Source organism: Gossypium hirsutum, chromosome D05 (genome assembly GCF_007990345.1).
Source record: "Gossypium hirsutum isolate 1008001.06 chromosome D05, Gossypium_hirsutum_v2.1, whole genome shotgun sequence".
NCBI lineage: Eukaryota > Viridiplantae > Streptophyta > Magnoliopsida > Malvales > Malvaceae > Gossypium > Gossypium hirsutum.
Genome location: NC_053441.1, coordinates 60105635 through 60249813, shown reverse-complemented (window position 1 = coordinate 60249813; position 144179 = coordinate 60105635). Strand labels below are relative to the sequence as shown.

General features: G+C 33.0%; 15 protein-coding genes, 2 long non-coding RNA genes and 1 other non-coding gene across 23 annotated transcripts; 9 read left to right on the top strand and 9 right to left on the bottom strand.

Moving 5' to 3' along the window:
* The first annotated feature begins 585 nt into the window (after positions 1-585).
* Positions 586-3546, top strand: LOC107897514 (receptor-like protein EIX2). The gene is made up of 3 exons (XM_041092794.1): positions 586-597; positions 713-3438; positions 3537-3546. The coding sequence occupies exons 1-3, from the start codon at positions 586-588 to the stop codon at positions 3544-3546; spliced, it is 2748 nt and encodes a 915-aa protein (XP_040948728.1).
* A 12487-nt stretch (positions 3547-16033) lies between these two features.
* Positions 16034-18440, bottom strand: LOC107896714 (uncharacterized). The gene is made up of 4 exons (XM_016822294.1): positions 18244-18440; positions 17985-18177; positions 17071-17468; positions 16034-16784 (listed from the first exon to the last, which is right to left on the bottom strand). The coding sequence occupies exons 1-4, from the start codon at positions 18438-18440 to the stop codon at positions 16034-16036; spliced, it is 1539 nt and encodes a 512-aa protein (XP_016677783.1).
* Positions 18046-18152, top strand: LOC121218023 (small nucleolar RNA R71). The gene has a single exon (XR_005914295.1). It is a non-coding gene; the product is annotated as a small nucleolar RNA R71 (small nucleolar RNA).
* A 7794-nt stretch (positions 18441-26234) lies between the features above and the next one.
* Positions 26235-29542, top strand: LOC107904024 (receptor-like protein EIX2). The gene is made up of 2 exons (XM_041092361.1): positions 26235-29055; positions 29154-29542. Exons 1-2 carry the CDS (start codon positions 26279-26281, stop codon positions 29161-29163), a joined length of 2787 nt encoding a protein of 928 aa, XP_040948295.1. The 5' UTR covers positions 26235-26278; the 3' UTR covers positions 29164-29542.
* An 11392-nt stretch (positions 29543-40934) lies between these two features.
* Positions 40935-41805, top strand: LOC121216883 (uncharacterized). Of its 2 annotated transcripts, XR_005913093.1 has the most exons (3): positions 40935-41119; positions 41243-41308; positions 41454-41805. It is a non-coding gene; the product is annotated as an uncharacterized lncRNA (long non-coding RNA). The 2 variants fall into 2 exon arrangements; XR_005913092.1 differs by having other exon boundaries at positions 40935-41308.
* Positions 41806-45108: 3303 nt separating this feature from the next.
* On the top strand, positions 45109-48677 carry LOC107899232 (receptor-like protein EIX1). Its single transcript, XM_016825231.1, has 3 exons — positions 45109-45246; positions 45950-48570; positions 48668-48677. The coding sequence occupies exons 1-3, from the start codon at positions 45109-45111 to the stop codon at positions 48675-48677; spliced, it is 2769 nt and encodes a 922-aa protein (XP_016680720.1).
* A 4686-nt stretch (positions 48678-53363) lies between these two features.
* Positions 53364-58812, bottom strand: LOC107904079 (3-deoxy-manno-octulosonate cytidylyltransferase, mitochondrial). Its single transcript, XM_016830376.2, has 8 exons — positions 58407-58812; positions 57593-57638; positions 57032-57118; positions 56820-56944; positions 56552-56691; positions 56395-56446; positions 56203-56313; positions 53364-53623 (listed from the first exon to the last, which is right to left on the bottom strand). Exons 1-8 carry the CDS (start codon positions 58641-58643, stop codon positions 53531-53533), a joined length of 891 nt encoding a protein of 296 aa, XP_016685865.1. The 5' UTR covers positions 58644-58812; the 3' UTR covers positions 53364-53530.
* A 2970-nt stretch (positions 58813-61782) lies between these two features.
* On the bottom strand, positions 61783-62772 carry LOC107952535 (acidic endochitinase). Its single transcript, XM_016887774.1, has one exon. The coding sequence runs from the start codon at positions 62761-62763 to the stop codon at positions 61867-61869; it is 897 nt and encodes a 298-aa protein (XP_016743263.1). The 5' UTR covers positions 62764-62772; the 3' UTR covers positions 61783-61866.
* A 4871-nt stretch (positions 62773-67643) lies between these two features.
* Positions 67644-73155, top strand: LOC107904168 (uncharacterized). 4 transcript variants are annotated; one of them, XM_041092358.1, is made up of 10 exons: positions 67644-67848; positions 68984-69020; positions 70417-70512; positions 70920-71248; positions 71394-71534; positions 71622-71866; positions 71948-72148; positions 72229-72321; positions 72396-72497; positions 72652-73155. In XM_041092358.1, the coding sequence occupies exons 4-10, from the start codon at positions 70936-70938 to the stop codon at positions 73033-73035; spliced, it is 1479 nt and encodes a 492-aa protein (XP_040948292.1). In that variant the 5' UTR covers positions 67644-67848; positions 68984-69020; positions 70417-70512; positions 70920-70935; the 3' UTR covers positions 73036-73155. The 4 variants fall into 4 exon arrangements, with proteins under 4 accessions (XP_040948292.1, XP_040948293.1, XP_016685968.1 ...); XM_041092359.1 differs by lacking the exon at positions 68984-69020; XM_016830479.2 differs by lacking the exon at positions 67644-67848 and having other exon boundaries at positions 68642-69020.
* Positions 73156-80329: 7174 nt separating this feature from the next.
* LOC107915871 (uncharacterized) lies at positions 80330-81393 on the top strand. Its single transcript, XR_005913090.1, has 2 exons — positions 80330-80383; positions 81161-81393. It is a non-coding gene; the product is annotated as an uncharacterized lncRNA (long non-coding RNA).
* A 6702-nt stretch (positions 81394-88095) lies between these two features.
* On the bottom strand, positions 88096-89820 carry LOC107900062 (pentatricopeptide repeat-containing protein At1g62930, chloroplastic). The gene is made up of 2 exons (XM_016826000.1): positions 89122-89820; positions 88096-88959 (listed from the first exon to the last, which is right to left on the bottom strand). The coding sequence occupies exons 1-2, from the start codon at positions 89818-89820 to the stop codon at positions 88096-88098; spliced, it is 1563 nt and encodes a 520-aa protein (XP_016681489.1).
* A 1905-nt stretch (positions 89821-91725) lies between these two features.
* LOC107952567 (acidic endochitinase) lies at positions 91726-92706 on the top strand. Its single transcript, XM_016887788.2, has one exon. The coding sequence runs from the start codon at positions 91726-91728 to the stop codon at positions 92620-92622; it is 897 nt and encodes a 298-aa protein (XP_016743277.2). The 3' UTR covers positions 92623-92706.
* A 2278-nt stretch (positions 92707-94984) lies between these two features.
* On the bottom strand, positions 94985-97114 carry LOC107900912 (uncharacterized). The gene has a single exon (XM_016827055.1). The coding sequence runs from the start codon at positions 97112-97114 to the stop codon at positions 94985-94987; it is 2130 nt and encodes a 709-aa protein (XP_016682544.1).
* A 2950-nt stretch (positions 97115-100064) lies between these two features.
* On the bottom strand, positions 100065-102588 carry LOC107904243 (uncharacterized). 2 transcript variants are annotated; one of them, XM_016830663.2, is made up of 2 exons: positions 101935-102587; positions 100066-101749 (listed from the first exon to the last, which is right to left on the bottom strand). In XM_016830663.2, the coding sequence occupies exons 1-2, from the start codon at positions 101950-101952 to the stop codon at positions 100349-100351; spliced, it is 1419 nt and encodes a 472-aa protein (XP_016686152.1). In that variant the 5' UTR covers positions 101953-102587; the 3' UTR covers positions 100066-100348. The 2 variants fall into 2 exon arrangements, with proteins under 2 accessions (XP_016686072.1, XP_016686152.1); XM_016830583.2 differs by having other exon boundaries at positions 100065-102588.
* A 7382-nt stretch (positions 102589-109970) lies between these two features.
* Positions 109971-111659, top strand: LOC107904378 (receptor-like protein 9DC3). Its single transcript, XM_041092793.1, has 4 exons — positions 109971-110817; positions 110910-111079; positions 111185-111206; positions 111340-111659. Exons 1-4 carry the CDS (start codon positions 109971-109973, stop codon positions 111657-111659), a joined length of 1359 nt encoding a protein of 452 aa, XP_040948727.1.
* Positions 111660-117975: 6316 nt separating this feature from the next.
* Positions 117976-120792, bottom strand: LOC107902458 (uncharacterized). The gene has a single exon (XM_041092792.1). The coding sequence runs from the start codon at positions 120790-120792 to the stop codon at positions 117976-117978; it is 2817 nt and encodes a 938-aa protein (XP_040948726.1).
* A 3926-nt stretch (positions 120793-124718) lies between these two features.
* Positions 124719-127349, bottom strand: LOC121217269 (uncharacterized). The gene has a single exon (XM_041092791.1). The coding sequence runs from the start codon at positions 127347-127349 to the stop codon at positions 124719-124721; it is 2631 nt and encodes an 876-aa protein (XP_040948725.1).
* Positions 127350-137249: 9900 nt separating this feature from the next.
* On the bottom strand, positions 137250-140082 carry LOC121217267 (uncharacterized). The gene is made up of 6 exons (XM_041092790.1): positions 140076-140082; positions 139864-139992; positions 139191-139744; positions 138458-139152; positions 137776-138356; positions 137250-137665 (listed from the first exon to the last, which is right to left on the bottom strand). Exons 1-6 carry the CDS (start codon positions 140080-140082, stop codon positions 137250-137252), a joined length of 2382 nt encoding a protein of 793 aa, XP_040948724.1.
* Positions 140083-144179: the final 4097 nt, after the last annotated feature.

The window sequence follows — 144179 nt, the reverse complement described above, 5'->3', positions numbered from 1 at the left end:
GATTCTCTTTCTCGATTAACGCGAAATATGCATTTTTTTTCGAAAATTTTCAACGTTTCAATACAAGGATCGTATTTTTAAAATTCTTCAAAGTTTTCAATTTTCGATACTAAGATATTAATTAATCAATAGGTGTCAATTTTGGGCGTTACGAGGGTGCTAATCGTTCCTCGTACGTAACCGACTCTCGAACCCATTTTTCTAAATTTCGTGGATCAAAATCGTCGTTTTAATAAAATCAAATCATTTATTAAAAACAACCACTTTTCGAGGTGACCCGATCACACCTCATCAAAAAGATTGGTGGCGACTCCCGTTTTTGTTTTCATTTTCAAAATCCAAGTCGACCCCGTTTTATCAAAAGAAATGGTGTCAACATGTGTAATTTGAAACTGCTATGAATGATTGAATGGTTATTAATTAATGAATACGTCATATTATAGATTAAGGTGTTACAATGACTTCCATTCAAACACTATATTTTTCTTACCAATTAGCAACTACTCGTTTCAAGAAAAAGGAAAACCACAAAACTCTAAATCAATGTTGAAGTCATCCATTAAAGGTTTAATACATCCATATAGTATGAATGCTCATGTGCCATTCAAACACTATTTCATTTCTTGTTGCTTCATATTTGATGATTACGATGTCAAGTAAGAGTTCTCATTAACTTGTTTTATTTTTTGCTATATCTTGTCTTTTTCTTCAGGAGAAATGCGCCGAAGCAAGCGTATTGTGCAAAGAGAGTGAGAAAAAAGCGCTACTTGAATTTAAGCACAGCCTTCAAGTCATGGATTCGTTAGGCGACGATACCCTTTTTTTATGGGATACTGAGGAGTGCTGTTTTTGGCATGGCGTCGAATGCAACAGCCTTACGGGATACGTCGAAATTCTCGATTTTAGCTTGAAATCTTGGGTTGTAGCAGGTACGATTAGCCCTTCACTGCTTAAACTACATCATTTGACTTCTTTAAATTTCAACAGTAATGATTTTAATGGAAGTCTCATCCCAGAGTTTTTTGGTTCCTTGAAAAAATTGAAATTACTGGATCTCTCTAATGCTAATTTTAGAGGTCCAATTCCTTCTCTACTTGGAAACCTTTCAATGTTGGAAACTCTTAGATTGGGTGGTAACGGTGGAGACGTGACGTTTCGCCATAATTTCAAAAAAATGTTCAGTGTCGGAAAACTTGAGTGGCTTTCCCATCTTTCTCGTTTGAAAGAGGTTGATCTCAGTTTGACTAACCTGAGCAATGCCAATGATTGGTCTCAAGTCATTAGCCACCTTCCTTTGCTCCAAAAACTAAGTCTAAGACATTGCGATCTTCCAAGCATATCTTCTTCATCACTTTCCCTTGCCAACTCTTCTACATCTCTCACCTATCTCGATCTCTCTGATAATAATCTCCCTTCTTCTGCCATATATCCATGGTTGTTTAATGTTAGCAGCAACCTTGTTTCACTTGACCTCTCAAGTAACCACTTGAAAGGTCCAATTCCAGAAGCTTTCGGGAACATGAAGGCTATTCAAGAACTTTATCTGAGTGATAATCTTTTGGTACTAGCTGAGAATCAAGTTAGGGGAGATTCTGGGCTGAATGAAATCGGAAAACTACCAGATTTTAGCGTTCTAGATCTTGGGTACAACCTTTTAAATGGATCCATAAGCACAAGCATTGGACAACTTTCCAACCTGCTTGTCTTGCGGCTTGCAGGGAATTCTTTTGATGGTGATGTGATTTCCGAAGCTCATTTCTCAAATTTCACCTACTTACAGGAGCTGGATTTATCCTACACTTCTTTGACTTTGAAATTCAACTCCGGATGGATTCCTCCTTTTCAATTAAGTCAAATAAAGCTTTGCTCTTGCAAGTTAGGGCCTGGTTTCCCAGATTGGCTTCGGACTCAAATGGACTTCCTACTGGTTTTGGAATACCTTGATATTTCTGCTTCAGGAATTTCGGATTCTCTTCCCTACTGGTTTTGGGACAAATTTCAGGGATTACCGTACATAAACATGTCTTTCAATCAGATCAGTGGTACTTTTCCAAATAACTCTATCCACATAATCCAACTAGATCTAAGCTCTAATAATTTCTCAGGACCATTACCACGTTTTTCTTTAGAATTTGTTGTTATCGGGACCATTAACCTTTCCAAAAACAAGTTTAATGGTTCAGTCTCTCCAATTTGCAATGTTAATGATGAAGGCTCTTTGGCATTGCTTGATCTCTCAAATAATCAATTTTCTGGAGTGGTTCCAGACTGTTTTGGAAGTTTCAGTCCTTTAACAGCTTTGAATTTGGGTGATAATAGTTTCTCAGGCTCACTTCCAAGCTCCTTAGGATATCTGATTTCTCTTGAAATGCTAAGTTTACGTGGTAATAAATTCTCTGGAGTGTTACCTTCATCTTTACAGAATTGTGCCAAGTTAAAATTTCTCGACTTGAGTGATAATGAATTATCAGGAGAAATACCTATGTGGATCGGTCAGAAGCTTTCATCGTTGGTTTTTCTTAGCCTTCAAGGGAACCAGTTCAGGGGAAGGATTCCCCATCAACTTTGTGGATTGAAAAATCTACAAATCTTGGACCTCTCGGTAAATAAAATCTCTGGTACCATACCACCATGCCTCAATAATTTCACTTCCATGGCAAAAAAAGTGAGTTTAGATCGAAGGATTGAGCATCACATCTTAGATACTGGACCTAGATTTTTATCTCTGGAGGGTGTGTATGGTGAGCCTATATGGATCATTGAGGTTAGATATGTTGATGAGGCATTGCTTACATGGAAGGGAACAAAGCAAAGCTATCCACAACTTGGATTGCTACTGGCCATTGATCTCTCTTGTAACAAATTAACAGGAGAGATTCCTGAAGAATTAATTAGTCTTCAAGAACTGGTTGTATTGAACTTGTCAAGAAACCATTTTAACGGAAAAATTCTTCAAAAGATTGGGCATATAAGACAACTAGAGGTGCTTGACCTGTCAAGAAACAAGTTTTCAGGAGACATCCCGACAAGCTTGTCTGCATTAACATTTCTAAGCAACTTGAACTTGTCTTATAATGACTTGTCTGGAAAAATTCCAACCAGCACTCAACTACAAAGCTTTGATCCCTCGTCATTTTCCCATAATAGAGGACTTTGTGGTCCTCCTATTTCACCAAATTGCTCAATGGTGGAACCACCTCGTGGCAAACCTGCAGTAGGAAGTGAAGAAGATTCTGATGAGTTCATGAAATGGTTTTACACTGGCATTGGACTTGGATTTGCTGTGGGTTTCTGGGGGTTTTGCAGTGTTGTTTTCTTCAAGCGTTCATGGAGGCATTCGTATTATCGTTACATGGATAATGCAAAGGATTGGGTTTATGTTACATTTGTTCTGCTGAAAGCAAGGTTAGTGAGGAGAATCAAAGGTCCTTCAACAAGGTAATAAATTGACTTTCTTCACTCCTTAACAAAGTTCTTTCAATGTTGAGAAATATATCCTTAACTAAATAACGAAGTTCTATATTATTATTTTTCAGGTGTGATTAGAACTGCGACTGAAGGTGGTTTTTCATGCATGTGAGAAAATCTTAATAAAAAACTTATAAATTAATACATGTTTGTCTTTTGAATAAATTCGTTTTGATGATTTCTAATTTCTATATATTAAGAACAGATTTGTGTTGGCTTTCTTTGTAATACGTTTATGTTATATTTGGTTTGTATATTTATTTTTTTTCAAAAGTAATTTTGTAACACCCAATTCCGGTCTAGAAGTTACATAAAAATTCAGTTTACTAAAAAACATATCTTCATTAACAGATTCGAAGAAACTATTGATCAATTATACTTTGAAAATGTCTACGGTTGCACTGCGGGAAAAATCTCAGTCAAGTCCAATTTTGGAAAACACGATTAAACACATTTAGTTGTAGCGAAATTTTTAGTTAAATTCGATTTGGAAAACATAAGCCGTGTTTTGATGTTCGTGAAGTTTCCCTTTAAAATCAATAAACAGTTAAAAACGAAATTTAAAAGTCCAAAATCGAACGGTCCCCCAAAATGTCTAAAACAATTCAAAAATAACAAAACACAACCATCCTAATATTTAATTAGCCATAAGAAAAGTAAAATATTTTATCCGAACTCTTATCGCCCCAACCCATCTTAAGTCTGAGGGTTACCTAAAAGTAGCAAATAAACAAAGAATGAGTTTTGAAACTCAGTGTGTAACATATCATATCGTCAATAGAAATTAATCAGACATATATCAAAAATAAAAACCGTATTAGAACACAATAGATGTAGATTTACAATCATACCCCCATCCGCTACACACCATCTCCAACCATCCAACACACCATATAGGGTATTGAATACTCATCCGGCCCTACACATCGTTTAGTGTCGGTATGACACTTTTCAGAATATTTGCAGCTTAGCTGCCAGTTCATTAAGCGATTTATCGCCTTTTACAAAGATATGTGTGATTGTGCCACTAGATACGACAAAGATATATTTGCTTACACTTCCCCGATATACACAAGTCCCACCCCAATGCACAAACAAAATTTATCAAATATCAAATATCAAAATTTATTTGATAGTATATATACATTATTTTGTTGTGCTTTGATAAGTGCTAAAAGTAACATGTTTTAACCTCATTCTTAATGCATTTTTGGGTGATTATTCGATTTTAATGATGAATTTTATGCTCTTAATCTTTTAAATTCATGTTTTTATACTTAAGAGAGTATTTGGGACCAAAAGGAGTGAAGAATGAGCAAAAATAAAAAAATCATAACAAGTTACAAGAGCCACACAGGCTGACCCCTTCCACATGGCCTAGCTACACAGCCATGTGACCCAAATGGCCTACCACAAAGAAATGTGGTAGGCTGTGTCAATTTCGCAGATTTGTACCTTCAATTGTGAGAAAACATTTTTTTTTTATTTTTCGAGCATTCTAAGACGTATATATGACAAACATAAGAAGATAAAAGGGAAAGTCATAGAATATTCAGGAATAAAACTTTAGAAAATTGAGAGAGTTGGATTTGAGTAAAAATAATAAAAAAAATCTAATATTTATAGAGAAAAATTATCGTTGGGGTCCTTAAAACATTTTATCGTTACCAACGTTCAAAAAAATAATCGTTGAAATATGTGTCTAACTAGATACGTTTTCATACTACCTCCCTAAAAATCTATTTTCTCAAATTAAATAAAAACAAGGCCAAATAAAAGAAAGCGCATATATAATTAATTTAACCGTTTTATTTGTTTTGTTCCTTGGGTTTGAGAATGTTGGTGTGAGGTGGTTTTTTTGTACTTTTTCAATAAATGCTTCAGTTGGATATCACTCATATATATATATATATATGAGATAAAAAAAAGTATGATTTTTAAACATATGGAAAAAATACACACTTTTTTTTATATTTATAAAATAAGATATGGCAAAAAGGAAAGACTTTGGTCTTTATTTTAGGGAAGGCTTTCTAAAATATAAGAAAAACTAATACGATAAAATTCTAGCAAAAGCTAAAATTTTTGTTTGATTCATGAGTTTAATCATCGATGTAAAGATAGTTTTATAGTTCTTTAATAGATTAGTTATAATTATTTATGTTTCGCTTAGCAATCAATTTCTTCTTACTTTGTTGATAATAAAGACGAAACTCATTGAAATTATTTCCCTTATCAATAAACCACCAGCATTAAGCGAAGTTCATTTAGAATAGATCATATATTCATGTAACATGAATTGCATACGTAACTTATATTCAATGCAAACATTATAATTAATTGAAATTATTTCCCTTATCAATAAACCACCAGTTCGTGTCTAAGATTTAGTTTATTGGTAGCATTAAGCGAGGCTCATTTGGAATAGATCATATGTTCATGTAACATGAATTGCATACGTAACTTATATCCAATAATGCTATTCAATGCAAGCATTATAATTAATTAAACAATTATAGATTTAATTATTCTAATTGACAAACCAAAATATTTTAAGCAATTGAATGTGATATCAATATTCAACTAACTTAAATATTTGTAATTAAAACAAAAAACATCAACGAAAAAGAATAGTTGCAATGGTTATTGTCTTGTATTCATATTTGGTGCTTTGCCCTAAATAAGGGTCATTCTTATTTTGGTCACATTTTTCTTTTATTTATTTGGTCACCCAAAAAGGAAATTGATAAAATTGGTCATTCTGCCATTTAAATGGTAATAGAAGACTAAGGGCTAATTTAGCATTGCTTTTAAAAAGTGTCAAAAATGCTTTTAAGAGAAAAATTAAAAATTTTAGCTTTTCCATTTGGGGAAAAGTGTCTTTGAAAAGCAAAGAATTCTTTCAAAAAATGCTTATTCAGCATTCCTTTTATTCGAAAGTGATTTTTATGTCAAAAGTGTTTCTAAAAGCATTACTACACACAGCCTAACTGCGCATTTACATGTATTTTTTTGGAGTGTCAAAAATAGGAATGACTCCTATTTAAAGTAATTCAACTCAACAATTACATAGTATGAACAATATTAAATAACTCAAAGCCAATAGTTTCCTAATGCTGAATTAAGAAACTTGTGAATCCATGTGTTGGCCAAACGGTTAGGGTATTCATCACTCCAGATGATCTCGGTTTGAGTCACGCTAATCATGTTGTTGTTAAGCTTTACCCTTCTCTTGTAATTCACCAAAAAAAAAAACTTGTGTTCAAAATAAATAAAATAAAAGCAAGTGTCCATTAAAAGTTCAATGGTGTGCAAAATGATAAATGCATGTATAACTATATTAATGCAATTTATTTTTCCTATATTTCTTTCATTGATATTCATTTCAATTAAATTAATTTAATATATTATTTAAAATTAATTACAAAAATATAATTAAAATTTTTTATTAATATAGATTTTAAATTATGAAAAATATTATTTTATATATTTAGCTTTAATTTTTAAATAATTCATCTTATTCTAAAAAAATAAAAATTTAAACATACTATAATGTTAAAATAAATAAAATAAAATTAATTGAAACATTAAATGGTAATTAGTTCTTTAATACCATTTTTCACTTTTTTATAGAAAAATTCTATCGATTATTGTTATTTTGAATTATCAGAGGTATATAAAAATTTAAATCATTGAAAAATTTTAATTTTTAATTAATTTAATTTTTTAGTGGTGTATCAAACAATTCAAAATACAAATTTTTTGGCGTTATAAATCAAAATTAATTTTGATCCATGTAAATAATTAATTATATAAAAATTTTGATACAATCATATATATTTCCTAAAATTTGGAGTCTAATATAACCTTTTTAAACTAAATAGCACATTTGAAACTTACTATTAATTGTATAAGAGATAAATTTCCGTATTAAGGCCAAGCAAAATTTCCCATAAATTCCCAATAACTCATACAATACTCACATGAACTGGGTCACCCTTGCTACACTCTATGCTTCAATGGGGTCCCTTCATTAATTATATATACATACAAAACTTTGACCTGCACAGTTTCAATCATCCTCTTTTTACCATTCCCTCCCTCTTATATATCTATAATTTATGCAAATGTCTCCATCACAAGTTTCCCTACATTGTTTGATGCCAATAATACAACTCTTTCCAAATATAAAAGTGTAAATATTTATAAATTATTATGGGATAGCATACTAGGGTTTACCTGTGATTTTTTAGATTGAAGATGATGGTTGAATATAAGTATAACTACTATTCTTAATTTAATATTATATGCTTGAAATAGGTGAAAGTATAATGGTGAGTTTTGTACTAAAAATTAAATTGTATTTTGTCTTTTCTACTAAAAAAATAGTTCCTATACATTAGATTAAAGAGTCTCTCTTAAAATTTTCATCCATTTGTACTGTTAAAAATTGGCGTGACTGACAGAATAACTAGACAATAATATGTGATGTACCGCGTGTACCTCATGCTGATGTAAAGGAACCAATTTTTAGCAATAGAAATGGGTGAAATTTTTAATAGAAGAATCATTTTTCTATTTGATCTAATATATAGGGACTAATTTAACTCTAACAATTCAAAACACAAATTTTTGGGACATTACATTATAACAATGAGTAGGGTCGAATCCACATAAACAGATGATAATTCTATTTCTTTAATAAAAGAAAATAAAAACAAAGAAGGATTAAAATTAAAAACTAAAACTAAACTTAAAACTACGTAACAAAATTCGTAAAATAAAATATAAAAAAAACCCAATTCGATGAAAATCTAGAAAAAGATAAAATCTTCTTCTGATTCATGAGTTTGATCATTGATGTATAAATTAATAAATTAACTATATTTGTTAAGGTTACGCTTAGCAATCAATCTCTCTCACCTTATAAATAACTAAGAGGAAATTTGTTGAAATTATTAACACAAAAAGTAAGTCTAAGTAGTGTTTAAAAAGTTTATTAGTAAGAAAAAGTGAAGAATACATTTTAAAGGTGAAGTGGAAATAAAAACAAAAGCAAAACAGGCCCAGTATTTGCTCCTTAATTAGTGATTATTGTCAAAAAGTAAAAGACATTTTCTGATTCATATTATTGAAGAATTCAGGACCCATATCTCTTTTTGCTTCATATGAAATTAAGAAGAGAATTGTGGGTAAATTACATTAATTGAAACAAAAAGCAAGTCTAAGTCATCAATTAAAGGTTTTGTGGGCCTAACAAATTTCACCCTATAGTGGTGTGATTTAACTAAAGAAGAAAACAGTGGAGGTTAAAAGAGAAAATTGAAAGCATAAACATCCATAACCATTAATTACTGCTAACAATCACAATATATTTTATGGTCATCTTAATTTTATATTAAAGAATTCAAGCACTAATGAAAAAGGCTGACAGTTAAATCCCAATACTGTCAATTAACATATAAAAAGTATTATTTTAAATATATTTGTCTATTTATATAACATAAGGATATGATATAGGATCATGTAACGACTTTGGTCTTTAAATTAATAATTTTATAAATAATATAATCTATTATTGTAACACCCCCAACGCGACCTAAAAGTTTAGACCGAATTCAGGATGCTACATTGATCACCGAAGTGATCATGAAAATTTTTTACAAACAAGTTATCATATCTAACCGAATATTCCATTGCATAAAATATTTTAATATAAATTACAGATAAGTTTAATACGTAGTCGAAATCAAATAAAAGAGTGAAAGTCTAAAACAAAAATTGTACCACAATATTATAACTCTTTTACAATTCCAAAACAGTGTAATCAAGATATAAATCAGAAAATAAAACCAAAATAATCTTTTGCAACCGTGATTGTCCGAGGCCTCCGCGTACTAGGTCCAGCAACAGAATTTTGAAAGGTACCTGAAAGGGGAAATAGAAGAGGGGGTGATCTACACGAGCTCAATGTGAGATTAGAAACCATCAACTACTATTTTAGAGCAGAAAACCAGAGAGTAGTTCCAAAGCAGAACATACTTACAGAAACAGATAGTAAGCTTGAGATAGAAATCTCAATCGAGTAATACGAATCACAATCAGTCACTAGTTCTATTCAACCAGTCAGTTACAATAAGAGTTCAATAATTACACAAAGCCATAAGTGCCTTGTAGTTATATGAGACAATCAGTCACACAATAAAAAATTCTCATTCAGACATAAGTATCTACTCAGTCAATCAGATACAGTCAGAGTTTACAGAATTTACATAGGCACAAATGCTTTTCAGTCGCGTAGTACCATCACATTCAATCACAGCTCAATCAGATGCATATGAGTGACTGCAAATGAGTTATAAAATAACCCACCCATCCAACCAACACACCATCTCAGTCCAACCCAACACTTACTGTAAGGATTAAATCAACCCACCCATCCCTACACTCTGAGTAAAACCTCAAAAAGCCCATCTGTAGCACCCCAAAAATCTCTTATATATTTATTTCTGTGTTTTTGTGACACAAATATTTGTCTGTGTGAATGGTTATGTGTCCTGGGAATGTTTGAGAAGTTTTGGGTTCAAGTCTTGTCTTGAGCTACATCTTTGTTTTAATTAAATAAATCATTGCTTTTGTTCAATAGGCTTATAGTTAAAAGTTGGTAAAAATATGTCAGAATGGGCTTGCTGGTCTGGTGGTTAAATGGAGGGCAAATGAGCAGGAGGTCTAGAGTTCAAGTACTTGCCAAAAATGGGATTTATTTTTACTGCTTGTGCCGTGTGGGTGTTGTAGTTTGACTGAAATTTTGTAGAGTTGGAGTGGATTTTGAATTCGGTTGTTGAGGAGATTAGGGTGGACGATTTGAGGGGAATTTGAGGGTTCGTGGGAGTGTGATGGACAGTTTTTAGGAGGGAAGTTACGGATATGGGAGAAAGTTAAGGGATTAGAGGGAGTTTATCAAAAATTTGATTGTTACCTCTGTTCTTCCTTTTCCACAATTTCAACACCCTCCCCGTAATTCCTCAAGTTTTCTAACATAATGGGTGTGAAAGTCAATCTACACATGCCATAAATATACTGTGATAGTGTGATGACTCCTGACAATTTATATTATGTTTTTATATAGTAAATGGATCCCGACTGAGCTATAGATGATGATGTAGAGAGTAATGCGCTAGATCCTATGCAAGGGACCGCACTAGTGGATAGTAGACCTAGAACACATAGTCAGAGAGATGGGGCTTGAGAAGCCTTCTTCCATATGATGAATAATTGGTATACAGAATTTGTTCAAGCGAATTCGAATTCTCAACTTCCTTCACCCCCTCCTATTCCCCAACTGGTCCCCGTAGCTCCCCAAGGTTTTGATTTGGTAAGATTGAATAATCCTCTAGTTGATAAAATTTAAAAGCAAGGGACTAAAGAATTCAGGGCTAATATAGATGATGATCTCAAGAAAGTAGAGTTTTGGCTTGAGAATTCTATTCAGGTATTTGATGAGCTATCTTATACTCTTAAAGAATGCCTGAAATATGCTATATCTTTACTAAGGGATTCAACATATCATTGGTGAAAGAAACTAGCATTTGTGGTTCTGAAAGAAAGGGTTATATGGGATTTTTTCTAGGAGCAATTCAGAAAGAAGTACATAAGGCAATGATTCATTGATTAGAAACGTAAAGAATTTCCCGAGTTAAAGCAGGACCGAATATCTGTGGCAGAATATGAAAGAGAGTTTGTTAGACTCAGTAAATATGCTTAGGAGTGTGTGTCCATAGAGGCTATCATGTGTAAGAGATTTGAGGATGGGTTAAATGAAGACATCAAACTGTTAGTTAGGATTTTAGAACTGAAAGAATTTGTGGTACTGGTTGATCGGGCTTGCAAGGCCTAAGAACTGAACAAAGAAAAGAGAAAAGCTGTGATTGAGGCTCGAGATGCAAGAAAAAGGCCAATGAGTAAGTCATTCCAATCTAAGTCAAAGAAGTCCAAAGAGATGAATCCTCGATTAACTATTTCAGCTGGGTATTCACACCGAGACTGTGGGAGATCATATTTGGGTTCTAAAGCTCAAGCTACTTCAATGGCAAGTGTGGTTAATGTGAGGTCTAATAAACCCGAGTGTCAGCATTGTGGTAGCTGGGTACTATCGACGTTTTGTCTAAGGATTTTTGATGATTGCTACTTCTATGACTAAGTTGTTGCAAAAGAATGTAAATTTTGAGTGGACAGATAAATGTCAACAAAGTTTCGAGAAGCTGAAAGCATGATTGACTGAAGCATCGATTTTGGTACAATGTGAGTCGGGGAAAGATTTTGTGATATATAGTGATACGTCATTGAATGGTCTTAGGTGTGTGCTGATGCAAGATGGCAAAGTGGTAGCTTGTGGCTCGAGATAGCTAAAATCGCATGAGAAAAACTATCCGACGCTTGATTTGGAATTGGTTGCCATCGTCTTTGCTTTGAAGATTTGGCGTCATTATTTTTATGGTGAGAAATGCTGAATCTTTACCATCCTAAAAGTTTGAAGCATCTGATGAATCAAAAGGATTTAAATTTGTGACAAGGGAGGTGGCTCGAATTATTAAAAGATTATGAGCTAGTGATTGATTATCATCCAGGGAAAGCGAATGTAGTCGCAGATGCCTTGACCAGAAAATCATTGTATGCTTTGAGAGCTATGAGTACGAGTTTGACATTTTCTGATGATGGTTCGATTTTGGCTGAGTTGAAGGCTAGACCATTATTCCTTCAGTAGATTTGTGAAGTTCAGAAGAATGACATGGAATTGCAAGCTAAAAGATCTCATTGTGAATCAGGTAATGATTCAGATTTTCAGATCGGTTCAGATGATTGTTTGATGTTCTGAGGCAGGATATGTGTACCGAAGAATGATGAGTTGATTCAGAAAATTTTACATGAGGCATATATTGGTTGTTTGTCAATTCATCCGGGTAGTACTAAAATGTACAATGATTTAAAGAAATTTATTGGTGGCAAGGTATAAAAAAAGATATATTTCTGAATTTGTATCAGAGTGTTTCATTTTTCAACAAGTTGAGGCTGAGCATCAGATACTTTCGAGTTTACTTCAGCCAGTGATGGTTCCCCAGTAGAAATAGGACAGAATCACAATGGATTTTGTGACAAGTTTGCCTCTGACTCCTAAAAAGAAAGATGTTGTTTGAGTTGTTGTTGATAGATTGACAAAATTGACTCACTTTATACTGGTACGTACCAACTACTCACTTGATAAGTTGGTTGAGTTGTATATTGCTAAAATTGTGAGATTACACTGAGTGCCTATGTCTATTATTTAGGATAGAGATTCGAAGTTCACTTTGAGGTTTTAGAAAAAGTTGCAAGAAGCATTGGGTACAAGATTGAATTTTAGTACCGCATTTCATCCGCAAAATAACAATCAATCCGAAAGAGTAATTTAGATTCTTGAAGACATGCTCCAATATTGTGTTTTAGAATTCGAGTGTAGTTGGGAAAAATACCTACCTTTGGTTGAATTTGTTTACAACAACAGTTATCAGTCAAGTATACAGACGACACCGTACGAAGCATTGTATGGTCACAAGTGTAGAACTCCTTTGTATTGGACTGAGCTCAATGAGAAACAGATTCACAAGGTTGATTTGGTTAGAGAAACCGAAGAGAAAGTGAAAGTAATCCGTGATTGTCTGAAAGCTACTTCAGATCGACAAAAATCATACCCGGATGATGTGGTCATCGAAAGCACCAAAAATATCCCATCCCTAATAAATAATGAAAAAGAATAGTAAAAGGGAAGTAGGGTCAAATCCTCAGGGACTAGACTTGCAAAATATCTTGTTCCGTGAAATCCCAGGCAGAGTCTTGCCGAAGACAACCTACGTTCCTGAAAAAAATAAAAACAATAACAGAATTAAATTGTTGGATTTAGAAATGAAAAAATAAAATAAAAACAGAATTAAGAATATTGAAATAAAAATTCGAGAAATTAAAAATAGAGTTAAGAGAAAGAAAATTCTTATGGGAGATTCCAGCCTCTAGTTGTCTCGCTCCACCTTGGGTTCAATCCTCGGCTTTTAGATGATCCTTCCCAAACTGAATAAGCCAGTTATAGTGGAAGAGGATGCCTACGACCACCAGCTTCAAGGATTTAGACTTACAATTTAGTGGAACCTGACTCTAGCCAACAATCGCTTTTATGGGATCATCTTATGCTAGATCAACGCTTCTCAATGGCGAATCCCACGCCATTTTGTCTCTTGGGCTCGCCAACCTCTGACGCAGTAAGCTAACGAACCGACTGTGCAACCTTCCCAAAACATACAAAGCGGCCGCCTTTGCATATGTTGAAAAACTTACTTCTTAAGGGACTTGGACGGAAGCGTCAGCCCCGTAGTGCGGAGAAACGATGAATACTCAGCGATGAGGCTAAGTACGGATTCTAAGCCTCATGAACCTTTTGGGGATTTTTGACAACCTTTGGCTAGATGGATTTAGTGGCTCATGGTTGTGGTAGAAAAGAAAATAAATAAAATAAAGATTTTATTGAAAGGAAATATGAAAAGAACAAAAGCCTAGACTTTTGGGGAGAGAGTATTTACAGAAAAAGAAAAGATGGGATCCCCCTTTGAGTCACTTTACCCCCTATTTATAGTGTAAGGGGAGATATTCTAATCCTAGTTAAATTCCTAAAAGATAAATACATTTAATTGAAGATAAATAAAGATAAAATACAATCCTAAAAATAATCTTTAATAATTATCTCAATATTAATTATCCTAATATAATTAAAATAGAGTTTAATAGAATAAAATCTCTTCTTTTTGCATTTCAACCCTTGTGTCCTCCATGCTTGCACTTTTGGCACCAACTTCTCCTTGTGTCGCACATTGGCCCATTTTATCTCTAAATTCACGCTTTTGTTCCTTAATTTCACTTTTGCCTCAAATTTAGTCCCTATGAGATAAAAGATCATAAATAGCTCAAATTAGTAGGATCATACTCAGAATAAATACATAATTAATACATAAAAATACGTTATTCTAGAGTGTTATCAAATCCCCCCTACTTAGCCCATGCTTGCCCTCAAGTATGGTTCGTATCTACTATGAATGTTAGATTCTGCCATAAAAGAAATACCACTTCCAAAGTTTTATAGAAATCAGTCAAAAAATGCATATGAAAAATAAAGAAAACCCTAAGCTTGCTTTAAGTAAAATAGAAAAAGTTTTCTAATTAATACACACAAAAATTAGAATCGGCTTGAATTATTTAATGAAAATTAGGTAAATTACCAAACTTACCAAGACACCCTATTTGTTTCCTCCTTTAGTCCCCAAATTATTATTTTTTTCTTCTTTTTTTTGCTTTAGGAATATACTGAACCTTTTGACGCGAAGAGGGATGACAGCCAAGCACCCCACCCCAGTTACTCAGCCCAGCAGACTCCTAATTTATTATAATTTTTTCTTAAGAACACATCGAACCTTTTGACGCGAAGAGAGATGACAGCAAAGCACCCCACCCCGGTTACTCAGCCCAACATGTTCTTAAAGATTAATTCCGGTTAGCGGAGTTTTATCTAACACGTCACACAACCTTTTGACGCGAAATAGGATGACAACCCAAGCACCCTACCCCGGTTACTCAGTCAGTCACGTTTTTAAGCTGCACTCATAACCATGGAAACATTAAACGACATTAATAATAACTTTTTTTATGAGGACTTTAGAGGAAAAAAGAAATAATAATAATCAAGTGTCGAAAATAAGTTTCAGAATTACCTTAATAGTCATCAACATATTTTAGCATGCAACATATTAAGTGTCCACTTTGTATTTAAACTTGATCAATTTTATGAAAAGCAAGATAAAGTTAACTTTATGAATCACAATTATTTTTAGTCTAATAAGAATAAAACAGTGGAGATGGCATCAATTATGGAAAATTCGTAATTTTCTCAGAAAACAAGAATCATGCTTGTAGGTCAAACAGTAGGCAATTCTTGGTAAAAATCTTGGGCATGAAAAGAGGCAGGAGATTCCAAAAAAATAAATATGGACAAAATAAAGCCTCAAGCAGCAACACCAGCCAAAAATAATCACAGCAACAGCAACAATAACCAAAATCACAGCAGAAAATGATAGTAATAACGAAGAGTACCTCCCCCTACTGAAAGCACATTGTCCTCAATGTGGACGAAAAGAAATAAATAGGTAAAAAAGTTTAGAAAAACTCCCCGTGTGATCACAAATGATGGCAATGAGCTTGGTCAATTGCTGGCCAAAGGTTTCAAGTCAAGCCTCAATGCGCTTTAAGTGTTGCTTAACGGTTTGCTTCATTTTTTTTCTAAGCAAAAGAAGAAAAATTGATTAATATCCAAATAAGTAATAAATAATAAAATAAAGTAATAAATAAAGTAAAGAAAAATAATAATAACTAATAAAAAATAAAAATAAAAATTGGGTTGCCTCCCAACAAGCGCTTGTTTAACGTCGTTAGCTCGACACCGTTATTGGTTCTATGGTGGTTCCAAATGGATTTCATCAACCGTGTGGGCTTAAAAATTCTCATAAAATGGCTTCAACCGCTGGCCATTGACTACGAACTGCTTTCCAGATTCTTCACTCTCTATTTCAACCGCTCCATGTGTGAACACTTTAGTAACAATAAAAGGTTCTTGCCATCGTGATCGAAGCTTACCTGGGAATAACTTTAACACGGAGTTATGAAGTAAAACTTTTTGTCCTACCGAAAAACGCTTTTGAGCTATTCTCTTAGCGTGAAACAACTCTGTTTTGTCTTTATAAATGTGAGCATTCTCGTAGGCATCATTGTGAATTTCTTCTAACTCTTGGTTGTCTAATTTCCTAGCCTTTCCTGGGGGTTCTAACTCCAGCTCTGGTGCCTGTATAACAGAAGGTAGCAGTTTAGTATTTGAAGATAATAACTCGTTAACAAATTCAAATTCATTAAGTTCAGAATTATCTCCATAAATTGACTCAAAATTCTCTTCCACCAAAGAGTCAATTATGTCAATACGATTTACGCTCAAGATTTCGCTTGGATGGCTAATGGCGTCGTAGACATTAAACTTTACGATCTCCCCATCGAACTCCATCGTGAGAGTTCCACTTTGAACATCAATTTTAGTACTAGTTGTACTAAGGAACGGTCGACCCAGCAGGAGATCTGAAGATCCAGGAGTGCTATCCTCCTCCATTTTGATCACATAAAAATCTACAGGGAAAATAAGATCGTTAACTTTTACCAGAACATCCTCAAGGACTCCTTCTAGATGCACAACAGACCTGTCCGCCAATTAAATGATAACACCTGTTTTTGTCAAAAAAATCCGCGTTAAGTGATTCATAAATAGAATATGGCATTATATTTATAGAAGCCCCTAGATCACACATAGCCTTTTTAATTCCCATATGGCCTATTTTGCATGGTATTGCAAACATGCCCCTATCCTTGCATTTTGCTGGCATTTTCCCTTGTAACACTGTGGATACATTCTCACCAACATTCACCCTTTCATTACCTGTTAATTTTCGCTTGTTGGTGCAAAGCTCTTTAAGAAATTTAGCATACCTCGGTATTTGCTTGATGGTGTCCAACAGCGGAATATTGATCTCGACATTCCTAAATTTTTTGACAATTTCCTTGTCCTCTTTACCTCTTCGACATCGGTTGAATCGTTCTGGAAATGGAGGTTGAATTTTAGGCAATGGAGGCTTCGGTCGGACCTGTTCATTTTTTTTGGGTTTTTCCTGGGTGATTTCTTGGGCAAGATTCCTATCAGGAATCGATTCCAGTACCTTTCCCCTTCGCAACATTATTGCATTTGCATTTTTTCTAGGGTTTGGTTCTGTTTGTGACGGCAACTTCCCTTGAGAGGTTAATTTCTCGATCGATGTGGTCAACTCTCTGATGGACACCTCAGTTTTCTTTTGGAAATTCTTTGTCTCTTTTTGGAAATTAAGAGTTTGCTGTTGAAAATCAAGAACATTAGCTGCTAACTTATTGACCATGGTTTCTAGAAAATTACCTGAACCTTGCGGCTGTTACGGAAATCGATTTTGGTATGGCTGGTTATTTCGTAGATTGGCCCCATAACTTAAGTTAGGATGGTCCCTCCACACTGGATTGTAGGTATTAGTGTAGGGATCGTATTGCCTTTGTGGCGGCCCAGGAAAATTTCCCACAGCATCCAGATGGGCCATGGTTTTGTCCTACAAACTGGGACATGCATCAGTTGCATGATCAGGTGTAGCACATATTCCGCATAACCGAGCTGTCTTTGCTTTTTCTGCAATAAGAGAGTTCATCATATTAGTAAGTCTATCAACTTTATCCTCTAAGGTTGAATTACTTAGCTGGTGAACCCTTCTACGGGGTTCAGTATTAGCTCGAAACTGATGAGAATTTGCAGTCATCGTGGAGATCAAGTCTCTCGCTTGTTGGGGAGTCATGTTGACCAATGCTCCTCCACTAACAGCGTCTACCATATTCATCTCCATGGGCTTCAAACCTTCGTAAAAGTATTGGAGGAGAGATTTCTCTGTTATACCATGTTGTGGGCAGCTTGCACACAACTTCTTAAACCGCTCCCAATAATCGTAAAGGGACTCAGCTTCTTTTTGTCTTATTCTAATGATCTCTCTTCTTAGCTCAGCTGCTTGAGATGCTGGAAAAAACCTGTTCAGAAATAAACGAGATAGATCAGCCCAAGTTGTAATAGATCCAGGGGGTAAATAAAATAACCATTCCTTAGCGGAATCTGCTAGGGAGAAAGGGAAAGCACACAATTTAATCTGATCCTCAGTTAACCCCTGAGGTTTCATGCGATGACAAACCATATGAAATTCTTTCAGATGCTTGTGGGGATTTTCATTTTGTAACCCACGAAAAGTTGGCAATAACTGGATTAAACCTGACTTCAACTCAAAATCAGTATCCATGGTAGGATACGCAATGCATAATGGCGGTTGTTCTGTCGGAGCTTCAGCCAGTTGCCGAATCATTTGAGCCATTGGTTGGTGTGCTAGATTCAGGTTTTCGTTCAACCTAGCATTAAGCACTTCTTCTAGTGAGTCAGCTTCTACTTTTTCGCTTTCAAGTGTTCAAGTAAGGTTTTCGTTAACCCTAGACTCAGCTTCGTCGTCGACTTCTATTTCTGGTGGTGGGTTACTTTGAGTTTCAACCGCTGACTGCTTTTTTCGTAACTTTGTCTCCTTGCGATTGGCTCTAGCAGACTTCTCAATTTCTGATTTGAACGCAAGAGTACCTGGAGCAGATCTGGTCATAAGAAACAAAAAACAAGATTCATACATTGCCAATCCCAGGTAACGGCGCCAAAATTTGATGCGGTCGTTGAAAGCACCAAAAATATCCTATCCCTAATAAATAATGAAAAAGAATAGTAAAAGGGAAGGAGGGTCAAATCCTCAGGGACTAGACTTGCAAAATATCTTGTTTCGTGAAATCCCAGGCAGAGTCTTGCCCAAGACAACCTGCGTTCCTGAAAAAAAATAAAAACAATAACAGAATTAAATTGTTGGATTTAGAAACGAAAAAATAAAATAAAAACAGAATTAAGAATATTGAATTGAAAATTTGAGAAATTAAAAATAGAGATAAGAGAAAGAAAATTCTTATGGGAGATTCCAGCCTTCAGTTGTCTCGCTCCGCCTTGGGTTCAATCCTCAGCTTTTAGATGATCCTTCCCAAACTGAATAAGCCAGTTATAGTGGAAGAGGACGCCTACGACCACCAGCTTCAAGGATTTAGACTTACAATTTAGTGGAACCTGACTCTAGCCAACAATCGCTTTTGTGGGATCGTCTTATGCTAGATCAACGCTTCTCAATGGTGAATCCCACACCATTTTGTCTCTTGGGCTCGCCAACCTCTGACGCAGTAAGCTAACGAACCGACTGTGCAACCTTCCCAAAACATTCAAAGCGGCCGCCTTTGCATACGTTGAAAAACTTACTTCTTAAGCGACTTAGACAGAAGCGTCAGCCTCGTAGTGCAGAGAAACGATGAATACTCAGCAAGGAGGTTAAGTACTGATTCTAAGCCTCATGAACCTTTTTGGGGATTTTTGACAACCTTCGGCTAGATGAGTTTAGTGGCTCATGGTTGTGGTAGAAAAGAAAATAAATAAAATAAAAATAAAGATTTTATTGAAAGGAAATATGAAAAGAACAAAAGCCTAGACTTTTGGGGAGAGAGTGTTTACAGAAAAAGAAAAGATGGGATCCCCTTTTGAGTCACTTTACCCCTATTTATAGTGCTAGGGGAGATATTCTAATCCTACTTAAATTCCTAAAAGATAAATACATTTAATTGAAGATAAATAAAGATAAAATAAAATCCTAAAAATAATCTTTAATAATTATCTCAATATTAATTACCCTAATATAATTAAAATAGAGTTTAATAGAATAAAATCTCTTCTTTTTGCATTTCAACCCTTGTGTCCTCCATGCTTGCACTTTTGGCACCAACTTTTCCTTGTGTCGCACATTGGCCCACTTTATCTCTAAATTCACGCTTTTGTCCCTTAATTTCACTTTTGCCTCAAATTTAGTCCCTATGAGTAAAAGATCATAAATAGCTCAAATTAGCAGGATCATACTCAGAATAAATACATAATTAATGCATAAAAATATGTTATTCTAGAGTGTTATCACCGGATTTGAAAAGAAAAGAGATCGAGTTTCAAGTTGGTGATAAAGTGTTTCTGAAAGTATCTCCGTAGAAGAAGATTTTGAGATTTGGTCAAAAAGGCAAGTTGAGTCCGCGTTTCATTGAGCCGTATGAGGTCATTGAAAGGATTGGACCCATGGCTTATCAGTTAGATTTACCGTCAGAGTTGGAAAGGATACATAATGTATTTCATGTGTGAATGTTGCGACGCTATCGTTCTGATCCTTCACATGTAATTTCTCTGACAGAGATTGAAATTCGACGAGATATGACCTATGATGAGGAACCGGTAAAGATTTTGGCTGGAGAAGTTAAACAATTAAGAAATAAAAGTATAGCCATAGTGAAAGTGTTGTGGCAAAGACATGGAGTAGAAGAGGCTACGTGGGAACCGGAGGAAGCCATGAGAAAATAGTACCCAAACCTCTTTTCTGTTAAGATTTTCGGTGACGAAAATCTCTAAATGGGGAAGTTGTAATAACTCGATTTAGGGCCTAAATAGAATAGTGGTTTCAAAACTACAAATCTGAAGTAGAAAATTTTTTTGCAATTAATTGAATAACTGTGAATTTTTCGCTATGAAATTCTATCGATTGGGTGTCCAATTTGATGATTAGGTCTAAATTACAATAGGTGAAAATGTGTGTTCTAGTTCATAAAGGTACTTGTTTGTAATGGGTTTTTAAAGTGGAGATCCTTAGATAGTAATTAGACCATTATACTTTAGTTTGGAGAAAATACCTAAGGAAGGATAAAATACCATAGTTTTTAATAAAGGGCATTTTGATAATTTGGTTAATTAAAAAAAAAGGGAAAACAATGTCAAAATTGTGTCCATCTTCTCCATGCTTGAACAAACATAATGGGTGTGAAAGTCAATCTATACATGCCATAAATATACTATGATAGTGTGATGACTCCTGGCAATTTAAATTATGTTTTTATATAGTAAATGGATCCCGACCGAGCAGTAGCTGATGATGTAGAGAGTAATGCACTGGATCCCGCGCAAGGGACCACACCAGTAGATATTAGACCTATAACACATAGTCAGGGAGATGGGGCTCGGGAAGCTTTCCTCTATATGATGAATAATTGGTATACAGAATTTGTTTGAGTGTTTTCGAATGCTCAACCTCCTCCACCCACTCCTATTCCCCAATCAGTCCCCGTAGCTCCCCAAGGTGTTGATTTGGTAAGATTGAATAAGCCTCCAGTTGATAAAATTCGAAAGTAAGGGGCTAAAGAATTCAGGGCTAATATAAATGATGATCATGAGAAAGTAGAGTTTTGGCTTGAGAATTCAATTTGGGTATTTGATAAGCTATCTTGTACTTCCGAAAAATGCTTGAAGTGTGCTATATCTTGACTGAGGGATTCAGCATATCATTGATAGAAGACACTAGCATCAGTGGTTCTGAAAGAAAGGGTTACATGGGATTTCTTCCAGGAGGAATTCAAAAAGAAGTATATAAGGTAGTGGTTCATTAATCAAAAACGCAAAGAGTTTCTCGAGTTAAAGTAGAGCCGAATATCTGTTGCAGAATACGAATGAGAGTTTGTTAGACTTAGTAAATATGCTCAGGAGTGTGTGTCCACAAAGTCTATCATGTGTAAGAGATTTGATAATGGGTTAAATGAAGACATCAGATTATTAGTTGGGATTTTTGAACTAAAAGAATTTGTTGTACTGGTTGATCGGGCTTGCAAGGCCTAAGAACTGAACAAAGAAAAGAGAAAAGCTGTGATTGAGGCCCGAGATGCAAGAAAAGGGCCAATGAGTAAGTCATTCCAATCTCAATCAAAGAAGTCCAAATAGATGAATCCTCGATTAACTGTTTCAGTTGGGTATTTGCACCGAGATCGTGGGAGATCATATTCGAGTTCTAAAGCTCAAGCTACTTCAATGGCAAGTGTGGGTAATGTGAGGTCTAATAAACCCGAGTGTCAGCATTGTGGTAGGCAACATTTTGGTGAGTGTTGGTTAGTTAGTCGAGCTTGTTTCAAGTGTGGTTCTCGAGAGCACTACATTAAAGATTTCCCTGAGAAGGTTGAAGAAGAAAAAATTCAGAGTGTTAGAACGGGTAATACTGCCAGCAGAGGTAGACCACCGAGAAATACCGAAATTAGAGCTAGCAGTAAGAGTGTGGTGAAAGATTCAGCTGTGAGATCAAAAGCTAGAGCACCTGCTAGAGCTTTTTCCATAAATGCTTCTGAAGAGGCGTCATCTTCCGATGTGATTACTGATGAATCAAATAAATTGTCTATGGTGATCTCTCACATGTTTGCTCAGAAATACATGAGAAAAGGGTGTGAAGCTTATCTTACCTATTTGTTGAATACTGAGATGTCTGAGTCGAAGCTTGAATCAGTGCCGGTAGCCTGTGAGTTTTCGAATGTATTTCTAGAAGACTTTCCTGGGTTGCCTCCGATTAGAGAGATTGAGTTTGCTATTGATTTGTTACCTGGGACTGCACAGATCTCCATTGCTCCGTATAGAATGGCTCCAACCGAATTGAAAGAATTAAAAGGTCAGTTGCAAGAGTTGACAAATAAAGGATTTGTGAGACCGAGTTTTTCTCCCTGGGGTGCTCCCGTATTATTTGTGAAGAAGAAAGACGGCTCTATAAGACTTTGTATTGACTATCGTTAGCTCAACAAAGTGACTATAAGGAACAAGTATCTGTTGCCAAGAATTGATAATTTATTCGACCAGTTGAAAGGGGAAACAGTGTTTTCAAAGATTGATTTGAGATCTGGTTACTATCAGTTGAGAGTTAAAGAGTTAGATGTGCCAAAAATTGCTTTCAGGACGAGGTATGGACACTATGAATTTCTTGTGATGCCTTTCGGTTTAACTAATGCTCTAGCTATTTTTATGGACTTGATGAACCGAATTTTCCAACCGTATTTGGATAAGTTTGTGGTTGTGTTCATAAACAGTATTTTGATTTATTCTCGAGATGAATCCGAGCATGCCGAACACTTGAGAATCGTGTTGTAGATTTTGAGAGAGAAGAAATTGTTTGCTAAATTCAGTAAAAAGTGAGTTCTAATATGTATAATCAATATCAATTCTAAGTTTTAATCGATATTCATAAACTCCAAAATTTTAATATAATAATCAAAACCTAAAAAACTTCAATATGAATCTCAAACATCAATATATATGTCGAAAATAAAAATATCAAATCCATAAAATCTTAAAAACGAATCAATCTGGTAGCTGTCATTATAACTACCGAATTTAAATCCACTATTCGACCAACATTAACTGGTAATATAGGGTAAATAGGGAATCGTCCCACGAAGAAGCTCGTGTTAAATCTATTTGAAGAGAGTTGAAATTAAGGTAATGTAAAACGCATGCAAGAAAGAAAAAATAGGGGGGTTTATGCTTCTTTGTTTGCTAAAAATAACCTAAAATGACGAACACGTTTTAGTTTTAATTACGAATGTTGAAAAATTATCAAAATAAAGAGAGAGAATGCTTAGTTATTGACTCCTTAATCCGCCAAGCACAAGTCCTTTGTGACCTTAAATTATCTTAGTAGACTAACTCAGCAGCAAGGCTGAAAAATCACTTACGAAGCGACTTCCTATCCCCAGTAAATTTTTATTCAATTAGAGAACATTCATAACTAAAAACCTACCTTTAATTATTTCTTTTTTGACTAATTAAAGGTGCAATTAGTATTTTAGAGACTTCACCTGCCATTAATAAAAGAAAATCCTCCGGCGGCTTCTAATATTAAATCCTTAGTTGTTTAAATTAGCTGCAGGCCAATTAATCATCACCAATTCTAAGTTTAATTAAGAAATTCGATTACTCAATTTGCACTTAGATGATTATAAGAAAAATCCCAAATTAAATAAGTGATCAATCCAATTGATTTAGAAAAATTCCTTGAGCGGTAAAGCAAACAATTCAAGAATACCGAATTCGAATTGAAAACAAAATAAATTTTCAAACCACTTGTGCTCAGGTTCATAAGTGTCTAACTAAGCTTAAGAAATTTAGCCACTCATAGCAAGTAAAACAAGGCAAGAATCAATTGTAAACAGCATGAATTACGAACTGACTCTTGGAAAAGAAAACTTCTCAAATCGTCGAGCGTCCCTCCTCTTTACTAGCTGAAATTTTGGGCTGCTATTCCAGCTGCTTGATCGGCCTTTGCTGGTTTAATTAGAGAACTTTTTTTTTTGCTCGAGTGCCACACGCCTCTGCTATATTTTCCTCTGTTATTTACTGCCCTTTTTAAGCTGCTGAACGCCTCTTTTTATGGAATAAATCCAAAATCAAAATCTGATCTGGTCTCTTTTCTTATCCCGTCGCACAAAAATAGCTCCAGCTCACTAGAGTTTCACTTCAATTTTACTTCTCAAGGCTGAAACGGGGTCCCCTTGCTTTAATTAGAGTCGGTCACCATTCTAAAAAAGAAATTAAATAATTCCCTTGCTGGTTTTGTCGCACATTCAGCCCGCTGCATTTCTAATTGTACCGAATTTTCTTCTTTTGTCGCAATGTCTGTTGTGGTAATTTTGGTTACTGAATTTTATATTTTGACCATGTCAATTTAATTTTTTTCAAAACCAGCATATGATCATCCTTATCCCACAGCTTCATTCATGAAAATCAATTTCCAAATTGAGCTCATTCGAACATCCAAATGCCCCTAACCTGCACATGGCTTAAAATTAACATAAAACAGTTGAATTGGAGCGAAAACAAATTATTACGGCATGGAATGTACTTAATGTAATTTAGGCTAATTAAAATTCAATTGATCAGAAATTAATCAATAATTTAAATAATTTAGTTGAATAAGTTAAGCTCAAAATTAAACTTAACACAATCCAAAAATAATACAGAATCAATTTGTTCTTAATGATTCAACATGATGAGGCTCAGATGTCACTTGTTAGAACCATAAAACAAGATCTAACTTAAAACTTAACAAACCAGAATCTGTCATGTCAAATCATCAAGAATAAATCAAGAACAAAACTAGATGTGAAAGCCTACTGAATCTATCGCTTTTTTGAAATCTTCGGATCTTATTGTTTTGATCTTCCAAATTAGCACACAAGTAATTCAAAAAACGCGACCCTCTCTTCTCTAAATATGAGATATTAGAAAAGTTATACATGTGTAATTTGAGAACCATAACCTTAATATATAACTTTTGCACATTAACCTACTTTCTAATCAGCCCATCATTAATTAGAAATTAGTTACTAAGGTATATATACATATTCGGCTCATACTAAAGCCCAATAAATCTTAACCAAATTAGATCACCTTTTAATATAGGTTAACATTTTTATGATAGTAGATAATGACATGTAGAATCCAAAATAACAAAATAAAATATTATTTTTTTATGATAATTATGATGTCAGGAGGTATAGTTATCAGCTTCTTCTAGGTTGGTTTTTTTTTTTTTTACAATACTTCAATAACATTCAGCTCACATTGTTAATTACAGACAATTGCTTTTCTTGCTTCCTATGAAATTGAAGAAAAAGTTGAGGGGAATTAAATTATTAACAGAAAAAGTGAGTCTAGTGTGGAAAATTGAAAATTTACATTTTAAAGCTCAAGTGGAATTTAGAACAAAAGCAAAACAGGCCTTAATTAGTGCTTATAGTCAAAAAGTAATTGGACACATCAATTGCAAGGTAATTTCTTATTCATATTATTGAAGAATTCAAGACCCATTGTTCGTTTGCTTCGTATGAAACTGAAGAAGAAAATTGTGGGTAAATTAAATTAATTGAAACAAAAAGCAAGTCTAAGTCATCAATTAAAGGTATAGTAGGACTCATAAATTTCACCCTATGACACGTTATTGAGAGATTATTCACATTGGAGTCGTAAAGTGATTAATTAAAGAAGAAAATTGAAAGCACAACATCCTTAATCGCTCATTAGTGCTAATAATAACAATATATTTTATAAATTAATTGATTTGGTACCATTACCATTCAAGTTGGGTGTTTATAAAGAGGGCTTTCCTCGGCTATTAGCATTCAGAATTAAAACAATCAAAACACTATTTCATTTGCTCTTGCTTCATATTTCATGATTACGATGTCAAGTATGAGGTCTCATAAACTTGTTTTATTTTTTGCAATATCTTGTCTTCTTCTTCATGAGAAATGCACCGATGCTAGCGTGTGCAAAGAGAGTGAGAGAAAAGCGCTACTTGAATTTCAGCACAGCCTTCAAGCTCTCGGTGTTTCAGGCAACGACGCCTTTTTTTGGATAAGTGAGGAGTGCTGTCTATGGCGTGGCGTCTATTGCAACAGCTTCACAGGATACGTTGAAATGCTCGATTTTAGCGACCAACCTCTGGTTGTAGCAGGTACAATTAGCCCTTCACTGCTTAAACTACATCATTTGACTTCTTTAAATTTCAGCAGTAATGATTTTAATGGAAGTCTCATCCCAGAGTTTTTTGCTTCTTTGAAAAAATTGAAATTACTGGATCTCTCTAATGCTAATTTTAGAGGTCCAATTCCTTCTCTACTTGGAAATCTTTCAATGTTGGAGACTCTTAGATTGGGTGGCAACGGTAGGGTTTTCAATGTTGGAAAACTTGAGTGGCTTTCCCATCTTTCTCGTTTGAAAGAGCTTGATCTTAGTTTCACTAACCTGAGCAATGCCAATGATTGGTCTCAAGTCATTAGCCACCTTCCTTTGCTCCAAAAACTAAGTCTAAGACATTGTGGTCTTCCAAGCATATCTTCTTCATCACTTTCCCTTGCCAACTCTTCTACATCTCTCACCTATCTCGATCTCTCTGATAATAATCTCCCTTCTTCTGCCATATATCCATGGTTGTTTAATGTTAGCAGCAACCTTGTTTCACTTGACCTCTCAAGCAACCAGTTGAAAGGTCCAATTCCAGAAGCTTTCGGGAACATGAAGGCTATTCAAGAACTTTATCTGAATGATAATCTTTTGGTACTAGCTGAGAATCAAGTTAGGGGCGATTCTGGGTTGAATGAAATCGGAAAACTACCAGATTTTAGGGTTCTAGATCTTGGGTACAACCTTTTAAATGGATCCATAAGCAAAAGCATTGGACAACTTTCCAACCTGCGAGTCTTGCGGCTTCCAGGGAATTCTTTTGGTGGTGATGTGATTTCCGAAGCTCATTTCTCAAATTTCACCAATTTACAGGTCTTGGATTTATCCTACACTTCTTTGACTTTGAGATTCAACTCCGGATGGATTCCTTCCTTCCAACTGAGTCAACTATTGCTTTGCTCTTGCAAGTTAGGGCCTCGTTTCCCAGATTGGCTTCGGACTCAAATGGACGTCCTAAACCCTGACGTTGAAATTTCTTCAATAGATTACCTTGATATTTCTGCTTCAGGAATTTCGGATTCTCTTCCCTACTGGTTTTGGGACAAATTTCAGGAATTATCGTACATAAACATGTCTTTCAATCAGATCAGTGGAACTTTTCCAAATAACTCTATCCACATAATCCATCTAGATCTAAGCTCTAATAATTTCTCAGGACCATTACCACGTTTTTCTTTAGACTACAATATGGGGACCATTAACCTTTCCAAAAACAAGTTTACTGGTTCAGTCTCTCCAATTTGCAATTTTACTGGTGCAGTTTATTTGACATTGTTTGATCTCTCAAATAATCTATTTTCTGGAGTGGTTCCAGACTGTTTTGGAAGTTTCCCGTTTTTAACAGCTTTGAATTTGGGTGATAATAGTTTCTCAGGCTCACTTCCAAGCTCCTTAGGATCTCTGGTTTCTCTTGAAATGCTAAGTCTACGTGGTAATAAATTCTCTGGAGTATTACCTTCATCTTTACAGAATTGTGCCAAGTTAAAATTTCTCGACTTGAGTGATAATGAATTATCAGGAGAAATACCTATGTGGATCGGTCAGAAGCTTTCATCGTTGGTTTTTCTTAGCCTTCAAGGGAACCAGTTCAGGGGAAGGATTCCCCATCAACTTTGTGGATTGAAATATCTACAAATCTTGGACCTCTCTGTAAATAAAATCTCTGGTACCATACCACCATGCCTCAATAATTTCACTTCCATGGCAAAAAAAGTGAGTTTAGATCGAAGGATTGAGCATCACATCTTAGATACTGGACCTAGATTTTTATCTCTGGAGGGTGTGTATGGTGAGCCTATATGGATCATTCAGGTTAGATATGTTGATGAGGCATTGCTTACATGGAAGGGAACAAAGCAAAGCTATCCACAACTTGGATTGCTACTGGCCATTGATCTCTCTTGTAACAAATTAACAGGAGAGATTCCTGAAGAATTAAGTAGTCTTCAAGAACTGGTTGTATTGAACTTGTCAAGAAACCTTTTTGACGGAAAAATTCTTCAAAAGATTGGGCATATAAGACAACTAGAGGTGCTTGACCTGTCAAGAAACAAGTTTTCAGGAAACATCCCGACAAGTTTGTCTGAATTAACATTTCTAAGCAACTTGAACTTGTCTTATAATGACTTGTCTGGAAAAATTCCAACCAGCACTCAACTACAGAGCTTTGATCCTTCGTCATTTTCCCATAATAGAGGACTTTGTGGTCCTCCTATTTCACCAAATTGCTCAATGGTGGAACCACCTCCTGGAAAACCTACAGTAGGAAGTGAAGAAGATTGTGATGAGTTCATGAAATGGTTTTACACTGGCATGGGACTTGGATTTGCTGTGGGTTTGTGGGGGTTTTGCAGTGTTGTGTTCTTCAAGCGTTCATGGAGGCATTCATATTATCGTTACTTGGATAGTGCAAAGGATTGGGTTTATGTTTCATTTGTTTTGCTCAAAACAAGGTTAGTGAGGAGAATCAAAGGTCTTTCAACAAGGTAATAAATTGACTTTCTTCACTCCTTAACAATGTTCTTTCAATGTTGAGAAATATATCCTTAACTAAATAACAAAGTTGTATATTATTATTTTTCAGGTCTGATTAGAACTGCAACTGAAGGTGGTTTTTCCTGCATGTGACAAAATCTTAATAAAAAACTTATAAATTAAGACATGTTTGTCTTTTTGATGATTTCTTTTTGTTTTTTGAATAAATTCTTTTTGATTATTTCTAATTTCTTTCACTTTTTTTGTAATACGTTTATGTTATATTTGGTTTGTATTTTTATTTTTTTGTCAAAAGTAATTTTGTAACACCCAATTCCGGTCTAGAAGTTATGGTCGTTACGTAAAAATCCAGTTTACTAAAAGAACATTTCATTAATAGATTCGAGGAAATTATTGATTAATTATACTTTAAAAATGCTTACGGTTGCACTGCGGGAAAAATCTCAGTCAAGTCCAATTTTGGAAAACACATTTATTTGCAGCGAAATTTTTAGTTAATTTGGATTTGGAAAACATAAGTCGTGTTTTGAAAATCAATAAACTGTTAAAAACGACATCCAAACTCAAAAATAACAAAACACAACAATCCTAATATTTAATTAACCATAAGAAAAGTAAAATATTTTATCCAAACTCTTGTCGCGCCCGCCCATCCTAAGTCTGAGGGTTACCTGAAAGTAGCAAATAAACAAATAATGAGTTTCAAAACTCAGTGTGTAACATATCATATCATCAATAGAAATTAATCAGACATATATCAAAAATAAAAACCGTATTAGAACACAATAGATGTAGATTTTCAATCATACCCCCATCCGCTACACACCATCTTCAACCATCCAACACACCATATAGGGTATTGAATACCCATCCAGCCCTACACATCGTTTAGTGTCGGTATGACACTTTTCAGAATATTTGCAGCTTAGTTGCCAGTTCATTTAGCGATTTATCGCCTTTTACAAAGATATGTGTGATTGTGCCACTAGATACGACAAAGATATATTTTCTCACACTTCCCCGATATACACAAGTCCCACCCAATGCACAAACAAAATTTATCATGTATCAGATATCAAAATTTATTTGACAGTATATATGCATTATTTTGTTGTGCTTTGATAAGTGCTAAAAGTAACATGTTTTAACCTCATTCTTAGTGCATTTTTGGGTGATTATTCGATTTGAATGATGAATTTTATGCTATTAATCTTTTAAATTCATGTTTTTATTCTTAGGAGAGCATTTGGGACCAAAAGAAGTGAAAAACGAGCGAAAATCAAAAAATCGGAACAAGTTACAAGAGCCACATAGGCTGACCCCTTCCACATGGCCTAGCTACACAACCATGTGACTCAGATGGCCTATCACAAAGAAATGTGGTAGGCTGTGTCAATTTCGCATATTTGTACCTTCAATTGTGAGAAAACATTTTTTTTATTTTTCGAGCATTCTAAGACGTATATATGACAAACATAAGAAGATAAAAGGGATATATATGACAAACATAAGAAGATAAAAGGGAAAGTCATAGAATATTCAGGAAAACAATTCAAAAAAACACCATTCAAGCCGATTCTAAAGCAGATTTCCGTCAAGATTGAAGATTCCTAGTTGATTTCTTAGGAGATTATCATGAGCTTCTTTATTTCTTTCAGTTATACTATATCTTGGATGTTTTTATTTTCAATTATGAACTAATTTTCTAAATACCCAGGGGAGATGAACCCTATGATGGACTCTGTCTTTTTATTTTTATTTTATGCAACAAATACTTAGATCTTGTTCTCAATTACGTGTGCTTAATTCTTGGTTTGATACTTTTAGATTATTGATCCATATATGATGTGCTTAAACCAGAGGAGGTTAATAGACCTTGTTTAATAGTATGTTTTGCATAATTGAGTGGAGTTGCATGCAATACTAGAAATAGGACGACATAAATCTATCAAATTAGAGTCAAATATAAAATAAGAATCCATAGCATGAGTTAATGTGATAATAGGGGTTTTAATTAATCAACCTAGAGTCAGTTGCCCTTACTCTCGAAAAAGATATTAGCATAACTCATGGATTTCTATGGATCAAGTTACTAAGTAAAGAAATTGCGTAATTCAGATTGATAGTGACAGATAAAATCTAGGTGAATTCTTTCCTATGTATTATTTCACTTATTGATTGTTAATCATTTATTTTCTTATTTTGTTCTTTGTCGTGTTTGTTAGTTAATTAATTTAGTTAATTTTAGTTTTTAACCAATCACTCAATTTATTCGATTAAATAATAAAAAGATAGTAATTTTTAGGTTTTTTTTCATATTTGGGGAAATATGTATTTATATTTATTTTTTATGACACCAAATTCTTTAACCCAACAAAGACTTTTTTTTTAATTTCCTTTGATTAATATTTTATAAATTCTATAGTTTTTAGTCATTTAACACGAAATTTTGTTGCATTGCAAAATTGAAGATGATTAAAATGGAATTAATTATGGGTCTTCAAGCGAATGGTGTGAGAAAGAGGTTTCATTCAACTGTTAGTTTTATTCATTTCTATGGTTAAAGTGAAAACAATTAAAGTAAGGTTATTAAATTAAAAGCACTTTTATAATTTTTTTTAATTTACAAATCAAAATCAAAATCCAATATATTTAAGTATAATTCAAATCACAATTTTATAATTGGGATATTGTAAAGTAATTGATTAAAGAAGAAAATAGTGGAGGTGAAAAATCAAAGGCAAAGTAGAAACAGTCAAAAGCTAATTTCCTGAAATAAATTCCGTATCGAAACTTTAGAAAATTGGGAGAGTTGAGAGTAGAGAAAAAAATAAAGAGAGTTGGGTTTGAGTAAAAATAATAAAAAAGAACCTTATATTTATAGGGAGAAATTATTGTTGGGGTCCTTTAAAAAATTTTATCGTTACCAACATTTAAAAAAATAAATTTCGCTTAGCAATCAATTTCTTCTTGCTTTGTTGATAATAAAGACGAAACTCATTCAAATTATTTCCCTTATCAATAAACTACCAGTTCGAGTCTAAGAATCAGTTTATTGGTAGCATTAAGTGAGGTTCATTTAGAATAGATCATATGTTCAAGTAACATGAATTGCATACGTAACTTATATCTAATCATGCTATTCAACGCAAGCATTATAATTAATTAAACAATTATAGATTTAATTATTCTAATTGACAAACTAAAATATTTTAAGCAATTGAATGTGATATCAATATTCAACTAACTTAAATATTTGTAATTACAACAGAAAACATCAATGAAAAAGAATAGTTGCAATGGTTATTGTTTTGTTTTCATATTTGGTGCTTTGCCATAAATAAGGGTCATTCTTATTTTGGTCACAATTTTCTTTTATTTATTTGGTCACCCGAAAAGGAAATTGATCAAATTGGCCATTCTGCCATTTAAATGGTAATAGAAGACTGAGGGCTAATTTAGCATTGCTTTTAAAAAGTGTCAAAAGTGCTTTGGGAGAGAAAAACTAAAAATTTTAACTTCTCGGGGAAAAGTGCTTTTGAAAAGCAAAGAAATTCTTTCAAAAGTTGCTTGTTTAGCATTCCTCTTATTTGAAAATGATTTTTATGTCAAAAGTGTTTTTAAAAAGTACTACTAAACACAACTTAACTGTGCATTTACATGTATTTTTTTTTTGGAGTGTCAAAAATGGAAATGACTCTTATTTAAAGTAATTCAACTCAACAATTACATAGTAAGAACTATATTAAATAACTCAAAGCCAATAGTTTACTAATGCTGAATTAAGAAACTTGTGAACTCATGTGTTGGGCTAATAGTAAGGGTATTTATTGTTTCAGATGTGATCTCGGTTCGAGTCACGCTAATCACATTGTTGTTAGGCTTTATCCTTCTCTTGTAATTCACCAAAAAAAACTTGTACTCAAAATAAATAAATTAAAAGCAAGTCCATTAAGAGTTCAATAGTGTGGAAAATGATAAATGCATGTATAGCTATATTAATGCAATTTATTTTTCCTATATTTCTTTCATCGATATTCATTTTAACTTTGAAATATAGTTGACATGTAATTCAATTAAAAATATTATTTTTTTATAAATTAATTTATTAAATTAATTTGATATATTATTTAAAATTAATTACAAAAATATAATTAAATTGTTTTTATTAATATAGATTTTAAAATATGAAAAATATTATTTTATATGTTTATCTTTAATTTTTAAATAATTAATCTTATTTTTAAAAAATAAAAATTTTAACGTACTATAAATTTGAAATAAATAAAATAAAATTAATTGAAATTATTTTCCATTAAATGGTAATTAGTTCTTCCATACCATTTTTCACATTTTTATAGAAAATTTCTATCGGTTATTGTTATTTTGAATTATTAGAGGTATATAAAAATTTAAATCATTGAAAATTTAAATTTTAATTAATTTAATTTTTAGTAGTTTACAATTCAAAATATAAATTTTTGGGCGTTATAAATCGAAATTAATTTTGATCCATGTAAATAATTAATTATATAAAAATTTTGATGAAATCATATATATTTCCTAAAATTTGGAGTCTAATATAACCTTTTTAAACTAAATAGCACATTTGAAACTTACTATTAATTGTATAAGAGATAAATTTCCCTATTAAGGCAAAGCAAAATTTCCCATAAATTCCCAATAACTCATACAATACTCACAAGAAATGGATCACCCTTGCTACACTCTATGCTTCAATGGGGTCCCTTCATTAATTATATATACATACAAAACTTTGACCTGCACAGTTTCAATCATCCTCTTTTTACCATTCCCTCCCTCTTATATATCTATAATTTATGCAAATGTCTCCATCACAAGTTTCCCTACATTGTTTGATGCCAATAATACAACTCTTTCCCAATATAAAAGTGTACATATTTATAAATTATTATGGGATAGCATACTAGGTTTACCTGTGATTTTTGAGATTGAAGATGATGGTTGAATATAAGTATAACTACTATTCTTAATTTAATACATGCTTGAAATTGGTGAAAGTATAACGGTGATTTTTGTACTAAAAGTTATATTGTATTTTGTCTTTTTTATTAAAATAAATAAATTAGTTCCTATACATTAGATTAAAGAGCAGATTGGTCATCTCTCTTAAAATTTTCATCTATTTGTACTATTAAAAATTAGCGTGACTGACAAAATAATTAGACAATAACATGTGATGTTCCATGTGTACCTCATGTTGATGTAAAGGAACCAGTTTTTAACAATAGAAATGGGTGAAATTTTTAATAGAAGAATCATTTTTCTATTTGATCTAATGTATAGAGACTAATTTAATTCTAACAATTCAAGAAACAAATTTTTGGGGCGTTACAATATAACAATGAGTAGGGTCGAATCCATATAGGCAAATGATAATTCTATTTCTTTAATAAAAGAAAATAAAAACAAAGGAGGATTAAAATTAAAAACTAAAACTAAACTTAAAACTATGTAACAAAAATCGTAAAATAAAATATAAAAAAAACTCAATACGATGAAAATCTAGAAAAAGGTAGATTCATGAGTTTGATCATTGATGTATAAATTAATAAATTAACTATATTTGTTAAGGTTATGCTTAGCAATCAATCTCTCTCACCTTATAAATAACTAAGAAGAAACTTGTTGAAATTATTAACACAAAAAGTAAGTCTAAGTCGTTTAAAAAGTTTATTAGTAAGAAAAAATGAAGAATACATTTTAAAGGTGAAGTGGAAATAAAAACAAAAGCAAAACCGGCCCAGTATTTGCTTCTTAATTAGTGATTAGTGTCAAAAAGTAAAAGACATTTTCTGATTCATATTATTGAAGAATTCAGGACCCATATCTCTTTTTGCTTCATATGAAACTAAGAAGAGAATTGTGGGTAAATTACATTAATTGAAACAAAAAGCAAGTCTAAGTCATGAATTAAAGGTTTAGTAGGCCTAACAAATTTCACCCTATAGTGATGTGATTTAACTAAAGAAGAAAACAGTGGAGGTTAGAAGAGAAAATTGAAAGCATAAACATCCATAATCCTTAATTAGTGCTAAAAATCACAACGTATTTTATGGTCATCTTATTTTTATATTAAAGAATTCAAGCACTAATGAAAAAGGCTGACAGCTAAATCCCAATTATATAACATAAGGATATGATATAGGATCATGCAAAGACTTTGGTCTTTAAATTAATAATTTTATAAATAATATAATCTATTATATTAAATTAATTATATAATATTTAAGAATTATTATTTCAAATTTATTGACCGTTAAGAAATTATCCTATTAATCACTCTAACTAGGGGTTATTCTTATTTTGGTCACATTTTTCTTTTGTTAATTTGGTCACTTAAAAAAGAAATTGATCAAATTAGTCACTCTACCATTAAAATAGTAATAGAAGACTAACTTTGCATTTACATATATTCTTTTGGAATGTCGAAATTAGGAATTAGTACTCCTATTTAAAGTGACTAACAGGGTAGTTTGTTGTAATTCTAATGTGAACAAAATAAGAAATGTTTAGTCAACATTCTGTTATCATTTTATAGTGGAGTGATTAATTTAATCAATTTTAGAGTGACTAATGAGTTTACCCAAATTAAAAATTGAGTTGTGAAAAGCTTAACTGTAACGCTTCAAAATTTTATGTTTTTGAATTGTGAAATTATGTCAAGTGAATTAGATTGGTTCAATGGTTAAGTGATGTTTATGTGCTTAAGGTCCTATATATGTTTAAATCCTTACCTTTGAATTATTATGATTATTATTTGTTCCAACCCCTAACTTTGAATATCTAGCTTATCTATTATTTTTGTTTAACTATTGACAAGAATGAGCACGTTGGTTCAATGGTAAGACTTCGTCTTACTCAAATGTTTTGTGTTTGGATCCTATGTGTGCAAAGAGAAATAATTTTTTGTTTAGACTCTACTGTTGTTGTTCATACAAGTCAAAGTTTCAGTAAAATTCTACAGTTGAGTAATCTGATAGGTGGTTATGTTAAACTAAAATGAGAAGAATACTGAAAACTTTGTATATCTTTCTTATCTTTCGAAGAGCTATCAGTGTATGTATTTATACAGTAGTCACAGCTGAAATAACTAATTAACCAACTGCTGTAACTTCCTTAACAACTGACTGCAACTAACTGCTTACTAACTGACAACTGCCTGACTTCCTCATAATACTCTAACATTCTCCCGATTTTCTCTGTTTTCTAAAACAATCGACTCATCTTTAGTTGTTACTCGAAGAGCACTGCGCAGACCTACAAACTGCTTGGGAGCTAGAGGCTTAGTAAGCACATCGGCAATCTGATTAGCAGACGGAACAAAATTAACCTGAAGTGATCCATCGGCCACCTTTTCTCGAACAAAGTGATGGTCAATTTCAATATGTTTTACTCTGGCATGATTTGTTGGGTTAGCTGACATGGATACTGTCGGCGTGTTGTCACACCAGACTGTTGGTGCATGGGCCATGCAAACTCCTACCTCATTTAGCAGTTGTCGAACCCACAATATTTCGGATACACAACTAGCCAAACTGCGGTATTCTGCCTCTATAGACGACCTGGACACAATGGGTTGCTTTTTCGAGCACCATGCTATTGGGTTTGGTCCAAGAAAGATAACATACCCTGTGGTAGACCTCCTGTCTTCAACAGAAGAAGCCCAATCTGCGTCAGAATAACAGACTAACTTGAACTGTCCACGTGAAAAAAATAACCCATGATCGATTGTACCAGCTAAGTAACGAAGAACACGCTTAACGGCTTTCCAGTGAGCTTCTCCGGGTGAATTCATATACTGACTTAGCTTATTTACACAAAATGAGATATCGGGTCTTGTAACACACAGATATTGCAGCATCCCTATAGTGCTACGATAGAGACGTTCATCAACTGTCTGATCACTATCAGAGGTTGCTAGCTTGAGTTTGGGGTAACTGACCATAGGTGTTGGTGTATTAGCAGCACCCTCCATCCCTGTTTTTTTAAGAATGTCCTGAACATACTTTCGCTGAGTGAGAAGCATTCCATGAGGCATGTGTTGCACCTCAATGCCAAGAAAGAAACTGAGTTGACCCAAATCTTTAAGTGCAAACTGTTTGTGCAACTGACATACCACATCATCAACAGCTTGAGTGGAGTCACCAGTAAGTATAATATCATCGACGTACGCCATGAGAAATAGCTGACTTGATCCAGATCGCCGAATGAATAACGAAGGGTCTGCCTTTGACGCACAAAATCCCAGCTTGTTCACCACAAATTGTTGAAGTGTGTAAAACCATGCACGAGGCGCCTGACGCAACCCATACAGTGCCTTGTTTAACTTGCATACCAATTTATGACCATCAGTGCTACAAACTTCAAAGCCTGGTGGTTGACCCATAAACACTTCTTCATCAAGCTGACCATTGAGGAATGCATTATTCACATCCACCTGTCGTAGTGACCATCCATTCATGACAGCAAGAGCAAGGATCATTCTGATAGTAACAGCTCGAACTACTGGGCTAAAGGTATCTCGAAAGTCAGTCCTAGCATGTTGAGAAAAGCCTTTTGCTACTAATCGAGCTTTGTACCTGTCTACAGTACCGTCTACTTTCTTTTTCACCTTGAATAGCCACTTACAGCCAACAGTTTTTCGTTGAGGAGGGAGAGTGCACAGTGTCCAGGTGTTGTTTCGAACAAGAGCATTCAATTCATCAAGCACAGCTTTCTTCCAGAGAGGTTGTGCCATAGCAGTATGCACGTCTGGAGGAACTTCAAAAGGTAAGTCAACACCACTCATGTATACCTTTGGCTTAAAAATGCCAGCTTTGCTGCGGGTTACCATAGCATGGGTGTTTTGGGGAGTAGGAATGGGAGATGGGACAGTGATGGCGATAGATTGGGATTGAGAGTCTGACTCATTTAATGGAGTATGTGACGTGTGGGAAATAGGGAGGTTATGGTGTGAAATGACAGGAGTGTTAGGTAGGCATGATGGTGGAGTCAAACTAGGTTGGCTAAGACTTTGAGATTGTACTGGGGAATGAAAGCTAGGAGCTAAAACCATTAATTTGGAGCTAGAAGAAGGAGTTGTAGAAACTGAAGGCGGTTTGAGACAAACTATTTGAAACCCAGGTTGGTTTTCATGGAACGTGACATGCCTAGCTATGTAAACCCGACCATTGCTATCTTGACATCTGTACCCTTTATGATTGGTAGAGTAGCCAAGAAAAATACAAGGAACAGATCGAAACTGAAGTTTATTTTGGTTGTATGGCCGAATATTTGGGAAGCACAAACAGCCAAACGTTTTAAGAAAAGAGTAATTGGGTTTGTTTTGAAAAAGTTTCTCATAAGGAGAGACATATCCCAAGGGTGCTGATGGTAACCTATTAATGAGATACACAGCATTGCTAAAAGCATCGTTCCAATATGACACTGGCATTGTTGCATGGGCAAGCATAGAAAGTCCAGTTTCAACTATCTGGCGGTGCTTGCGTTCAACCAAGCCGTTTTGAGCTGACGTGTAAGGGCAGGTGAGTCTATGCAAAATTTCATGTTGAGCAAGATACGATCGAAGTGCTTGAAACTCACCCCCGCCATCTGTTTGAAGTGATCGAAGCTTCATATCAAGGATCCTCTCAACTTGCTTGTGAAAGAGAGGAAAAACAGCAGCAACATCAGACTTCTTATGCAGAAAATATAACCATGTAAATCTTGTAAAAGCATCTGTAAATGCTACATAATATCGAAACCCATTAGACGGTACTGGTGCTGGACCCCAGACATCTGCTGCAACAAGCTGCAATGGCGCAGTATATCGAGTTTCAGAGGGGAACAAAGGCTGTTTATGTTCTTTGCCTAAATGACATGCCACACATGGAAGAGAATCTTTATTGTCATCAAAAACCAGATTACAACTCTGTAATGCTTTAATCAATACATTTCTACAGGGATGACCTAGCCTAGCATGCCACAGGCTTAGGGACGTTGGAGCATGAGTCTGAAAACATCTAGCTGGCTGATTTCGAGGTTGACTAATCATATGTCTTTTGTTGAAGCAAAACTTATACAGGCCCTGATGGACTGGACCTTGAAGAAGCACTTCCTTAGTCTTTAGGTCCCGAACTTGGCAGTGTGATGGACGAAATTCAAACATCACCTGATTGTCTCTGGTGAACTTAGACACAGAAAGTAAATTCTTAGTTATATCAGGAGTATATAACAAGGACTTCATGCAAAGTGGGCGTGTCTTAGTAATAAGCATTGACTGACCAGAACACAACACAGGCACAGAGTGTCCATTGCCCACATACACCCTACCTGGTCCAGAACGAGAGGTGGAATCACCAAGGGACTCCATCGAGTGAGTGAGGTGGTGTGTTGCCCCAGACTCAGGATACCAGACCAAATCTCCAACCGTTTCCGGAGTGGCAATCATTGCATGAGATGACGTCGCAAGTACAGATGAGCCCTGTTGCACTGAGTTACTAACAAGGGAATTTTGCCAGCTAGGAGAGTAGGGTACCTGATATGTCCAAGTAGGTGATGGAACCATAGGTGGTGGAGCCATAGAGGGAGGAGCCATACACACATTAGCTTGTGGAGGAGGTCTGTAGTTTGTGCTTTTATAGGACGAATCAAATCGGTAGTAGCAACGATCCACAAGGTGTCCCAGTTTGCCGCACAATTGACATTGCAACCGTGTGTTGGACAATCGACCACGACCTCGACCACGAGGGTTAGATGACCGATAAACTGGTGTGGAATTTTTTGTAGCAGAATCGGTGGGCTGTTGTGAAGCAAGATTCGCAGAACTAGGGACCTCAGCCAGTAACACTTGCTGTCGAGACTCAGCATCAACCAACATAGTCATTACACTCTGAAGGCTGTACAACGTTGGGCTGGCTACAATTATAGATACAATCGATTCATACTCAGCTGGTAGCCCGTTTAAGATCGCGGTGATATGCTCATGTTCGCTAATGATTTCCCCACAACCAGCCAAGTTATCACAAAAGCCTTTGACCTTCATTAAAAATTCTCGCATGGAGAGATCACCTTTACGTTGTGAGTGCAAAGCGCGACGGTAGAACATTAGCCGCGAAGTAGACTTGCTTCCATAAAAAGATACAATAGCGTTCCATATCTGTGCACTTGTATCTAATCCAATAAGATGAGGCAAAACTGTCGGACTAACCGATGTCAACAGCCAAGAAGCAATTGCACTATCCTGCTGTTCAAATCTTTCAAAATCAACATTCTCCTGAGGCACCCCATTATCATCAAGAACCGTCGAGGGTGGTGGAATGGTATGTAAATCCAGAAACCTTTGCAGTTTATAGGCTTTTACAGCAAAAAGAATTTGCTGGCGCCACAAAAGATAGCTGGAATCGTCAAGAAGTATACTAACCTTCTTGGTAGCAAAGAACTTGCTATCAATAATACCAGCCGATGGGTGAGAAGCCATCGTGGGAACAGCAGAGTGAGCAGCAGAAGGGCTCAACGAGGGATCCATGCAGACGACAGAAACACTTAACCCAGGAAAAAACTAACGTCTGATACCATGTTAAACTAAAATGAGAAGAATACTGAAAATTTTGTATATCTTTCTTATCTTTCGAAGAGCTATCAGTGTATGTATTTATACAGTAGTCACAACTGAAATAACTAATTAACCAACTGCTGTAACTTCCTTAACAACTGACTGCAACTAACTGCTTACTAACTGACAACTGCCTGACTTCCTCATAATACTCTAACAGGTTACTATTTAGATTAGATAGGATTTTTGTTAGAATTATTCTTTTTGAAATTATAAAAAAATCCTAAAAATCTTCCCACTAATTGTCGTCCATCTCTCCCACTTCCCCTCTTTCCCCATTTTGTTGCGACAAAGTCTCTCATGTCGTTCTACTTCTGCAATTATCTGTTTCTTCTCCTAATTCCGATTATCACCCTTGTTGATTTGTTGCCATCGTTCTATTTTGTTTCCCTGTGTGTGGGTTGTGCGTGATTAGGGTATATTGGTTTAGTGCGACGTTTGGTTATTAAGTATTTTCTATTCGTATTCATTTAAGTGTTATTATATGAAGTATGTAAGTTGGTGTGGAGTTTCGGTTTAATCGTTTCAAATCTATTTAGGTGAAAATCGTACGACAAGTACTTCTACGACAATTAGAAGTGTTTTAGGAATTGACTTAGCATTGGGTAAGTGTCTGAATAACTTAGTTTAGTGGTTGTTTCGTTAGAGTCATTCATTTGATCTAATGCTCCAATCTAGGTTGGACCAAAGATTTTGATTCGAATATTGTGCAATGTGATTAATCGTTTGTGTGGTGATTATTGTCTACAGACTTTGGTGCTACTGTTGTGACAACAATTCAAAAAACAATAAGGTGTGTAACTTCAATCCTGAAAGTATGTGAACGGCCTGAAGCCGAAAGGTTTATTATTGACGCCACACAATCGTGTGGGCTACATGGGCTGGGCCAAGTAGGCCGTGTGGACCCATTTTCAATAAATTCAATTATGGTCATATTTAAAGTGTGTTTCGAGGTTAGCTAATTATTAGGGTCTGTTATGTGTTATGTAGGACTCTGATATATGAAATCTATAGTATTGATATTGTATGTGTAACATCCGAAAGCATGTCTATAGTGTAAATATTGCGTTTGATCTGTGAATTTAAGAAATCTGTTAAAGCATGATTCATTTGTGTGCGTCTGAGTATGTATTATGTTTTAGCATGTGCATTGGGGTGGGATAATTATGTGATGGATGAAGTGTTGGCAGTTTAATGATTTGCTCCATCTACCGTATTATTTCTGGCTGCCTTGTCTGCAAATTCTGTATAGTGACACATGATCACTTATTTAGTGTGTGGGGTTGGATAGGTATTTATTACCCTAATTAGTGTATAGAGATGGATGAAGATGGTGTGTAGTAGATGGGGCTAAGATCTGTATCTGTAACGCCCAAAACTCGACCTAGAAGTTTAAGTTGAATCTAGAAGGGTTACACCAACGTACTGAAAATTGATTTCGTTGAGTATTCAGAAACCATCCAAAACTTTACTTGATTTGTAGCAGAAATATTTTTAGAGTTTTAACTTTGAAAATCAAAAATTCATTTCAATTGATTTAGGTGATTCTGTAACTCTGTGTTAGAGATTATCAGTTACTGATGAAATTAGCCAAAACCAGAACAAGTTCAAAAACATATTACAATTCCAAAAGATCAAATCATATTTACATCAGTGTAAAAACAACCCGAGCACCAATAAGTCGTCCGATCTTAAGTCAGATGTTTACCTGCACAGAAAAAGATAAAACAAAAGATGAGCTACAAGCATCGCGCATAACCAAACTCAAATACAAATAAACATATTGTAACATATAATTCATGAAAATGCGGAGAACTTAAGAACAGTTGTATAACCAGTACGAAACAGTTCTAGAGTATCATAGAGATTTGAACAATGGTAGCATAGCAGAACAAAACTGAACAGAGCAAAATAAAGAATTCAAAATAGAGTAGAACAGGATAGAATAGTACAGAACAATGCAAAACATAACAGAAATTGTAATGTAAAATAGCAAAAAGAAAGGAAGTTTGAATAAAAGAAATCATAACAAAGAAAAATTGAAGAAATAACGGGGAAAAAAAGGAAACAGAAATGGGAAAAACTAAGTGCCCAGGAGGGTTTTGGAAGTTTAATTACTCAACTAAAAATAACTACCATGCCAAGTAATTGAAAAATAAAACGTTCCCTATTGCTTTTATGGGGATTCAAACACAAGGCCAGAGGATAAACAGAAGCTTAACCATTGAACTAGTAGACTCATTTTTATTATCAATTGAATGAATTTAATTTATAACCCACATGTCCAAAAATAGAGTTTAATCAAAAGTATCAAAATTTCAAGAGATGAGATTTGAACCTAAAATCTTACATACATAACCAGAACACTTAACCACTGAACCAAGTCAATTCACCTATAGAAAACTTCCAAAATCTAAACTCAAAATCGATGGATGACCACTTTTGGTTTCAAAACTCAATTTCTTCTAACCTAGTTTATGAGATGTTACAATATCTATATCTGATATGTGTAATATGTTGCATCACATGATCTGCCATGCCATCTGTATCTGATATGTCTGTCTTGTTGCATCGCAAGATATATCATGTTTTGTATTTATTCGATCCATGATTTATGTATGATTGTTTGCAATCTAATCTATAAGTATGGGCTAAGTTGCACACTGAGCTTTATTAGCTTACCATATATTTTTATTTTCTTAGGTAATCAATAAACTTAGGATTAGACGACATGCAGGAGCTCGGATCGGATTTTCAATAATAAAACGGTTTTTAAGAGATTTATTGTCTATTATGGACTTTTTGGACTATTGGTACTTTTGGACTTGTTTTTCGGTTTTTGGTTTATTTCGTTTGACTTTTTGATATAATTAGCATTGCTTAATTGTAAATTACGTGTTAACAATTTAAAATTTTCAGTTGCAAAGTAAAGTAATCACTTAAGTGTTTTTTTATAAAAAAAATATCTTCAACGAGAATTATTTTCTAAAAACTTGGAAGAGATTTGCCAAGTTAATATTGTCGAAACTCACGTTTTACTAGTTAAAAATCTAGAATTCTAAAACAAGATTTTATAATACCTCAAGATCCAGCCTAACGTTATATCTTTTTTTTTTCTAGTTTTCACAAATGCTTTGAAAACTATGAGAAATTTTTTATTAGTACCATATTTCAATTATTAAAACAATTGATATATTTTAATTATGTTAATTAATTATTAATTTGTGTAATGTTGCTTTCCTTTAATTAGATGAAGTAAAATTATATTTCATGTTTTACAATATATTTCATATTGAATATATTAAAAATACTTCAGTTATGATTTGAAATTTTTTATTATAATATTTGAATTATTAAATAAGTAAAATTAATTTTTTTACAAAGTCAAGTTACTCATCAAAAGCAATAAGTGACGTAATGATAATTAATTTTTTTTATCATATAAATTTTACATATCTTTAAAATATTTTATTATTATGTTAATAATTAGATTGTTTGATTAATATAAATTTTAAATTATGGAAAATAATTATTTTATACCTTTATTTTTAATTTTTAAATATTTTATTTTATTTTTTAAAAAATAAAAATTCAAACATACCATAATGTTGAAATTAATAAAATAGAATTAATTGAAATCATTTTCCATTTAATGATAATTCGTTCTTAAATACTTACCATTTTTACATTTTTTAATAAAAAAAATCCTATCGATTATTTTGAATTATCAGAGATATATAAAAAAAAGTTAAATCATTAAAAACATTTAATTGTTAATTGATTTTCGCATTCAATTTTTTTTTCTGTTTTTTCAATTTTTCTCTTTATTTCCTGAGAACATATGAGAAAAAAATAATAGTTGAATTAAGGTTTGTAAACTATTAAGACGTAATCCAAGTTTCCTACACCTTTTTTCAGTAATGTTAACCCTACGTTAAGTTCTTTATCAACTTTTGTTATTGGTATATAAAAATATTGTGAAATAATTTCCCTGAACAACATATGTGCATTATTTAAATTTTTGGCCTTCTTCTCCTTCATTAGTCTCTGGTCTCCACCGTGTCCGTCACTGATAACTTTCAAAAGCTTTTGATTTTCTAGTTCAAATAATGTTCCCAGTTCATTCTAAAAACCATTCTGTACAAAAAAGAATTATATAAATATATATAATTTTTTCAAAAGAAATGAGTTTATGAGTGTAAAAAATATATTACACTTCGGGTCAAGCTTGGATTTTATCTAACATCAACATATAAATAGAAATTATTCATCAACGGAATAGTATTGTAAAAGCTCATGTCTTGTATGGTAAACTCATCATCCCCCATTAAATTATAAGATAAACTGAAAAATTAAATCAATATAACAGATATGAAGTTAAAATTTAAGAGGTGGGGATTAGTTGATGGTGGCGGAGGAGGAAAACAAAAAGGCTTTAAGAGATGTGGGGTTGATTGATGGTGGTGCTAGATACCGAGAAAGTGAGGGAAAATTGAAAGGGCGGTTAGCAAAAGAAAGAAAGAAAAAAGATGGAAGTGTAGAAGTAAACCCAGAAAAAGAAAGAAAAATATAAAATAAAATAAAAAAGGAATAAAGATACAAGAGGAGCGTCATGTGGTGGCGCACAATTGGTCACTAGTACTATGTTAGCAAAAAAGTTGAGATATATCAATTTGGGATAAAAAAGTCAGTCTTACAGAAATGAATAAGTTTATGTACTAATTTTATATATCTGAATTGGCTTTGTTGTTGGAGTTTGTTTTTAGCTGCATAGCTGATGCTAATTGTTTAAGTATTCTTCATATTGATTTTATTATTAAAAAAATTAACTTTTTACTAATTTTTTATATTATTTTAAAATTTCCCATCGATGTAGTTTCAGAAAAAAAAAACTCATTGATTAAAGAATATAAAAAAAAAAGAATGAAAGCAAAACAGGCCTAATCCTCAATTAGAGAGATAATAGTATCAATACCCATAATTGATTTGCTACAATTACTTTTCTTATTTTCTTGCTTCATGTGAAACAATCTTAAATAATTAAATACATCCATATAGTATGAATGCTCATATTCCAGTCAAGCTGGGTCTTTATAAAGAGGCCTTTCCTCAGCTATTAGCATTCAGAATTACAACAACAAAACACAATCTCATTTGCTCTTGCTTCATATTTCATGATTCCGATGTCAAGTATGAGGTCTCATAAACTTGTTTTATTTTTTGCAATATCCTGTCTTCTTCTTCAGGAGAAATGCACCGATGCTAGCCAGTGCAACGAGAGTGTGAGAAGAGCGCTACTTGAATTTAAGTACAGCCTTCAAGCTATGTATTCTACAGGCTACGACGCCCTTTCTTCATGGATAAGTGAGGAGGAGTGCTGTCTTTGGGATGGCGTTTATTGCAACAGCTTTACAGGATACGTTGAAATGCTCGATTTTAGCGACCAATCTCTGGTTGTAGCAGGTACAGTTAGCCCTTCACTGCTTAAACTACATCATTTGACTTCTTTAAATTTCAGTAGTAATGATTTTAATGGAAGTCTCATCCCAGAGTTTTTTGGTTCTCTGGAAAAATTGAAATTACTGGATCTCTCTAATGCTAATTTTAGAGGTCCAATTCCTTCTCAACTTGGAAATCTTTCAATGTTGGAGACTCTCAGTTTGGGTGGCAACGGTAGAGTTTTAAATGTTGGAAAACTTGAGTGGCTTTCCCATCTTTCACGTTTGAAAGAGGTTGATCTCAGTTTCACTAACCTGAGCAATGCCAATGATTGGTCTCAAGTCATTACCCACCTTCCTTTGCTCCAAAAACTAAGTCTAAGACATTGTGATCTTCCAAGCATATCTTCTTCATCACTTTCCCTTGCCAACTCTTCTACATCTCTCACCTATCTCGATCTCTCTGATAATAATCTCCCTTCTTCTGCCATATATCCATGGTTGTTTAACGTTAGCAGCAACCTTGTTTCACTTGACCTCTCAAGTAACCAGTTGAAAGGTCCAATTCCAGAAGCTTTTGGGAACATGAAGGCTATTCAAGAACTTTATCTGAGTGATAATCTTTTGGTTCTAGCTGAGAATCAAGTTAGGGGCGATTCTGGGTTGAATGAAATCGGAAAACTACCAGATTTTAGCGTTCTAGATCTTGGGTACAACCTTTTAAATGGATCCATAAGCAAAAGCTTTGGACAACTTTCCAACCTGCATGTCTTGCGGCTTGCAGGGAATTCTTTTGATGGTGATGTGATTTCCGAAGCTCATTTCTCAAATTTCACCAATTTACAGGTCTTGGATTTATCCTACACTTCTTTGACTTTAAAATTCAACACAGGATGGATTCCTCCTTTTCAATTGAGTCAAATAAAGCTTTGCTCTTGCAAGTTAGGGCCTCGTTTCCCAGATTGGCTACGGACTCAAATGGACGTCCGTCCGGGTTTGGAATACCTTGATATTTCTGCTTCAGGAATTTCGGATTCTCTTCCCTACTGGTTTCGGGACTCATTATACGGATTAGATTTCATAAACATGTCTTTCAATCAAATCAGTGGTACTTTTCTAAATAAATCTATCCCCGTAAGATATCTAGATCTAAGCTCTAATAATTTCTCAGGACCATTGCCAAGTTTTTCCTCACTCTTCCTGGAGAGCATTAACCTTTCGAGAAATAAGTTTACTGGTTCAGTATCTCGAATTTGCAATATTACAGCCGAACTTTTGGAATTGCTTGATCTCTCAAATAATCTATTTTCTGGACTGGTTCCTGATTGTTTTAAAAGATTATGGTCTTTAACAGCTTTGAATTTGGCTGATAATAGTTTCACAGGCTCACTTCCAAGCTCCTTGGGATTTCTGACTCCTCTTCAAATGCTCAGTTTACGCGGTAATAAATTCTCAGGAGAATTACCTTCATCTATACAGAATTGTACCAAGTTAAAATTTTTGGACTTGAGTGATAATGAATTGTCAGGAGAAGTACCTATGTGGATCGGCCAAAGTCTTTCACGGTTAGTTTTTCTTAGCCTTCAAAGGAACCAATTCAGGGGAAGGATTCCCCATCAACTTTGTGGATTGAAATATTTACAAATATTGGACCTCTCTGTAAATAAAATCTCTGATACCATACCACCATGCATCAATAATTTCACTTCCATGGCAGAAAAAGTGAGTTTAGATCGAAGGATTGAGCATCACCTCTCAGATGAAGGGATTTTTGTATCTTTCATTCGGTTTAGGTATGTTGACGAGGCATTGTTTACATGGAAGGGAACAAAGCAATGCTATCCACAACTTGGACTGCTACTAGCCATTGATCTCTCTTGTAACAAATTAACAGGAGAGATCCCTGAAGAATTAAATTGTCTTCAAGAACTGGTTGCATTGAACTTGTCAAGAAACTTTTTGACCGGAAAAATTCCTCAAAAGATTGGGCATCTAAGACAACTAGAGGTGCTTGACCTGTCAGGAAACAAGTTTTCAGGAAATATCCCAACGAGCTTGTCTGAATTAACATTTCTAAGTACCTTGGACTTGTCTTATAATGACTTGTCTGGAAAAATTCCAACCAGCACTCAACTACAGAGCTTTGATCCTTCATCATTTTCCCATAATAGAGGACTTTGTGGTTCTCCTGTTTCACCGAATTGCTCAATCGTGGAACCACCTCCTAGCAAACCTGCAGTAGGAGGTGAAGAAGATTCTGATGTGGTCATGAAATGGTTTTACACTGGCATGGGACTTGGATTTGCTGTGGGTTTCTGGGGGTTTTGCAGTGTTGTGTTCTTCAAGCGTTCATGGAGGCATTCATATTATCGTTACCTGGATAATGCAAAGGATTGGGTTTACGTTTCATTTGTTCTGCTGAAAGCAAGGTTAGTGAGGAGAACCAAAGCTCTTTCAACAAGTTGCACAAGGTAATAGATTTACTTTCTTCACTTCTTAACAAAGTTCTATATGATTGCCTTTCAGGTCTGATTAGAACAGCAACTGAAGGTGATATTTCCTGCACCTGAGAAAATCTTAATAAAAAAGTTTATAAAGTAATACATGTTTGTCTTTTTGATGATTTCTAATTTCTATATATTTAGAAATTTGTGATGCCTTTCTTTGATTTTCTTCTATCTTATATTTGATTTGTATATTTCTTTTCTATCAAAAGTAATTTTATCCAAACAAAAACATTCCTTAGCTAATAAAAAGGAAAAATATATTGATTGGAAAAAAAATATATCAAAATTATAACCATGGTTTCCATAAAATATTCAAATCTTCTTAATTTATTTTTATGCTTAACCCACAACCTAAACTATACCATTCTTCCTATCTTCAACATCTAAACAAATCGAACATAACAATTCCACAACAATATCAACATAAGAATTTCAAACAAATTCAAAGTTCCATAACAATCTGAAACAGCTTAATTACTTAACCCATGCTAATTGTATATATATATTATAATCTACCATAAAGTTAATTGTACAGTTAAGATTTAAGGTTACCTATCATTAATATAAAAATGTACGTTATAATATCCTAGTATATAATGTTAACTTATGTAATATAATTTACCATAAAATTAGTTCCATGTTTAAGATTCACGTTGCATATCATTAATAAAAGGAAGTACCTTATAATATCATAATTGTATAATATTTGTTACGCATGCTATATTTACTTATATATAACAAGTGATATATTATACGTAGTTAAACATACATGAATACTATTTTTTGTAATATAATATGTACTAAATATAATTATATCTCATATTATAAAATAAATTCATATTAAGTATAATATTTATTTTAATGGTATAAATATTATTTATTTTTACGTTTAATTAAATAATTTAAAGTTGATCAAATAATAAATGAATAAACACAAATGTAAGGATTTCAATGATACCATCTTATTGTTTGTTTAGGTTTACGAACGTAAAAGAATATAAGTCGAGATCAACTAAATAAAATTTAAGAGAATAATATGTTAAAAGTTTATTATAATTAATTTTAAAAATATTATTATGCTTTATATATAACATTGATTAATTTGTGTAAAGTATAATCAATATTTAAGGTAAATATTAACTATTGTATATGTAAGTTTTTGGTATAAACCTTGTTGGAAGCAATCTAAATTATCATCTCTACATTTAGTTTTAAAAAATACAGATAGTAAATTTGGATTGAGTATATCCAAATCCACAACCCAACTTATCATACCTACATTTAACCCCAAAAAAGTACAGTAATAAAAAAACTTTAGTCCAATAAAAGTAAGGTAACTTTTTTTAAGAAAAATCTAAACAGTCAACCAAACATTATTTAAGATTTATCATAAAATATTTGATTAAATTAAATTCTCAAATCCTGCATTAATAAAGATAGTAGAAAAATGTATAACTATATGTTAAGTACGACTCATATTTCAGTTAAATTATGTTTATTTATTTTAGTTGAAAAAATGTTATGTATGTGATTTGTATTTGATATGTCACGCATGTAAACTATAGCATGTATGATTTTTGTTCTAATTATATTTGTTTCTGGGATGAGTTTTAATACGTGGAGGAAGTGTTCCGTAAAAGGTGATAATTCGCCTAATTGTTTGGTAGCACAGCTGCAAATATTCGCCTAGGTGTTTCATTCCCCACATGGTGTGTTGGGATAGCCAGAGTTGGTGTGTAGCAGATAGGGCTAGGATTATATGTTTGTATCTATATCACTCTAATATGATTCTATTTTTGTTAAATATGTCTGTTATGCATTAACTGTTTAAAGTTATTCGTTATACACTGAGTTTCGAAAACTCACTTTCTGTTTGACTGATATTTTCAAGTAATCCTCAAACTTTAGATGAGTCAGTACGACAGGAATTCGATTATATAAGTTTTGCATTTATTTTAATAATTTTAATTTGGAATTTAAGTGTTCTGTTAAATTTTGGACTTTTTGGATTGTTTGGGATTTTTGGCATTATTTATCGTTTCCGTAGTATACTGTTTAAATGATTCATCAATAACGACTATTTTCTGCAAAAACCAGAGGTTTCAAATATCAAATTGTGTTTTCAAAAATTTAACTTTTAAAGAGTTCCGCTGCAAAACCATAAGTTTTTAGAAAATGTAAACAAACAACGTTTTCAATAAAATGGTTAAAGAAGATATGTTTTCGAATAAACCGGGATTTTTAAGAGTTTCTGTTGGTTTTCAAAATATGCGAAAATTAAATTGACAATCATTCTATGTAGCAACTCCAGATTTGGCCATAACGTCTAGGCATTAAGACAAGATTGTTGATTTACGTGTTGTACGCATTAAGGCAATAAGTTATAAATACTCCCATTACAATTGGTTTTAGTCAAGAGCTAAATATTTCTCATCTTTAAACTTTTGTATGTGCGTATATTCCAATTGCTCCACCACAACACACAAAGATGAGCGATTTCTCAAAGAAAGCTGGGAATATATATTAATTACGAGTCTCCTTGTATTATTATATGTTTTTAATATATTGGATATTCAATTATGACATGATCTATGATTACTATTTTGATTCGATAGTTTTTCCGACGTTAGGGGGAGAGAAATAATCACTTGTAATGAGTTAGGAGGAGAGTAATTTGAATCAAAAATTCAACAATGATAACTTATTACAAGTTCCAAATATGAAAATTCTCATAAAAGAAAGTAATAAATCTAGATTGTTATATAGTAAAAACAGGTGCTCCAAAAGAGTCTCAAGACATAACTAATAAGTAAAACTCTAAAAAAAACTCTATGTACTTAAAATTGAAGATTAAAATAGTGAAAATATAATATCTTGATAAGTTATGTCAATTCTAAAAAATGTCGAATCATAATAAAAGTGGTCGCCAATAATTTTGCATGCAATATTATTGTTGAAATAATGAAATAAAAGGAGAATCTTGAATAAATCTATTGAGAAATATAGATATGGAGTAGATTGTTCAAAATAGAAAGACGCAACTCAAGTATAATTAAATTCGTAGAGTTTTTGGACTAATAGTTCAAATATCTGAAGGTATAAAGCCAGTGAGGGAACAAATGAAGTAGTTTTGCAAAAGTGGAATAAAAATATGAAGTTTTTCTCTAAGTCCTAACATTAATTATGAAAAAAATATAATATTCTTTTGTGGTGAATACAATAACCTTTAGATATATTATTATATTGGCAGTTCATAAAAGATTTAATTTGTGTTTAATGGTTGTTGTTACAACCTTTTATGAGTCACTATATAGTAAAGTTTATGTTAAAATCCTTGAAGGATTTAGAATGCTAGAGGCATATTGAAATTCTCAGGAAATTGTTCATTTATATGAATTGAAATAATTTGAACATATGTGATAAATTTGACTAAGTGAATAGTAGTTGAAGGAAAATAATAAAATGATCCAAAATATCTATTTGTGTTTTTATAGAATAATCATTATTAAAGTTTGCTATGATTATTGTTGAAACTCTAAAAGAGATCAACATATATTTTCTAAAATTTTCCTTCACTCATGACTTTAAAAAAAATGATGATATAAATACTTAGCAATACATTCGAATAGTCATTTGAAAAACTTGTATTCAAGATTGAATATATAGAATATGAGAAAGTATGTGATGTTTTCATGAGGGAGATTAAATATGTGTTGTACTCTTTTTCGCTTAACCGAGGATTTGTCTTATTGAATTTTCCTGGTAAAGTTTTTAATAAGGCAACATATTATGCGTATTATAGATATGTGTTCTATTTTTTCTTCATTAGGAATTTTTTTTCTCACATGGTTTTTATCTTAGTAAGGTTTTAACGAGGCATAATATCTATCAATTGCCATCTAAGGGGGAGTATTATGAATATTTTGTTAAGTAAATGCCCATCATGATTAAGATAAGTTTTGATGTACTTTAAATTCTAATTGTTATTTGAATTAGATATCTACTTTATTTACACTTCTTATGTCTATAAATATAGATTTTTAAAAAAAACATTGTAAATATTCTGATTTATCAATAAAATACGCTATCTCATTACTCTCTTATTCTCTTTGTTTTTCTCTCTGTCTATTTATTTTATAACAGTATCAACTTTTAATTAGTTGAAAGAATTTTTCTAACAAATATAATAGTATAGGTCATAATAGTTATGAAATTATAGTTTAGATTGTTTTTTGACAAAAAAATAAATTTAAATATCTAACCAAAAAATATATAATTTGAAGGTTGCTTATTCCAACTTCTATTTTATACAACAATGGTATAAAAATATAATTTAAAAGATAATAATAATAATAATAATAATAATAATAATAATAATAATAATAATAATAATAATAATAAAAGAAACTAAACAAACATGAATACCAGTGATAATTATGAAATCATATGATATTTTTTTCATTAGTGTTTACACAAATACTAAAACTCCTAAAGTTAATTATGAATTAAGTGAAATGAACTCAACAAAAATAATTAAAAATAAATAAATATATATCAAGAAAAGGGTTGTGATGATTTTCTTCCAAATTTAACATTTTCAATCATATAAAAAACTGAATATGAATAAAATTTGAATATGAATTCGTGAAATAAACAAGAATTTAATTTTATAAAAAATTTATTCATAATTAACAATAAATAAATGCAAACTAACATTTAACCCAATAAAAGTAAGGTATTTTTTATTTTTATTTTTGAAGAAAAATCACCCTAGCATTATTTAAGATTTATCAGAAAACATTTGATTAATTTAAATTCTCAAATCTTACATTAATAAAGATAGTAGAAAAATGTATAACCTTCCTATTCCACAAAGAAGTTGTTAAGACAAGTTTCTCTCACGCATTAATGATTCAATCTTCTCCACATCTTCAGGTGTGTCAACTCCATGAGCCTCATGCTCAACCTTTATCACCTGCACAATATTCAACACTTGGTGAATTAATCCCTTTTTTTTTTCTTTTTAAAGTTCGTGCACAATATCCAATTGAGTTATGTAAAATTTCTGAACAGGCATAAAATACAAATACTACTGTTTTTAAAAAGTGTTAATGTAATTTATGCGGATCATGAGTGAGGTATGTAAACCACATTTTGACATTGTGCATTCAAAGTTCTTTTACTTGCTTCGAAGATTTTAATCTGGATTCTAGGGACCTTTCCTACATTGTCGGTATCATGGACTTGTTACTTAAACGGGCGGGGTTGTGATATAGACCAGAGGCTGGTGGTCTCAATCTAGGGAACATAAACATGATGCCCATGGCTATCACTTCCATGTATTGAAGTTATTTATTTGAGACATAAAGCTGACAAAGCTAGTGATTCCTATAGTGTTAATGTTTTGGATGATTTAGGGGAAATGGATTTCATAGGAAAAGAGGACCCTTCTTTTGAACATGTCTCACACACTTTGAGAAGGCTACTCGATGTTCTTGCTAACCTAGCTCAAACAAGTCCTGTTGATGACAAAAGATCCAAGTATTCTCACTCCAATGTCAGTTGCCATGGTAGAATTCGAAAATTATTTACTAGATAGTCTTGGTGATGAAATTTGGGAACAGGAAAATAACAAAATAAAGACGTTGAAGCTGCCAGATGTTGCAGGACATTTTTCTCAAGGCAAAGAGCAGGGATCTGCAGCCAGAAGTTTCAAATAGATCGTTTAATATATTTTCAAGTCATCTTGGAAACTACAAGTTAGGTCAGCAAATAAAGACTGTTCCTCTCTTGGCCATAAACATGGCTGGATTTCCTTCTTTGTTGCAAGAGATAATCTTGAAAATCCTTGAATATACTGCAAAAGTAGTGAATTGCGCTCCTAAACAAGAAATGTCGTCTCTATGTTGCCTATTACATCAACCAGTTACGTCAGTTAAAGCTCACCCTCCTTTCAATTTTAGTAAGGTTCCTATCATTTGATCAGCAATACAACAAAGTCCTAAGAGAAGTAGGTATGCTGTAAGTCTTGTTGGATGGTTTGAAACAACATAAGTTACTTTTAAGGTAAAAAATATCATGATGGTAAAGCCGATCAGTTGGAGAGAAAATCCGGTTCTAACAGGTTCAAGCAACACTTCAACAGTGAAAGTGTTGTTATTGCTTCACCCAAGTTCATGGAATCTGGTTCGGGGAAGTTTCTTATTTTTGAAGCAAAGGATATTGGCATTGATTCTGAACTACAGTGTATCTACAAGACATTCACTAGAACTTAGTCAGGTTCACAGAGTGATTTGGGTTTGCAGGGGGTCAAAATTGAACATATTTCCCATTATGAAGCTGATAGAACTATTCTTGTATTCCTCATAGTTTGGGAGGACACTTCTAAGCTCCGTGACAAGATTAAAAGCAAACAACTTTAAAGGAAATCTTAGCAAGCTTTCTAATTTTTCCTCTACATTGTTCCCTGCTCACCGTTAATCAAGAAGAAAAGTTTAACCATGCTCCACCTAAGAAGCAAAAAAATTGTTTTGGCAACAAATACTGCTGAAAATAACATCACCATAGATGATGATGATGAAATTTCAGATAAGATGCTGCAACTTCCCAAGGCAAAAAAGTGGTTATTGAAGATGTGGACAATGTCAAAAAAGCTAGGTCTAGAAGGGGTAATCTATATAATGGACTTTTGATGAAATGGTTAGGCAAAACAGCTAGTCAAAGTTCTTGGATGGTGCAAGGAGTGATGCAAAGGGCTGGTCAAAAAATGTATGCTAAAGTGGTGAAAGTTTTCTCATAGGAGCTTTCAATTATCTTATAATATTTTATTATTTTAGTTTTATTTATTAAGTGCTAGGATTATTAAGGGTTTAAATCTAGGCCTTGCAAGAAAGCCTAGTAACTTTACTTGCAAGAAAGAAAGCCTATATAAATAAGTTGTAAGCTTTAAAACCAACAGTATTATTCTTATTATTTTCTTGAATTAACAGAAAGAAACTAGAGGTTTTTATAACCATACAATTTCTAGAGTTTCAACCTCTTTCTTCCTTGTCTGTTCGGCCCTAATTCTATTGATATCCTCTAAACCACATCAATCCCTTTCCTTTATCACTAGAATAGACTCCTTTGTACCAAAAGAAATAATGAGAGGGGTTCTGACTTCCGATTCGTTTGCATTATTAACTCACCCCACACTATTATATTTGATGGAACTAAGGTCATTTTAGGCATCCATTCATCTGCCGTGTGAGGACAGCTCCATTATAGATATAGTTGACATAACCAAAGATTTAGCCTAGAACCTTGGTTCATTTTTATGTTCTGAGTATATTACCTGGTTATATTGGTGTTAACTGAAATTATGGGATAAAGACAAGTGAATTTTGAAGTTTTAACAGCACATAACACATTATCTCAAGCGTGATAAAGTGAAAATGATGGTCCAAATGTGGTAAAGAACACAAAAATTACATGCAGCAAAGCAGCATCCGTGGTTTCTATAATTTTATATGACCAGGAAAAGGATTAAACAGTAGTATAAGATTCTTGCCATACCTTCATCTTATAGCCATTCTCAAGGACCTTAAGCTGTTCCAGATCCTCTTCTAGTTGCAGTGGTGTAGGCTGAAGCTTCGGATATATTTGCAGAAACTTTGAATCATAGCTCTGTTTGGACATAAATCAGTACTAATAACAGAAGAAACAATTAATTTTAATTTTAAAGTATAAAAAATTGCTTCTTAATACCTGAATTCCAAGATGAAGCATGTAAGGGAACTGTGGATTGACTTTCGCAGATCTACATCAAATTGATCCACAAATACATTAGCGCAAATGCAATTAAAACAAAAGATGTCACAACTAAAATACACACAGACGTGCACATATAAATGTATAATCTTACTTGTTAAATGGTATTAGTCCTCTAGAAAAATAAATAGCATAACCGCGATTATCAACCACACATTTCACTCTATTTGGATCAAAAGCATCTTCTGGTTTCAAAGAAGTCACAGCAGTGCTAAACACTGCATCTGGTGCTGCCTGCAGCACAAAGACCATTTTGACACCACATGAAACGATAAGCACTTGTACAAGGAACAAGTTATATCATTGAAATAAATAAAAAAAAGAGCTGCAGATGCTAATTTACAGAACTTAGAATAACAAACCTGCAGAGCTTTAACAATTCCATCTATTATCTCAGGTTCAATAAGAGGTTCATCTCCCTGAATATTCACAACAATGTCATACTTCTTCTCTAGCTTTTCAAGAGCTTCATTACATCTTTCGGTGCCTGTAATGTGCCAAAGAATGGATCCACGAATTCAGCTAACCAAGTATAAATGAAAAATTAGCAATATGGCGATAATCATGGCCCCACCATTTTGACAAGACTCTGATGTCATGATCACATCAGCACCAAATCCTCGACAGCATGCTGCTATCTTTTCATCATCTGTTGCCACAACTGCATCCGAAAAATGAATATGTCAACACCATAAAATGCTCCGAATGAAAAAGGAAATTCAGATACAAAAAAGTTAAGAGGACGTAAAAATTTCAGACAAAACGCTAAACTATCCATCCTGAAGATCAGAGGCAACCATTATTACATCCCTATTTTTTATGCTCCCACATTTTGTTTATAACACTAATCCTAAAGTATAAATCACATAGGTAAAGGATACTGCATGATTCCATTGCCAATACGATGCGTGATAAACAAGACAGAACCAAGATGAAATTACGGTCATCAATCACTGCTTGAACCTAAGTTCACTCTGAACCTAAATTCACTCTTTTGGATTATATCATCCAGTTGTCCAGCGTGCAATATGAACAACTCTAGCCCATAGACATTAATGTGAATAAAAAACTCAAATTATTTAAGCACATACTTGGATATGAGCAAAATTGAAAGGGAACCATGCAGCAAACGTACCTAGATGGTCCAGTGTGGTCGCCAGTTTTGACCTCTCCCATGTCCTCTATTTAAGACCAAGAGAAATGTCAAGACACAAACATGTAATATGGTCTTGAGAAGCAAGACAAGAAGTGCTTAAAATTCGGCAATAAAAACTGATTTCTGAAAACGAAGTTTTTGACAAGTTTTCTTCTTCATAATCTAGGGAGGAAAAGCTGGTGATCATGTTTAAACTTCACCGAAGTTAAATGCAGGCATATACATGGCATGGCTTTGGACACAAGCAAACAGATACTTCAATCAATAGAAACTAATTTTCAACCTATAAAGTCCATCTCACAGGTGAAATGAAACCCAGATCTTTATCCAGACCAATATCTCAAGATCCATTGTTATCAAACAAACCGGAATTTCCATGTTCAAATATGGTTCAACTTAAACCAAATGATAGATAATCTTCCATCTCAGATATTCATCAACCTATACAAGATCACAAAGAAATCTAAAGCCCTGTAGATAACAAATGCATAATCTGTAGTATTCATTCTCCTACTTGCAGAATATTGATCCTCTTGTTCTTACTAAATATTAATTACAATGCTTCGTTGAACAACTATAACATGCTTGCAGATAAAAAAAAATTGGATCTTTTGCTTTTTGTCTAATATTTTGGTCCAAATTTTAGAATTAGAAATTTAAAAAAAAAAGAAACACTTTACTCTCCTGAATTACATTAAAAGAAAACCCAAACCAAATTCCCTAGAAAACCACAATCCCCAATCGTTGCAACAAAGAAACTGAAAAAATCCAAGGGCTTTAGCCAAAAGGGTACCTGGATCATGGGTTTCCCAAGGATATGAACCAAAGGCTTGCCTTCGAACCGAGAAGATGCATATCTGGCGGGTATAATTCCCACGACCCGTGTCCGAAACTTCCTAGCCCGACCCAGATAGGCACGGGCACCAATGGCTACCGCAATTGCTGTGCCAGCTAAAATCCTGTGAACTATCCAAGCTTTACCTGTTGAAGAAGAAGAAGAAGAAGAAGAAGAAGAAGAGCAGACTGACATGGTGTTCACGAATTTATTTTTATTTGGTTTCAGAGAGAAAGAGAAGGGGGAGACAGAGAGATCTGGAGACAGAGTTGAATTGTGTGTTTCACTGTCTTGGAAGGCGACTTTGCGGGAACAAGGTAATGTAATTTAAGGAGTAATGACGTTTTATCCCATTAATATGGACACCACAGCTAATCACATCAAGGGCCAATCACTTTAATATACACCAAAAGCATCCAAGTCCATTTCATTTTTAGTCAATTTTTTTAATTAATCGAAATTTTTTTTATCTAATATAATCCTCAATTTTTATAATTTATCTCTATTAAAGTTCAAATATATATAAATAACTTAGAAATGTAATGAATATGTGCTTATGAGTTCATAATTTGTTATGATGAAAACGTATTGGAATGCTTGAAATAATAAATGAAAGAATGATAATGTAATGAAACTATTATGAAATGTTATGAAATGTTTTGGATAGATTATAAAATTAGTTATATGGAGATTTTTATAGTTTATATAGATGAGATGCAGAACACATTGTTTCGGATGTACCGATAAGGTGCTAGACACACATTACTTTAATTTATACTGATGAGGCGCAAAGCGTATAGTAATTCAAATGTATCGATGCTGCACTGGGTGTAGTTTATATTAGTGTAATGGTAGATTGATCTATGTATCTATTTTGAGTTTGTGTTCGATTAATAGGGGCCACAAAATAAGTTTTGTATGATTGATTATAAAAGTTGATGTGTGAATGAGTATCTTGTACCTGAATACATCAAATGAATACAAAAACAAATGAAACGAATAAAGCTTTACGGGCCAATAATATTATAAAATGAATCAATGGTTTCGATTGGTAAAATGAGATATGAATGCAAATGTGAATATGTTTTGTATGGTATAATGAATTACATCAAGTTGTGATTTTACATGTAGTATTCTAAAACTTTGAAGGTTTATTGTGATATAGAAGAGACTCAACCCGAATATAAACTTTATAGGAAAGCATTTAGCAAAGATCACTAGACAATGATACCTTTGACATATATATACTTTGTTTCATATATGATTTTATGAAAATTTATATACTTAATTTGATTATGCTTTGTTTTCAAATTATGTTAGTATCATTGAGTTCTTTTGTTTAGTGTGTGGATTCGTATATTTTTGTATGCAGGTGACATTTAGGTCTCAAGGATTAGAGGAAGTTGACAACATTCAGGACTCTATTTCAACTAAACAAAGTTAGTATAAACTTTCAAATGTTATTTTTGAGTTGGCATGTACCTAGAACCAATATTAGTTCGGAGTCTCTTTTGATGATATTAGTGGATTTGTAATCTAGTTATGCATATATGTGTCTGTGATGGTATGATTATATGGTTATGTTGGTATGCATGATCTTTATATAAAATTATGCTACGAAACATGAGTTGCTTGCATGCCAAGTAAGTCAATATTAATGTTGGACATCAGTAACTTGTGATCAAAGTTAGTGTCATATTGTTTGCATATGATTAAGTGAGTTTCAATGGTGTTTAATTAAAACATGAATTTTGAGTACCATGAGTCATGGATTTGATTTGGTAATGTTTAGGGTTAAAATAGGTGCATTTTAAGGTAATTTTTTAGTTCAGACACTTTTTTTGGGTATAAGGGGTCAGTTGTATCGAAACAAGTCAGAATGTAAAAAGCTACAACATAGGGGACTTGTATCGGTGCAACTAAGGGCTTGTATTGATACCATAGTTTCTGACATAGGTCCCTGTACCATTTTAAACCCTTTTGACCTCTTGAGTTTTGCATTTGATCTTGAATATCTCTGAACACCTAAAAACCAATTTTAAATGATTCCAACATGATTTTAAGTCTTAAAATTTAGTTTAACTAGCTATTTTCAAATATTATGTAAGATTTTTAGAATTAAATCTAATTTCTTATGGAACGATGGATAATAGTCTAAGTTGCTTCGATAATGAATGTGTGATCTCATATTTGGATTTGACAACCGGGTCGAGTGTGGGATGTCACGAAAGGACAAGAAAGTAGTTTCGAAGCACTAGGATATGGAGACTTGATTGGAGACTATCGATTGCCATATGGATGGCGCTGTCAAGATTACAGGTGACTTAGCTTGACAGAACAAAGCCTTGGTGGCTTTGGTAGAGGCATTGCGTAGCGAAATCATGGAGCTCAAGGGGAAGCTCTGAGAGTTAAAGCCTTGGGTGGTGTGCTTGGTGTACCAGGGCATCACGTGGGAATCTCAAAGCCAAAAGAGTTCGAGGGTTCAAAAGACGTAAAGGAAGTCGACAATTTCATATAGGGCATATATAGAACAATACTTTCGCACGACCAACATCTAGGACGAGGTGCTTGAGTTTTCATCTATCATTATATCGAAAAATGGACTTGACATTTTAAGCAATTAACTTACTTCATTGATCATAATAAACTAGAATTCATCTAAAGTTGTGACTAATTGAGTAATTAAGGTGGGGTGTTTTGGTTATCATCTTTTTTCACCTTAAAAGATCTAGTGATAATTTAGACAAGTCAGTAAGATGCTTTAGCTGAAACAAATTTTATTATGGTGTCTTGACAGGTTTGGTACAAACGTGACGTTGTAGAGCTTAATTTTACATGACATAAATTATGTGCTTACAAAGACTTGCGAACTAATGTGTTTGTTGTTGCAAATTTATCACAACATATTTTTATTCTATTTTATCTATTTCCTGATGGATTCGATAATACTTCCATATATACAAATTTAGTTTGCTTTTTAGGTGTAAGACTTTAGAATTGGTGGATTCAACACCATCATGGACATGGTTTGCTCCACCAAAGAATGTAGAAGTTTAAGGGGTTGGATGTCGGTGTCAAATATGATATTTGTCTAACACCTATAAGATCATTTTCTTAAAAAGTTTATCCATGAATTTGGAGTGCTCTTGGAGTACTTGGAGAATCATATCCCTTTACCCCTGTTTGAATGTATATCAGATATGAGTGTAAAATATGCATTCTTCAAGCAAAATAAGATGTAGCAGCAGCACATACTTGGGCATTTGGAACATGATGATCCAACATGATGTACGATCCTTGTATTAAAAGTTAAGTAATTTCAATTCGAAGCTCAAACATCTCGCATACATACTTCCATTACCTTAACAACATGGTTAAACATAGATATCAATACAAATATAACAGATAGAAACTCTTCTTAGACATCATTTTTAATGGCAGAACTGTATCCAGTTTGATCATCATAGTACTTAGACCATAGCATCACGCCTCCATACATGACAGAACCTTTGATGGCAGGGAGTACTTGAGAAGTAAGATCGGATACAGGGATAAATCCACTACCAGCTGCCTCAGGTGATGCCGGGAGTCCTAAGAAAATTTTGGTAGCCGGAACATCGGTAGTCCATTGCTTCCATGCTTGTTCAAGGTTTGTAATATCACCATCTGTGTATTGGCATTGAGGATTGTTATAGAATTGTACCCAGACATAGTCAAAAAGGCCCGTTTTAAGGGCACCCCCAACCCAAGCATCAGGGAATGGACACTGTGGGGCTGCCGTCAAGTATACTTTCTTGCTGCGTTGGCTATACCCGGAGAGATACTTCGCAAGATCATCCCAGTGTTGGTTCGTTCCGCCTTCAATATCGAAATCAATTCCGTCTAAAATGGCATCACCGAAAGGTCTAGAGGCCGATTGTCCGCCCAAGAAATTGTTCCACAAGTAGGTCGCAACATGTCTAGCATCGTCGGATGAGGCAAGGTAATAGCTCCCTGCTCCTCCTCCTAGTGAAAGTATTACTTTAATCCCTTGTGCTTGACATGATTTGATGTCTGAGCTTAAATTAGTGCATCCATTGCTATACGGATCACAATGACCAGCAAGGTTGATCATTGGAGTCTGGCCATTGCCAAACGTTGGAAGGAATGCTAAGTTCACAAAGTCATAGTTACGAGTCGCACATGTCTCCGCCAATGTGCCCTCGTCACTGTTCTGACCCCAGTAGATTGCGATGTCACCAGCATCTATACTGGTAACTAGCACCAGAATCACTGAGGTGGCAAATGCAAGCAAGATTGCAGACTTAATAGCCATCTTTCTTTGCTAGTGTTGGAATCGTTTTGTATGCTTAAAGTGTTCATCAAATCATCCTTTTATAGGTGAAAATGCTTATAAGAAACCAAATAAGATATTAAATTCTTTGAATGACTGCTCAAATATACAAGAAATGAACCATTTTAAAGGCATTGTTCGCTATTTTGGTGGCTTATGATTGTCTCTTTTTCCTTGAAATTGTTGCTGTTAGATTGGTATTGTCAGTTTCTCATATTAGGCATATATATATATATATTTACATTGCATTAAATGGAGATATATCTTTTAGAATATCAAATTTAAACTGATAAAATTAAGTGTGCAGATTGAAATTTTAAACTCGTCTGACTCTTGCTTTGTCACTGTAAGTATATGGAGTCTGATGATACTAAGCCATTGTCTGTATACAAACAAAACCATCATAGATGACAAAAACTACTTGAAGTATATTTAGAAGAACTAGTAGCCAATAAAGTGGTCATCAACTCGCCATTCAATTGTAAAAAATTATATGCATGGTAATTAATGACAAGAGTATGAGTGTATGATACCAAATAATAATAAGAATCCATGACAGATCAATTTTTTTAATCAAAATATATTTTAAGTTCTTACATTTTTCGTATATTTAAAATTTAATTTTAATATTTTTAATTTTAGAAATTTAGTCCCTTTATTTTTCGGATTTAAAAATTTAGGTCTGATTGTTAATACTATTAAAATTCTTCAATTAAATTTGTTGATGAAACATATTGAGATTTTTTTTTAAAAACTCACCAAGTGACAATTCTTAAAAACTAATGTCAATATTTTAATTAGAATAAAATATTTAGGGTAACTAATTATCATAGATTGAAATGGTTTTTACATGCACATCCTTAATTCTTACTATCAATGATAAATATATATATTTTTAACTCTTATTTGGTCACATAGCAAAGTCGAGCCAGGCCGATTAGGTCCATTTTCAAGATTTGAGTTTGACTCGTATAATGAGTCTAAAATTTTTCCCAAGACCGACCCAGATAAAAAATGCTAAACCCAAGCCGTAACTATTTAAATCTAATTTGTTTTATTGAATGCATGTTCCGAACCTAAATTGCTGTTAGAATGATTTCTATTAACTGATAGTTGAAATGGTACGTAGTTGCTTCGACAATGTATTGTAATGTCATACATTCAGATTTGACGATCAGGTCGAATGTGAGGTGCCAAAATACGTGTATTATGTAAATATATTTTTCAAGATTTTAGTATTCTTTTCTAGTTTGGTTTCTATTAAATAAAAGTGATAAGACAATGAGAATATCATTTGCTTTGATTGCAAATATTGGAGAGTTTGTATAACACCTCTCACCAATCTTGACATATGGTATAAATAGAAGATGCCATCGGAGCACGTATATTGCAAAACAAATTTTGAATTTTTTTTTACAAAAAAACCCAACTTTGAAACAATTTAATAGGATTAATTCTCGAATTCAAATATTACTAAAAAACCTATAAAAATTAACTAAAAAACAAATAATATTTGATATTACTGACACAACCAGAAACACAATCTATTTCTTTTCCTCGTTAAAACTTCCATATAATATTTTTTTCATTTAACGTATATCTTTCTAATTTTGCAAATAAAAAACTAGTTAAAACGTTGTACTTTTATAACCCAATTAACAATCCCTAAAATTAGAACTCAAACCAATTTTTTTTACAAAAATAAATTTAACGATTGGATTCGAAAAATATTTATATTAATGCAATCAAACCGCGAAATAGATCTATCCAAAAATCGAGTCAAAACATGCTAAAAATCATACATTCTTAAACATGATTAAGCTAAGTTTTGCCATTCAATATTCCTTAGATTACCGTTTGATTCTTTCCTCTCTTACAGCCCTTGGCATCGCCCTTCTCTTATTATGCTGCTTGATTGCAGCCTGTATCTTAATTTCGTTATTCCTCACCGTCTTCGTCTACCTTCGGCTACTTACTTCCGAATCAAGAATCCGTAACTATTTGCGGTTGCCGGTTACGATACAACGGCTTCCGGAAATCGTGGACGACAGGGCGGTGTTAAGTGTGCAGGTCTTGGAGAAGCTCTTACCCTCGCTTAAGATTTATGAAGACAATAAACATCAGTTAAAATACAGTGATTGTCCCATATGCTTGGATGATTACGTGGTTGGTGAATCTTTTACGGTTTTCCCAGTGTGTAAACACACGTTTCATTCGAGTTGCATTCAGCATTGGCTCCAGAATAATGTAACTTGCCCCGTTTGTAGACAATGTATTTATGATTTATAGATTACAACTTTGGAGATTTGGGCTATTTTTCATTTGGAAGATTATTTTTTATGAAAATTTTTATTTGATCCCAATAGATTTAACACAATTAGTTCCTTTTATCTAACTAGAATATGTTTAAATTGAACACCCAAAAAATGAACATCAAGATACTAACATATGAGTTTTCTTTAAATTGAATTTTTGGAGATGAAATAAATTATAAATGGAGAGTTGATTACCACTTTATTGGCTACTAATTCATGTACATATACTTTTGTCATCTATGAAGGTTTTGTTTGTATACAGACAAGGGCTTAGTATTATCATACTCCATATACTTACAGTGACAAAGCAATAGTCAGATGAGTTTGAAATTTCAATCTGCACCCTTAATTTTATCAGTTTAAATTTGATATTCTAAAAGTTATATCTCCATTTAATGCAATGTATATATATATATATATGCCTAATATGACAAACTGACAATACCAATCTAACAGCAACAATTTCAAGTAAAAGGAGACAATCATAAGCCACCAAAATAGCAAACAATGCCTTGCAAAAGGTTCATTTCTTGTATATTTGAGTAGTCATTCAGAGAATTTAATATCTTATTTGGTTTCACTACAGCGAAACAGGTTTTTAGCAGTGTTTATAGCGGTGCTTGAACCAAAAACGCCGCCGCAAAAGTTGTACATTAGTGGCGCTAGTATGAAAACGCTGCAAAAGGTTAGAGCTATAGCGGCGTTTATGACAAAAATGCCGCAAAAGTTCAAGCGTTAGCGGCATTTCTGAAACAAATGTCACTATAGGTTGAGCATTAGCGGCGCTTCTCGAAAAAGCCGCTATAGATCGAGCATTAGTAGCACTTTGCGAAAAATGCCTCAAAAAAGTTAAGCAAAACACATCGTTTGTTTTTGAGCTTTAGTGGCATTAGCGGCGCTTTTTAAAAAACGCCACAATAGATCGAGCATTAGCTGCGCTTTTTGGAAAACGTCACAAAAAAGTTGAGCAAAACGACGACGTTTGTTGTTGAGCTTTAGTGGCATTAGTGGCGTTTTATAAAATAATGCCGCAATAGATCGAGAATTAGCAGCGCTTTTCACAAAACACTGCAAAAAAAGTTGAGAAAACGACGTCGTTTGTTGTTGAGCTTTAGTGGCAATAGTGGCGTTTTTTATAAAAACATCGCAAAAAAATCATTTTATTTTATGGTTTAGGGTTTAGTATTTAAAGGTTTAATGTCTATGGTTTAGGGTTTTAGGGTTTATGATATAATGTTTATTATTTTGGGATTAGAGTTTTGAGTTTAAGATTTATGGTTTAGAGTTTGTAGTTTGGGGTTTATTATTTCATAGTTAGGGTTTTAGTACTGTTCAGGTTTTAGGGGTTAGGTTATTAGGGTTTAAGGGTTAAGGTTTTTGATAAAATGATAAAAAATCAATTTATTTTAAGGTTTAGGTAAGCAATAAGATTTTTTTTAATACTTTTGCCCCTTGTAATATATATTTAGGGTTTAGGGTGTAAGTTTATTTGAGGTTTAAGGTTTAGGGTTTATGATTTAGTGTAAGAGTTTAGTGTTTACGGTTTAGGGTGTAGGCTTATGGTTTAGTGTTTATGGTTTAGTGTTTATGGTTTAGGGGCTTAAGATTTAGAGTTTAAAGTTTATGGTTTAGAGGTTTAGGGTTTATGGTTTAGTGTTTAGGGTCTGATTTTAAACAAAACGGCGCCGTTTTGTTCCTTGTATTCTCACCCATCATCCAAGTGACCATCATGTATTCTTTTCGACAACTCATGCACTCTTTCATCCTCTTCTATTTATTATTTAACTAGTTTCTATATATTAATTAAAATACAATTTATTTTTAATTTAATATTTAAAATCTTCAGAAAAAATTAATGACACGCAGAAAAAATTTGAAAGTAAAAACGTAGAAAAATATATGTTAAAAATGAAAAAAGTTAAAATACTATTATTTAAAATAATTTTAAAGTGTTTTGGGTACATGACTGATTAAGTTTTTTAATTTATATATTAAATAATTTATTATATAATTGTAAAAGAGATAATTTGAATTTTAATATATTAAAATTATCATTATAGTTTTTTAAAACTTTTTTTTTCATATTTTGAAATTTTTGATTTTTGTTTTCTTACATAAAAAAGTATATAAAAATTTTAAAATTTATCTAATTCTTTTAAATATTACTTTAATTTTCAAAAATCATTTATTTAAAATTGATATGAATTATATAATAATTAAATATAAAATTGTAAAAAAAGTCATCATTAGCGGCGTTTATGAGAAAAACGTCGCAAAATGTAAGTAATAACAGCGTTTGGACCAAAAACATTGCAACTATGTATTAAAATTTTTCAAAACGGCACCGTTTCACTAAAAGAATTTAATTTTTTAGTGGCGTTTTTGCTGAAAACTCCACAAAAGTTATACAATTAGTGGCTTTTTTTATAAGCGCCGCAAATTTTGCAATACCAATTTGACTTAGACGACGTCGTTTTCATCCCCAAATCAGATTTGACTTAAACGCCAAAATTCCATTTTCTTTCCCAAATCATATTTCCTCGAAATTTTTCTCTAATCCCCTAACTGATTGAAAACCTTAACTGATCAAGAAATCATTTTTCCTCCCCAATTTCTTTTCCCCAATTTCCCCTAACTGATTGAAAACCCTATCTCTTTTCCCCAAATCCCCTCCTTTTTGTCATCTTTCACCAGCAGCAGGAACAAAAAATTTCTCATCGCCGTTCTCTTCGCCGAAACCAACAAAATTCTGGTAAGTTTGTTCATGAACTTAGGTGTGAGGGTAGGATACAGTCATGCAGTTATGCATACGATATGGGTATATTTAGTTACTACTTATAGTTTTTATAATTTAGTTACCTCCATTAATTACATTATTTTAAGTACTTAAGTTATGTTAAAAGCTCAAATTTAGGAGAACATCCTTATTAGAAAATATTAAAATAATATTTTTTACTATTTTTTATAATTTTAAAAAATTAATTATGACATTCATGTAATAATTCACATGTTAAAAAAGATAAAAAGTAAATGAATGAAACCAAATTTTTTTTTTGCCGAAAGATTAAATAAACCATTATTTCTTCTTCAAAACTATTTAACTATATTTCTTTTGTGTGTTTGGAAAATTTGTTTATATAAATTAATTGAGTTAAATCCAAATTTAAATAGGATACATTAATAAAACATCATAATAATATCGAATTATTAAAAAAAAACAAATTCAACTCACTTTTCTAGAAAATAGCTTAAAATTTATATTTTCTATATTTATTTATTTTTAGTATAATAATTTATTTGACCCTCTAATTTTATAAAAAAATTTATTTTAACCTTCCGTTTAATTTTTTGTCTTTTTAACTCTTAAACTTGTATTTTTTTGTCAAACCACCCAAAATAGATGAAATATTAATGTGATGACATGTTAATATTTAATTAATTTTTTAAAATTTTAAAAAATAAAAAATTACTTTTAAAAATTAAAAATCATTAAAATTATTAAAAATATAAAATTATAATCTTTTAAAATTTTAAAAAATTAATTAAATGATAACATCTCATCTACGTGACAATCCATATATATGCCACATTAGAAAAATTAGTCCGTTTTGAGGTAATTTGATAAGAAATATAAGTTTAATGGTTCAAAGAGATGAAAAATTAAATATAGGGCTAAAATAATTTTTTTTATAAAGATGGAAGGTTAAAAAAGTTATTATGCCTTTATTTTAAAAAAAAATACAATTTATTTATTTTCACTGCTAATAAAAGCTTTGTAAGGACAAAGAACACTTTTTCTTTACCTCGTTCCCCCTCTCTCCTTTACATATACCAATACACTATACAAACAAATACTCTCTGGATTTCTTCTCTTTTCTCCACTCCAGGTGAAACAAAACAAAGCCTAATATCTCTTCGACCCAGGTATCATCTTCCACTCTTCAATCTCTCTTTATAGATACAGTTCTTGAGATATTAGGGTCAAAACTCAAAGAGCAAATGCTGCTTCTTTTTGTTTAGTTTTCCTGTTTATGTTGGTGTTATTTTTCGATGGATATAAATGTTTTGATTGGAAATAGCTACGAATCAATGCAAAACATAACTACCCATTTCCTTAGCTTCCTTCTTTCACATTTAATTTTAACGATTCAGAACTTTTCTTCTACCCTGGGGAAGGTTAAGTTTATCATTTTAAATCTCCCTTCTTTTTTCTCGTTTACTCTCTCTTTTTGGTTCTTAAATTTCGTTTCTTTTTTCCTTTGTTCTTGTTATTTGTTCCTTTAACTACCTGTTTTGTCAACAAGTTAATGTTTTTAGATAGGGATCATATCAGAATTTTACTTATGATTGTTGGGTTCTTGTATTTACCTTGGATGTTATCGTTTTTTTTTTTTACTGTGATCTTTTATGTTAGTTCAGATTTTCGTTTTCACTAATGTAAATGTTTTCTTTGGTATGACTTGTTGTTTTAGTTGCTTTCCTGTTTCTGAATCAGCTCTGAATGGTGATCTTTTTGTATAAAAAGAAGATCTGTGGTTGTTGATCCTGTTATTAGCTGTTGTTCTTTGATGTTATCAACAGTTTTTATGTGTTTCTCTAATGTGGGATTCTTCAGGTTTTTGTTTGTGTTTCCCTATATCTGCATTTGGTTTGGTGATTGATTAATGTATGTTCATGTTGCAATATAGGAATGGAGGAAAGGAATGGGATTTCTCTTTCTATAGTGTATAATTAATGGTATTTGGAATGACTGTTTCTCTTTGAGCATGATCTTTGCTGTACTATGTTGAGCATTTCCCCCAAGATAAAATCTTTAAGCTGCTTGAATCCCTAACGATTTCCTTTTTCTTTGTTGTTGGCTGAGTGCAAAATGATTCATCAGCTATGAATCCCTTTGTTTGAACTGTTTCTCAAATAATGTCTCTTGGATGACTATCCTTTAATGCTTGGATTAAATTCACTAATTTAACTTTCTTCGACTGGCATTCGTTCATTTTGTAACCTGAATACTGGTCTGTGTTGCCATTTTGTGTGTCTCACTGTTTAAATTTCTCACTGGCTTGTAATCTGTAACTAGTGTACTTGAGCACATAATATGTTCATGGAATATTTTCCCATGTCATATATTTAGCTGTTTATGTTACTGCTGATATGGACCCTTTATTTAGTTTCAGTCTCTTTGAAAATGGATAATGCATGTCATCTGTTGATGTTGTTTTTGATATTGCTGACTTTGTGTTTATATTGAATTTGATTTGAAAGGCACTTTGTTTGATAAATTGTCCACTACATTTTTTTTGAATTTGTTTTGCTATCTCAGTGTGCTGAAGAAATCGAAACAATATGGAATATCTCGGGTGTTGTCTTATGGGCTACTGAATACAGTTTACTACCTCATTACCTTTCTCTTGGTGTGGTAAGTAAACTATTGCTTCATTGTTAGTTCATGATTTCCTTCCTTGATTTCATTTGGCATATATATTGCATAGACTTATATCCTTTTCTGTTTCTTTGAAATTTCATAGATTAAATTGTATAGTGAACGGAGATCAAAAAGATAGACAATCAAGTTCAAAAGTTGAATATATTAGAACAAAGGGATATATAAACTTATAAAATATATAACTTACATAACTTTAAAGAATTAAAAAGAAACATTGGATCTTAAGTTAATAACTTATATATATCATATCATAACTTACATAACTCACGTAACTTACATAACTTACATGATACATAAATATATATCATATCATAATTTACATAACTTAGTTATACTTATAAATAAACAACTTACCCATGTAATTTATTGTCAACTTTAAGCTTCAAGAACTACGAAATGGATAGGACTTGGATGAATTTGTCAAGGGTAAGCAACGACTATCGAAATGGAGTACAAACTTTTTTAAATTTTGCATTTCAAAATGCAAGCCAAGAGAATATGATTCTTTGCCCGTGTAATAAGTGTGGCAACATCAATTGGCATTTTCGTGAAGTTGTCTACGAACATCTAATTGTTGATGGGTTTATTCGGGGGTATAAAAAATGGTTTTTCCATGGAGAGTGCACACCTAGTAGAACCCCTTCAACGATTAATCCGGCTTATCCTCATAGTGCTTACCATCAGTCTGTTAGAGAAGATGATATGGAAGGTATGTTGTAAGATTTTACGATTTTTTAATTATATGTAATATTATAATTTAAATCTTGGTCTTGTTAAATATTTCAACTATTTTATATGTACTATTATTGTTGTAATTAATTACTAAAATTTCAACTATTTTATATGTATTGTAGATAAAATGCCTAGAAGAAGATTGCAAGATCCAAGTATTGATCAAAATACTTCAAGTTCGGAAGAAACAAATAGTGAAGAACAGACTGCTATTGGATCTTCGAATGTTCCGAATACACCCGATGAACCTGCAGAAATTCAAAGTAATGTTAAATTTAATTTACATGCGTGTTAACTTTTATTATTGATTTCTTTTTCAAATTCTTATATTATAATATATCATTTTTTAGGTGAAAATGTAGGGACGCGCAGAGGTCGAGGGCGTACGGTACTTAAAGAGTTATACGAGTTAAATCCTTCCGAGCGTGTCAAAGTATCTAGAAACAATCTTGGTCAGCCTGTTGGATCAAAAGCTCGACTTTTAGCAGGATATTTGGGCATTATAGCACGAAATGCCAATATTTTGCCTATCAACTACGAGTCATGGCATCAAATGCCTGATAGTAACAAAAATGAAGCTCTCAATAATATTAAGGTAACAAAACGTGAATTTAATTTATAAAATTTTGGTTTAAGTTTCATTTATATTTACTTTCTAAACTTGTGTTTTTTGTAGGAGAAGTTTGTTTTAGAGATCTCGGATAATTATGTCAAGAAGGCATTGGGAAAAAGATGGAGAGACCATAAAAGTACTTTAAAGAAAAAATATTTTAAGAAAAATATAAGCCTCGAAGAGAAATTGCGAAATGTCCCGTCTGGAATGCTGAGGTATCAATGGGAAGATGCGGTTAGATTTTGGAATTCAAAGAAAGGAGAGGTATTACGTACTTCTAAACTCATATAATTATTTCGGTTTATAGTATTTATCATATACGTAATAATAATTTAATAATGTAGGATCGTGAACGAGTTGGTACAAGCAGCAAGCAAAAACAGAAATTCACTCACACAGCCGGGTCGAAAAGTTTTGCTTGTATAGTTGAGGCCGAGGTATTTTGAATTTATTAATTGTGTCAAATATTTATTACTTTTTATTAAATAATATTTTTACTACTATATTGTAGAAACTGTCGTCTGGTCAAAAAGTTGGACGCCTTCAGCTTTTTGACATTACACATAGGAAGAAAGATGGATCTCCTATGACTTCTAAAGCTGCAGAAATTATGGTATGTTTACTTAATAAAATTTAAATTATTTTAAATATTTATAGTGTTTAATTATAATGGTTTAATTCGTTGTTTGTAATACAAATAATGTTAAGTTATGTTGCATTTGTTTTTATTATATATTTCATTTCTAACTCTTTGATTGATTTATTAGGAGAAACTAAAGGATAAAAAGGCGGAGTATAAAGCGGTTGCTTCGAATGATAGTTCTGTTAATGTTGACGACATTGATAATCGGATTATTACTGAAGTTTTGGGTCCTGAGAGGCATGGTCGGGTTCGATTTCAAGGATCTTTTGTTAACCCAACCCAATATTTTGGATCCAGCTCGCAGCAATCCATGCCTTCGGGGAGTCAGGCTCAAGTTGAAGTTCAGCGGTTAAGAGACCAAATGTCTCAGATGCAATCGAACTTTGATAAACTTAAAGCGGAGGCAACAGCGAGGGAAGCAGAGCAGAGCAGAAAGTACGACGCACTACAGCTACAGCTTCAGAATATGATGAAGATGTTTCAAAAGTCGCAAAATTCGCCATCTTAGACATTTGTTTTATTATTGTAAGAATATTTTTAACATTGTATCTTTTAACATTATTGTAAGAATATTTTGAATTATACTTTAGTTATCGCTTTATATCATATATCTTTTGAATTTGAAGTATCATTGAGATTTGCTGTTTTTGGTTGGATTTTATGCTATAAGAAGGGTTGTATATGGATGAAAATTGAATGTTACAAATCTGCAAAAGTTAGTGGCGTTTTTTTAAAACGCTGTTAAATAACGGTACTTTTTACGGCGTTTGTGAAAAAGTGTCACTAAAGATCATATTCTTTAGCGGCGTTTGTGATAAAAACGCTGCTAAATGTCATGTTTTTTAGCGGCGATTGTGATAAAAGAGCCGCTAAATGTCATGTTCTTTAGCAGTGATTGTGAGAAAAGCACCGCTAAAGGTCATATTCTATAGTGCCGTTTATGTGAAAAAAACGCTGTAAAATTTAGCGACATTGTCTATAACAGCATTTTTTGCGGTGCTTTTACAAAGCCTGTTTTGCTGCAATGATGTTGAAAATGATTTTTAGGAAAAGAAAAACATCTAATATCAAACCAGCATAAGCTCTCAAACTGCCCAATTAATTTGATCTATGTAGTACTGAAAATGCTTTCCAGTTTGCCTCGACTTAACAAAAAACCCGATTACAACTTTGGTTATGTACAATGAAAAACATACATAGAGTCCCCTTTTTTCGGCAATCCACAAGGCCTTTTGCTTCTCAGTGGAGCATCTAGTAGTGGATTACAACATCAGAATACAATTAGTTCCTTTTATCTAAACTAGAATATGTCTTGCTTCAAAAAATCAAATTTAAACACCTAAAAATTGAACATCAACGCTCCGTTTGATTATCTAAAAATAGTTTTCAAAAAATAATTTTTAAAAAATAATTACTTTTCTGAAAAAAACTAATATTTTATGTGAAAATTTTCAATTGTTTGATAGATTTCCAGAAAATATTTCATAAAAGTTATTTTTAATGAAGAAAACATACATTTGAAATTTTATTATCTTTTCAATATTTAATTGACTTTATTTCATAAAATTTATTTATATTTTCATTAATCATCTTTTACGTTTAATTAATTTTAATTTACTTAATTAAGCTTAATTGTTAATTTCATACATTATGGAATATAAATTTATAGCTACAAGTTTATTTTTAATTAAGTTGAAACTGGTAAATATTTAATATTAATATTATTTGGATGAATAAGTTGAAAAATGATTTAATTTGATAAAAATTGAAGGGTCAAATTGTAAAATTTATAAAATTTTAAATTCTAAGGGTTTGAGTAATGAAATCTGTAACATTGATATTGTAACTTAATTATATGATTATGAAATATGAAAATTTAGAAAGTTGAGCATAAAATAGTAAAGTTTGAAATTATAGAAATTAAATTGTAAAAATTTCAAAACTTGAGTTTTAGGACTAATTTATCTTATTTGAGAATTTACAATTCTAAATAATAAAATATGAAAGTTTAATTGTTCAAAAATTAAGGACTAATTTTTAAAAATTTTGACAATTTTAATTACATCAGCAATACCTACATTGGTAACTTTCTCCATTAAAAAATTTTCTACTTCAAAGGAGAGAAAATTGATAAAGCTATAAATTACCCGAAAAGTACGGATTGTGACGCTATAAATATGTTAAATTTCATAAGATTTTTTTTGCATTATAAATAAAATAAATGAATAAAATCTGCTTCAAAATCAACATTAGCATTTAGTTTTTTATTATATACATGTGTATGTATATAATTTTGATGAAAAATAATATTTTAATTATTGAATTAAGTTTTTATTAATTATATATATACACATCAATGATCTTTGAATAAAACTCAACATTGAAAAAACCCTAATTTTTTTTTCTAAATTGTTTGTTTTTTATCTTTTTTTTTTGTCTAGAGGCGATGTTAGTCTTCGAGTTAGTTACCGTCAGCCTTTTTCTCTTGCACATCAAACCTCTTTTTCCTTTTCCTTTTCATTTACTCCATGCGTCTTCTCTCTTTTAAGTTTATAGATCTATTTTGTGGGTATATTTGTTGTCTTCACAAGTTATCATAGATAGATGACACCGCCTATCATTGTTGAAGCACCACCAACCACTGACAGTTTCTTTTAGAAAGTGGGTAGCTCTTCATTGACTTCTTAATCAGTTTATGTTTTGAGAGATTAAGAATAATAAATGATTTCATAAGTCGGTTTGAACTCGTGTTGTCTTAAATTTTATGTTTTTTTCATTGTTATTTTTATTCATTCAAAATAATAATTTATTTGACCTTTTAATTTTGTATAAAAAATTATTTTAATATTCCATTCGATTTTTTGCCTTTTAAATTATTGAACTTATATTGTTTGTCAAATCATCTGGAAAATGAAAGAAAAAATTAACGATTGCTAACTTTGTTGACGTGACATTCATGTGTGTGTCATGTTAACAATTAATTAATTTTTAATTTTTAAAAATATTAGAAAATATTAAAATAATATTTTTATTAATTTTTTTAATTTTAAAAAATTAATTATGACATTCATGTAACAATTCACATAAATTTAAAGGTTAAAAAAGAAAAAAAAAGATTAAATGAAACCAAAAATCTTTTTTTAGTTGAAAGATTAAATAAACCATTATTTCTTCTTCAAAACTATTTAACTATATTTCTTTTTTGTGTTTGGAAAATTTTAAGTTGTTAAAATTAATTGTTTCTATAAATTAATTGAGTTAAATCCAAATTTAAATAGGATACATTTATAAAACATCATAATATCGAATTATTAAAGACAAAAACAAATTCAACCCACTTTTCTAGAAAATAGCTTAAAATTTTTATTTTCTTTATTTATTTATTTTTAGTATAATAATTTATTTCGCCCTTTAACTTTATAAAAAAAAGTTATTTTAACCTTTCATTTATTTTTTTTTTGTCTTTTTAACTCTTAAACTTGTATTTTTTTTGTCAAACCACCCAAAATAGATGAAAAATTAACGTTTGTCAATTTTGCTGATGTGGCATACACGTGAATTACCATGTAACATTTAATTAGTTTTTTTTTAATTTTAAAAAATTAAAAATTACTTTTAAAAATTAAAAATCATTAAAATTATTAAAAAATATAAAATTATAATTTTTTTTAAAATTTTAAAAAATTAATTAAATGCTAACATCTCATCTACGTGACAATCCACATGTATGCCACATTAGAAAAGTTAGTCCGTTTTGAGGTAATTTGATAAGAAATATAAGTTTAATGGTTCAAAGAGATGAAAAATTAAATATAGGACTAAAATAAATTTTTTATAAAGTTGGAAGGATAAAAAAGTTATTATGCCTTTATTTATTTATTTATTTTTAAATACAATTTATTTATTATATATACAAAGAACACTTTTCTTTACCTCGGTCCCCCTCTCTCCTTTATATATACCAACACACTATACAAACAAATACACTCCGGATTTCTTCTCTTTTCTCCACTCCATATGAAACAAAACAAAGCCTAATATCTCTTCGACCCAGGTATCATCTCCCACTCTTCAATCTCTCTTTATAGATACAGTTCTTGAGATTTTAGTGTCAAAACTCAAAGACCAAGTGCTGCTTCTTTTTGTTTAGTTTTCCTGTTTATGTTGGTGTTATTTTTCGATGGATATAAATGTTTTGTTTGGGAATAGCTACGAAGCAATGCAAAACATAACTACCCATTTCCTTAGCTTCCTTCTTTCACATTTAATTTTAACGATTCAGAACTTTTCTTCTTCCCTGGGGAAGGTTAAGTTTATCATTTTAAATCTCCCTTCTTTTTTCTCGTTTGCTCTCTCTTTTTGGTTCTTAAATTTCGTTTCTTTTTTCTTTTGTTCTTGTTATTTGTTCCTTTAACTACCTGTTTTGTCAACAAGTTAATGTTTTTAGATATGGGATCATATCAGAATTTTACTTATGATTGTTGGGTTCTTGTATGTACCTTCGATGTTATCGTTTTTTCTTTTTTTTACTGTGATCTTTTATGTTAGTTCAGATTTTCTTCTTCACTATGTAAATGTTTTCTTTGGTATGACTTGTTGTTTTAGTTGCTTTCCTGTTTCTGAATCAGCTCTGAATGGTGATCTTTTTGTATAAAAAGAAGATCTGGGGCTGTTGATCCTGTTATTAGATGTTGTTCTTTGATGTTATCAACAGTTTTTATGTGTTTCACTAGTGTGGGATTCTTCAGGTTTTTGTTTGTGTTTCCCTATATCTGCATTTGGTTTGGTGATTGATTAATGCATGTTCATGTTGCAATATAGGAATGGAGGAAAGGAACGGGATTTCTCTTTCTATAGTGTATAATTAATGGTATTTGGATTGACTGTTTCTCTTTGAGCATGATCTTTGCTGTACTATTTTGAGCATTTCCCCCAAGATAAAAATCTTTAAGCTGCTTGAATCCCTAACGATTTCCTTTTTCTTTGTTGTTGGCAGAGTGCAAAATGATTCATCAGCTATGAATCCCTTTGTTTGAACTGTTTCTCAAATAATGTCTCTGGGATGACTATCCTTTAATGCTTTGATTAAATTCACTAATTTAACTTTCTTCGACAGGCATTCGTTCATTTTGCAACCTGAATACTGGTCTGTGTTGCCATTTTCTGTGTCTCACAGTTTAAATTTCTCACTGGCTTGTAATCTGTAACGAATGTACTTGAGCACATAATATGTTCATGGAATATTTTCCCATGTCATATTTTTAGCTGTTTATGTTACTACTGATATGGACCCTTTATTTAGTTTCAGTCTCTTTGGAAATGGATAATTGCATGTCATCTGTTGATGTTGTTTTTGATATAGCCGACTTTGTGTTTATATTGAATTTGATTTGAAAGGCACTTTGTTTGATAAATTGTCCACTAAATTTTTTTTGCATTTGTTTTGCTATCTCAGTGTGCTGAAGAAATCGAGACAATATGGAATTTCTGGGGTGTTGTCTTATGGGCTACTGAATACAGTTTACTACCTCATTACCTTTCTTTTGGTGTGGTAAGTAAACTATTGCTTCATTGTTAGTTCATGATTTCCTTGCTTGATTTCATTTGGCATATATATTGCATAGACCTATATCCTTTTCTGTTTCTTTGAAATTTCATAGATTAAATTGTATAGTGAATGGAAAGCAAAAAGATAGACAATCAAGTTCAAAAGTAGAATATATGAGAACAAAGGGATATATAAAACTTTTAAAATAAATATCATAACTTACATAACTCACATAACTTACATAATACATGAATATATATCATATCATAATTTACATAACTTAATTATACTTATAAATAAACAATTTACTCGTGTAATTTATTGTCAACTTTAGGCTTCAAGAACTACGAAATGGATAGGACTTGGATTAATTTGTCAAGGGTAAGCAACGACTATCGAAATGGAGTACAAACTTTTCTAAATTTTGCATTTCAAAATACAAGCCAAGAGAATATGATTTTTTGCCCGTGTAATAAGTGTGTCAACATCAATTGGCATTTTCGTAAAGTTGTCTACGAACATCTAATTGTTGATGGGTTTATTCGGGGGTATAAAAAATGGTTTTTCCATGGAGAGTGCCCACCTAGTAGAACCCCTTCAACGATTAATCCGGCTTATCCTCATAGTGCTTACCATCAGTCTGTTAAAAAAGATGACATGGAAGGTATGTTGTAAGATTTTACGATTTTTTAATTATATGTAATATCATAATTTAAATCTTGGTCTTATTAAATATTTCAACTATTTTATATGTACTATTATTGTTGTAATTAGTTACTAAAATTTCAACTATTTTATATGTATTGTAGATAAAATGCCTAGAAGAAGATTGCAAGATCCAAGTATTGATCAAAATACTTCAAGTTCGGAAGAAACAAATAGTGAAGAACAGACTGCTATTGGATCTTCGAATGTTCCGAATACACCTGACGAACCTGCAGAAATTCAAAGTAATATTAAATTTAATTTACATGTGTGTTGACTTTTATTATTGATTTCTTTTTCAAATTCTTATATTATAATATACCATTTTTTAGGTGAATGTGGAGGGACGCGCAGAGGTCGAGGACGTACGCAACTTAAAGATTTATACGAGTTAAATCCTGTCGAGCGTGTCAAAGTATCTAAAAACAATCTTGATCAGCCTGTTGGAGCAGAAGCTCGACTTTTAGCAGGATATTTGGGCATTATAGCACGAAATGGCAATATGTTGCCTATCAATTACAAGTCATGGCATCAAATGCCTGATAATAACAAAAATGAAGCTCTCGATAATATTAAGGTAACAAAATGTGAATGTAATTTATAAAATTTTGGTTTAATTTCATTTATATTTACTTTCTAAACTTGTGTTTTTTGTAGGAGAAGTTTGCTTTAGAGGTCTCGGATAATTATGTCAAGAAGGCATTGGGAAAAAGATGGAGAGACCATAAAAGTACTTTAAAGAAAAAATATTTTAAGAAAAATTAACTGCATCCAATCTCCAAAAAAAATCTCAATTGTTTCGAACTTTCTGGTTTTGGAATGGGAATATTTACGGAATCCCCATGAATATGATCAAACCTTATTCCATGGTATTTACATGAGATTCCTCTTTCTTATTCTTAAGCAAGTCCCCGAGAGGGCTTAGTTGATCCATGATTTATGTTTCAGCTTTCGTTTCCTTTTCGTTTGTTTCGAGAAATATATCGATCAATTCCGATTCTTTCTTTTTCTATTGATTCTTTTTCGATCGAGATGTATGGATCCATGAATCTATGTGTCTATATCGATCCTGTTCATGGATTAACGAAAATGTGCAAAAGCTCTATTTGCCTCTGCCATTCTATGAGTCTCTTCCTTTTTGCGTATGGCATCGCCACTATAAGTCTCGAAGAGAAATTGCGAAATGTCCCGCCGGGAATGCTGATGTACCAATGGGAAGATGCGGTTAGATTTTGGAATTCAAAGAAAGGAGAGGTATTACGTACTTTCAAGCTCTTATAATTATTTCGGTTTATAGTATTTACTATATACGTAATAATAATTTTATAATGTAGGATTGTGAACGAGTTGGAACAAGCAGCAGGAAAAAACAGAAATTCACTCACACAGCTGGGTCGAAAAGTTTTACTTGTGTTGCTGAGGCCGAGGTATTTTGAATTTATTTATAGTGTCAAATATTTATTACTTTCTATTAAATAATATTTTTACTACTTTATTGTAGAAACTGTCGTCTGGTCAAAAAGTTGGACGCCTTCATCTTTTTGACATTACACATAGGAAGAAAGATGTATCTCCTATGGCTTCTGAAGCTGCAGAAATTATGGTATGTTTACGTAATAAAATTTGAATTATTTTAAATATTTATAGTGTTTAATTATAATGGTTTAATTCGTCGTTTGTAATACAAATAATGTTAAGTTATGTTGTATTTGTTTTTATTATATATTTCGTTTCTAACTCTTTGATTGATTTATTAGGAGAAACTAAGAGCGTGTTTGGTTGGGTGTATTGGATTAGCCAATACACCCCTAATCCGTGGCCCCACCTATTACCGTGTTTGGTTGGCAGTATTGCCCTAATACGGGCGTATCCCGTTCCGCACGGATTCCCCATTTTCCCTTAGCAGCGCCGATTTGGGACTCCCTTCCAAAAGAAAGGATTACCTAATCGGTCCTCTTTTACCCTCCCAAGCCTCTCTCGATCTCCACCCACCCTTTCCCTCCCAGCATCGACATCGACAGAAGCTGCCAGCGAAAGCTCCAGCCCATCCTGACTTCCATCTTCGCATATTTCTCTGCTAAACGGTCTCAGCCGGTCATCATTTCTCATCTTTCCTCTTTGCATATTTCTCTGCTAAAAGGTCTCAGACTTCCATCTTCGCATATTTCGCATATTTCTTCGCATCTTTCCTCTCTGCATGCATTAGTGGGTGTTGTTGCATTTTTTTTATAAATCCGATTCGATTGTTTCATCAGTTTCTTAGTAAATCGAAATAAGGTTTCTTGCTGGTTATGAATTTTTTTTTCATTATTTGTTTGCCTGCATTATTTGCTGGTTATGGTTTCGTTTCAACTAACCGATTTCCCTTTTCTCATTACAGGTTCTTTGTTCCTTGGTTTCTTCATCGCAGTCGTCCCGATTTGCTCATTACAGGTTAGTTTTACATTTGTATTCATGGTCTTGGGATATGTTTTCCCCGATTGCAGGTTTGGATTGATGTAGCAGATTTTGTTGTTTCTGTTATGTATGGTTCTGTTTTGGATGAACACTTTGTTAGAAGTGATAATATAATTATGAAACATGCCTCAGCAATTAGATGTCCCCTTTCGCTGCCATCTAAATCTCAAATAAATAAATGTTGTTGCAGTACTGATATTTCTATTTTCTCACTTAATCAGTTACCTGGTCATCAATTACTTTCAGTCGAATATATTCTTGCCTGTACATTGAGTCATACATAGCTTGTAGGTATCCTTCAATGTACAACTGCAGAAGTTGAAACCTTATCAGTGACCATTAAAGCAATAGTAAAACAAATAGATTAATAACTTCAGAAAAAATCAGCATCCATTGAGCAGTGAGGCAAAGCAATAACAATCTGAATTCCTACAGACGTAATCACATAAAGACGCTGCTTAATAGCATATGTGTGTTTATCAGGTTCTTTGGTCATGGTTCCATATGTGACACTCGTTACTAGGTATCCATATCCTCACCATTACTAGTCAATACTGCTTTCATTAATGTAATAGGAGACTTGAACAGAACAGTATGATATAGAATTAAGGGTACAAAATTTGAGTATGACACTCGTTACTAGTTATCCTTAGTAATACTTATGCAAATATATGCAAAATGAGACATTGAAACCATCCCATTGAAACCACTTGCTTCTACCCCCCTTCAAAACAGAGTCAGATATTTCGATAACAGCAGCAAAAATTACATTAGAGCCTGCTGTTTTTAGCTGCAGAGTTGGCACAGATATACCAACAATTAGGTAAGTGCAAAGAAAGTAGAAAGAAAATCACATAATTGACTTAAATTTTTCTGTCTCTTGATTGTTTCTTCATTTACATGTGATTTCACTCTGATTTTCCTTATGTTTTGAGATGATATTGTCTATTGATTTTAAATTTCTCTGCTAAAATATTCGTATTGATAGTGAGCAATGGAAATTGTCTGCTGTTTTCAATTCAGACAGTTTTTTGATATTGTTGCAATGGAAATCGTCTGCAGTTTTTTTATATTTTTATCTTGATTTTAATAATTATTTTATTTCTTGTTATGTCATTAACTTCAATTTTTTCAATTTCATACTAATTCATTATTATTTTGAATGAATGTTTTAATTTTATTTCCTTATATGCATTGTTATTTAAGCCTACAAATAATGGGCTTAAATCACAATTATTTGTACATGTAAATACAATACTACATTTCAATCTTTTCTCATCATAATTGCAAATACAATACTACTTTTTATCTTATTATTTGTACATGTAAATGAGATAAAAGTTATATATATTTTTACAAAATGATCATTAAATTTAAAATGTTATAAAAGTTTTAAAACTTCAAATTCATTATTAAACCAAATCCTCATTCTTCATTTTATTTGTTTTAAAATTAGAAAGAGTTAATTAAACTAATCATCAATACAAAAACTAATCAATGATCAAACTTTGAACATGCTTTATTAAATCTTCGCATTTCATTATACGAAATTATATTTAAATTTAAATTTAAATTTAAAATGTTCAAACTAATCCATGTTCAAACTTTGAACATGCTTTAATTAACTAAACAATATATTAATACGAAAAGAACTGTAAATTTAAAATGTTATAAAAGTTTTAAAACTTCAATTTCATTAGTAAACCAAATCCTCATTCTTTATTTTATTTGTTTTAAACTTAGGTTACCTTAATTAAACTAATCATCAATAAATAAACTAACAAATACCAACAATTAATTTTAGGTCAATTAATTTTAGGTCAATTATACATATACCTTTAAATTTTAATATATTTAAATATATTTTGTTTCATTATTGTTTGGGTGATTGATAAAGAAATGAAATTAAACCCTAAACGATATCATTTAATAGATACTTTTTTGCTTCGTGTGTTCTAAATTTGTGGTGTTTATTTTTTTTATATTGTGTAATTGTAACTTCAATTCTTTGATAGTGTGTTCTAATTTTAATGTGTTGCAGTAATGGCTCGTCCGCATTTAATGTGTTGCAGTAATGGCTCGTCCGCATTTAATGTGTATTCTTCATTTGATGAGGCTGTCACTTTCTTGGGGGAAAAAATTCAGGCCGTTTGCGATCAAATCAGTAGGAGTATTGCCTCCGAGGTGGTAGTTCAGCAGAAGTCAGAAGAACATCAAAAGATGGAAGAGAAAGCTTCAAATTTATATTCAGCCTTATGGTCAATTGAAGGTTTAACCGACGATCAGCGGTATGATGCTTTGAGTAAAATTCCCGATCATCCAACTCAAATGATCGTTTTCTTTAGTTTACCTTCTGTTGCCCGATTGGAATGGGTCAGAAGATTTCTTTCTCACCATTAAATATCAATGTTCAAACTTTTTGATGTTGTAAAACTATATAACATATGGATTATGATGTGCAATTTCATTTTCATCTAACCTTTTCTTAATATAAGTTAATTATGTTTATGCAGAATATAATTCTCAAGTTATATATTGATTTTAGTAAATTCATATAAGAACATCTTATTATTAAGAATTTTATGAAATTATATATCACTATTAAATTATATTTAATATTAATTATTTTAAATTGTATAAATTCATATAAGAAAATTTATTATCAAGAATTTTATGAAATTATATATTATTATTAAATTATATGTAATAATTATTATTTTAAATTATACAAATTCATAAAATATAATTTATTAGTTATAATTATTTTAAATTTTATTAAATCATATATTTTAATTAAAATATATTTAATATTAATTATTTCAAATTTTCTTTTATAGTATCATATATTATGATTTGAGTAAATTCATATGAGAATATTAATTATTAAGAATTTTATTAAATTATATATTTTAATTATAATATATTTAATAATAATTATGTTAATTTATATTTTACAGTATCATATATTATGATTTGAGTAAATTCATATAAGAATATTAATTATTAAGAATTTTATTAAATTATATATTTTAATTATAATATATTTAATAATAATTATGTTTAAATATGATTAAATTATTTATTATTGATATTAATAATCTTATTAAAATTTAAATAACAATAACAATAATAATTTACCAAAACAAATTTTTGCTAATTATTAAGAATTTTATTAAATTATATATTTTAATTAAAATAATTTAATAATAATTATGTTTAAATATGATTAAATTATTTATTATTGATAATAATAATCTTATTAAATTTAAATAACAATAACAATAATCATTTACCAAAACAAATTTATGCTAAGGGTATTCTAGTCATTTTAGTTTTTTCCATTATGCTATTATACCTCTATTCCATTCAACCAAACACAAGATTACTATTACGCCTCTATTCCATTACATTCAACCAAACAGTTGATTTGCTATTACACCTCTATTCCATTACACCTCTAATCCAATACACCTCTAATCCAATACAGCGAACCAAACGTGCCCTAAATGATAAAAAGGCGGAGTATGAAACGGTTGCTTCGAGTGATAGTTCTATTAATGTTGACGACATTGATAATTGAATTATTGCTGAAGTTTTCGGTCCTGAAAAATATGGTCGGGTTCGATTTCAAGGATCTTTTGTTAACCCAGCCCAATATTTTAGATCCAGCTCGTAGCAATAGCAACGAGGGAAGTAGAGCAGAACAGAAAGTACAACGAACTCCAACAACAGCTTCAGAATATGATGAAGATGTTTCAACAGTCGCAAAATCCGCCATCTTAAACTATCGTATAAATATTTTTAGCATTTTAACTTTTAACATTATTGTAAAAATAATATGAATTATACTTTATTTATTAATTTATACCATATATCTTTTGTTGAATTTGAAGTATCATTTAGATTTGTTGTTTTTGGTTGGTTCTCATGATACAGGAAGGGTTGCATATGGATGAAAATGAATGTTAGAAATTTGTCAAAGTTAGTGGCGTTTTTAGTAAAGTGCCGCTAAAAGTTATAACCTTTAGCGGCGTTTATGTGAAAAAATGCCATTAAAATTAGCGGCGTGGTCTTACGTGACAGTTCAAATAGATTTTAAATGTGAACTTGGTTGTCCTACGTGACAGTTCAAGTTAAATTTATTTGGTTAAAAAAATCTATTTTCATCCCAACAATTGGACATCCAAATTGACGTTTAAAACACATTTGGACTGCCACATAAGACTGTCATAGGGAAGTAACAAAGTTTAATTGTAGAATGACCACTTTGTAACAAAATGATAATGTAAGTGATTAAAATATAACATTTCAAACATAAGTGACGAAAATGTAATCTGATACAAAAAGGTGACTATTTTTGTAATTTACCCTTTTTTAAATACAATGCAATTTCATCTTTTCTTTTCTTATTTAAGAGATTCATTGATTTTAACTTTTGATTTCCAATTTAAAAAAAAAATACTACTCAATAAATCTCTTAATTAAGACAAAAATATATGAGACTTTTTTTTTATCATTAACTTCAATAATGGTATTATAATAATTTTTTTTCAGAATTAGACCTTTTCGTTCTTGTTTGAAAAATATATATAAAAATTAGTTCCAATGAAAAAAAAATAATATATTTTTGGGCATAACTCAAATAAATAAAAATATTAATTATCCAAAAAAAAAATCTCAAACTTGTAATAGATTGGATCATTATTATTATTTATGCAAGATTACATCATTACTTCTTAAACAAAATAAAACTAGCTAATGTATAACAACTTAGCTATATAGGCAAATCTTTTAATATATATATATATATATATATATAACTAGAAAATATATGTATGTATGTAGGGGCAAAGGCAAATTTTTTTTTGAGAGAAGTCAGAATATTTATGATAATAAAAGTGAAATTTTACTATTTTAATAGTCTATATCTTTATAATTTTTAAAAGATTAAATTAATTTTTTCTCATTTGGGGAGCCAAAGTGTTCCATTTTAAAGGGCCGGGGCCTGGCAACTCCCTTTGGCTCCTTCCGTGTTTGTATGTATGATTGAGAATTTAGAAGATATATAGAAACTGGACACGCTAAAATAAAGGGTTAAGAAAATTAAAAAAAAAAAAACAGATACGAGTTATTAAATAAAGGGTTCTATTCCAACAGAGCTTCAAATGAGAACACTTTGCAATGGTTTTAAACATTATAACTAAAACTCAGTTTCTTGAGGACACTCAACCTTGCAAAAATCACAATGTTCCTAGACAGTACACAAGTTCTTCCTTTTGCACCAGACATTTTCTAAGCCTATTCTATTATTAGCATAGACTAACGTATGTCCCTACGTAGGATAATCCAAGACTTTAAACATTGCCCAACTGATTCAGTATGAAAGAAGATAAACTTAATTGAACAAACCTATTACCGGGGTCTCCATCAACTCCTCACTGAAGTGTATAAGATCTAATGGTCAATTTATAATTCATAAACTTGTATGATGTTTGGGCTTAGTATGATTTGGAATTAGAAGAAACATAGGATTGAATAATCTGAAATACACATGGAAGATTGAATTGCCTAAATCATGAGTCTTAAATATTGTATTACGATTACCTCATGTTGATAAAATGTCCGGTTAAACTCCGTGTGACCTGGGGGACTTAAGACTTTTTGGTAAAGACAAGTTTTTCCAACTGGGTGCTCCTAGCCCACCATGCTCAGCCCTTTACCTTATTTTAAGGAGAAAGAAGGGGTACCTTAAGGCTATGGAACCTTGTTAGCTTCTACCTTCAATATTGTAGTTAAGATGCATGAATTAAAGTTTGCTTGTGGATTTATATTGTGTGTTGCATAAACCGATAGTCTAAGTAATTTGTGACCACCAAACATATGGGTGTTGGTTTCTAAGAAAAGCTTAGTAGTATCCCGAACATCTGATCCTTGTTTTTGGAATGTAAATTATAGTTTTCAAAATGCTTTATGCTATTGGGGATATTATTAGGGATGTAAATGACAGTGTTCGAACCTGCTTTATAAAGCTTGAAATCTACAATTTCATTCTAAAGACTTAACTTTGATTTTTAGGTTTCTTGCTTTAATTTATTTTCTACTAGTGATATATGGTTCCTTATTTCGACTTGTAGCAAAGAAGTTGTAAGCTTCTGTTAGGGCTAGATATGAACAACAATGCAAGTTGTACCATCTCGAAGACCCTATTCCTATAAAGTTCCTTATAGGAGACCAAGGAATCAAGTTCTAAACATTTTTTTCCTTTTGAAGCTCAGAACCTCAAAAATATCAATTTGCAAGCATATATTCCAAACACAAACACCTATATATATGACTTCATCTATATATTGCAATAACCATAACAAATACTTACTACAAGAATAATTAACTGAGTTTGATTAAAAATGAATATTTTATTTTACAATAGTTTTCGTAATTAAATAATGAAAAGAAATATTTTTTCCGTTATGAAAATATTCATGTATATTCGGAAAATGACTTTAAGAAAATAATGTAAAATGTTTTACCTAAAATCATTTAAACACAAGAAAATATTACATTTTTCAGAAAAACCATGTTTTCCAGAAATCATTTAATGTTGGTTTTCCCCTAATTTCTTAACATTACCCACCAACAAGATTCTCACTTACCACACAAGTTAGAACAAAATTGAAAATAGACACTAAAACTCATTCTAGTTTCCAAATTCTTTCATCACATTGCAAGTGATGATCTTTACACAATTTGTGAAACATTTCAGAGCAAGATTGATTCATTAGAGTGCACAATGAGATCCATAAATAAGGTGGCAGTGAATATATCGGCAGAAAAGCCCTTACCAACCATTTCCATAAGAAGTTATGTTGCCTTTGAGGTAAAGCTGTTTCGAAGAAACCCCCGGATCGTTACATTATAATAGCAGCTATTAGGCAAACAACCATTATCTCTCATGCTCCCAAACATCTTATATGCTTCCTCTGGCAATCCCTCTTTACACAGTCCATTAATAATTATACAATATGTGTAAACATTCGGTTTTAAACCATTGTTTGAGAGTTGCTGAAATAATTCCTTGGCAAGTTCGATATGCCCAGCTTTATACAACCCGTCAATTAGGATAGTATATGGGACAATATCAAGTTCCAACCCACTGTTTTGCATTGCTTGAAAAAGTTTCAATGCCTCTTTGATATGACCTGTTTTGCATAAACCATTCAGCAAAATCAAACAGGTCACTATATCTGGAACTTGTCCAGAAGCAAGCATCTTCCTAAAAAGTTCACATGCAGTTGAAACTCTCCCTAATTGAAACATACTTTGCATAAGACTGCTGTAAGTAACTATATTAGGTGCACAACCCTTCTCAATCATCAAGTTGAAAACTCTTCTAGCTTTATCCATTTCATTCTGCAAGCAATGGTCATTGATTAATGCATTATAGGTAACAACATCAGGCTCAATATCTTGCTTTATCATTGCATCAACAATATCCTCAGCTGCAGAAACCATCCCTTCCTTGCAATGTGCATCAACCAATGTATTATACGTGACAACATTGGGCTCAATGCCTTGTTTTCTCATTATGCCAACAGTTTCTACAGCTTTCAAAATCATTCCTTCTTTGCAAAGTGCATCAATCAATATAGTATATGTGACAATATTAAGTGAAATATTGTTATCAACCATTTCATTCAAAAGCCTTGTTGCCCTCCTCCTGCTGGCCTGAATTACACATACCCTGAATTAAGCAACTATAAGTAACAATATCTGGTCTAATGCCTTTATCCTTCATTTCCGAGAGAGATCAAGAGCCTCCTTTACCAACCCATTCTTACAAAGACAGTCAATCATTCATTTCCGAGAGAGATCGAGAGCCTCCTTTACCAACCCATTCTTACAAAGACAGTCAATCACAGTACTATATGCTACAATATTGGGTTGAAAACCTCTTCCTTCCATCAGCCTTAGAAACCTAACAGATCTGTCAGTATTGTCACTCTTACACAACCCCTTAAGTATTGTACTGCAAACAATCAAATTAGGTTGATACCCTCTTTCAGTCATTTCATCGAACATACTAACGGCCTCGAAAATCTTACTTTGATTACAAATCCCGTTAATCAAAGTTGAAAAAGTTACAACATCAGGTTCAACACCTAATTTCAGCACTTTCCCCAAAACAGAAAACTCAAAATCAATTCGACCTAATTGACAAAAGCAATTAATCAAGATGTTCAAAGAATAAACATCACGGGAAACGCCCAATAAATCGATCCGTCTATACATAGAAACAACAATGGCATAATGTTTCATCCTAACAATGGCTCCTAATAATTTATTAAATTCCACAATGGAAGGCTTTGGGTACTTGTCAATCATCTTATTGAACAAAATCAAAGCATCATTAACATTATCGAAGCGATCATCTTTTTCCCCCTTTCCTCTAACAGACATGGGTTTCCTACTTAAGGCTTCGATGTGGATAGCAATGGTGTTAGAAGAAGAAGAAAAAGAGTAGAAATCAGAAAGATGGCTTCCACCATTAACAACTGAACAAAGAATAAAAGAAGGAAGCTTACCCATATCTTGAAAGTAAGCAAAATGGAACACCAAAGAGCGCTGAGCTTGAAAATGGAACCTTATTTCGATTCGTTACTCTCCCGTCTGAAATAGCCGTAACAGAGAGGCTCCATGGAATTGCTTCAGTCTCTAATCTCGACTTGCCTGATTTTCGTTGTTTTTTACTACAATATCTACCGGAGATTTCAGCTTCCTCACTTTAGTTTCTACTCTAGTGTCGATGGTGGATGGATGATTAGAAACATCAACGTTGGACGCCTCTCCCATAGCCCTGGCATTCAGCCCAAATTCACATTATCAGCATTAGTCTTTTTTGTTTCGCCGAAAATTCAGGAATTGAACTTTTTGTAGATTTACCTAATTTTCTTACAAAAAAAACCAATATATATATATTTTTGTGTTTGAATAAATATGCCTAAAATATTTTTTATTGTTTGAAATATTTCCTAAAAATAAATATATGTAAAATATTTTTTATTATTTGATAAAATTTTTAAAAATATTTCATATAAATTATTTTTAATTAAAAAATATACATTAAATGTTAATTTCGTACTTTAGGGATATAAATTTATGTTTAATTAAGTTGAAAGCGGTAAATATTTAATATTAATATTATTTGGATGAGTAAATTGAAAATTTATTTAATTTGATAAAAATTGAAGGACCAAAATATAAAATTTATAAAATTTTGAATTCTAAGGGTTTGAGTAGTGAAATCTGAAACATGATGTAGTATCTAATTTAAATGATTATGAAATATGAAAATTCGAAAAGTTGAACATAAAATAGTAAAGTTTGAAATTATAGGGGTTAAATTGTATAAATTTCAAAACTTGAGTTCTAGGACTAATTTACGTTATTTGAGAATTTACAATTCTAAAAAATAGAATATGAAAGTTTAACTGTTCAAAAATCAAGTACTAATTTTTCAAAATTTTGACAATTTTAATTGTAAGGACTAAATTATAAAATCTAGAAATTTTAGACAAGGGACTTTTTTTTTGTAAAATTTTACAAAACGAGATTTAGGATTTAACTATAGAATAAGAAAATCTATTTTTGAGGAATTAAATAGTAGAATAGTAAAAGTTTTGATTTCAAGACTAAATCGTAAAAAATATAAAATTAAAATATAAGGTACTATTTTCTTCGACAGTGAAGAGAGTTTCTCCTTTGTTGCTCTGAAAGCTTCTCCTTTTTGTTTATTCGATAGTGAAGACTAAATCTTATCAGTTTTCTATAAGATATTTTCTTAAAAAAAGCCTTGATTTTACGCTTTTTTTGAAGGATAATTTCCTTTAATAATTCATTTTTCATCAAACAAACTCCGTAAAATAATTAAAATGTTTTACGAAAAATATTTTACTATGCAAACGGATCCTAAATTTTCTTTAAATTGAAATTTTGGAGATAAAATAAATTAAATGGAGAGTTGATTACCACTTTATTGGCTAATAATTCATGTACATATACTTTTGTCATCTATGAAGGTTTTGTTTGTATACAGACAATGGCTTAGTATTATCATACTCCATATACTTACAGTGACAAAGCAATAGTCAGATGAGTTTGAAATTTCAATCTGCACCCTTAATTTTATCAGTTTAAATTTGATATTCTAAAAGTTATATCTCCATTTAATGCAATGTATATATATATATATATGCCTAATATGACAAACTGACAATACCAATCTAACAGCAACAATTTCAAGTAAAAGGAGACAATCATAAGCCACCAAAATAGCGAACAATGCCTTGAAAATGGTTCATTTCTTGTATATTTGAGCAGTCATTCAAAGAATTTAATATCTTATTTGGTTTTTGATAACCATTTTCACCTATAAAAGGATGATTTGATGAACACTTTTAGCATACAAAACGATTCCAACACTAGCAAAGAAAGATGGCTATTAAGTCTGCAATCTTACTTGCATTTGCCACCTCAGTGATTCTGGTGCTAGTTACTGGTATAAATGCCGGTGACATCGCAATCTACTGGGGTCAGAACAGTGACGAGGGCACATTGGCGGAGACATGTGCGACCGGCAACTATGACTTTGTGAGCTTAGCATTCCTTCCAACGTTTGGCAATGGCCAGACTCCAATGATCAACCTTGCTGGTCATTGTGATCCGTATAGCAATGGATGCACTAATTTAAGCTCAGACATCAAATCATGTCAAGCACAAGGGATTAAAGTAATACTTTCACTAGGAGGAGGTGCAGGGAGCTATTACCTTGCCTCATCTGACGACGCGAGACAAGTTGCGACCTACTTGTGGAACAATTTCTTGGGCGGAGAATCGGCCTCTCGACCTTTCGGTGATGCCATTTTGGACGGAATTGATTTTGATATCGAAGGTGGAACAAACCAACACTGGGATGATCTTGCGAAGTATCTCTCCGGGTATAGCCAACGCAGCAAGAAAGTATACTTGACGGCAGCCCCACAGTGTCCATTCCCTGATGCTTGGGTTGGGGGTGCCCTTAAAACGGGCCTTTTTGACTATGTCTGGGTACAATTCTATAACAACCCTCAATGCGAATACATAGATGGTGATATTACAAACCTTGAAAATGCATGGAAGCAATGGACTACAAATGTTCCAGCTACCAAAATTTTCTTAGGACTCCCGGCATCACCCGAGGCAGCTGGTAGGGGCTTTATCCCTGAATCGGATCTTATTTCTCAAGTACTTCCTGCCATCAAAGGTTCCACCAAGTATGGAGGCGTAATGCTGTGGTCTAATTACTATGATAATCAGACTGGATACAGTTCAGCCATTAAAAATTATGTGTAAGAAAGAGTTTTTATCTATTATACTAGTAGTAATATGTAAGTTTAACCATGTTTTTAATGTAATGGAAATGTGTATTCTACAAGTTTGAACCTTTCCCCTCTCTTATGATCCCACTTTTAAACTTAAAACTCATTCGGGTTTGTGAATTTTTCTGCAGAACAACAAGAACAATTGCGTATTGAGTCCACGAAAAGTTACTTGAAATTACATACTGCCAATACATAGATCATACACCATGTTGTATCATCATGTTTCAAATGTTCAAATTTGTGTTGCTCCAGCTCTGCATCTTGAAGTATTCGTTTTTGACATCCATATTCATCACATACGGCGGACCTGGGAGAAGGGATTCGACCCTCCAATTCCAAAGATACTCTGTATACATGGAAAAATATAAAAATAATTTATCATACCAATATTACACATATATTCAACATTCACACTTAAATCTGAATATGTAGTCCTAAGAGGATTTTTCAAACACGAAAACCGTAAATTAAGTGTTGGTACAAACTTCTCCATGGTAATTAAAAGAAGTAGCCAACAAAAATGTTGTTTTTCTGGCAAATGAAGAAAGGAAAGACAGACTAAATTTAGCAATCAAACGTGATTTGCTATATATTTTTTAATAAATAATTTACATACAAAGTGTAGCATTGAATAAGGAAAAACAATAGCAGTGCATACAAAGGTTTATAAGATCTGAAGAGTTTGTTGAATGTGCATTAGTTGTGGAAGCTCAGTACAGTCGAGGAGGAAAAGGAAAAAAAAACATGAAAAGAACAAGAAGGGAAATTCTGATTCTGATTCTTCTATTATATTAACAAAACCTGATTTTCCTTCTTGTAAACAAGAAGAAAGGGTCTTTCACCTTTCAAATGCTGGAGAAAGTCAAACCACCAATGCGAAAAGTGTCAGAAGATGAAGCATCATCAAATAATTGCAAAAGCAATACTCAGCAAAAGACTATCGCACAAGTGAATTTGCAACAAGAAAATGTTGCTCAAGTTGGCGACAAAGAAGAGGAGCAACTCTTTGTGGCCACTTGCTTTGCAATCTTTCATTCAAGTGAGAAGTGACTCATTGACAGTGGTTGCACCCATTATATGACTTTTGATCATGATCTCTTCAAGGAATTGGATTCTTCAGTAGTTTCCCAAGTAAAGATTGGCAACAGTGAGTACATTGCAGTCAAGGGAAAAGACAGTTGCAATTGAAAACGTTTGAGGTACAAAATTTATCAAAGATGTGTTATTTGTACCTAAAGTGGGTCAAAAATTGTTGAGTGTTGGCCAATTAATTCAAAAGGGTTTCAAAATTATCTTTGAAACAAATCAGTGTTTAATGAAAGATACAAATGGCAATGATGTATTCAAAGTAAAAATTAAAGGGAAGAGCTTTGCACTTGATCCATTGATCTTCGCAACAAATGTGTTGAAGCATGGTCAGCATGCAGCAACAAGTCAGTCGAGACCAGCTCCTGCAGAGGCTACCAGTTCATCAAGCCAGCAAGCATGTTTTTGTTTCATTTTGTATTTAAGTTGATGAAATGTAACTTAGTTCAATTTGAACTATGGTAGGTTTATATTTGATGTAAAACTGATGTTGATTGAGCTGATTAATCAGCTTTGTTCATTTGTACAAGTTAATTAGCTCAAGTTACTAAGCTACTTAGTGGTAGTAGGTTGTGATTAGGTTAACCTACTGCTTTGACTAGCTGCAAGCTTGGTTTATGTATTGACTTAGTGCCATTTTGAGTTTTTTGAATGAATTCAATCAAAGTTTTCATCCATATGCTCTCTTTTAGCTTTGCTTTAAAATTCTGTTTTGTTTTTCTGCTTTGTTTCTCCTGCAAGTCACGATTCTTGCCGAGCAAGTTTCACTGCTTATCCTTGCTGCTTGTTGCACTAAATCCAACAAAATGTCCATGCTGAAGTTTGGCACAAGAGGCTTGAACATTTCGATCATGCAGCTGTTCTGAATTTCCAAATTTCAGAGCTTGCCAACAAGGAAAGCAATAGAGACTTCCATTCAAGCAATAAACTTAAAGAGCTATTGAAAATTTACAATTGATATACACTGATGCGACCGGACCTCACAACACTCTACCTCTCAATGGAAGTAGATTCAGAACAATAACGAGGGTAAGTCGGAATTTTAGCTATAATGTATTAAAAACATTTTTCATCTCTAACTTTATTTTACATCAGTCTCATTAAGCTATAAAAAAAAATCAATTTACATGGTTTTTTCGGCACAGTATTAAAAACAAGTCCACGGTAAGCAAAAATAGTTAACACAAAGCGTGCACTAGGTCCTATATTTCATTGGCAATTGTTCTTCTGAATCCACTGGAAGTTCCTCATCTGTCACCGATTAGTGGAATCTCTTCGGAAGGAAATATCGACTGCCGAAGTGTTGTTGGTACTGTATTATTGTAGCGAGAACAATATAACTGACACAATAACAATAACGTCCCGAGCAGTTGAAAAATAATCTGTCCCATGATCAAATCGAAACCCCTTCTCCAAATCGATCTAGTCTCGAAATGATTTATCACAATCGGTTCCATTATCCGACTGCGATAATAAGATCTTCCCGAAAACTGCAGAGGCTTGAAGAACAGAGGATCAGTTTTTTCGCGCATGCTCTGTATGCTTCCTTTGATCTTACTTCTCATGTCCAAGTTCAATGGAGGAAAACTGATTTTCACGAGTATCTCACAATCCATAGAATCACTTGAAAACGATTTGTCACCTGACCTTAAATGCCTGCAGCCAACCATGCACAGGCTGCCTGTTGCTATATCATAAACCCCTTCAGCAGAAATTTGGATTTTGGTTCGCAGAGATTCATTTGAAGAATCATTAACCGGATTAAGACCACCATCCAATTTCGAACTAGATAGTGTGATGCTTATTTTATAGCTGATATTAAGCAAGCCACTGTTGGAATCGGATTCAACACCAGAATTATTAGGCTTTGAGCTTGAGGATGGTAGTAGAAATGGAAATCTCTGATACTGTTGATCGCCTACCGCAAGAGGATCCAAAGAACCCCATCCCATTATTCCTTCAGAACGTTCGATGACCCACAACCTAAACTGCATGTCTGGAGAATAACCATATGGATATTGTCCCCTGTTGCTACTATTCCTAGGATTCTTCATTGGACATGATTTCTTCACTTTGTCCATTTGCATGTACTCATACTTCAAACCTTGAAGCTGAATTCGTCCCCCATAACGAAACTGGACCCTATCAAAGAACCCTGATTCATTCCTAGGCTTCACACTCCAAATTTCTCCTACAATGGTGCTTGTGTTTCTGATAGACAAGATGGCTGGGAATCTTAAGCTCAACCTCGTTGTGCAGTCTCCAACATGGGACTTCTCCAAGGAGCTTGATGCATCATAGATTCGGCATGCAACGATACAAAGCCGGTTCTTCTTTTCATCCCAAGATCCTTCTCCAATTAATGAAGTACTAATATTTGGAGAGCCATAATATCCCCTGTAACTATTGGTCCGAAATTCTATCAGAAACCTCAAGCTTAGCCTATCATTGGAGCACTGAATCATACTCAATGACATCAACGAAGGCAAGTATCCAATACTATCACCAAATGGATTGCAACTCTTTGAAGACTTACAACTACCAATATACTGCAGTTCGAAAGCATTGCCTCCTCCTAAAAACATATCGCAAATGGTTCGAGTTCGCGATAATCTAAGGGACAACTCCTGTTGGACATTGGTTCCCTCAGAACATCCTTCACTAAACTGTTTTGACACCATAGTATAAGTGTAATTTACTTGAGGAAACATCAGTAGTGAAATTTGCTCAAAATAATTTGGATCATCAACAGAATTCAAGCTATCCATGGTACCAGTGACTAAAGTTCTTATAGTACTTGAATTTTTAAGATTATTAATCTTAAGAACAGCTGCAAGATGAAGCAATTTACCTTCTTTGGAGTAAACATAACCCTTTCCCACCATGCAAAGCTTCCCGGTAATTCGAGACCAGAAGCCTCGAAAATTGAAGTCTAGAGTCCCACGGTTGCTTGAATTGCTTGAACTTGAAATGAATGAGCTTCTAGAGGAGATATTCTGTTCGTAGGAAAACCAGGTTTGAAAAATCAGGTTTCCTTCCACCATAAAGACATCATCAGCATGGGTTGTAAATACGTGGTGAGTCTCGAAAAGTAACGTTCTAGATTCGGGTGGAGAGTAGAAACGTGAAGGAGGATTGTTTAGGACTTTATCACCACCACTGTAGTAACCATTTTGACGTCCAGGGAAAGGCGTGATATTGAACTCCTCATCAGCTGGTTTGGATTCATGAACAACTGAGTTACAGTGAACACCATAATCAAATTCATTTGCAGTGCCAAAGACTACATGAAGACAAGTAACAGAGGAGATGATAAGCAAGAGGAAGAAAGCATTACTAAAACGAAGTTTCGTCCTACAGAATATGGAACAGTCCATAACTATAGACTTGAATTTCTTACAGACAGAAAGATTGTGATTAAGAACTTATTGCAAAAACTTCGAAATTGATCATAAATATATAGATATTACTCTACATCTCTCACTGGACATAGGAAATTTCCAAGAACAAGAGCTTGCAGAAAAATTCGTATGAATAATACTTATTTATATTTTATCAAATTAAATAAAGTTTTAGAGTCAAGACTCGTGTTCAACCCCAATCCAATAACGAGTGGTTATGATTATTATTATATCTAAGTCAATCTCAATGGAAATACACATATTTTTCCAGTTTGTGGGTCCAAACCAAAGACTTTTCTTGGCAGGTCCTACAGATGACTTTATTTAAGAAACTGGAGCATAGAGATGAATGAAGTTCCTACTATTTGCTCAAAAATGGTCCAATCATTCATTTTCGGAGACCTGAAATCAACCATCACTAAATGCTGACTTGAATTTTACTCTACATCTCTCACTGGACATAGGAAATTTCCAAGAACAAGAGGATACAGAAAATGGCTATGAAAAGCAATAGAAGATTAGGAGAGGTTGAGCAAATGGCAACATTAAATGAAGAGAAATTGATATAGTGAAAAAGCAATAAACCTTAATTTCAACACATAAATTATGAGCTTTCCCTTCTCAAATTTGGTTAAGTGAATGTAGTGGGACCTTAGATTAGTGGTCTCTAATAACATTATTAAATGTTTATGTAACCAATGAAACCATAGAAACATCATTATGTAACTAACCTATATTTAAAAAGGGTTAATATATATGGAGGTATTTGAATATAGAAATCTGTATTTATTTAGCACTTAAACTTAAAAATAGTAAGTTAAATTGGTATTTTTTTGTACCGAATTAATACCGTTAATTTTTTTTTACCTAATGAAATAGAATGATGATATGTGTCATAAAAATAATTAAAAAATAAATTTTTTATTTTGCATGCATAACTTGGACAATCGTTTATCCAAATTCACTCGTAATAATTTTTTTTTATAATTTCAAAAATAACAATATAATCTTTTTAATATAAACGCTTGTATTTACTAAAATTTTCTGTTTTTATATTTTGTAGATTTTTTTTATTTTAGGATTTTATTTTTTTTATTTTCAGTGCACAATAAATCTGGGCAAATAGTTGGCTAGATACAAATGAATATGAATAGCTATTCGTTTAAGTTCATTCTATACATATATTTCTCTAATAATTTTATATTTTTTATAATTTCAAACAATAATAATATAATTTTTTAAATGAATTCCAAATTTAAAATAAAATTAATTTGTATCACTTAAGTAATAAATCATTTTAAAATTAATTTAAATTTTATTCCAGACTTTAAAAAATAATAATAATGATTATAAATTGTTTTAAAATATATTTTTACTTGACTAATAAATTTAAATAAATTCCAGATCATATTTTTTAAAATGATTATAATTAGCTTAATTAATAAAATTAGAATTTATTTAAAAGATATTCTTATATTATTATTTTTGAAATTATAAAAGAATATATAAAATTGCTAGAGAAATACACGTAAAATGAACTTGAACAAATGATTATCCAGATTCATTTGTATATGGATGACTCTGGGTCCAAATTTGTTGTGCACTTGAAATTAAAAAAAAAAATCTTAAAATTCAAGAAAAATTCTTCAAAATATAAAAAAATTATAAATTATAAAACACAAGATTTTCTTTAAAAGAATTATATTGTTATTTTTAAATTATAAAAATATAAAAATTATTAAAATACTTGTAATTAACATAATTTAGTGCATTATCAGTGAAATTTTTAAGCTTCAAGATCAGGGTTTGATAAGTGTACTATAAAAATATAGTAAAATATTTAAAATAAATACACAATTTTTTTAACACTCCTTGTGAAATAAAAAAAATGTACACTAACAATGAATTAAATACTAACCCTTACATTTAATTAGAATTAGTGTAAATGCTAAATATGATTATATGATTAATGTGATTATATTTATTTATTTTAATATTTTTCATATATTTAGAAAATATTTTATTTCAATACAAATTCATATCAATACCTTTTATACTACAAGGGCTTACTAAATCTAAAATAGTGGATGCAAAACTCTTTTGTCAATATTTTATTTTTATTAATTTAAAATTTAAAAAAATCGAAATGAAAAATTTTATATTTTAGGCGAACCCCTAAGTATGCGCCTCCCTTTCTCTCCCCAAAGCGAGGCAAGGGGTTTCACACTGAAAGAAATCGCAATTAAACCTGGTCACCAAAATTGTACGAAAACAATTTTCATTTTCAATTTAGGGTAAACTACTAAAATAGTCACTTTTGTTTGTCTTAGGTTACATTTTAGTCACTTATGTTTGAAATATTACGTTTTAATCACTTACGTTATCGTGTTGTAACATTTTAGTCACTGAGTCATTAATTGCCAACAATGGTGTAACGGTAAGCTGATGTGGCATGTTAAATCATCATTGCAAACAAAAATTTTAGGTTAAATTCTACAATTGGTCCCTATATTTTTTCATTTTAAACAATTTTAAAATTTTCTTTTAAGTTCTTTTAACTTTTTTTTCCATTCTCTTCTGCTTCTCCCTTTATTTTTCTCCCTTCTTCATTTCTTTTAACATAGTTTTTCTATGTTTTCCATTTGTAACTAGTCCAAAAGCTCGCCTCACTCGAAAAAATTAAATTGTTTAAAAAAGTAAAACATAGCAAAACTACGTTGAAAGAAATGGAGAAAGGAGGAAAACAAAGGGAGAAGCATAAGACAATGAAAAAGAAAGAAAGTTAAAAAAAAACATAAAAGAAAAAAATTAAATTGCTCCAAACGAAAAAATATGGGGACCGATTGTATAAATTAACCTAGAATTTTTGTTTGAAATGATGATTTAATGTGCCACAGTTAACAGAAATTAACGGCTCAGTGACTAAAATGTTACATCATGATAACATAAGTGACTAAAACGTAACATTTCAAACATAAGTGACTAAAATGTAACTTGAACCAAACAAAAGTGACTATTTTAATAGTTTACCCTACAATTTATTGAACACTTTATATAGATTATATCGAGTATATGGACGATATCTAGCTCAAGACAGATTCTACTATTTTAGAAGTTTACTTGACGTCTGCAACTTCAAATAATATCTTCCTGGGCATGAGTATTTGGTGGGTTATTTTGTCAAAATAGTATGTATCCACTGGAAGTTCCTCAGCTGTCACAGAGTATTAGACTCTCTTCGGAAGGAAATATCGACCGCCGATTATTGTAGCGAAAAGAACATAACTGACACAATAACAATAACGTCCCAATCAGTTGAAAAGTAATCTGCACCGTGGTCAAATAGAAATTCATTCTCCAAATCGATCTAGACTCGAAATCAGTTATCACAATCTGTTCCAATATCCCACTGCGATAATCAGATCTTCCCGAAAACTGCAGAGGCTTGAAGGACAGAGGATCGGTTTTTTCGCGCATGCTCTGGATGCTTCCTTTGATCTTATTTCTCATGTCCGAGTTCAATGGAGGGAAATTGATTTTCACGAGGATCTCACAATCCATAGAATCACTTGAAGACGATTTGTCACTTGACCTCAAATGCCTGCAGCCAACCATGCACAGACTACCTGTTGCTATATCATAAACCCCTTCAGCAGAAATTCGGATTTTAGTTCGCAGAGATTCATTTGAAGAATCATTAACCGGATTAAGACCACCACCCAATTTCGAACTAGATAGTGTGATGCTTATTTTATAGCTGATATTAAGTAAGCCACTGTTGGAATCGGATTCAACAGCAGGATTATTAGGTTTTGAGCTTGAGGATGGTAGTAGAAATGGAAATCTCTGATATTGTTGATCTCCTACCGCAAGAGGATCCAAAGAACCCCATCCAATTCTTCCTTTAGAACCTTCGATAGCTAACAACCTATACCGCATGTCTGGAGAAACGTCATATGGATATTGTCCCCTGTTGCTACTAGTCCTAGGATTCTTCATTGGACATGATTTCTTCACTTTGTCCATTTGCATGTACTCATACTTCAAACCTTGAAGTTGAATTCGTCCCCCATAACGAAACTGGACCCTATCAAAGAACCCTGATTCATTCCAAGGCTTCACACTCCAAATTTCTCCTACAATGGTGCTTGTGTTTCTGATAGACAAGATGGCTGGGAATCTTAAGCTCAACCTTGTTGTGCAGTCTCCAACATGAGATTTATCCAAGGAGCTCGATGCATAGTAGATTCGGCACGCAACTATATGAAGTCGGTTCTTCTTTTCATCCCAAGATCCTTCTCCAATTAATGAAGTACTAATATTGGGAGAGCCGTAATATCCCCTATAGCTATTGTTCCAAAATTCTATCAGAAACCTCAAGCTTAGTCTATCGTTGGAGCACTGAATCATACTCAATGACATCAACGAAGGCAAATATCCAATACTATCACCAAATGGATAGCAACTCTTTGAAGACTTACAACTACCAGTATACTCCAGTTCGAAAGCATTGGCTCCACCTGAAAACATATTGCAAATGGTTCGAGTTCGCGATAATCTAAGGGACAACTCCGGTTGGACATGGGTTCCCCGAGGATACTCTTCACTAAACTGTTTCGACACCATAATATAAGTGTAATTTACGTGAGGAAACATCAGTAGTGAAATTCGCTCAAAATAATTTGGATCATCAACAGAATTCAAGCTATCCATGGTACCAGTGGCTAAAGTTCTTATGGTACTTGAATTTTTAAGATTATTAATCTGAAGAGCAGCAGCAAGATGAAGCACTTTACCTTCTTTGGAGTAAGCATAACTTGATCCCACCATGCAAAGCTTCCCAGTAATTCGAGACCAGAAGCCTCGAAAATCGAAGTCTAGAGTCCCACGGTTGCTTGAATCGCTCAAACTTGAAATGGATGAGCTTCCAGGGAAGATACTCTGTTCGTAGGAAAACGAGGTTTGAAAAATCAGGTTTCCTTCCACCTTGAAGACATCCTCAACATCGGTCGAAAATACGTGGTGAGTCTCAAAAATGAGCGCTTTCGATTTGGATGGAAAGTACGAACGTGAAGGAGGATTGTTTAGGACATTATCCCCACCGCTGAAGTAACCACTTTGATGTTGAGAAAAAAGCATGATATTGGTCTCCTCATCAGCTGGTTTAGATTCATGAACAACTGAGTTACAGTGAACACCATAATCAAATCCAATTGCAGTGCCAGAGATTACATGAAAACATGTGAAAGAGGAGATGATAAACAAGAAGAAGAAAGCATTAAAAAAACAAAGTTTCGTCCTACAGAATAAGGAACAGTCCATAACTATAGACTTGAATTTCTTCAGACAGAAAGATTGTGATAAATATAATGATATTAGTCTACATCTCTCACTGGACATCGTAATTTCCAAGAACAAGAGCCTGCAGAAAAATTCATATGAATAATACTTGTTTATTTTTTATCACAATAAACAAAGTTTAGAGTCAAGCCTGGTGTTCTACATCAATCCAATAACGAGTGGTTATTATTATTATGTCAATCTCAATAGAAATACATATTTTTTATTTCTATATGTTCGAGTAACAATTAAAATATTTACCATTGTAGTCTGATTCGAATCGCGTTGTTGTTAGAATTTTATCCTCTTCTTATAATCCATAAAATAAACCAAAGACTTTTCTAGGCAGGTCCTACAGCTGACTTGATTTAAGAAACTAGAGCATAGAGTTTTATCACATCCTTTTTTAAGTTATGAAGATATTTTTTTAATACTAAATTTTATTATTTTTATAATATATTAAAGAAATTAAAATTTATTTAAAAAATACAATTTGATTGTTTTTAGTATTAAATTCGAATTTGGTATTGAGTCACTTTTCAAGTTTAGATTTATTTAGCTAAAATTTGTTGGATGTGAGGGTTTTTTTTGCTCAAGCTTTTGGGATTTAAGTTTTTTCAAATTTGCATTAAATCAAATAAAAACTGATGTTAGGTTTTGGATCAAATTGAGATCAATTTTTTTCAAATTTAGGCCTGTTTAGGTTTGAGCTTTTCAAGCTTGAATAATTTCAAATTCACCTCAAATTGCATAAGAATAAGTTGGAGCTCTAGTTTCTTAGATCATATTTTCAAGTTCAGTCTCACTTTGCCACAATAATGGCATAAGGGTCTTCCTTTCATCTTGTTACATACATGTTTTTGTCTTGGTATTAGTCCATCAAATGTTGCAAATTCGTGCCAGAATAGACGCCTTTCACCTATGGTTCCTTCTTTGAATAAATGTTTTGAACAGGTACAATCTAAAGTTCCTGGAGCTAATAGGCTTGCAAGTCCCTGTGGGTAGGATTCCAAATATGATCAAGGAATTTGCAATCTAAAATGTTGCATCAACATCTTTATCATTTGGATAACACATTTCTACCATAATAGGCTTGCAAGTTCCTTGATGAGAATTGAAATCTTAAATTTGCACAAAAAAAACCATCCTACCAAGTTTTTTTCCAGCAAGGATCTCCTGACATTGTGCTTCCTGGTGATTTTTTAATAAATGTCAGGCAGGACCAGTCTTGTAGTCGTTAAAGCTGGTGATTTTTTTAGGGTGCAGGTACTGTCATTGACAACAAAGTATGCCTTCAGAAGAATAATGATTTTTATAATCATCAATCAACAAAAACATAAACAAAATTATTAAGATAATTGTAATATCAAACATTACACATATGTACTCATTTGCTCCAGCAAACCTTAACATTAGAAAACAAAATCTTGTTCCAAATGGATTAATAAAAATACTTGTCACACATATTGGGTTTTGCTATTTAGAGCTATCTTTATTTGTTAATTTCATGTATGAAATTTGAAAACAAAAATTTGATGAATGATTTTATTAAAATAATAATTATGTTTTAGATATTTGATGATTTAACTAATTAATTATATTATTGCATAATATAAAAATGTATGATGTTATGCATCATAAAATAATACATGTCAAAATAAATTATTACAACGACAAGTTTTATTACGGTGAATGATGGATTAATTCAATATGAATCATGATCCATGTGTGTAACACCCTAAAATAGGATATGAGAGTTTCGAGTGTATTTTAAGAATTTTAGCCTATATGTGCTCAAAATTTCGTAACGTTAGTATTCGACAATGGCTATTAGGGAATTGAGTCAATTTCTGAAAATGAGTTTTAAATACCTAAATTTTAGAAAAAGGACTAATTTATAACAAATTTAAAATAGTGAGCACTTATATTGCAGTTTTACCAATTTTTAAAATTGAACCTAATAAACCCCATTCCCAGTTCTATATATGTTCTATATATGAATGAAACTTGTTGCATGCGAAAATGTTAAGTGTAGATCAATATATTTGCATTTTAAGTTCGTCCACAAATCTTAAAACTTGAATTTAAAATAATTTCTAAAAAGTATTTATATGAACATATTGGAAAAAAAGTTCATTTTGTCTCAAATTTTAGGAGAAAACTTACGTGAAACAATTCTTCCATCTATATGACAAGTTGGTTCGATTCCCATGGAAAGCTTTTTGAACTTCTGGAATATTAAAGTAAAATTGCACCCTTAATGGAAGACAAATGTCAACTTCTTTGTCAACTATAAGAACCAAGACTAAAAAATAAAGTTTTACGCTTTTGATATATAACCAATAAAAGAAAAAAGCACAAAATTAATTTTACTCAATTGATTAGTTAATTCAATTCTATAGGAACTTATGTTATATGTAGTTTCGAATTGAAGTAAAGTAAGAGGAATGTAAAGAAATAAATGAAAACATGTTTTCCTACGTCCAAATCTAGCTCATTTTCAGCATTAGGAGGGCAAAAGACAACAAATAGCTTTTGTGGAAGTAATTATGAGCATTGGTCTTGAAAGTAGCCAAACCAGCCTCGAACTCAAGGTTTTTGCATTTTGCGCTTTAAGTGGTTGCAGCATCAATGAGACAAATGTGCTGGAAAAGGATGGCTCAAAAGCAAACATTGCTTTTGGTTGGAAAGTGGAGTTGATAGGTTATGGATGCGGGGTAGTGTTTGGACTGGCCATGGGATGTGTTGTTTTCCAAACTGGTAAGGTGAAAAGGTTCGTGAATTTGGTTGAAGACCAACATGAGAAGAGGCGAAGAAGAAAGCCAAAATATAGCAATCGCATCAATGGATGAAGAAGGATCTAGTTGGTGCAAATGAAGTTAAAGCATTTCTGCTGTGTCTTCATAGTTTCTTGTTAGTAGTCTGTCAGAAAGTTTTTCCTATGGTGAAAAGTTGCATTGGTCTGTGTCTGTTTTTATGATTGTACCAATTCCTCTATATTTCATTGCATTTCGTACTATTTGTAAGGGTTTAGTTCGAGGGTAACATCTTGTATGGTGCAACTATGTATGTCTTCTTTCTTGAATTTCAATTTTTAGTAAACATTATACTGCTCACCATAAAAAAAATACATGTAGAATTACAAAATATTCAATTATTCAAGTTTGAGTTGCATTTATAAACATGTGATGATGATAATTCATGAACATAAGGTAAGGTTTGGGCCCTTTTGCCATATGCATTTATGTTGCAGATGTTCCAACATGGAATAATTCAACCTGCCTTTGTGTAATCTATCGACAAATTTAAGAGTAATATTTGCAATAGCATTGCAGAGTAACATATTAAGATTTGATTACACTGTCAAAAGATTGCAGAAACGATGAGATTAATCCAATTACAGGAATTGATATCCTAAATGGCTTTTAGGTACGTAGCTTCATTGACGGTACAAAGTAGTTAAAATTTCCAGCATTCATGTCTTTATTTTCCCTCAAGTAAACGTAGTCAATACTGCAAACGGTGTGGAAGTATTATACATTACGGCGCAAATGTCCAAAATTTCCACATTGCTTGTAAATTAAGTTTGGGTGAGAGAGATAGGAGGAAGCAACAACATGTGTGAAGTCAATAGACAATTGATAGTCTTAGTCTTAGTCTTTTTTTGTCGAGTTATATGGTCAATAGACAATTGATAGTTAAATTTGTAGCAATCTTCTTCCTCTTTATTATTCTGTGTGGAAAATTATTTGGGACCAAACTTGACGTGTTATAAGGAAGAAGACTTTGTAATCTCATGAATGTTAATTATTTTACTTCTTTGATAAAAAAAAAGTAATCAATTTTATGAATGAAAAATATATGGTAAAAAGGAAGTCGTTGTTGATTAGAGCTGCTCATGGGCCGGGCCGGGTCGGGTTCGGGCCGGGCCCATAAAAAATTTTGGCCCGTGTCCTAGGCCGGGCCCGGCCCGAAATATGGGCCTGAAATTTTGTCCAGGCCCGGCCCGGGGAAAAATTCCTAAGCCCGGGCCCGGCCCGGCCCATTTTTTAAATAAACACAAAAAAATTTAGAAAATTTTTAAAAAAGTATTTTAAAAATATTTTAAAAATAAAAAAATTTTAAAAAAGTATTTTAAAATATTTTTAAAAATAAAAAATATATATTTATTATATTCGGGCCGGGCCGGGCCAGGCCCGGGCAAAAAAAGTGGTGCCCGAGGCCCGGCCCGTTTTCTAAACGGGCCTCATTTTTTTGCCCAAGCCCATATTTCGGGCCTATATTTTTACCCAAACCCTCCCATATTTCGGGCGGGCCGTCGGTTCGGGCCGGGCCGCCCGGCCCATGAGCACCTCTATTGTTGATCACTAACAACATGATGATTGTAGAAATACAAAAATTCCCATATATGTGTTGAATTCTGCATAATGTAAATGCCCCGCATTGTATGTGAATTCTGCAATAGACCAAACTTTACGTGTTATAGTACTCCTTTAAACTGAGTTAGTAAAAAGTAATTCCATTCTTATCAAAATTAGTTATACTCTTAATTTATAACAAAGGAAAGAGTACTTTGAGTTTAACTCAAAGGTTAATATGTCATCAATGGGCGATGGCGTGGCGCTACCATGTCAACGATTATTGGTCATGTGGCAGTGTCATGTCAACAAACAGTGTTGATGTGGTATCCATTAACAACTACGTAGGTGTTGCCATTAACTACTAAGGGTCAACATCAGCCACGTAAGTGTTAGTTTTGTTAGTTAACAAATGTTAACTTTTTCATCATGTTTTTTGGATGATTTAGTGAACCATACAAGTTTTAAGGCTAAAAGAGACAAGAAAATGAAACTCTAAAATGACTTTTTGTTTGTAAAGTTAAAAAAATGCCAAATAAATCATTATGTCTTTTTGGTTTTAATTTTTTTTTACTTGATTAAAAGAGAAATAATTAACGAATGAAAAATAACTATTCCCAAATAAATTTATCAGAATTTATAACAAATGAGGTTTTAGATTTGAATTATGAGCTTATAAATATATATAAATATACACGTTTTTATGGAATCGGTGGATTAAATTTCTAGCAGTCTTCTTCCTCAAACGTAGTGAATAGAGTACAATTTTGTTCTTTTGTGTGGAAAAGAATTTCCACATAAATTAGTTTTGGTTGACTGGCAAGTGAATAGACATACACATTCTTTAGGTGTTATAGAGAAGAAGACTAAATCAATCTACTTCGTAATCTCATCAATCTTAATTTTTGTAGTTGTTTAGGGAAGATTTTGCTAAAAAAAAATAAATCCAATTTTAAGAATGAAAAATATATGGTAAGAAAGAAGACTAATTGGTTGTTAATGTAAAAGAAAAGAAAGAAGACTAACATATTATTTGTTGCCTATAAATACCATTCCTATCCTTCATCTTCCTCTACAAACATAACACGGCCTCCTATCTCTTTCTCTGCCTATTCCTCTTCTTTCCCCATCTTTATGCTTCTTTTTCTTCTTCAGGATCTCACTTCTGCTCTTCACTAATCCAGTTCAAGAACTCCTTTTCCATAACAGAGGGTGCTTCTTTGTATTGCGATGAGATTGCTGGCCCTAAATCTTATCCCAAGACAAATTCATGGAAGGAGGGTACAGATTGCTGCTCATGGGACCATCTAAATGCTCATGCTATTGCCCTTGACTTGAGCTGCAGTTGGCTATATGGCAACTTCCCTTCCAATACCACTCTCTTCCTTCTTCCTCAGCTTCAAAAACTCAACATTGCCTTCAATAATTTTAATCTTTCCCAAATTCCATCCAAGTTGGATCGGTTTACGAGCCTATTCTACCTCAACCTTTCTCATACAGGGTTTGCAGGAGAAGTCCCATCCCGAGTCTCCCACCTGTCAAAATTGGTTTCACTTGATCTCTCCTCTTCGATTTATTACTATGAGCAATTTACATTTGACAAACATGCTCTGGAGGGACTTGTTCAAAACCTAACCGAGGTCAGACATCTGTTTTTGGATGGAATCAACATGTCTTCTGTTAATGCTCATGTCTTCATGAATCTATCCTCTTCTCTAAGGTCTCTCAGTCTTGCTGGTTGTGATTTGCAAGGAAAATTCCCAAAAAACATTTTTGATTTGCCAAACCTCAATCTCCTCAACTTGGGAGGCAACCAAAACCTCAATCTTGATCCTTTGAAGTTCAATCGGAGCAGCAATCTTGAGCATTTGGATCTGTCGTGGATGTCCTCCTCTACAGAATTCATTGATTCAGTTGACAATCTACAGGCCTTAGAGTACTTGGATTTATCAGGAAATTCTTCCTTTCAAGGATTGTCTGTCTCAATCACAAATTTATCATCTTTGGAGCAATTGATAATTTCAGGCGCAAATTTTTTGGAGGATTGCCCGACTCGATGGGGAATCTTGTGTCCTTGAAGTTTTTAGATCTCTCCAATTCCAACTTATCAACAACGGTTCCAAGATCACTGGAAAATCTCTTGCAACTCACTCATTTAGACTTGTCGGTGAACCAATTGAGTGGACAAATTTTAAGATCATTGGGTAACATCTTGCAACTCACTTATTTAAGCTTCCATTAGAACCAATTGAGTGGACAGATTCCAAAATCATTGGGAAACCTATTGCAACTCACTCAATTAGGCTTGTCAAGAAACCAATTGAGTTGATGAATTCCATTATCAATTCTAAACCTAACGCAACTTGAATACTTGGAAATATCTGAAAATACATTAGAAGGTTCCATTCCAGATGATGTAACTGCTTGTCCTAATCTAATATCTTTAGGCTTATCTGACAATTTACTCAATGGAACGCTTCCGTCATGGTTGTATACTGCTCCCTCCTTAAAAACAATATATCTCTCTCAAAATCAATTCAGTGGGCATATCGAAGAATTCCAATCCAAATCACTAGAATATTTATATCTAAACATTAATAAACTCCAAGGTCCTCTTCCATCTTCAATATTCCAACTTCTCAATCTTACCTTCCTCGTTTTATCCTCAAATAATCTTAGTGGTGTCATAGAGTTTAGCATGTTCTCAAACCTTCCAAATCTAAGACTTCTCGACCTTTCATATAACAGCCTATCCTTAACATCTAATAGTACATCTAGTGCTAATCATATATTGCCTAATCTTACAGACTTACTTTTGTCATCGTGCAATCTTAGTGAATTCCCTCAATTTTTGAAAGGGCTTAAAAGTTTGGAAAGCGTAGACCTCTCTTGCAACAAAATTCAAGGCAAGATTCCACCGTGGATGCTAGAGGTGGGGAATGACTCTTTGTCTTTCTTAAACGTATCTCACAACTCTTTGACAGAAGTTTAGCACTTTCCATGGAAGGATATTGAAGTTCTTGACTTAAGCTCCAGTTTGATCAGTGGAAATCTTCCGATTCTAGCTTCGACCATCCATGTCTTTTTGATCTCAAATAATAGTTTCAGTGGAGAGGTCTCTTCTTTAATATGCAATGCCACTTCTTCGAATTCTTGATTTGTCCCACAATTACTTGAGTGGAACAATTCCGCAATGTTTTGGAAATTTGAGCAACAGCCTTGAATTCTTGAATCTGAAGAAGAACAAGTTTTATGGGACGATTCCTCCAACATTTGCAAAGGGATGCCGATTGAGTAATTTCAACTTAAATGGAAATTTGTTAGAAGGGCCTTTGGCACCATCCATCCTTAATTGTAGAGGTCTGGAAGTGCTAGATCTTGGTAACAACAAGATTAATGATACATTTCCTCATTGGTTGGGAAGTCTTCCATTTTTGCAAATTCTTGTATTGAAGTCAAATCATATGCATGGTTCCTTGCGTGTCAATAGCTCCAGGTCTAGCCCTTTTTTCTCTAAAATCCAAAATTTTGACCTCTCAAGTAACTATTTTTCTGGACCCCTACCAGTGAGATACATCAACAGCTTCAAGGCTATCATAAATCTAGAGAAGATTGGTAGTACAGTGTCTTACATGGGGGTGAATGATCCTCAAGGTTGTCGCTTCTATACCTATTCCATTGGAATTGTTATGAAAGGACAAGATAGGGAATTGGTGAAAACTTTCACCATGTGGATGATCATTGATCTATCAAAAAATCAGTTTGAAGGGGGTCCAAAGGTTATTGGGAAGCTTAACTTACTGAAAGGGCTCAACCTTTCTCATAATAACCTTAATGGTGATATCCCCACCTCAATAGGGAATTTGAAAAGTCTTGAATGGTTGGACCTATCTTCAAACAGGTTGTCTGGGACGATTCCAAATAGATTGGCAGATCTGCCATTTCTTTCGTCCTTAAATGTTTCTGACAATCAACTCCATGGTCAGATTCCTCAAGGCAAACAATTCAACACATTTGGAAATGATTCATATGAAGGAAATAAGGGACTATGTTGATTTCCGGTCTCTCGAAAGGTTCCAACATCATTGAGCCAGTGTTGAGCATGGACTGCAATGCAACAGAAGGCCATGAAGCAGACCAGCAGCTGCAGCAGACCAGCATTCCAGCAAGACCAGAAGCAGCTTATCCATTTTGTTTATTTTGTTTACTTTTGAATCATTTTGTAATGCTATCCAAGTTGAATGTAACTAGACTTTTAGAGTTGTTAAGATTTGAATTGATGGATGTAATGGCTGAAAATTGTTCAGCTTTCTTTTGTATTACTTTAGTTGGCAACTTGCCAAAATAGGTGGGAGCAGTTATAAGTTTAGGTAACTGACATTCTAATTTTGTAACTCTTATATTTTCAAATGAAATGAAAAGTAATGGTATTCCATTCGGTTACATGTTTTTTGCTCTTGAGTTTTCTGTTTTTGTTTTCTTCTTTTCTGCTTGCTGTTTTAGAGCTTATGCTCTTGGTGTTTCATTATTCTGTTCTCTCTGTTCACTTTTTGCTGCTGCCATTGTTCCAACAGCCAGCACCTCCAAATGTGCTTGAAAAAGATGGCTCAAAATCAAACATTGCTTTTGGTTGGAAAGTGGTGTTGATAGGTTATGGATGCGGAGTAGTGTTCGGAATGTTGGTGGGATATGTTGTTTTCCAAACTGGAAAGCCGAAATGGTTGGTGAATTTGGTTGAAAACCAACATGAGAAGAGTCGAAGAAGAAATCAAAGAAAGGCAATCGCAGCAGTGGACGAAGAAGGATCTAATTACTGCAAATGATGTTCAAGAATTAGTGTTGTATTTTCCTAATTTCTTGTTTTGTAGACCGTTTTGCCTATGGTGAAGGGTTGCATTGGTATCTGTCTGTCTTTATTATTGTACCAATTCCTCTGTCTTTCATTGCATTTCGTACTATCTGTAATGGTTTGTTTGAGTGTAACATTTTGTATGGTGGTGTTGTTTATGTCTTCTTTCATGGATTTCAATTTAGTCTCAATAATCTTTGCCACTGCTTAGTAAAGGAGAAAGGAGAACAAAATGTCTGTAGGAACTAAGAAAACAGAATGAGAAATTTTGACAGAAACTTAAGCATAAAGCATTGATATCTTGCTCAACAAACAAAACAAAAACAGCAAGAGCTTTATGAACAAAAATGCTTAAGTAAAGACCAAATGAAGAAGAATTTTCTGAAAGATTTCATTACATTTGAATGACGGCACAATGCCATTACATATACCAAGCAATCAGCTGGTCAAAAATAAGAAAATGTTACCTAAACACATACCTAACTCCACTAAGTGGCTTAGTAACTTTTTGATAAACATTGTTTGTACACTTGGTAAAGCTGATTTATCAATCTATCAGCACCTAATTACATCAAGCATATCAACAACTTAGTTCATATCTAACCAAGTAATAAAATATCTATTTGAAAGTAACAAAACATGAGCAGCGTAAGCTTCAGCTGCAACTTGCATGGCTCGGATAGCTTGGTCTGCTTCTTGGTCTGCATGCAAGCCAACTTCAACAATGTCTCAATGATCTCTGTTGTATTTTCATAATTTTTTTACAAGTTAGCAGTAAAAGGTTTGGTTATCTGGAGACGGTAATAATATATAGCAGAGTTGAAGGAATGATGTAATGAATTGATACATGGAACATTGCAGACTGTAAAAGGGTACATATAGGTTGCTTTAATTGGTGGATGTAAAGTCCTTATTTCCTTTAGTTAAGCTTATTAATTGAATTGGTGATTCAAAGATGCATGAATTTCTAGCTAGCAGTCTGCTTGCCATCTCATTTAAGAGATAAGGATAGTCCTCCCACATTTCAAACTCTTCTCCTTCCTTCACAAAGGCTATCAAATGGATAAGCTTATACTCCTCATACTCTAGTTTTATAATTATATGTAACTTTAAAACAAAAACTTGATAATAAAATATAATTGTAAATTTTATAATTATAATCTTCAAATCTTGTATAACTCAATAACAAAGTGTAAGTGAAAACAAGTTATATATCTGTATAAAATATCATAATCTTTTTAATACTCAATTGAAAATATATATTTATATTATAATTTATAATTTATAATTAAACTTTTAGTTAAATTAAAAATTATATTTTTTAAAATTACTATACAAATTAATTAATTAAATTTTATTTTAAAATATTATAATGTTCACATTTTAAATAATTGACTTGTAAAGAAAAATAAAATAGTTAAAATACATTATCCTTTTACTTGTAAATTGAGAAGTGACTATATATAAAAAAAAACAGATATAATATATGCTTTTATTATACAATTTATCCTATTTTGAAATCCGAATTCTCAAACACCGTCTTAAAAAAAGTAAAAATTCCAAATGATAAGGACATGAGAGGAGGATAGCAAGCCATCCATTTCCCTACCTCCATTATCAATATTCCTTTCTTCGAATACCTGTAGCAGAGACCTGCTTGGGCCCCCACAGATGCCTTCCCTTTTCACCATTTCAATGTACTTCCTCATCTATAAATACATCAATTGCATAGCTTTGGAGATACATTGCAAGTTAGCTAACTACTTTAGAAACTCAAACAAACCTTTTACTTCTCAACTCTCTCAAATTCACCATGGCTGACAAGTGCGGCAACTGCGACTGCTCTGACAAGAGCCAGTGTGTGTAAGTGATCCATAATCATCCATCCACGATGGAGCTTTCCAGCAGTTTCCAGTCTTGTGTGTGATTTTGAGATCATGTTGTTGTTTTTGTTCTGCATGATTTCTAGCTGCACTTTACTACATATATGTCACCACTAAGCTGGACCAAAGCTTTTTCAAAAGCATTTATGAACCCATGTTTCCTCAAGAATGTTACCCAGTACGCGAGTGTAGGATATAGATATGTGTCAACCGGAGGTTCATATTCTTATACTCTTGCTCGAATATCAGACACCAGTATTGCTAAGCTTGTTACAACTAAGCGCATGAGTTTGAAATCAATATTCATTGAAACTAAAGGCCTTTTTTTCAATGCTTACAGGAAGAAAGGAAACGCCTTGGTCATTGAGACTGAGAAAAGGTATATATTTTGTCAGTCTAATGCATGATTCGCTACATACATGCAGTAATACTTCCATTTATCGTATTACTTACCTACAGAAGCAAAAACGAAGGAACTATGCCTTGCACTGTTGAAAATTGAGAATTAAGAAGTTTAAAGTTGCTTTTACATATGCTAAACATAATCTGTTGTGTTATTCTTGTGCAGCTACATCAGCACTGTAGTGGTCGAGGCTGTGGCAGAGAACGATGGCAAGTGCAAGTGTGGAACTAGCTGCAGCTGCACAAACTGCACATGTGGCAATCATTAAGCAGACATATATAGAACTGCACGATGTTTTAGTCCATAATTAAATTAAGTTGAATAATTGGTGGCGTGTTGCATGTTTGTCTCCGCCTCATTGTATACCATGATAGAATGGCCATGTCTATGGACTTTGTCTGATTAATGAATGATTATTAGCACAAATCTGTTCCATGAACAAAGAGGTATAATCTTCAAATTTATTCATGTTCTACGTATATTCGTATCCAACATTCACTACAAATTCGATTACTCTTCTACCACTTTTAACAACAATAATTAAACATCAAAACTCTTAAATCAATTAATGTAGACGCATTCAATACAATGAGACTCTCTTTGCTTCTCTAAAACTCAATAAATCCTAGCAAGTTTCAACCCAAACCTTACCTAAAAACATCTAAATCCTCACCAAAATATGTCAAAAACCTCAAAAATTAAATATCCCCACCTAGCAATTTAGTTGGACAACAAAGGAAGAAAAGAGATGAAAATTTCATTTTATTTTCTGAATAATAAATTTTAAGATAAAAAAATAAGATCCATTTAGAAAACGGGTCAAGTCTTAGATAAGCCTTTTTTGTCTAGCCTAGCCTGAATATGCAAAACTTTATTGTTTTCTTTTTTCTTTTATACTATTTTCTTGTTATTTTTCACTACTTTGTTACTATTTTATTATTATGTTGTTACAATTTTGTTGTTATTATTAAGATATTGTATAACTTTTATCATCCCTTACTCTTAATATTATATAAAAAATGTAATCAAACATATTTGATCACACATGCTCCTAATTTTTATATTCCTTTTAAATGAGCCAAAAAATAAATTTTCTTATTTTTCAAGGGAGAGTTAACATTTAAAAAAAAAATTACCTAAAGGACAATTTTTCACAAACCCTACTAGAATCTCATATTTTAAAAATAAAATAAATAAGATAAATAAATAAATGTGAAAATAACATATAAGATATGATGCCAAACCCACTTATATAACATATTGATGTAAATGACTGCCACTCACATTTATTTATTGAGTTAATTGCTTGATACATACCCAAACTATAATTCTTATTTTAGATTAGTCTTTTAACTTTAAAATATTTTAATTATATTCTTAAATTATTGATATTATATCAATCAGATTCTTCTTATTTTGAAACTGTTAATTTAACAATTAAATGACACGTAAAATTTTATATGACATAATTTAAGATAAAAATTTAAAAGAAAAATAAAACGTTGCCGCATAATTTTTAAAATTAAAAACTAAAAATAAAGTAAAACCAAAAAAAGATAGAGTGAACAATAGTTTCTGTAAAAGCTTTTTACCACATCCATTTTTACAATATTCATTTTTCTTTAAATTTTTCATTTTAGATTATATCACAGAAGATCTGACGTCTCATTTGACAATTAAATTAATGATTTTAGTGACGAAAGCACCTCATTAGTATAACATTGATAGTGTGGAGACATAATTAGAACGTTTAAAATTTTTGGTGCAATTAACTCTTATTGATAATACTCTGGAATGACATATTTTTATGTATTAATTACATATTTATTTTGAGTATGATCTTACTAATTTGAGTTATTTATGGTTTTTTATCTTGTAGGGACTAAATTGAAGGCAAAAGAAAATTTAGTGGCAAAAAGCGTAAATTTAAAGATAAAATGGGATAGTATGCAAAATAGGAAAGAAGTGGTGCCGAAAATGCGAAGTGTGGAAGACTTGGGGGCAACAGTTCAAAGAAGAGATTTTATAAACACACTACTCTATTTAAATTTTAATTATATTAGGATTACTGTTAAGATTATTATTTAGATTTAATTTTAACTTTTATCTTTATTTATCTTTTAAAATTTAGATAGGAATAAATTAGGTCTTCTGCGTACTATAAATAGGGGATGGAGTGACACAAATTTCACTCATCTTTTCTGTAAAAGCTCCCTCTCCCAAAAAGCTCTACTTTTGTTCCTTTCATTTATTCAATAAAATTTCATTTTTATTTCATCTTTTCTGTAAAAGCTCCCTCTCCCAAAAAGCTCTACTTTTGTTCCTTTCATTTATTCAATAAAATTTCATTTTTATTAAGTTTATTTCTTTCAGGTTTCTCTAAATCGTAAGTCTAAAATTTAAGTGAAATTGGTGGTCGTAGTCGTCTCTTCCATTATAACTGGTTTATTCTGTTCAAGAATACTTATCTAAACCCTACTTACCTTATACCATTCTTTTTGTTATTTTACAGGAATAGAATATTTTTCGTACTCTCAATTTATATTTAGATCAAAATTCTAATTTGAAAACTATGATCATGATAAGGCAGCACCAATTCAAAGTTGAATTTGATTTTTCTTTTTGGGTAGAGTCCATATTGCATAGATTTTGGGATTACATTCTAAAAGACAACCTAAAAGAAAATTCCAAATGATATAGACATGAGAGGAGGACAGTAAGCCAACCTTTCCTTTGCCTCCATTATCAAGATTCCTTTCCTTTGAACTCTTGTAGCAGAGGCGTGTGCTTCTCTCATGCCTGCTTGGGCCCCTACAGATGCCTTCCCTTTGCACCATTTCCATGTACTTCCTCTTCTATAAATACATCAAGTGCATAGCTTTGGATATACATCGCAAGTTAGCTTAACTACTTTAGAAACTCAAACAAACCTTTTACTTCTCAACTCTTTCAAATTCATCATGTCTGACAAGTGCGGCAACTGCGACTGCTCTGACAAGAGCCAGTGCGTGTAAGAAATCATCCTTCCATCATCAGCTTTCGACCAGTTTCTACTGTTGTGTGTGGTTCTTTGATTTTGTTATTGTTCCTAAGTTAGTTCTGCATGTTTTTTAGCTGCATACTACTAGGGGCAAATTCATAAAAAATATTTTTTAGCGGTCGGAATTTAATTATAATTTTTTTCATAGATAAAATATAAATTTATTAAGGTTGTTGTGACTAAATGCATGAGTTTGCAATCAATTATCATTGAAACTGAAGGCTTTTTTTTGTTATGCTTACAGGAAGAAAGGAAATAGCTTGGTCATTGAGACTGAAAAGAGGTATATTAGGACCAATATTGAATAATTTAACCAAAATTGAACCCATTTGGATAAGTAATCATATTCTTACCTAGAGAAGCAAAAAAAGGAGCTATGCTTTGCACAGTCCAACACATATGCTTAAATATAATCTGTTGTGATATTTCTTTGCAGCTACATCAGCACTGTAGTGGTCGAGGCTGTGGCAGAGAACGATGGCAAGTGCAAGTGTGGAGATAGCTGCAGCTGCACAGACTGCACATGTGGCACTCATTAAGCAGACATAGAACCATGATGTTTTAGTCCATAGCAATATTAGGACCTAAAAATAATGAAATTGAGTTGAATAAATTGGTGTTTTGTTGTTGTAGTTTGAGACATTGAATGCGTTTTCATGCCTGTCTGTCTTATGTCTGAGTCTCATTGTACACTATGATGGAATGGTCATATCTATGGACTTCGTATGATTAATGAATTATTATCAGTTTAAATCTTCTCTTTGTATCCATGTTGGGTACATATTTAAACATGGATAAGGAGATGTACTCTTCAAATTTATTCATATTGGACATATATTCTTACCCAACACTCACCTAAGCTACAATAGAACATTTTTTAGAACAGTTCTTTTTATTATTTCGAATCAGTACTAAAAACAAGTCCATGGTAAGCAAAAGTAGTTAACAACACTTAAAGCATGCACTAGGTGCTATATCTCAATGGCAATTGTTCTTCTGAATCTACCGGAAATTCCTCATCTATCACAGATTCTTGGAACCTCTTCGGAAGGAAATATCGACCACCGAGGCGCTGTTGGTAGTGTATGATCACAGCAAAGAATATACCCAACACAATAATAATGAAGTCCCAAGCAGTTGAGTAGTAATCTGCACCATGATCTCCGTAGATGTACGAGTCATCTATATCAGCATAGCTGTTTGCTCTGTACAGATCATATCCATGGGGTACGAGGCGAACAAGGGTGATTCCGATGTAAAAGAAATGAGAAAGTGCTGGTTCTCTCAAGTTCTGGAACATATTGAAGATTATTTGTGGAAAAAGAAAGGCATCCAGTACCAAACCAGCATAAGCTCTTGAACTCCCCAAAATGATTTCATCTATGTAGTACCAAGTTAGATGTACATTCTGCCTTGACTTAACCAAAAAGGCGATAATAGCTCCGATTACGTACACTGGAACACACACATAGATCCCCCTTTTTTCTGCAATCCAAAAGGTCTTTTTCTTTTCAGTGTAGCATCTAGCAGTCCATGAGAGCATCAGAAGACGGACTTGCAGCAGAAAAGCCACCATTGTGACGACTCTAATGATAACCTCGTTCATTTCGAGCCACGTTCCACCTCTAATCAAGACCGATCTCTCGCTATCTTGAATGAACATTGCTTCGAGGTTTAGAACCAAAGGGATCAAGTGTCCCAGGGCTAGAATAACAAGCATTAGAAGTGAAACCAGAGGACCAATGCCACGGTGCTTCCTGACATGAAAGATTTGAAATGCAACAAAGATAATTGCAAGAGTATTGGATATTACCAACATGATCATCTCGAAATCCATTCTCCAAATTGATTCCGCAACCCAACTGCGATAATAAGCTCTTCCCGAAAACTGCAGGGGCTTGAAGGACAGAGGATCAATTTCTTCACGTGTGCTTTCGATGCTTCCTTTGATCTTACTTCTCCTGTCCGAGTTCAATGGAGGAAAATTGATTTTCACCAGGATCTCGCAATCCATCGAATGGCTTGAAAATGTTTTGTCACCTGACCTTAAATGTTTGCAGCCAACCATGCATAGGCTACCTGTTGCTGTATCATAAACCCCTTCAGCAGAAATTTGGATTTCGGTTTCCAAATATTCATTTGAAGATTCGTTAACCAGATTAAGGCCACCATCCAATTCCGAACTACGCAACATGATACTCATTTTATAGCTGATATTAAGCAAGCCACTGCTGGAATTGGATTCAACGCCAGAACTTTTAGGCTTTGAGCTTGAGGATGGTATTAGAGACGGAAATCTCTGATCTTGCTGATCACCTACCGCAAGAGGATCCGAAGAACCCCATCCGATTCTTCCTTTGGAACCTTTGATGATCGACATACTAAAACCCAGATTACCAGAATAGCCATCTGGATAGTGTCCCTTAATGCTTTTAGTCTTAGGATTCTTCTTTGGACATGATTTCTCCACTTCGTCCATTTCCGTGTATACATACTTCAAACCTTGAAGTTGAATTCCTCCTCCATAACGTCCAGTATTTCGGAACTCGACCCTGTCAAAGAAACCACCTTCATTCCTAGGCTTCTCACTCCAAATTTCTCCTAGAATGGTGCTTGTGTTTCTGATAGACAAGATTGCTGGGAATCTTAAGCTCAACCGTGTCGTGCAGTCTCCAACATGAGACTTCTCCAAGGAGCTCGATGCATCATAGATTCGGCAAGCAATGATACAAAGCCGATTACTCTTTGCATCCCAAGATCCTTCTCCAATTAATGAAGTGTTGAGATTGGGAGAGCTATAGTATCCCTGATAGCTATCGTTCCGAAATTCTATCAGAAACCTCAAGCTTAGCCTATCGTTTGAGCACTGAATCATACTCAACGATATTACTGAAGGTAAATATCCAATACCATCACCAAATGGATTGCAACTCTTTGAAGAATTACAACTGCCAGTATACTCCAATTCGAAAGCATTGCTTCCACCTAACATATCACAAATAGTTCGAGTTTGCGATAAGCGGAGGGACGACATCGGTTGGACATCGGCTCCCCGAGGACACCCTTCACTAAACTGTTTTGAAACCATGGTGTAAGCGTAATTTGCTTGAGGAAACATCAGCAGTGAAATTTGCTCAAAGTGATTTGGATCACCAATTGAATTCAAGCTATCCAGGGTACCAGTCACTAAAGTTCTGATTGTACTTGACTTCCTAAGATTATTAATCTTAAGAACAGCAGCAAGATGAAGCAGTTTACCTTCTTTGGAGTAAGCATAACTCGATCCCACCATGCAAAGCTTCCCGGTTGTTCGAGACCAGAAGCCTCGAAAATCAAAGTCCAGTGTCCCACGGTCGCTTGAATCGCTTGAACTTATAACGTATGAGCTTCCAGAGGAGATACTCTGTTCATAGTAAAACGAGGTTTGAAAAATCAGGTTTCCTTCCACCATAAAGACATCATCAGCATCGGTTGTATATACGTGGTGAGTTTCGAAAAGGAACGTTTTAGATTCCGGTGGAGAGTAGGAACGTGAAGGAGGATTGTTTAGGACTTTATCACCACCACTGAAGTAACCATTTTGACGTCCAGGGAAAGGCATGATATTGAACTCCTCATCAACTGGTTTGGATTCATGAACAACTGAGTTACAGTGAACGCCATAATCAAATTCACTTGCTGTGCCGAAGACTACATGAAGACATGTGAAAGAGGAGATGATAAACAAGAAGAAGAAAGCATTAAAACAAAGTTTCGTCCTACAGAATATGGAACAGTCCATATCTATAGACAGGAATTTCTTCGGACAGCAAGATTGTGATAAAGAACTTATTGCAAAAGCTTTGAAAATGATCGTAAATATATAGATATCACTCTACATCTCTCACTGGACATGGGAAATTTCCAAGAACAAGGCCTTGCAAGACTTTGAAAAGTAAGAGAGGATTATGCCAATATTTTACATTTAATCCGAAGGAAGTTTTTGATCAAATAACATTATAAAATGAACACAACAAAAGACAACCTTATATTTAACCACTAAATAATTTTTGAAAACTGATGTATTTTTTTGTAGACTCCATAATATATATATATATATATATATGACAAAATTAAGGGTTAATATATCATTTGGTACTTACATTTGGCTTGAATTTTCAATTTGGTACCTAATCTTTTTTTTTTAATTTGGAACCTAAGTTTGGCTTTAATGTTCAATTCGGTACCCAAACTAAACGACATCATATGGTTCAATAAATATTTGACATGTTCGCCCTAGTAAAAAAAACATAGGTATTTAGTTGGGACAAAAGAAAAACTTACGTGTTAAATTGAATATTGAAGTCAAACCTAAATACTAGTATGGGGCAAAGAAAACTCAAGTATCAATACAAAAAAAAAATCAGGTACCAATTTAAGAAAAAAAATTTAAATATCGAATTGAACGTTAAAATTAAATATAGGTACTAAATAATATATTAACTTTAAAATTAAAGGAAGTTTAGAGTCATGCCTCGTCTTCTACCTCAATCCAATAACGAGTGGTTATTATTATTATTGTCGGCAGGTCCTACAACAGCTGACTTGACTTAAAAACTAGACCACATGGATGCAATTTCCTGCTATTTGCTAAAAGTGGTCCAATCGTTGATTTTTCAAAGGGTTAAAATATGTTGTAGGTCCTGTACTATTCATAAATTTAAAATTTAGTCCTACATTTTTATTTTCAGGAACTTACTTTTTCCACTTTTCAAATTTTAGAATTGAGGTCTAATTGCTAACACAGTTAATTTTTTTTGTTAAATTTAGGTCCCTATATGATAAAGTTAAGGGTTAATATATCATTTAGTGCTTATATTTGGTTTCAATGTTTAATTTGGTACCTAAACTAAACAACATCATGTACTTCAATAAATATTTTACATGAGTGCCTTAGTAAAAGAATCATCGGTACTTAATTGGGACAAAAGAAAAAAACTCAAGTGCCAAATTAAACATTAAAGTAAAACTTAGGTACTTATATGTGACAAAAAAAAACTCAAGCATTAATATGAAAAAACTCAAGTTTCAAACTAAACATTGAAGTCAAACTTAGATACTAAATTTAAAATTGAAATCAAATATGGGTACCAAAAAATATATTTTAACAAGTTGAGAGTCAAGCCTCGTGTTCTACCTCAATCCAATAATGAATTATAATTATTTTAGACCCGTTTGCTATGTTTGGGCTCGATTTATACTTAAATAATACTAATAATGAATTATTATTATATTTATACTTAAATAATATTAAAATAGGTGTAACTTAATAAGCAAATGCCTCTAAAATAGTAACAAAATTAATAATAAAATAAGAGTTATACAATATCCAAATAATAACAACAAAATAGTAGTAACATAATAGTGAAATGATAGTAAAAAAGTAAGAAAATAATAAGAAAATAGTAGCAAAACAGCAAGAAAATAGCTTCTTCTTTTTTTGTCTTTTTGCTAATTAGGGTCGAGATTGGGCCTAAAAGGCTTACCCAAGGTCTGACCCGATTTTTAAACGATTCTTTTTTTTACCCAAGTCTAATTTTTGAAACTTATATTTTTATCTAAACTCTCTCAATTTTCGGACGGAATTTCAGATCTGGTTGAATGACCCGACCATGACAGATTTATTATTATTTTTGGGTTAACGAACTATTATTGTTATTATTATTATTATTATTATTATTATTACGAAAAATAGCAAAGTCGATGTGAATCAGTTTAGTCATTTTTTTGTAGGTTTTGGGTCGAAACAAAGGGATTTTATTGGCAGGTCCTACAACTGTTGACTTGACTTAAAAGCTAGACTAGATGGATGAAAATTCGTGCTATTTGCTAAAATGGTCCAATCATTGAAGGGTTAAGTTATGTCATCGGTCCCTGCACTATTGAAAAATTTTAAATTTAGTTCTTATACTTTTATTTCCAATAATTTAACCTTTACCTTTTAGATTTCAAAATTTTGAAATAGGAAATATTTTCAAACCATGCAAAGTATTTCCTCCACCATTACCAAATCAATCTTCAAGCAAAGGAATTCAAAAAGTTATAAAAATCATTCCTCTCCTCCCGAGTAGATCGTCAATCTCTTCATCCAATTAAGGTTTTTATGTCTTCGAATCAGGTGTGGGATCTAAACTTAAATATTTTTTTATAATTGAAAGCAGTAGAAAGCAATGGTTAAAATCATAATCATTATAATAAATTATGTTATAAAAATAATTTATATTTATTTTATAAAGTTATAATAAAAAATTTATATTATTTAAATCTTATTTTTTTTAAGTTATGATAAAAAAATTATTATAAAAATAATTTGTATGTCGTAAAAGTGATGATTCATATTTCATTGGATTGTACAAATATGTTGCATAATTCGTAACTTCATTCATAGATGAATTTGAAATGATTCATACTTTGAAAAGTACACAAAAAAAAATCTCGATGATCTTAATGATATAGATTCGGATGATGATCATAATTAACACTGATGTAAACTTCATACGAAATACATTATAACAATAGTAACAAATATCACAACTCTCAAACACTTTGATATAGCAATATTTATCTTTCATTGCCTTTTTCAAATTTGAGTGTTATTTACAAGGTCGAAGCTAAAATTGTTGATAAGGGGGCAAGATATTTATATATAATATACATGATCAAAGTGGAAAAGACCTACTTTCAACAACAGATTTTTACATTCGGGATAATCTTAGTCACCAAAATTTAGAAGAAAAAAAAGAGTTAAATGCTCAATTTTTATTAAATATTATAATTATTTAAGTTTATTTTTCATCTAATTAATTTTAGATAATATTTATACTTAGATGTTGCAATTATTACTTTATTACCAAATTAATATTTATATATTATTTTGTATTAATTTATTAAATTTATAATTAAAAATTTATAAATTCTATAAAAGAAATCAAATAAAAAAATTTTGAAAAAAGTTTAAGAAGTCAAACACAAATTTGTCCTTATTTTAGACACTACATTATAATATCAAATTAAAAAAATTGAAAATTCAAAGGACCTTAAAAGAAATTTTATAAATTTTAGGGGCAGCTAACCCCAAAGTTCATATCTAGTATTTAACATAACAGTACTCGTTTATATTAAACATATCAAACAAGTCGATCATATAAATATTTAAATTATCGATTGAAATTAATTTATCACTAATTCATATTCATACCAAACATATCATTAATGCATTGGATATTTAAGTATGGTTATAAATTATAGGTTTTAATAGCTTTTATCAAACACCAGAGAGGAGTAAACTAAGTCAAAAGTTGGTAAATGGAAAGCTGAAAACACCAAAATTACAAGGAAATGTTATGCTACATGCCAATAAATTTGTATAAAGATTTATATAAACATTTACTTTTAATTTTGTAAGAATTTATGTTGGATTTATATTTAAATATAAAAAAAAGAGTATAATTTTTAAATTTATTCATTTTGGGTACATATTCGCATTTAAGGCTCACCCAAACTTTAATCTAAAATAAAAATTTAAAATAAAATATTTTTTAAAACAATTTTATTTATAACTTTATATTACATTAGGCTTATTAAGCTATAAAAGAAAAAGGATCAATTTACAGAATTATTTGGAAACAGTAAAAGTTGTGAACACTTAGAAGTAACACAAGGCATGGACTAGGTGCTATATTTCAATGGCAATTGTTCTTCTGAATCCACTGGAGGTTCCTCATCTATCACAGATTCTAGGAATCTCTTCGAAAGGAAATATCGACCGCCGAGGCGCTGTTGGTAGTGTATGATCACAGCAAAGAATATACCCAACACAATAATAATGAAGTCCCAAGCAGTTGAGTAGTAATCTGCACCATGATCTGCATAAATGTATGTGTCATCTATATCAACATAGCTGTTTGCCCTGTAAAGATCATATCCATGGGGTACGAGGCGAACAAGGGTGATTCCGATGTAAAAGAGTCGAGAAAGAGCCAGTTCTCTCGAGTTGTGGAACATGTTGAAGATGATTTGAGGGAAAAGAAAGGCATCCAGTATCAAACCAGCATAAGCTCTTGAATTCCCCAAAATGATTTCATCTATGTCGTACCAAGAATGCCTGGCCATTACTGTTCTGTGTACATTCTGCCTTGACTTAACCGAAAAGGCGATAATAGCTCCGATTACGTACACCGGAGCACACACATACAGCCCCCTTTTCTCTGCAATCCACAAGGTCTTTTTCTTCTCAGTGGAGCATCTAGCAGTCCATGAGAGCATCAGAAGACGGACTTGCAGCAGAAAAGCCACCATTGTGACGACTCTAATTATCACCTCGTTCATTTCGAGCCACTTTCCACCTCTAATCAAGACCGATCTCTCGCTATCTTGAATGAACATTGCTTCGAGGTTTAGAACCAAAGGGATCGAGTGTCCCAGGGCTAGAATAACAAGCATGAGAAGTGAAACCATAGGACCAATGCCACGGTGCTTCCTCACATGAAAGATTTGAAATGCAACAAAGATAATTGTAAGAGTGTTGGATACGACCGACCCGATCATCTCGAAATCCATTCTCCAAACCGATTCCGCTCCCCAACTGCGAGAATAAGTTGTTCCCAAAATCTGCAGAGGCTTGAAATACAGACTATCGGTTTTTTCACGCGTGCTCTCGATGCTTCCCTTAATGTTATTTGTCTTGCGCGAGTTCAATGGAAGAAAGTTGACTTGCACAAGGATATCGCAATCTATCGAATGGCTTGAAAATGATTTGCCGTCTAACCTTGAACGCCTGCAGCCAACCATGCATAGGCTACCTGTTGTTGTATCATAAACCCCTTCAGCAGAAATTTGGATTTTGGTTTGCAGATATTCATATGAAGATTGGTTAGCCGGTTTGAGGCCACCATCCAATTCCAAACTAAGTGGCGGGATGCTAATTTTATAGCTGACATTAAGCAAGCCACTGCTGGAATCGGATTCAACGCCAGAACTTTTAGGCTTTGAGCTTGAGGATGGTAATAGAGATGGAAATCTCTGATACTGCTGATCATCTACCGCAAGAATATCCGAAGAACCCCATCCGATGCTTCCTTTGGAACCGTTAATGATGGACATACTAAAACTCATGTCTCCAGAATAGCCATCTGGATAGTGTTCCATACTGCTATTAGTCCTAGAATTCTTCTTTGGACATGATTTCTTCACTTCGTCCATTTCCGTGTACACATACTTCAAACCTTGAAGTTGAATTCCTCCTCCATAACGTCCAGTATTTCGGAACTCGACCCTGTCAAAGAAACCACCTTCATTCCTAGGCTTCTCACTCCAAATTTCTCCTACAATGGTGCTTGGGTTTCTGATAGACAAGATTGCAGGGAATCTTAAGCTCAACCGTGTCGTGCAGTCTCCGACATGAGACTTCTCCAAGGAGCTCGATGCATCATAGATTCGGCAAGCAATGATACAAAGCCGATTACTCTTTGCATCCCAAGATCCTTCTCCAATTAATGAAGTGTTGAGATTGGGAGAGCTATAGTATCCCTGATAGCTGTCGTTCCAGAATTCTATCAGAAACCTCAAGCTTTGCCTATCGTTTGAGCACTGAATCATACTCAACGATATTACTGAAGGTAAATATCCAATACCATCACCAAATGGATTGCAACTCTTTGAAGAATTACAACTGCCAGTATACTCCAATTCGAAAGCATTGCTTCCACCTAACATATCACAAATAGTTCGAGTTTGCGATAAGCGGGGGGATGACATCGGTTGGACATCGGTTCCCCGAGGACACCCTTTACTAAACTGTTTTGAAACCATGGTGTAAGCGTAATTTGCTTGAGGAAACATCAGCAGTGAAATTTGCTCAAAGTGATTTGGATCACCAATTGAATTCAAGCTATCCAGGGTACCAGTCACTAAAGTTCTGATTGTACTTGACTTCCTAAGATTATTAATCTTAAGAACAGCAGCAAGATGAAGCAGTTTACCTTCTTTGGAGTAAGCATAACTCGATCCCACCATGCAAAGCTTCCCGGTTGTTCGAGACCAGAAGCCTCGAAAATCGAAGTCCAGTGTCCCACGAAAATATGAGCTTCCAGAGGAGATACTCTGTTCATAGTAAAACGAGGTTTGAAAAATCAGGTTTCCTTCCACCATAAAGACATCATCAGCATCGGTTGTAAATACGTGGTGAGTCTCGAAAAGGAGAGTTTTCGATTTGGGTGCATAGTAGGAACGTGAAGGAGGATTGTTTAGGACTTTATCACCACCACTGAAGTAACCATATTGACGTCCAGGGAAAGGCATGATATTGAACTCCTCATCAACTGGTTTGGATTCATGAACAACTGAGTTACAGTGAACGCCATGTTGGGTATGGGTCCCACTATGTGGGAAACCCATATTTTCTGGCACAAATGTTTTGCCTTCCTTTTTCTTTTGGTTTTTGTCAAAAGCCAATTTTTTTGGCTTATTAACGGGAGTGGGCAGAAATTTTTCTGCAGAGAGCTAAAGAAAAAATAGAGAGAAAGAGAATAGAAAAAAATCAGATTTTCAAGCTTGGTGCAGCAGTGATCAACTCTTCGATCGAAGGTCCATCCGTGGTTCGATTGAGCTGATTTTTGGACAGCAGCTAGGTGATAAGGTGTTCTTGACTTTGTACGGTCGGATTTTCCATCCGAGTCTTGTAGCGTCGAAAATACCCATTTTTCAGCAGCTACATTTTTTGGTGATGTTCTCTCATTTTTCTCTCTTTTGCTAAAGATTACATGTTGTTAGCCTTGTCGGAGTTGAATGCTTGTTGTAGGCTTGATATTGTGATCTTGTAGTTGAACATTTGATGATAGTGGAGCTCTTTATCGGACTCTAAAGTCCCGTGGTTTTTACCCTTAATTTAGAGGGGTTTTCCACGTAAAAATATCGGTGTCTCTATTTATTTTTGTTGTGGTTGCATTAGTTGATTTGTGGTTGATTAAGGTTGCTAGAGAACATATCTTGTGCTATTGTGCTTGCCATAATTTTTACAGGAGTTATAAGGAGAGAAAGAACACCGGTTGTGCTTTCGCTTTGTTTCGGTTGTTCGGTTTCTTCCCAACAAACTGGTATCAGAGCTTGGTTATTGTGTCAGATAATTATGGAAATTAATACGAGCAAGATGATTATGTTGAATGGCACAAATTATCAACTTTGGCGGAATAAAATGAAGGACTTGTTGTTTGTGAAGGCTTTGCATCTTCCGGTCTTTACTACTCAAAAACCCGATTTGAAAAGTGATGAAGAATGGGAATTTGAGCATCAACAAGTGTGTGGCTTTATTTGGCAATTTGTTGAAGAAAATGTTTACAATCACATTGATCAGGAGACACATGCTCGAACATTGTGGGAGAAGCTTGAAAGCTTGTATGCTTCGAGGTCGGGCAATAACAAGTTATTTTTGCTGAAGAAAATGATGGCGCTGAAATATAAAGAAGGAATGTCTATAGCTGACCATGTTAGTGAATTTCAGAGTATGATGAATCAGTTGCTTGGTATGGGTGTCAAATTTGATGACGAGATTTTAGGACTTTGGTTGCTTGCTACTCTACCAGACTCTTGGGAGACCTTTCGAGTCTCACTCATTAATTCTGCCCCACAGGGTATTATTACTTTGGATTTGGCTAAGAGTGGTGTGTTGAATGAAGAGGTTAGAAGAAGATCTCAGGGTTCTACATCACAGTCCGAGGTGTTGGTTATCGAGAACAGGGGGAGAAACAGAGACAAAGATGGAAAGGGTAGAGATAAAAGCCGAAGCAAGTCAAGATCGAGATACAAGAATCTTGAGTGTCATCATTGTGGTAAGAAAGGTCATATCAAGAAATATTGCTTCAAGTGGAAGAAAGAGAACAAAGGTGGTGGTGATAAACACGATCGGAATGACGATGAAAAATTCGAGCGTGTTGCTACTGTTACTCGTGAAGATCTGTTAGTTATTTGTGATGAGAATTTGGTCAACCTAGCATGCGACGAGACTAGTTGGGTGATTGATACTGGTGCATCACTTCATGTCACGTCGAGGAAGGAATTCTTCACATCTTATACTCCTGGTGATTTTGGGGTATTGAAGATGGGTAATGATGGTTTGGTTTCGGTTATTGGTATGGGAGATGTTAGCTTGGTAAGTAACAACGGAACAAAGTTAACTCTCAAGGATGTTAGACATGCACCGGATGTCTGTTTGAATTTGATTTCTGCAGGAAAGCTTGATGATGAGGGATTCTGTAACACCTTCAGTGAAGGGCAGTGGAAGCTGACTAAAGGCTCCTTGGTTGTGGCTCGAGGAAAGAAGAGCTCAAATTTGTACTTGATGCAAGCTTTGACTTCTCGAGAGACGGTGAATGTGACACTGAATGACAACTCAACTGAGTTGTGGCATAAACGACTCAGTCACATGAGTGAGAAGGGGCTTAACTGTTTAGCGAAGAAGAATCAACTTTCAGGTTTAAAGAATGCTACACTGAAGAATTGTGCTCATTGTCTAGCAGGAAAGCAGAAAAGAGTTTCATTTAGAAGCCATCCTCCTCATAGGAAATCAGAGTTGCTAGAGTTGGTCCATTCAGATGTTTGTGGTCCGATAAAAGTAAGATCACATGGTGGTGCACTTTACTTTGTGACTTTCATTGATGATTGTTCAAGAAAGCTATGGGTTTACACTTTGAAGTCTAAAAATCAAGTCTTTGAGGTGTTTAAACAGTTTCAAGCATCAGTTGAAAGGGAAACTGGGAAGAAGTTGAAGTGCATTCGTACTGATAATGGTGGCGAGTACACAGGGTCGTTTCATGAGTATTGTCTACGACAGGGAATCAGACATCAGAGAACACCACCAAAGACTCCACAGTTAAATGGGTTAGCTGAAAGAATGAATCGAACATTGATTGAGAGAGTCAGATGTTTGTTGTCAGATGCAAAGTTACCAAGATCATTTTGGGCTGAAGCTTTGAATACAGTGACACATGTGATAAATCTGTCTCCTAGTGTTCCTTTGAAAGGTGATGTGCCAGATAGAGTTTGGTTTGGTAAAGACGTGTCATATGATCACCTACGTGTGTTCGGTTGTAAAGCATTTGTTCATGTTCCAAAGGATGAAAGATCCAAGTTGGATGCCAAGGCTCGACAATGCATTTTTATTGGTTATGGTCTAGATGGTGAGTTTGGTTATAGACTCTATGATCCAGTTCAGAAGAAACTCGTGAGAAGCAGAGATGTTGTCTTCATTGAGGATCAGACCATTGATGACATTGATAAGACGGAGAAAGTGGATTCACAAGGTAGTGGTGACTTGATCGATGTGAATCCGGTTCCCTTAAACTTTTCACCAGATCCTATCCAGGATGATGTGCATGGTGATGTTAGTGGTGACCATCAGACTATAGGTGACTTTAATACTCCCATGGATGATGTTGTGAATGATCAACAACAAGCACCTATAGCTCCACCAGCAGTTCCACTTCGAAGGTCTTCCAGAGATCGACAATCTTCTGTCAGGTATTCTCCTGATGAATATGTTCTTTTGACTGACGGGGGAGAACCTGAATGTTATGAAGAGGCTATGGAGAGTGAATGCAAAGATCAGTGGGTTGAAGCAATGAAAGACGAACTTCAATCCTTGCATGAGAACCATACTTTTGAATTGGTGAAACTGCCTAAGGGCAAAAGAGCTTTGAAGAATCGGTGGGTTTACAGGTTGAAGCAAGAAGAGAAGTCTTCATTTCCACGATACAAAGCTAGATTGGTCGTCAAGGGTTATACTCAGAAAAAGGGGGTTGATTTTGAAGAAATATTTTCTCCGGTTGTGAAGATGTCCTCTATCAGAACTATACTGAGTTTGGCAGCTTGTTATGACCTAGAGGTTGAACAAATGGATGTGAAAACTGCTTTTCTTCATGGTGACTTGGAAGAAGAGCTTTACATGGAGCAGCCAGAGGGTTTTGTTGCACAAGGGAAAGAGGACTATGTGTGCAGATTGAAGAAGAGCTTGTATGGTTTGAAGCAAGCTCCAAGGCAATGGTACAAGAAGTTTGAGTCTGTTATGAGGGAGCAAGGCTACAAGAAGACTACTTCTGATCATTGTGTGTTTGTTAAAAGATTCTCTGGTGATGATTTTATTATTCTTTTGTTCTATGTTGATGATATGCTTATTGTTGGTCAGAATGCTTCTAGAATTGAGAAGTTGAAACAAGAGTTGAGTAAATCCTTTGCAGTGAAGGATTTGGGGCCAGCAAAGCAAATTCTTGGCATAAGACTGACACGTGATAGAAAGGCCAAGAAATTATGGTTATCACAAGAGAGGTACATTGAGAAAGTACTTCAAAGGTTTAGTATGGACAAAGCTAAAGCGGTGAATACTCCCTTTGCTATGCACTTTAGATTGAGTGTTAAGCATAGTCCTTCCACAGAAAAGGAGAAGGAAGAGATGCAGAAAATTCCTTACTCTTCAGCCGTGGGTAGTTTGATGTACGCAATGGTTTGCACGAGACCAGACTTGGCTTATGCCGTTGGTACAGTTAGTCGGTTTCTTTCTAATCCAGGCAGAGAGCATTGGAATGCAGTGAAGTGGATTATGAGATATCTTCGTGGCACTTCCAACATGAAACTTTGTTTCGGCAATGAGAAACCTGTTCTTGTTGGGTATACAGATTCAGACATGGCCGGAGACATTGACTCGAGGAGATCTACTTCAGGTTACTTAATCACTTATGCAGGGGGAGCTGTGGCATGGCAATCGAGACTGCAAAAGTGTGTTGCATTGTCCACCACCGAATCAGAGTTCATTGCAGCAACCGAAGCGTGTAAGGAGATGCTTTGGATGAAGAAGTTTGTGCATGAGCTTGGTTTTACTCAGGAGAAGTATGTCCTGTACTGTGATAGCCAGAGTGCTATTCATCTTGGTAAGAACTCAACTTTTCATGCTAGATCTAAGCATATTGATGTGAGGTACCATTGGATACGAGATGTTCTTGAAGCTAAGCTGTTAGAGCTTGAGAAGATACACACTAATGATAATGGTGCTGATATGTTGACGAAGGCCTTACCAAGAGGAAAGTTTGAAGCATGTTGTTTGACCTCCGGCATGGAGGCATTCCCCACATAGTTGGAGGGGGAGATTTGTTGGGTATGGGTCCCACTATGTGGGAAACCCATATTTTCTGGCACAAATGTTTTGCCTTCCTTTTTCTTTTGGTTTTTGTCAAAAGCCAATTTTTTTGGCTTATTAACGGGAGTGGGCAGAAATTTTTCTGCAGAGAGCTAAAGAAAAAATAGAGAGAAAGAGAATAGAAAAAAATCAGATTTTCAAGCTTGGTGCAGCAGTGATCAACTCTTCGATCGAAGGTCCATCCGTGGTTCGATTGAGCTGATTTTTGGACAGCAGCTAGGTGATAAGGTGTTCTTGACTTTGTACGGTCGGATTTTTCATCCGAGTCTTGTAGCGTCGGAAATACCCATTTTTCAGCAGCTACGTTTTTTGGTGATGTTCTCTCATTTTTCTCTCTTTTGCTAAAGATTACATGTTGTTAGCCTTGTCGGAGTTGAATGCTTGTTGTAGGCTTGATATTGTGATCTTGTAGTTGAACATTTGATGATAGTGGAGCTCTTTATCGGACTCTAAAGTCCCGTGGTTTTTACCCTTAATTTAGAGGGGTTTTCCACGTAAAAATATCGGTGTCTCTATTTATTTTTGTTGTGGTTGCATTAGTTGATTTGTGGTTGATTAAGGTTGCTAGAGAACATATCTTGTGCTATTGTGCTTGCCATAATTTTTACAGGAGTTATAAGGAGAGAAAGAACACCGGTTGTGCTTTCGCTTTGTTTCGGTTGTTCGGTTTCTTCCCAACACGCCATAATCAAATTCACTTGCTGTGCCGAAGACTACATGAAGACATGTGAAAGAGGAGATGATAAACAAGAAGAAGAAAGCATTAAAACAAAGTTTCGTCCTACAGAATATGGAACAGTCCATATCTATAGACATGAATTTCTTCGGACAGCAAGATTGTGATAAAGAACTTATTGCAAAAGCTTTGAAAATGATCGTAAATATATAGATATCACTCTACATCTCTCACTGGACATGGGAAATTTCCAAGAACAAGACCTCGCAAGACTTTGAAAAGTAAGAGAGGATTATGACAATATTTTATATTTAATCCGAAGGAAGTTTTTGATCAAATCACATTATAAAATGAACACAGCAAAAGACAACCTTATATTTAACAACTAAATAATTTTTGAAAACTGATGTATTTTTTGTAGACTGACCCTCAAACGTATAAACAATACCAGAAATATGGGTGAAATCATGCCATTTGGTGTGAATGTCTTATATGAATATTTATATAATCAACACCAAAATGTTTAATTTTTTTGATTAATATTTACATATATATATGATAAAATTAAGGGTTAATATATCATTTGGTACTTACATTTGGCTTGAATTTTCAATTTTGTACCTAATCTTTTTTGTTTCAATTTGAAACCTAAGTTTGGCTTCAATGTTCAATTCGATACCCAAACTAAACGACATCGTGTGGTTCAATAAATATTTGACATGTCCGCCTAGTAAAAAAACATAGATACTTAATTGGGACAAAAAAAATTCAGGTGTTAAATTAAACATTAAAGTCAAACCTGAGTACTGGTATGGGAAAAAGAAAACTCGAGTATCAATACCCAAAAAATCAGGTACCAATTTGGGAAAAAATTTAAGTATCGAATTGAATATTAAAATTAAAAATAGGATTTTAATATAGGTACTAAATAATATATTAACTTTAAAATTAAAGGAAGTTTAGAGTCATGCCTCGTCTTCTACCTCAATCAATAACGAGTGGTTATTATTATTATAGGCAGGTCCTACAACAGCTGACTTGACTTAAAAACTAGAGCACATGGATGCAATTTCCTGCTATTTGCTAAAAGTGGTCTAATCGTTGATTTTTCAAAGGGTTAAAATATGTTGTAGATCCTGTACGATTCATAAATTTAAAATTTAGTCCCTATATTTTTATTTTCAGGAACTTACTCTTTCTACTTTTTAAATTTTGGAATTTAGGTCTAATTGTTAACACTGTTAATTTTCTTTTTGTTAAATTTAGGTCCCTATATGATAAAGTTAAGGGTTAATATACCATTTAGTGCTTATATTTGGTTTCAATATTTAATTTGGCACCCAAACTAAACATCGTGTACTTCAAAAAATATTTTACATGTGTGCCTTAGTAAAAGAATCATAGGTACTTAATTGGGACAAAAGAAAAAACTCAAGTGCCAAATTAAACATTGAAGTAAAATTTAGGTACTTATATGTGACAAAGAAAAACTCAAGCATTAATATGAAAAAACTCAAGTATCAAACTAAGCATTGAAGTCAAACTCAGATACCAAATCAAACATTGAAATCAAATATGGGTACCAAATAATATATTAACAAGCCGAGAGTCAAGCCTCATGTTCTACCTCAATCCAATAATGAATTATTATTATTTTAGGCCCGTTTGCTATGTTTGGGCTCGATTTGACCCGAAAAATGGGCCTAAATTTTTTTCAAGCCCAACTTGGATAAAAATGCTAAAACTCGAGTCTAGTTCGATCCGCCCAAATTAATTTCTTTATATTATTTTTTATATATAAAAAATTAAAAATATAATACATCTAAAATATAAAAAAACATTAAAATAAATGATTCTCAAAAAATTGAAAATAAATTTAAAAAATAAATTTATACTTAAATAATACTAAGATAGGTGTAACTTAACAAACAAATGTCTCTAAAATAGTAACAAAATTAATAATAAAATAAGAGTTATACAATATCCGAATAATAACAACAAAATAGTAGTAACATAAGAGTGAAATGATAGTAAAAAAGTAAGAAAATAATAAGAAAATAGTATCAAAACAACAAGAAAATAGTAGTTTTTTTTTGTCTTTTTGCTAATTAGGGCCGAGATTGGGCCAAAAAGCCTTACCCAAGGTCTGACCCGTTTTTTAAACGAGTTTTTTTTTGTCCAAGTCTATTTTTTGAGCCTATATTTTTATCCAAACCCTTTTTAATTTTCGGATAGGACTTAGAATCAGATCCAATGACCCGTCGAAGACAAAACTACCATTGAGTTATTATTATTTTTAGGTTAATGAATTATTGTTATTACTATTATTATTATGAAAATAGCAAAGTCAATGTGACTCAGTTTAGTCATTTTTTTGTAGGTTTTGGGTCGAAACAAAAGGATTTTATTGGCAGGTCCTACAACAGTTGACTTGACTTAAAAGCTAGACCAAAGAGATGGATGAAAATTCGTGCTGTTTGCTAAAAAGGTCCAATCATAGAAGGGTTAAGTTATGTCATCGGTCCCTGAACTATTGAAAAATTTTAAATTTAATTTTTATACTTTTATTTCTAATAATTTAACCTTTACCTTTTAGATTTTAAAATTTTGAAATAGAAAATATTTTCAAACCCTATAATTTTCATCAAGCAAATTATTCCTCCACCATTACCAAATTAATCTTCAAGCAAAGGAATTCAAAAAGTTTTAAAAATCATCCCTCTCCTCCGAACTAGATCGTCAATCTCTTCATCCAATTAAGGTTTTTATATCTTCGAGTCAAGTGTGGGATCTAAACTTAAATCTTTTTGTATAATTGAAAGTAGTAGAAAGTAATGGTTAAAATCATACCTTTAATGTTTAGAATAATGTGTTGTGAAAAGTAATGGTTAAAATCATAATCATTATAATAAATTATGTTATGAAAATAATTTATATTTATTTTATAAAATTATAATAAAAATTTATATTATTTAAACTTATTTTTTTTAAGTTATGATAAAAAATTATCATAAAAATAATTTGTATATTATAAAAGTGATGATTCATATTTCATTGGATTGTACAAACATGTTGAATAATTCGTAGCTTCATTCATAGATGAATTTGGAATGATTCATACTTGAAAAGTACACCAAAAAAAAAATCTCGATGATCTTAATGATACAGATTCGGATGATAATCATAATTAACACTGATGTAAACTTCATACGAAATATATTATAACAATAGTAACAAATATCACAATTGTCAACAACCAAACACTTTGATATCGTAATATCTATCTTTCATTGCCTTTTTGAAATTTGAGTGTTATTTACAAGGTCGAAGCTAAAATTGTTGATAAGGGGGCGAGATATTTATATATAATATACATGATCAAAGTGGAAAAGACCTACTTTCAACAACGGATTTTTACATTCGGGATAATCTTAGTCACCAAAATTTAGAAGAAAAAAAAGAGCTAAATGCTCAATTTTTATTAAATATTATAATTATTTAAGTTTATTTTTCATCTAATTAATTTTAGATAATATTTATACTTAGATGTTGCAATTATTACTTTATTACCAAATTAATATTTATATATTACTTTGTATTAATTTATTAAATTTATAATTAAAAAATTATAAATTCTATAAAAGAAATCAAATAAAAAAATTGAAAAAATTTTAAGAAGTCAAACACAAATTTGTCCTTTTTTTAGACACTACATTATAATATCAAATTAAAAAAATTGAAAATTCAAAGGACCTTAAAACAAATTTTATAAAATTTAGGGGCAGCTAACCCCCAAAGTTCATATCTAATATTTAACATAACAGTCCTCGTTTATATTAAACATATCAAACAAGTCCATCATATAAATATTTAAATTATCGATTGAAATTAATTTATTACTAATTCATATTCATACCAAACATATCATTAATACATTGGATATTTAAATATGGTTATGAATTATAGGTTTTCATAGCTTTTATCAAACAATAGAGGGGTAAACTAAGTCAAAAGTTGGTAAATGGAAAGCTGAAAACACCAAAATTACAAGGAAATGTTATGCTACATGCCAATAAATTTACTTTTAATTTTTGTAAGAATTTATGTTGGATTTATTTAATATAAAAAAAAGTATAATTTTTAAATTTATTCGTTTTGGGTACATATTCACATTTAAGGCTAACCCAAACTTTAATCTAAAATAAAATATTTTTTAAAACAATTTATTTATAACTTTATATTACATTAGGCTTATTAAGCTATAAAAGAAAAAGGATCAATTTACAGAATTATTTGGAAACAGTAAAAGTTGTGAACACTTAGAAGTAACACAAGGCATGGACTAGGTGCTATATTTCAATGGCAATTGTTCTTCTGAATCCACTGGAGGTTCCTCATCTATCACAGATTCTAGGAATCTCTTCGAAAGGAAATATCGACCGCCGAGGCGCTGTTGGTAGTGTATGATCACAGCAAAGAATATACCCAACACAATAATAATGAAGTCCCAAGCAGTTGAGTAGTAATCTGCACCATGATCTGCATAAATGTATGTGTCATCTATATCAACATAGCTGTTTGCCCTGTACAGATCATATCCATGGGGTACGAGGCGAACAAGGGTGATTCCGATGTAAAAGAGTCGAGAAAGAGCCAGTTCTCTCGAGTTGTGGAACATGTTGAAGATGATTTGAGGGAAAAGAAAGGCATCCAGTATCAAACCAGCATAAGCTCTTGAATTCCCCAAAATGATTTCATCTATGTAGTACCAAGAATGCGTTGCCCTTACTGTTCTGTGTACATTCTGCCTTGACTTAACCGAAAAGGCGATAATAGCTCCGATTACGTACACTGGAACACACACATACAGCCCCCTTTCTCTGCAATCCACAAGGTCTTTTTCTTTTCAGTGGAGCATCTAGCAGTCCATGAGAGCATCAGAAGACGGACTTGCAGCAGAAAAGCCACCATTGTGACGACTCTAATGATCACCTCGTTCATTTCGAGCCACGTTCCACCTCTAATCAAGATCGATCTCTCGCTATCCTGAATGAACGTTGCTTCGAGGTTTAGAACCAAAGGGATGAAGTGTCCCAGGGCTAGAATAACAAGCATGAGAAGTGAAACCATAGGACCAATGCCACGGTGCTTCCTCACATGAAAGATTTGAAATGCAACAAAGATAATTGCAAGAGTGTTGGATACGACCGACACGATCATCTCGAAATCCATTCTCCAAATCGATTCCGCTCCCCAACTGCGAGAATTAGTTGTTCCCAAAATCTGCAGAGGCTTGAAGTACAGACTATCGGTATTTTCACGCGTGCTCTCGATGCTTCCCTTGATGTTATTTATCTTGCGCGAGTTCAATGGAAGAAAGTTGACTTGCACAAGGATATCGCAATCTATCGAATGGCTTGAAAATGATTTGCCGTCTAACCTTGAACGCCTGCAGCCAACCATGCATAGGCTACCTGTTGTTGTATCATAAACCCCTTCAGCAGAAATTTGGATTTTGGTTTGCAGATATTCATATGAAGATTGGTTAACCGGTTTGAGGCACCATCCAATTCCAAACTAAGTGGCGGGATGCTAATTTTATAGCTGACATTAAGCAAGCCACTGCTGGAATCGGATTCAACGCCAGAACTTTTAGGCTTTGAGCTTGAGGATGGTAATAGAGATGGAAATCTCTGATACTGCTGATCATCTACCGCAAGAATATCCGAAGAACCCCATCCGATGCTTCCTTTGGAACCGTTGATGATGGACATACTAAAACTCATGTCTCCAGAATAGCCATCTGGATAGTGTTCCATACTGCTATTAGTCCTAGAATTCTTCTTTGGACATGATTTCTTCACTTCGTCCATTTCCGTGTACACATACTTCAAACCTTGAAGTTGAATTCCTCCTCCATAACGTCCAGTATTTCGGAACTCGACCCTGTCAAAGAAACCACCTTCATTCCTAGGCTTCTCACTCCAAATTTCTCCTACAATGGTGCTTGGGTTTCTGATAGACAAGATTGCAGGGAATCTTAAGCTCAACCGTGTCGTGCAGTCTCCGACATGAGACTTCTCCAAGGAGCTCGATGCATCATAGATTCGGCAAGCAATGATACAAAGCCGATTACTCTTTGCATCCCAAGATCCTTCTCCAATTAATGAAGTGTTGAGATTGGGAGAGCTATAGTATCCCTGATAGCTGTCGTTCCGGATTCTATCAGAAACCTCAAGCTTTGCCTATCGTTTGAGCACTGAATCATACTCAACGATATTACTGAAGGTAAATATCCAATACCATCACCAAATGGATTGCAACTCTTTGAAGAATTACAACTGCCAGTATACTCCAATTCGAAAGCATTGCTTCCACCTAACATATCACAAATAGTTCGAGTTTGCGATAAGCGGAGGGACGACATCGGTTGGACATCGGTTCCCCGAGGACACCCTTCACTAAATTGTTTTGAAACCATGGTGTAAGCGTAATTTAGTTGGGGAAACATCAGCAGTGAAATTTGCTCAAAGTGATTTGGATCACCAATTGAATTCAAGCTATCCAGGGTACCAGTCACTAAAGTTCTGATAGTACTTGACTTCCTAAGATTATTAATCTTAAGAACAGCAGCAAGATGAAGCAGTTTACCTTCTTTGGAGTAAGCATAACTCGATCCCACCATGCAAAGCTTCCCGGTTGTTCGAGACCAGAAGCCTCGAAAATCGAAGTCCAGTGTCCCACGGTCGCTTGAATCGCTTGACCTTATAATAAAGTGTGAGCTTCCAGAGGAGATACTCCGTTCATAGTAAAACGAGGTTTGAAAAATCAGGTTTCCTTCCACCATAAAGACATCATCAGCATCGGTTGTAAATACGTGGTGAGTCTCGAAAAGGAGAGTTTTCGATTTGGGTGCATAGTAGGAACGTGAAGGAGGATTGTTAGGACTTTATCACCACCACTGAAGTAACCATATTGACGTCCAGGGAAAGGCATGATATTGAACTCCTCATCAACTGGTTTGGATTCATGAACAACTGAGTTACAGTGAACGCCATAATCAAATTCACTTGCTGTGCCGAAGACTACATGAAGACATGTGAAAGAGGAGATGATAAACAAGAAGAAGAAAGCATTAAAACAAAGTTTCGTCTACAGAATATGGAACAGTCCATATCTATAGACATGAATTTCTTCGGACAGCAAGATTGTGATAAAGAACTTATTGCAAAAGCTTTGAAAATGATCGTAAATATATAGATATCACTCTAATCTCTCACTGGACATGGGAAATTTCCAAGAACAAGACCTCGCAAGACTTTGAAAAGTAAGAGAGGATTATGACAATATTTATATTTAATCCGAAGGAAGTTTTTGATCAAATCACATTATAAATGAACCAGCAAAAGACAACCTTATATTTAACAACTAAATAATTTTTGAAAACTGATGTATTTTTTGTAGACTGACCCTCAAACGTATAAACAATACCAGAAATATGGGTGAAATCATGCCATTTGGTGTGAATGTCTTATATGAATATTTATATAATCAACACCAAAATGTTTAATTTTTTTGATTAATATTTACATATATATATATATATATATATGATAAAATTAAGGGTTAATATATCATTTGGTACTTACATTTGGCTTGAATTTCAATTTTGTACCTAATCTTTTTTGTTTCAATTTGAAACCTAAGTTTGGCTTCAATGTTCAATTCGATACTCAAACTAAACGACATCGTGTGGTTCAATAAATATTTGACATGTCCGCTAGTAAAAAACATAGATACTTAATTGGGACAAAAAAAACTCAGGTGTTAAATTAAACATAAAGTCAAACCTGAGTACTGGTATGGGAAAAAAAAACTCAAGTATCATACCAAAAATCAGGTTACCAATTTGGGAAAAAATTTAGGTATCGAATTGAACATTAAAATTAAATATAGGTACTAAATAATATATTAACTTTAAAATTAAAGGAAGTTTAGAGTCATGCTCGTCTTCTACTCAATCAATAACGAGTGGTTATTATTATTATTATCGGCAGGTCCTACAACAGCTGACTTGACTTAAAAACTAGAGCACATGGATGCAATTTCCTGCATTTGCTAAAAGTGGTCTAATCGTTGATTTTTCAAGGGTTAAAATATGTTGTAGATCCTGTACGATTCATAAATTTAAAATTTAGTCCCTATATTTTTATTTTCAGGACCTTACTCTTTCTACTTTTTTAAATTTTGGAATTTAGGTCTAATTGTTAACACTGTTAATTTTCTTTTTGTTAAATTTAGGTCCTATATGATAAAGTTAAGGGTTAATATACCATTTAGTGCTTATATTTGGTTTCAATATTTAATTTGGTACCCAAACTAAACATCGGTGTACTTCAAAAAATATTTTACAGGTGTGCCTTAGTAAAATAATCATAGGTACTTAATTGGGACAAAAGAAAAAACTCAAGTGCCAAATTAAACATTGAAGTAAATTTAGGTACTTATATGTGACAAAGAAAAACTCAAGCATTAATATGAAAAAACTCAAGTATCAAACTAAGCATTGAAGTCAAACTCAGATACAAATCAAACATTGAAATCAAATATGGGTACCAAATAATATATTTAACAGCCGAGAGTCAAGCCTCATGTTCTACTCAATCCAATAATGAATTATTATTATTTAGGCCGTTTGCTATGTTTGGGCTCGATTGACCCGAAAATGGCCTAAATTTTTTTCAAGCTCAACTGGATAAAAATACTAAAACCGAGTCTAGTTCGATCCGCCCAAATAATTTCTTTATATTATTTTATATATAAAAAATTAAAAATAATACATCTAAAATAAAAAAAACATTAAAATAAATGATTCTTAAAAATTGAAATAAATTTAAAAATATAAATTTATACTAAATAATACTAAGATAAGTGTAACTTAACAAACAAATGTCTCTAAAATAGTAACAAATTAATATTAAAATAAGAGTTATACAATATCTAAATAATAACAACAAAAATAGTAGTAACATAATAATGAAATGTAAGTAAAAGTAAGAAAATAATAAAAAAATAGATCAAAACAGTAAGAAAATAGTAGGCTTTTTTTTTTTTTTGTCTTTTTGCTAATTAGGGGCCGAGATTGGGCCAAAAAGGCTTACCCAAGGTCTGATCCGTTTTTTAAACGAGTCTTTTTATTTTGTCCAAGTCTATTTTTTGAGCCTATATTTCATTCAAACCCTTTCAATTTTCGGATAAGACTTCGAATTAGATCCAATGACCCGTCCAGGACAGAACTAGGCTGTTTTACCCAAATAACCTAAAAAATATTAATTTACAAAAATAACCAAGTTTAAAAACAATCACAAAAATAACCTAAAATGAACAGTACCCACTCTTTTTTTGCACCAATGATTGGCTAATCATTATGTTAGACTTAAAAAATTATTTTTTTGGGTTCTGGCCTGTCATGGCCGGCACCCAGTACACAGTACAAAAATTTTTTTATTTTTTTCGTGTCAGAATAAGATAAAAAATACGAAAAAATTAAAAAAAAATTTTTGGGTGCTGGCCTGTCAATAGCCGGCACCCAGTACACAGTACAAAGAAAAAAAAATTTATTTTTTGTGTCAGAATCAGATAAAAAATACGAAAAAAAATAAAAAAATTTGGGTGCTGGCCTGTCAATGGCCGGCACCCAGTACACAGTAGAAAAAAAAAATTATTTTTTTTTCGTGTCAGAATCAGATAAAAAAATACGAAAAAATAAAATAAATAATTTTTTTCTTGTACTGCGTACTGGGTGCCGCCATTGACAGGCCAACACCCAATTTTTTTTTTCTTTTTTCGGATTTTTTTATTGATTCTGACACAAAAAAATAATTTTTTTTTCTTGTACTGTGTACTTTTAAATTTATTCATTGGTACATATTCACATTTAAGGCTCACCCAAACTTTAATCTAAAATAAAATTTAAAATAAAATATTTTTAAAACAATTTATTTATAACTTATATTACATTAGCTTATTAAGCTATAAAAGAAAAGGAGAATTTACATAATTATTTGGAAACAGTAAAAGTTGTGAACACTTAAAAGTAACACAAGGCATGACTAGGTGCTATATTTCAATGGCAATTGTTCTTCTGAATCCACTGGAGGTTCCTTATCTGTCCAGATTCTAGGAATCTCTTCGAAAGGAAATATCGACCGCCGAGGCGCTGTTGGTAGTGTATGATCACAGCAAAGAATATACCCAACACAATAAAATGAAGTCCCAAGCAGTGAGTAGTAATCTGCACCATGATCTGCGTAAATGTATGTGTCATCTATATCAACATAGTTGTTTGCCCTGTACAGATCATATCCATGGGGTACGAGGCGAACAAGGTGATTCCGATGTAAAAGAGTCGAGAAAGAGCCAGTTCTCTCGAGTTGTGGAACAGTTGAAGATAATTTGAGGGAAAAGAAAGGCATCCAGTATCAAACCAGCATAAGCTCTTGAATCCCCAAATGATTCATCTATGTAGTACCAAGAATGCTGGCCCTTACTGTTCGGTGTACATTCTGCCTTGACTTAACCGAAAAGGCAATAATAGCTCCGATTCCGTACACCGGAACACACACATACAGCCCCCTTTCTCTGCAATCACAAGGTCTTTTCTTTTCAGTGGAGCATCTAGCAGTCCACGAGCATCAGAAGACGGACTTGCAGCAGAAAAGCCACATTGTGACGACTCTAACGATCACCTCGTTCATTTCGAGCCACGTTCCACCTCTAATCAAGACCGATCTCTCGCTATTTGAATGAACATTGCTTCGAGGTTTAGAACCAAAGGGATGAAGTGTCCAGGGCTAGAATAACTAGCATAGAAGTGAAACCATAGGACCAATGCCACGGTGCTTCCTCACATGAAAGATTTGAAATGCAACAAAGATAATTGTAAGAGTGTTGGATATGACCGACACGATCATCTCGAAATCCATTCTCCAAATTGATTCCGTAACCCAACTGCGATAATAAGCTCTTCCGAAACTGCAGGGGCTTGAAGGACAGAGGATCGATTTCTTCACGTGTGCTTTCGATGCTTCCTCTGATCTTACTTCTCCTGTCCGAGTTCAATGGAGGAAAATTGATTTTCACCAGGATCTCGCAATCCACGAATGGCTTGAAAATGTTTTGTCACTGACCTTAAATGTCTGCAGCCAACCATGCATAGGCACCTGTTGCTGTATCATAAACCCCTTCAGCAGAAATTGGATTTCGGTTTCAA

Coding starts and splice junctions, on each gene's coding strand:
- LOC107896714 (XM_016822294.1), bottom strand. CDS start 18,440: ATGGATACTGATTTTGAGTTGAAGTCAGGTTTAATCCAGTTATTGCCA. Junction 17,469..17,984: donor AGCCCATGGAGATGAATATG/GTAGACGCTGTT, acceptor GATTTTCAACAG/CAAACTCTTAATTTCCAAAA. Junction 16,785..17,070: donor ACCATCAAGCAAATACCGAG/GTATGCTAAATT, acceptor ATTGGCGGACAG/GTCTGTTGTGCATCTAGAAG.
- LOC107904024 (XM_041092361.1), top strand. CDS start 26,279: ATGATTACGATGTCAAGTATGAGGTCTCATAAACTTGTTTTATTTTTT.
- LOC107899232 (XM_016825231.1), top strand. CDS start 45,109: ATGGTGGCGGAGGAGGAAAACAAAAAGGCTTTAAGAGATGTGGGGTTG. Junction 45,247..45,949: donor AAAAAGATGGAAGTGTAGAA/GTAAACCCAGAA, acceptor CTTCTTCTTCAG/GAGAAATGCACCGATGCTAG.
- LOC107904079 (XM_016830376.2), bottom strand. CDS start 58,643: ATGTCAGTCTGCTCTTCTTCTTCTTCTTCTTCTTCTTCTTCTTCAACA. Junction 56,447..56,551: donor GGACTAATACCATTTAACAA/GTAAGATTATAC, acceptor AATTTGATGTAG/ATCTGCGAAAGTCAATCCAC. Junction 56,314..56,394: donor TGCTTCATCTTGGAATTCAG/GTATTAAGAAGC, acceptor ATGTCCAAACAG/AGCTATGATTCAAAGTTTCT.
- LOC107952535 (XM_016887774.1), bottom strand. CDS start 62,763: ATGGCTATTAAGTCTGCAATCTTGCTTGCATTTGCCACCTCAGTGATT.
- LOC107904168 (XM_041092359.1), top strand. CDS start 70,936: ATGGATAGGACTTGGATGAATTTGTCAAGGGTAAGCAACGACTATCGA. Junction 72,149..72,228: donor GGAATTCAAAGAAAGGAGAG/GTATTACGTACT, acceptor TTAATAATGTAG/GATCGTGAACGAGTTGGTAC. Junction 72,498..72,651: donor CTAAAGCTGCAGAAATTATG/GTATGTTTACTT, acceptor TTGATTTATTAG/GAGAAACTAAAGGATAAAAA.
- LOC107900062 (XM_016826000.1), bottom strand. CDS start 89,820: ATGGGTAAGCTTCCTTCTTTTATTCTTTGTTCAGTTGTTAATGGTGGA. Junction 88,960..89,121: donor GTCTTTGTAAGAATGGGTTG/GTAAAGGAGGCT, acceptor TGTGTAATTCAG/GCCAGCAGGAGGAGGGCAAC.
- LOC107952567 (XM_016887788.2), top strand. CDS start 91,726: ATGGCTATTAAGTCTGCAATCTTACTTGCATTTGCCACCTCAGTGATT.
- LOC107900912 (XM_016827055.1), bottom strand. CDS start 97,114: ATGGACTGTTCCATATTCTGTAGGACGAAACTTCGTTTTAGTAATGCT.
- LOC107904243 (XM_016830583.2), bottom strand. CDS start 102,538: ATGTCCAGTGAGAGATGTAGACTAATATCATTATATTTATCACAATCT.
- LOC107904378 (XM_041092793.1), top strand. CDS start 109,971: ATGCCACTTCTTCGAATTCTTGATTTGTCCCACAATTACTTGAGTGGA. Junction 110,818..110,909: donor TTCTGACAATCAACTCCATG/GTCAGATTCCTC, acceptor GTCTCTCGAAAG/GTTCCAACATCATTGAGCCA. Junction 111,207..111,339: donor GGGAGCAGTTATAAGTTTAG/GTAACTGACATT, acceptor TTGCTGTTTTAG/AGCTTATGCTCTTGGTGTTT.
- LOC107902458 (XM_041092792.1), bottom strand. CDS start 120,792: ATGGACTGTTCCATATTCTGTAGGACGAAACTTTGTTTTAATGCTTTC.
- LOC121217269 (XM_041092791.1), bottom strand. CDS start 127,349: ATGCCTTTCCCTGGACGTCAATATGGTTACTTCAGTGGTGGTGATAAA.
- LOC121217267 (XM_041092790.1), bottom strand. Junction 139,745..139,863: donor ATATGGTTACTTCAGTGGTG/GTGATAAAGTCC, acceptor TTATGGTGGAAG/GAAACCTGATTTTTCAAACC. Junction 139,153..139,190: donor GTATTGGATATTTACCTTCA/GTAATATCGTTG, acceptor CTCAAACGATAG/GCAAAGCTTGAGGTTTCTGA.